The sequence below is a fragment of the Salmo salar genome, chromosome 03 (genome assembly GCF_965601325.2).
Source record: "Salmo salar chromosome 03, fSalSal1, whole genome shotgun sequence".
NCBI lineage: Eukaryota > Metazoa > Chordata > Actinopteri > Salmoniformes > Salmonidae > Salmo > Salmo salar.
Genome location: NC_138293.1, coordinates 53,423,913 through 53,568,091, shown reverse-complemented (window position 1 = coordinate 53,568,091; position 144,179 = coordinate 53,423,913). Strand labels below are relative to the sequence as shown.

The 144,179-nt window shown below is 41.8% G+C and overlaps 4 protein-coding genes and 2 pseudogenes across 7 annotated transcripts in view; 2 read left to right on the top strand and 4 right to left on the bottom strand.

The window, feature by feature from the left end:
- Nucleotides 1-20,182: 20,182 nt before the first annotated feature.
- On the bottom strand, nucleotides 20,183-23,464 carry LOC145877504 (beclin-1-like; annotated as a pseudogene).
- Nucleotides 23,465-28,504: 5,040 nt separating this feature from the next.
- LOC145877503 (beclin-1-like) lies at nucleotides 28,505-31,789 on the bottom strand (annotated as a pseudogene). Its single transcript, XR_014391802.1, has 3 exons — nucleotides 31,773-31,789; nucleotides 31,430-31,570; nucleotides 28,505-28,663 (listed from the first exon to the last, which is right to left on the bottom strand). The product of XR_014391802.1 is annotated as a beclin-1-like (transcript).
- A 38,591-nt stretch (nucleotides 31,790-70,380) lies between these two features.
- On the bottom strand, nucleotides 70,381-75,121 carry LOC106565424 (tryptase). The gene is made up of 5 exons (XM_082973030.1): nucleotides 75,033-75,121; nucleotides 73,954-74,125; nucleotides 73,005-73,282; nucleotides 72,076-72,215; nucleotides 70,381-71,559 (listed from the first exon to the last, which is right to left on the bottom strand). Exons 1-5 carry the CDS (start codon nucleotides 75,082-75,084, stop codon nucleotides 71,371-71,373), a joined length of 831 nt encoding a protein of 276 aa, XP_082829156.1. The 5' UTR covers nucleotides 75,085-75,121; the 3' UTR covers nucleotides 70,381-71,370.
- Nucleotides 75,122-80,008: 4,887 nt separating this feature from the next.
- Nucleotides 80,009-107,161, top strand: cln3 (CLN3 lysosomal/endosomal transmembrane protein, battenin). 2 transcript variants are annotated; one of them, XM_082973025.1, is made up of 16 exons: nucleotides 80,009-80,397; nucleotides 80,533-80,569; nucleotides 83,991-84,087; nucleotides 84,203-84,277; nucleotides 84,613-84,692; nucleotides 84,913-84,998; nucleotides 95,840-95,912; nucleotides 96,061-96,204; nucleotides 96,654-96,797; nucleotides 97,192-97,337; nucleotides 97,519-97,571; nucleotides 97,884-97,952; nucleotides 98,108-98,163; nucleotides 99,975-100,068; nucleotides 106,041-106,181; nucleotides 106,430-107,161. In XM_082973025.1, the coding sequence occupies exons 1-16, from the start codon at nucleotides 80,343-80,345 to the stop codon at nucleotides 106,544-106,546; spliced, it is 1,467 nt and encodes a 488-aa protein (XP_082829151.1). In that variant the 5' UTR covers nucleotides 80,009-80,342; the 3' UTR covers nucleotides 106,547-107,161. The 2 variants fall into 2 exon arrangements, with proteins under 2 accessions (XP_082829151.1, XP_082829152.1); XM_082973026.1 differs by lacking the exon at nucleotides 96,654-96,797 and having other exon boundaries at nucleotides 80,011-80,397.
- A 7,013-nt stretch (nucleotides 107,162-114,174) lies between these two features.
- Nucleotides 114,175-131,375, top strand: LOC106600722 (serine/threonine-protein phosphatase 4 catalytic subunit B). Of its 2 annotated transcripts, none has more exons than XM_014192299.2 (9): nucleotides 114,175-114,304; nucleotides 114,811-115,098; nucleotides 115,189-115,240; nucleotides 126,910-126,960; nucleotides 127,164-127,265; nucleotides 127,576-127,749; nucleotides 129,264-129,390; nucleotides 129,578-129,767; nucleotides 129,966-131,375. In XM_014192299.2, the coding sequence occupies exons 2-9, from the start codon at nucleotides 114,989-114,991 to the stop codon at nucleotides 130,093-130,095; spliced, it is 936 nt and encodes a 311-aa protein (XP_014047774.1). In that variant the 5' UTR covers nucleotides 114,175-114,304; nucleotides 114,811-114,988; the 3' UTR covers nucleotides 130,096-131,375. The 2 variants fall into 2 exon arrangements, with proteins under 2 accessions (XP_014047774.1, XP_014047775.1); XM_014192300.3 differs by having other exon boundaries at nucleotides 114,197-114,341.
- Nucleotides 131,376-137,208: 5,833 nt separating this feature from the next.
- mmp25a (matrix metallopeptidase 25a) overlaps nucleotides 137,209-144,179 on the bottom strand; it is a 36,296-nt gene continuing 29,325 nt past the window's right edge. The window contains exons 8-10 of the mRNA XM_014192270.3: nucleotides 141,267-141,416; nucleotides 140,756-141,037; nucleotides 137,209-137,772 (exon numbers count right to left, since the gene is read on the bottom strand). Of these exons, the coding sequence (XP_014047745.1) occupies nucleotides 137,516-137,772; nucleotides 140,756-141,037; nucleotides 141,267-141,416 (689 nt within the window). The 3' untranslated portion in view covers nucleotides 137,209-137,515. The remainder of the gene's footprint in view (nucleotides 137,773-140,755; nucleotides 141,038-141,266; nucleotides 141,417-144,179) is intronic.

Below are 144,179 nucleotides of genomic sequence, written 5' to 3'. Positions count from 1 at the left end.
GAGTTCTGTATCTATAATTCTTAAAATAATTGTTATGTTTTTTGTGAACGTTTATCGTGAGTAATTTAGTAAATTCACCGGAAGTGTTCGGTGGGAATGCTAGTTCTGAACGTCACATGCTAATGTAAAAAGCTGGTTTTTGATATAAATATGAACTTGATTGAACAAAACATGCATGTATTGTATAACATAATGTCCTAGGCGTGTCATCTGATGAAGATCATCAAAGGTTAGTGCTGCATTTAGCTGTGGTTTTGTTTTTTGTGACATTATATGCTAGCTTGAAAAATGGGTGTCTGATTATTTCTGGCTGGGTACTCTGCTGACATAATCTAATGTTTTGCTTTCGCTGTAAAGCCTTTTTGAAATCGGACAGTGTGGTTAGATAAAGGAGAGTCTTGTCTTTAAAATGGTGTAAAATAGTCATATGTTTGAAAAATGGAAGTTTTGGGATTTTTGAGGAATTTGTATTTCGCGCCACGCCTATCATTGGATATTGGAGCAGGTGTTCCGCTAACGGAACGTCTAGATGTAAGAGGTTTAAGAGAAATGTCATCATTGACTATTGTTGGAAGTTTCATTGTCTGCTTACAGTGCATTCGGAAAGTATTCAGACCCATTGACTTTTTCCACATTTTGTTACATTACAGCCTTATTCTTGAATGTATTAGGAAAAAAATCCTTCTCATCAATCTATACACAATACCCCATAACGACAAAGCAAAAACAGGTAAAAAATTTTTTTTGCAAATACGGAAATATGACATTTACATAAGTATTCAGACTCGTTACTCAGTACTTTGTTGAAGCACTTTTGGCAGCGATTACAGCCTTGAGTCTTCTTGAGTATGACACTACAAGCTTGGGACGCCTGTATTTGGGGAGTTTCTCCCATTCTTCTCTACAGATCCTCTCTAGGTCTGCCAGGTTGGATGTGGAGCGTCGCTGCACAGCTACTTTCAGGTCTCTCCAACCATATTAGATCAGGTTCAAGTCCGGACTCTGGCTGGGCCACTCAAGGACATTCAGCGACTTGTCCCAAAGCCACTCCAGTGTTGTTTTGGCTGTTTGGTTAGGGTTGTAGTTCTGTTGGAAGGTGAACCTTCACCTCCATCTGAGGTCATGAGCACTCTGGAGCAGGTTTTCATCAAGGATATCTCTATACTTTGCTCTGTTCATCTTTCCCTCTGTCCTGACTAGTCTCCCTGTCCCTGCCACTGAAAAACATCCCCACAGCATGATGCTGCCATCACTATGCTTCACCATAGGGATGGTGCCAGGTTTCCTCCAGACGTGACACTTGGCATTCAGGCCAAAGAGTTCAATCTTGGATTCATCAGACCAGAGAATCTTGACCTTTTACTGAGGAGTGGCTTCCGTCTGGCCACTCTACTATAAAGGCCTGATTGGTGGAGTGCTGCAGAGATGGCTGCCTCGAGTCTTCTTGGGTATGACGCTATAAGCTTGGCACACCTGTATTTGAAGAGTTTCTCCCATTCTTCTCTGCAGATCCTCTCAGGTTCTGTCAGGTTGGACTGGGAGCGTCGCTGCACAGCTATTTTCAGGTCTCTCCAGAGATGTTCAATCGGGTTCAAGAACGGGCTCTGGCTGGGCTACTCAAGTACATTCAGAGACTTGCCCCGAAGCCAATCCTGCGTTGTCTTGGCTGTGTGCTTAGGGTCGTTGTTCTGTTGGAAGGTGAACCTTTGCCCCAGACAGTTTGTCCAGGCGGCCAGCTCTAGGAAGAGTCTTGGTGGTTCCAAACGTCTTCCATTTAAGAATAATGGAGGCCACTGCGTTCTTGGGGACCTTCAATGCTGCAGATATTTTTTGGTACCCTTCCCAGATCTGTGCCTCGACACAATCCTGTCTCGGAGCTACAGACAATTCCTTCGACCTCATTTGTTGGTTTTTGCTCTGACATGCACTGTCAACTGTGGGACCTTATATAGACAGGTGTGTGCCTTTCAAATCATGTCCAATCAATTGAATTTACCACAGGTGCTCCAATACTTATGTAAATAAGGTATTTCTGTTTTTTATTTTTAATACATTTGCTAAAATTTATACCAACCTGTTTTCGCTTTGTTGTTATATGTGGAGATTGATGAGGAAAAACATAGATTAAATCAATTTTAGATTAAGGCTGTAACGTAACAAAATGTGGAAAAAGTGAAGGGGTCTGAATACTTTCCAAATGCACTGTATTTGCAAAAATCCATTCAGGTGCGTTTTATGGCTTTTTCTTAATGCGCTCTTATGATCTAAAGTCACGCTGTTGCAACTGCCTGTAAACACACAGTCATGTTCAAAGTGAATGATTGTCACACTCTGACCTAAGAGAGCTGGTTTTTCTCTGTTTAGTTGGGTCAGGGTGTGATGGGGTGGGCATTCTATGTTTTGTTTTCTATGTTTTGGCCGGGTATGGTTTCCAATCAGAGGCAGCTGTAACGCAAGTTGTCATGGAGAGAAGACCAAGGCGCAGCAGGTATGTGAATACTCATCTTTAATGAAAATAAAGGAGTAAAGCATCCACTTAACAATACAAACGAAGTGACAACAGCTACAGTTCTGCAGGCTAGAAACGCAGTGCAAAAACAACCACCCACAACCCCAAAGAAAAACACACACACCTATATAGGACTTCCAATCAAAGGCAACTATACACACCTGCCTTCAATTGGAAGTCCCAATCATCCACCCAACATTTAACCAACACAAACATGCCACGTCCTGACCCCAAAACTAAAACACTAGCTCCATCTGCTGGTCAGGACGTGACAGCAGCTGTCTATCGTTGTCTCTGATTGGAAGCCATACTTAGGCAGCCTTTTTTCCCCTTGGTTTTCATGGGTAGTTGTTTTCTGTTTTGTTAGTATAACCTGACAGAACTGTTGGCTGTCATTTTGTTTTTCTTTGTTTAAGTGTTTTCATTAAAAGTAAAGATGAGCACTCAACACGCTGCGCCTTGGTCCCCTTTATTCGACGCCCGTTACAATGATGGCAGGCCCGTGTGTCAAATGGCTTGTTTGCATAAAGGCCTACCGTAGATGTGATTGGCTATGGCACACCGGTCTGTGTAGACCCTGGTCCTGGACGAGACAGATGTTTTTATTAGGTTTTATTTACTGCAGTGTCTATTAATTGTCAACATGCACAGCCGCTTTCCTACTCTATATTGCTATAGAATTTTCACAAATGCCTTACTTTATTAAAAATGTGAAAATTACCATATCTAAGTGCTCGCTTGTCAGAAAATGTAAAAGAAAAAGTGAAATATTCTTCCTGGGGTGAATAAGAGCAGATTTTAAATAAGATTTAATGTTGCTAAAATGCTATCAGTTCCACTTTAATACATTCATAATTATACAGTATATACTAGTGTTATGACAATTCCAAATCTTTACTTTGGTTAGCGGGCTGGCCTTGGGACAAGAAGGTTCTGGTTTGAAGTGCAATACCATGCACAGACAAACCACACAAAATCACCAATTAAATAATACATTTGGAAAACTTGCCTTGATGGCACCAAATGCTCCAAAACCCTTCCCCTGATCTGTGCCTTGAAACAATCCTGTCTCAGAGCTCTACGGACAATTCCTTCGATCTCATGGCTTGATCAATGGAAACAGGGTGAACCTGAGATCAATTTAGAGTCTAATAGCAAAGGTATTTGTGTTTTTTTTTTAAATGAAATTCGCAAAATAAATTCTAAAAAGCTCTTTTCACTTTGTTATTATGGGGTATTGTGTAATTTTTTTTGTTTTTATCCATTTTAGAATAAGGCTGTAACGTACTGTAACAAAATGTGGTAGAAGTCAAGGGGTCTGAATACCTTCCGAATGCACTGTATATGTCCCCTTTATTTATCATACAGTTATGAATTGGTGTACAGGGAAAATACTGTAAGAACGGCCCATGTTCTGAATTCTGTCACTGTACATTTCAAAAGTGCTATACAAAAAATAGTTACAGTGGCTTGCAAAAGAATTCACCCCCCTTGGCATTTTTCCTATTTTGTTGCCTTACAACCTGGAATTAAAATAGATTTTTGGGTGGTTTGTTTCATTTGATTTACACAACATGTGAAAAGAAACAAGAAATAAGACAAAAAAAACTGAAAACTTGAGCGTACATAACTATTCACCCCCCAAAGTCAATACTTTGTAGAGCCACCTTTTGCAGCAATTACAGCTGCAAGTCTCTTGGGGTATGTCTCTATAAGCTTGGCACATCTAGCCACTGGGATTTTTGCCCATACTTCAAGGCATAACTGCTCCATCTCCTTCAAATTGGATGGGTTCCGCTGGTGTACAGCAATTTTTAAGTCATACCACAGATTCTCAATTCGATTGAGGTCTGGGCTTTGACTAGGCCATTCCAAGACATTTAAATGTTTCCCCTTAAACCACTCGAGTGTTGCTTTAGCAGTATGCTTAGGGTTGTTGTTCTGCTGGAAAGTGAACTTCCGTCCCAGTCTCAAATCTCTGGAAGACTGAAACAGGTTTCCCTCAAGAATTTCCCTGTATTTAGTGCCATCCATCATTCCTTCAATTCTGACCAGTTTCCCAGTCCCTGCCAATGAAAAACATCCCCACAGCATGATGCTGCCACCACCATCCTTCACTGTGGGGATGGTGTTCTCTGGGTGATGAGACGTGTTGGGTTTGCGCCCAGACATATTGTTTTCCTTGATGGCCAAAACGCTACATTTTAGTCTCATCTGACCAGAGTACCTTCTTCCATATGTTTGGGGTGTCACGCCCTGGCCATAGAGAGGGTTTTATTCTCTATTTTGGTTAGGCCAGGGTGTGACTAGGGTGGGCATTCTATGTCCTATGCTTTGTATTTCTTTGTTTTGGCCTGGTATGGCTCTCAATCAGGGACAGCTGTACATCGTTGTCGCTGATTGGGAGTCATACTTAGGCAGCCTGTATTCCTTTGGGGTTTTGTGGGTAGTTGTTTTCTGTTTTGTGTTTTTCACCTGACAGAACTGTTGGCTGTTGTTTTTGTTTCTTTGTTTAATTAAGTGTTTCGTCATTTATAATAAATTATGACCACTTACCACGCTGCATCTTGGTCCCCTCTTTCAGATGATCGTTACATGGGGAGTCTCCCACATGCCTTTTGGCGAACACCAAACGTGTTTGCTTATTTTTTTCTTTTAGCAATGGCTTTTTTTTCTGGCCACTCTTCCGTAAAGCCCAGCTCTGTGGATTGTATGGCTTAAAGTGGTCCTATGGACAGATACTCCAATTGTCACAATTGTCATAAGGAGTGGACCAAAACGCAGCGGGAAAATGTATACTCATCTTTTTTATTTGAAGAAGGAAAAAATAAACACGTATACAAAACAAACGACTCCAAACATTCCCGTCAGGTGCAACAAACACTAAACCAGGAAATAACTACCCACAAACCCCCATAGAACAAACACCCCTATAAATAGGACCTTCAATCAGAGGCAACGAGAAGCAGCTGCCTCCAATTGAAGGTCAACCCAATAAACACCACATAGAAATAGACCAACTAGAAATAACATAGAAATACACTAACATAGAACATAACCCAAACAACACCCTAAACAAACACCCCCTGCCACGCCCTGAACAAACTACAATAACAAACAGCCCCTTTACTGGTCAGGACTTGACAACAATCTCCGCTGTGGAGCTTTGCAGCTCCTTCAGGCTTATCTTTGGTCTTTTTGTCGCCTCTCTGATTAATGCCCTCCTTGCCTGGTCCTTGAGTTTTGGTGGGCGGCCCTCTCTTGGCAGGTTTGTTGTGCTGACATATTCTTTAAAAAATGTAATAATGGATTTCACGGTGCTCCGTGGGATGTTCAAAGTTTCAGATATTTTTTTGTAACCCAATCCTGATCTGTACTTCTCCACAACTTTGTCCCTGACCTGTTTGAAGAGCTCCTTGGCATTTTTTCACTTCACCAATTTGGACTATTTTGTTCATGTCCATTACATGAAATCCAAATAAAAATCCATTTAAATTACAGGTTGTAATGCAACAAAATAGGACAAATGCCAAGAGGGAAGAAATACTTTTGCAAGGCACTGTATATTGACTACGTTCATCCTAGCTCGCTCATTAATGTTTTAATTTAAATTACGCATTGTCTCTTATCCGCTCGTAGTCCCCTTATGCCAATATTTGTACATCTCAATAGAAACCACATTTGTTTAAGCAAGTCAACCATATCAGTTATGTTTTTTAAAAGGCAGTCGATGAGGCTGAATGAACTGTTTCCTGCCAGACAAGGGTCCGCTGATAGCCAGGTGTAACAGTGGTAATGTCACGTTTCAGGTATGACCCAGATACAGACAGTGTCAAAGAATACAGGGGCAGGCAAACAACAGGTCAAAGGCAGGCAGGGGTCAATAATCCAGTAAGGTGGGGCAAGGTACAGAACGGCAGGCAGTCTCAGGGTCAGGGCAGGCAGAATGGTAAAAACCGGGAAGGAATAGAAAACAGGAGCAAGAAACAGGCAGGAGCAGGGGAACAAACGCTGGTAGGTTTCACAAACAAAACGAACTGGCAACAGACAAACAGAGAACACAGGTATAAATACACAGGGGAAGATGGGCGACACCTGGAGGGGGTGGAGACAAGCACAAAGACAGGTGAAACAGATCAGGGTGTGACAGGTAAGATGTTGGGACTCTACTGTTAAAATAAAGGTAAAACAATTAATACATTTACATCTCACCTTAATAAAACCACAATGAGCGCAACGAACTACAAACTTCTTTGGCTAATCAGGAACAAGAACAACAAAACTCTTACTCTGATGACAAAAAGAAAAGGATAGATGTAGTCAAGTTAGAACTTCATTCTTTGCTCAGACACAGGGCAGAAGTCTTAATTCATCAAACCAGACAGAACTATTATTTGAATGGAGCTGAACTTAGTTATCTTTTCACAATGAGACTCAGAAAAAGTGAGAAATGCTCTAATATTACAGCTATTTAAGCACATAAAAGACTGTCAACACAAAGCGTTATATTTGGAGCAAATCCCACAACAAATAATTGAGTACCACTCTTCAAATTTTCAAGCATGGTGGTGGCTACATGCCTGTCATCGTCAAGGATGTTTATGATGAAAATAAACTGAATAGCACCAAGCACAAGCAAAATCCTACAGGAAAACCTGGTTCAGTCTGCTTTACAGACACTGGGAGATATTCAACTTTTAGCAGGACAATAACCCAGGCACAAATATAATAACAGAATAACACAAATATACACTGGAGTTGAAGGCATGCCTGGCTGATACAAAACTGTTACGTTTTACACATGTCTAACTGTCAAGTGAAAGAAAGAAGTCATTTTCACTAGGATCATCACTTTTGACTGATTTGATCAGATTTAAATATTTTCTTGGATATTGGACTGGGAGTTTGCTTTGTTATTTGGATGGTTGTCCATATATTTTTTCATGAGGCTTTCCCCCAGAATAGAGAGGGAGAGACTTAATAGAAATGCATATAAACCATTACACCAACTTTTGGTATGACTTTGTGGATTGTTAGCAAGGAGTTACGTCAAAGATAATTCTCATTCATTGGAAATTGTGCAGTATAACAATCTACATACCAACATTACTTAAATAATAGCAAAGTTATTTTAGTATATTGTGAAACCTGATTTCACGCTTGAGCATAGGTGAGTTGTTTACCAGAGGAAAGCAGAATAGCCTAACGGGTAATACTCAAATATACACAGCCATACAGAGCTAACTACGTGCTACATACAAGGCTAGCAACCCAATGATTGCCTGAAGAGCCAATCTCGAAGTGCCTTCAGAAAGTATTCACGCCACTTGACTTTTTCCACATTTTGTTGTATGGATTAAATTGAGTTTCACTGGCCTACACACAATCCCCCATAATGTGAAGGTGGAACTATGTTTCTAGAGGTTTTTACAAACTAATAAGTGCACCTATTGGTAGCTAAGTGGCTTCTGGTTGTGTCTTTTCCTTCATATGCACATATCTTATGACACTGGTGTCATGACGTTGGCCTCTTTTGGTACAGGGAGGACAGTTGACCCCTCCCTTTTGCACCACCAACCCCCTACCTTCCCCCCAATCCACCCTGTGTGTAAAGGGTCGTAAAAACTCTAAAATTCCAGGAGAGTCTCTGGCCACATGGCCAATAGAGAGACACAGGAAATTCTTCCAACTCATAGAATTGGAGAGCCAAGCGACATTTTGTGTTCTGGAGAAGGTATGGAAGATTGGTGAAGAATCCAGCTACGAACTGATCCGCTTGGTACAATTTTGTGATACTCAGAAGAGACAATATAGCCATATTACCATAAAACTGTTTATATAATAGCATCATAATGGTTGTATAGAATGTATTAATAAGGATAAAGCTTTTGTAAGACATTGAGATGCTATGTACTGATGTAATGTGATAGAATTGTATTTCTGTAACCAAATCTAACTCAGTCATAGGCACGCCCCCAGGGACCCATACAGGACCAGGCGTCATTTGACAAGCCTGTTCTATGGGCACTATAAAACACCCCCTGATTTACATTTCTTCAGACCAGGCCTACACTCTATGGCCAGAGGTTTGACCATCCAAGTACTCTACTGAAAGTGAACTATACCACGTGGTTAACTTTTAGACTATCGAGACCGACAGAATAAGAAGAAGTCTTTGATATTAATTATTAGTCTGCAGCAAAGTAAATTATATCTTCGAACGCGAAGACCAACAAAACAACCATTCTATGACGACATTAATGAATGTCGCTCTGAAAGATCCATTCTAACCGAGAGAGAGAGAGAGAGAGAGAGGAGAGAGAGAGAGAACGCGGACAAAACTCCCCAACAGAACAGAACTCTCGAACAAGGATCACAACGTAAATATATATTGATTGCAATTGTTCCCGAATGAGTGAGCCTTCAATTGTCAATTGTTAATATTAATGAACTCTGTAGGTGTGCATTCTCAGCTGACCGTTTATGACCCATTGTTCAACAGGCCGACCTGCCTGTTTAGCCCACAAGGGCACATTCCTCTACCAATCCTTTGTGACGATAATTACTGTTTGTATGTTTTTCTGTTAATTACTTAGTGTAGTAAATAAATGATTTTAAGACAATTGATGTATGGATGATTTTAGTAAAGACTGGGTTCGTGCAGATACAACAATTTACGACGTTTGGAATGAGACTGGACTAGAGGTAAAATACACCATTTAAACCAGAAGATAATCGGCCTATATAATAATATAGGAAAGTTATGTTAGGAAAATTATAACTTTGTAATCTGAATATTCTCCTTCGTGCCCCGATCTCCTAGTTAATTACAATTAAACGATTAATCAGTTTAATCGCGTGATAATAATTACAGGGAGTTAATTGATAAACATGTCTTCCGTTTAATGGTACCCAAAGACACGACATATTGGTGCCCCCGTGTGAGGACTCAAACTAAAACGCACGTTGGGCCATTTTGATAATACATATTGGAGCCCTCGTGCGAGGAATCTAAGATAGAATTGGACTTTGCTGTGAAATTCTATATATTAATTGTGCAAACAGAATTGTACAAACAGCCTGCTATGTAAACAAAGTGATTGTGCATTTTCCATTGAGAGAAGCTATTTAGAGTAGCTCCGGTCTTATGTCGATAGCAGTGAGGGATAAATTCCAGATTTAGTCCGTTAGGCCAAACGGTACTATTTCTGTCGGTCAATATTAACTTCTAGAGTAAGGTTAGAAATTAGAAGTTAAATGTCTGGTAACCGAGCCGAATAATTTGCCTACCGCACTAAGACAGTGTGGGCAGACCGTATGCGTATTTTGTATTTAAGTACCGTGTCGCTCCGGTCAGCATAAACGACAGCAGAATATGCTGAATGGGGTTAAGGTGAGACGTCACTAGAAAACCCACCCTTTCCTATTTTGGTGCTTGGAAGGATACTCCTGAACCAAGTAGCAATAGCTTAGCATTACGGGTAAGCTAACAGAGAGGGAACATTTTACCCTCCACCGTAACACGTTTAAAATTTCTCCGCTAGCGCGACGGAAATCCGACCTTTGAACTTCCGTTTAATTTCAGCATTCTGCACCCTGGTGGTGAAGAATTGCCAGTACATCTCTGGGGGAAATTCAAACGTGGAGCACGGTAACATATCCAGACAATCACAATTGACTGGATATGACGTCTCATTCAATTTAACTAACAAGTGAAATTGCCAGATTTACCTTTTCAAGTGGATCTTTCAAATAATATCCAAAATTGATTGGGCGTCTACAATGAGACATGATTAACTTTTTCCAAACTTAACTTAGATGAAGCAATGCTCACAGGTTAATTGGAAGTTAATTCCCAGATAGCCTATACGGGTTTGATTTATCATAAATAGATTAATCAGTAAAATCTGCTTTAGCAAGGCACAGTCAGTAAAAATCCCTTTACTGATGTTCAGCCCCAGGGAGGAGCGTACCCTAGTGGTGAAGGGTCCCAACATTTGAACTACGGTTTACACTTATGATATCCAATCAATGGAGATTGTATGGATTATCGTCTCATTCAATTTATTTAGTTAAATTGTCGAACATACCTTTCTAGGTTCTTCCAATTAAATGAGACAACTTAAACTTTGCATATTAACTGGGATGAAGCAACCTCTCAGGTAATTCAAGTTTAATACCCAGATAGCCTACCCAGGTAGGACTAATCATTGGCATTTATTAATTCAATTTGCTTTGGCAAATTCATTCACGTCCAACTTCCACAGTACTGTACAGTACTGATGGTTCATTAACGTCTATAAATAGATTAAAATCGTCTTTGCAGTTTTCCACATTCCAAAACCAAATTTTGGAAAATTAGGAAAAAATGTCCCTTTCAAATGTTCTAATAATGTGCAAGCTATCAGAGGGGGTGGTTCCCGCTCGCCCGCTAATTAGTGAACCTCCACCCGTAAATGGATTGATCTCTGACCTCAGCAGCGATAACAACCCTAATTATGCCATTAGTGGAAAAGCAGACAACAATGTTTTCCAAAATCAACCATCGGGCGCAGGCCTCGTAAAGGTTCTCTCCAGTCTAGCTCTGATGTCTTGCCATCCGAGATTGCCATCTGTCCAATACCGCAGTGCACAGCTGAAGCACGAGCAGGTAACGGTAGACATAAAGGGACAGGTGGAGAGAACCGGGAAACCAATGACAAATGCAGAAAAGGGAAAAATTCTGCTAGCTATGGAACTACGTTCGAAAACTGAACAATTAAATGTAATTGCAAAAACGTATGACGATGAACAAGCACAAGCTCTTCAACAAAATCGTTTTCTACAGGAACAACTCGATTTAGCCAAAACTAAATACGATGATGTCCATGCCAAACTAGATAAATCTGAAGAGTTATCTACAAACAGGAACGCTCAACTTGACAACATGCATGCTGTTTTGTTGAATGTTACTCAAAATAACACGGTGCTCCTCAAAGCGCTGCAGACCAAAGACGATCAGTTAATGAACACAATGACAAAGTTGGATGATAAATCAGCAGAACTTATTGAAGTCGCTGACCAAATGAATGATGAGAGAACTCAGGAGATGAGGTTGGAAATATTGATTTCTAAGCAAGCAGAGGAAATCTCATCACTGAATCTCTCGCTCCGTACTCAAGACCTCTATCTGCAAACCATGACAGATAAGTTTGAGACCGAAAGGAGCAGGTGTGACACTCACGTGTCCAAAATCAGTACTCTAAGCGCTCAAGTGGACTCTGCAATGCAGCAGAATTCCACCCTTAGGTACCATCTGGAGGAAATCCAGAATGGTCACGCTCTACAGCGCGACTTCCCATCCAAGCAACCGGAACCCTGTACTCACAGGAGTGAAGACAATAGGTTTCAGATCTTGAGTTCTGCGACTCGCAAACACGATAGCTCACTGGCTAACACCGTCAAACAAGCTCGGAACGAACACCCACAAGCTTTCTATCATAGGCTTCATTCAGCTTACTTTGGCCTACTCACAGAAACAGGAATGGAAGAGCTGTTACCATTCAAACAAATGTTTCTGTCGAACATGTGTCCCACCTTCATTACCTACTTGGGCCCTGCAGCCCACGTTGGCTTGCCTATCTTACAACTCAGAGAGCTTGCAAGCACAGCTTTTGAGGCATCAAAAGTTCACAACGCTAAGAGCCCTTACCACTCAGTTTTGAAGTTTAACCAGGAGCACTCACTCCAGTTAGAGGGTGCATTATCAGGTATTGGAGCGTCGATAGATGACGCACAACAACAGTTTCTACCACGAAACCCTGATTCCAATAACCTCCGCGGTCGAAATAACTGTAAAATACGTAGCCATCAACATGACTACCGCTACAATCGACCCGTTCGCTACGTTCCTGCACCCAACCCACCAAAAGTGTCAGAGCACAAGGGTAACAAAGGGTTGAAGGACGATCAAAACGTAGACCAATGTTCTCCAGAAGTCCCACTACGGGAAGAACTTAAGCGAGAACAATTTGAGAAAAGGGTAAAAGATAAGTCACAAGGACTAGACGGGGAATTACCGGACACCAGGTCCGCAGGAATTAACACCCATAGCATGGACGTTAAAGTTCAAATTTCTCCCGCTCTCATTCAAGACCCTATCCAGGGCCCGCTTGATCAAGAAACAAGCCCCCGGGCTCTGTCCATAGACTCTGATACAAAAGTTGCGAAGAAAAAGGTCAAACGCTTCGTTAAAGCCAAGCCCACTCAAAATCGGAAAAGTCAATCTGCTTCCATCTTGAACAGACATGGCACATCACGTCGTTGCGAACGACCACTCCACTTTGTGGGGAATATGTCCACTAACCACGAATCTAAACGGCCATACCTGGAAACAGTCCTGGGACTGCTTAGCTTGTCATGCGCTAATTGATTCGGGTGCGACAATATCACTCATCTCTCAAACATTGTTTGATGATCTCAAAAGGGCTTTGAAACCAACTAAACGTTGGTTAAAAGTGGAACGATGCGACACTAAACTTCGAGGGGTCACTCAGACTACCTCGCCTCTCACATTGAGAGTCATGCTGAAACTACACTTCCAGGACGTATCGCTCGTTCACCCTGTGTATGTTACCAGCCTCGAAACTGTAACCCTGCTACTTGGAGTAGACTTGATGGAACGGTTACTCCCATTGATGGATTGGAAAACCAACCAGGTATTGTCACAGGCCACAGTGCCTTCTCCACTGACCACACCGTCTCCCCCTAACGCTAGCTGCAACGCAGTCCTTCACGAGGGGTATCTGTCGAAAGCACCCCTTGAGAAAAAGACGTTTAGAAACCTCTTGGTACAAAATCCGATCCACGGAGATAGTACGATATCTCGACACATTCCATCAGCCAACCTGATTGACCATTCTTTTCATGATTTCGAGCCAGCTGTCTCTGTGAATAAGCAACTTCCCTCCTCCTTGCAGTCATGTACAGTGGGGAAAAAAAGTATTTAGTCAGCCACCAATTGTGCAAGTTCTCCCACTTAAAAAGATGAGAGAGGCCTGTAATTTTCATCATAGGTACACGTCAACAATGACAGACAAAATGAGAAAAAAATTTCCAGAAAATCACATTGTAGGATTTTTAATGAATTTATTTGCAAATTATGGTGGAAAATAAGTATTTGGTCAATAACAAAAGTTTATCTCAATACTTTGTTATATACCCTTTGTTGGCAATGACACAGGTCAAACGTTTTCTGTAAGTCTTCACAAGGTTTTCACACACTGTTGCTGGTATTTTGGCCCATTCCTCCATGCAGATCTCCTCTAGAGCAGTGATGTTTTGGGGCTGTCGCTGGGCAACACGGACTTTCAACTCCCTCCAAAGATTTTCTATGGGGTTGAGATCTGGAGACTGGCTAGGCCACTCCAGGACCTTGAAATGCTTCTTACGAAGCCACTCCTTCATTGCCCGGGCGGTGTGTTTGGGATCATTGTCACGCTGAAAGACCCAGCCACATTTCATCTTCAATGCCCTTGCTGATGGAAGGGGGGTTTTCACTCAAAATCTCACAATACATGGCCCCATTCATTCTTTCCTTTACACGGATCAGTCGTCCTGGTCCTTTTGCAGAAAAACAGCCCCAAAGCATGATGTTTCCACCCCCATGCTTCACAGTAGGTATGGTGTTCTTTGGATGCAACTCAGCATTCTTTGTCCTCCAAACACGACGAGTTGAGATTTTACCAAAAAGTTATATTTTGGTTTCATCTGACCATATGACATTCTCCCAATCCTCTTCTGGATCATCTAAATGCTCTCTAGCAAACTTCAGACGGGCCTGGACATGTACTGGCTTAGGCAGGGGGACACGTCTGGCACTGCAGGATTTGAGTCCCTGGTGGCATAGTGTGTTACTGATGGTAGGCTTTGTTACTTTGGTCCCAGCTCTCTGCAGGTCATTCACTAGGTCCCCCGTGTGGTTCTGGGATTTTTGCTCACCGTTCTTGTGATCATTTTGACCCCACGGGTGAGATCTTGCGTGGAGCCCCAGATCGAGGGAGATTATCAGTGGTCTTGTATGTCTTCCATTTCCTAATAATTGCTCCCACAGTTGATTTCTTCAAACCAAGAGGCTTACCTATTGCAGATTCAGTCTTCCCAGCCTGGTGCAGGTCTACAATTTTGTTTCTGGTGTCCTTTGACAGCTCTTTAGTCTTGGCCATAGTGGAGTTTGGAGTGTGACTGTTTGAGGTTGTGGACAGGTGTCTTTTATACTGATAACAAGTTCAAACAGGTGCCATTAATACAGGTAACAAGTGGAGGACAGAGGAGCCTCTTAAAGAAGAAGTTACAGGTCTGTGAGAGCCAGAAATCTTGCTTGTTTGTAGGTGACCAAATACTTATTTTCCACCATAATTTGCAAATAAATTCATTAAAATTCCTACAATGTGATTTTCTGGATTTTTTCCCCTAATTTTGTCTGTCATAGTTGACGTGTACCTATGACGAAAATTACAGGCCTCTCTCATCTTTTTAAGTGGGAGAACTTGCACAATTGGTGGCTGACTAAATACTTTTTTCCCCCACTGTAATACGGTAGTTGAGATGAACTTTTCTTTCCCTTTGGACACTTCCGCAAGCACTGCGGCCGTCCCAGCAAGAAAAACATTGATGCGCAGAGTATACTCTGCTTCCGATGATACACCTTCCGCTTTGTTGGGGACTGTCACCCCTTACAATGACACTAATGGCGTCAGTCTAGCAACTGACCCGATGACTCCCACTTGTGAAACACTTTGCGATATCACAGACCGATATCCTCGTCTCAGTTCGCAGGTAATGAAGAGGTTGCCATACGCGGACGCGGTGGTGACTGACATGCCTCGACAGCCACTGAGCGTTTTGAAGCACAAACACCAGGAGATTTGGTTGAAAGGTTACAGCCACTCTCATAAAAACGCGGCCGCTGACAACTCGTACATAGGGTCCGACCTTTTCATTTGCGCATCGGACACCAACACCACCCGCTGGTGCACTCTTCCAATGGTTAACACACATGTCACCAATAAATAGGACCCTCCATTCAGGAGGAAAATTATTAGAAGTCATGAACCATGATCACACCACGTATGACTGGTCCAATACTTAAAGAGTACTTCCGTCGTGAGGTTAGCTCCTCCGTGGACAACATAGCTATGAAATAGACTTCATACCTATCGCCACTACAAAAGTGGAAGAAACAGTGACTTGTAGAAAAACTACTACAGACTCCCTTGACACCAATTCTGACTGACCTCCAGGCATTGACCTGAAAATTACCTGACTACGTCAGACTCATTCTGAACAAGTTGTAATCTGCCCGGATACTTGGTTTTCTTCCCTTGACATGAGCGCTTGTGTAAGCATAAATGCACATGCACAACGGAACATCCAATTAGGATTTATGCTAGGACCACTTAAGGGCCCAAGCAATATACCAGCCTTAGTAAAGTTCAACATTTACTTCTAGGCCTTTGACTCTACAGCACTCACCAGTTTTCTTCCCAGAAGTCCGTAGGTTATACCTGTGCATTACAGCTGTAGACTTATCATATAGTTATCAACTTAGGATAGCGCCTAAGCAACACACCAAGTAGGAAAACCCTAGATATGGCATTAGAGACAATGCCATGATAATCATTTTGCCAGAACATTGGACGTATATAGAATACAGTCCAATTAGATGATTTTTTTTTGTGTGAGAACTATATTTTGTATAGTTTATGCTTTCATTCCTTTTCGGTTCAGTTCCTTTGACACTTAGGAAGTGATAGAGCCATAAACAAAGTCCCCATACAACCATCACTTAGTGCCACAACGCCGCTCATTGGGGAATGAATGTAATTATATATATTTCATGAGTGTGTGTGCGTTGTTAACATCTGCCTAAGTTACTGCCCAGATCTTCCAGTCTGGACGACGGGTCCGGAACGTTGACCCCAAATCCGGACACCCACAGCCTATCCTTGTGGCGGCATGCCCGCTGTCAGAGAGACTACCAAGGTAAACCACCAGAGGGGGGGACCGCAAAGGCGATCACCAACCAGGACATCCCCTGGCCCTTCCTGGGGTACTTTACAGCTTCCAGGGAACCTACCAAGGTACACCAATTGAGGAGACCGCAACGGTGATCACCAACCGGACATCAACTGCCCATCCTTGTGGTGGACGGCTCCGCTTTCAGAGAGCCTACCAAGTTCAACCACCAGAGAGGACCGCAACGATGATCTACCAATGAGACATCACGTGGTCATGCTTTTATGTTGATTTGTAACTTGCAGGATAAACAAGATCCAAACCACCGGGGGGGTATGTCATGACGTTGGCCTCTTTTGGTACAGGGAGGACAGTTGACCCCTCCCTTTTGCACCACCAACCCCCTACCTTCCCCCCAATCCACCCTGTGTGTAAAGGGTCGTAAAAACTCTAAAATTCCAGGAGAGTCTCTGGCCACATGGCCCATAGAGAGACACAGGAAATTCTTCCAACTCATAGAATTGGAGAGCCAAGCGACATTTTGTGTTCTGGAGAAGGTATGGAAGATTGGTGAAGAATCCAGCTTCGAACTGATCCGCTTGGTACAATTTTGTGATACTCAGAAGAGACAATATAGCCATATTACCATAAAACTGTTTATATAATAGCATCATAATGGTTGTATAGAATGTATTAATAAGGATAAAGCTTTTGTAAGACATTGAGATGCTATGTACTGATGTAATGTGATAGAATTGTATTTCTGTAACCAAATCTAACTCAGTCATAGGCACGCCCCCAGGGACCCATACAGGACCAGGCGTCATTTGACAAGCCTGTTCTATGGGCACTATAAAACACCCCCTGATTTACATTTCTTCAGACCAGGCCTACACTCTATGGCCAGAGGTTTGACCATCCAAGTACTCTACTGAAAGTGAACTATACCACGTGGTTAACTTTTAGACTATCGAGACCGACAGAATAAGAAGAAGTCTTTGATATTAATTATTAGTCTACAGCTAAGTAAATTATATCATCGAACGCGAAGACCAACGAAACAACCATTCTATGACGACATTAATGAATGTCGCTCTGAAAGATCCATTCTAACCGAGAGAGAGAGAGAGAGAGAGAGAGAGAGAGAGAGAACGCGGACAAAACTCCCCAACAGAACAGAACTCTCGAACAAGGATCACAACGTAAATATATATTGATTGCAATTGTTCCCGAATGAGTGAGCCTTCAATTGTCAATTGTTAATATTAATGAACTCTGTAGGTGTGCATTCTCAGCTGACCGTTTATGACCCATTGTTCAACAGGCCGACCTGCCTGTTTAGCCCACAAGGGCACATTCCTCTACCAATCCTTTGTGACGATAATTACTGTTTGTATGTTTTTCTGTTAATTACTTAGTGTAGTAAATAAATGATTTTAAGACAATTGATGTATGGATGATTTTAGTAAAGACTGGGTTCGTGCAGATACAACAATTTACGACGTTTGGAATGAGACTGGACTAGAGGTAAAATACACCATTTAAACCAGAAGATAATCGGCCTATATAATAATATAGGAAAGTTATGTTAGGAAAGTTATAACTTTGTAATCTGAATATTCTCCTTGGTGCCCCGATCTCCTAGTTAATTACAATTAAACGATTAATCAGTTTAATCGCGTGATAATAATTACAGGGAGTTAATTGATAAACATGTCTTCCGTTTAATGGTACCCAAAGACACAACACTGGATAGGTGAAAGCTGTTGTTTGCAATTAACTTGTTCAGTTCTTAAAGATCAGTACACATGAAGGGAAGGAGAGAAGGACACGTTGAACTACTGAGATGCACTACTGGAATGGGTTCTTATGAATCACATGCTTCTTACTTTGCTCCAGAAGCAAAACTGGAGAGTCACAAATCTGGTTTTCTGCTTAATTTTCTTCAATTGGTTTGTGTCTTTGTGGTTCAACTCCAATCTAGCCACAGAATAATGTACATTTATTATGTTTTAATAGTTGCTGTGTGCTGACAAGATAAAGATGGTTTAATTTCACCATGCATTGGAACAGCATTGGAACATTTGCCTTGTCTTTTCTGTCTCCCCACTCGCAGGGCGCACCAAGTGTCTACCAAAAGCTTTGGCGTCGGGATTATGCTGTGCTTTTGTTCATTGGCAAATTCAACAAGGCAATCCTTTTACTACAAGTGACTTCTTGGTGTAGATTTAAATGTAGACAAGGAGGCTTGTGGCAGTATTTAATGTCCATATCACTGTATGATTTGGTTTTTCAAGTTCATTACACATATGAACATGCCAATAATGGACCCACACAGAACGCCTTATGTAAAAGTTCTAACAATTCTAACAATTCTAACATTTGTATAAATAAAGTTATTCAAAATGTATAGATAGATGGATTGATTGATTTATTGATTACGTAAGTATTCAACCTCCTGAGTCAACACATGTTTAAATCATCTTTGGCAGCGATTACAGCTGAGAGTCTTTCTGGATAAGTCTCTAAATGCTTTTCACACCAGGATTGCATGTTAGTCTTCAAGCTCTGTCAAGTTGGTTGTTGATCATTGCTACAAAGCCATTTAAGTCTTGCCATAGAATTTCAAGCCGATTTAAGTCAAAACTAACTAGGGCGCTCTGGAACATTCAATGTCGCCTTGGTAAGCAACTCCAGTGTATATTTGGCCTTGTATTTTAGGTTATTGTTCTGCTAAAAGTTGAATATCTCCCAGTGTCTGTAAAGCAGACTGAACCAGGTTTTCCTCTAGGATTTTGCCTGTGCTTAGCGCTATTCAGTTTATTTTCATCATAAACATCCTTGACGATGACAGGCATGTAGCCATCACCATGCTTGAAAATTTGAAGAGTGGTACTCAGTTATTTGTTGTTGGATTTGCTCCAAATATAACGCTTTGTATTCAGGACATGAAGTCAATGTCATTGCCACAAATTTTGCAGTATTACTTGTGACTAATTGCAAATAGGATGCATGTTTTAGAATATTTTTAATATTTACAAACTTCCTTTACACTATGTCATTTAGGTTAGTATTGTGGAGTAACTATGATGTACAGTAGTTGATCCATCTTCAGTTTTCTATCATTTCCGTTAAACTGTTTTAAAGTCACTATTGGCCTCTGTGAAATCCCTGAGCGGTTTCCTTCCTCTCCGGCAACTGAGTTAGGAAGGACGCCTATATCTTTGTACTGACTGGGTATATTGATACACCATCCAAAGTGTAATTATCAACTTCACCATGCTCAAAGGGATATTCAATGTCTGTTAGTTTTTTTATACCTACCTACCATTAGGACTCAACCCTTGAATGTGCTCCAAAAGTCTCAGATAGCTCCCTTCATAACACCTACGAGTCTAGGCTGACTTGAATGTGTACAATTTAACAGGTTTTATCTTGTCCTTTCAAATGGTCAATATGGAAATCAAACAAGGAAACAAGACTTATTGGATTGGAACTCACACCAGTGGTGAATCTGAAAAGTCCTTCCTCCAGTCTTCTCCCCACCCTCTCAAAACATCATAGGGAAGCAAGGAGAGCATTGTAGAAGATTGACTTTTGAGACTCACACATTGTGACAAAATGGTTGTTTTAGAAGGGTCAAGGGGCACACCCAGGGTGAGTCGTCATCTTCCTCCTCTATCGGTTGTAAAACTGAGACGACACCCACGCCAGGCCCCACTTGAGGTTGGTCAACATGAACTTGAGCGCCTTGGTCAACTGCTCCTCTGATTTGAACTGGGTCTTGATGGAGTAGGAGCCACCGATGCCTCAATCTTACCCTTCTCGACATCCATCCTGAACCATAACAGAAAAAGGTGCGCTAAAACTCAAACCCACAAGTGTTTATTTCTTGAGGGGTATGAAAGAAACTGGTGCAACATCTACAACTGCTAACACCCAAAAACATTTTTTATCTAAGGCCAGTAAACTAAAACAAAATAATCTGCAGATTTCTCATGCTAGTGACTAGTTGGAGGCAAATGATCATGCACAGACAAAGGATTAAGCTGTCAAAAGCTGACCAACTCCAGTTATTTGTGTAAGTACAATAGAGTACCACAGTATGAGTCATAATACCCATAAAACATAGCGGTCAAACAAGGAAATGGTTCTAACCGTATTTCCACCATTCATTTCTCCCCATTGGGAATTTTAGAAACACTTAAAATAAGGGATTGTTTTAATTATGATGTCACAACTGATCAATAAATTCCAAATGTTCTGTTTGAACATTCCGGTGTCTGATTGCAGAAAATAGAACACTAGTATCCAAGACAATCTAGCAGATTCCTCCTGAGATATAGTTAACACAGTAGATCACCATAAAATATAGAAAGTGCTACTAGACGAAAACTTAGTTGCAGAACGAGGTTAGAAGAATGCCACTGTCAATCTCCTTGATGATGAGGAGATTCTTGCGGCCGCTACAGGAAAATAATGCTTTAACAGGGAAACTTGGAGCTGCCAGAAGCAACTGCGTTCAGCCTGCCCTGACATCTCAACCCAAGGCCACTGAGAAGCTTCCAGCTTTCAAACAAAACAGTTTAAACACCTCCAGAATCCCAGTACTGGAGTTGACTGAAGAAAGAAAGGGTGCTCTGCATCGACTTGCCAGTTTGAAGGCTGTGGAAAAGAAACCACATCCTCCCTCCAGAATCCCAGTACTGCAGAAAAAGAGGTCCATCTGCAATGGGAAGAGTCAAGGACTGCATGTAGCTCCAACATCTCAGCAGTCAGGGAAGGCTACTGTTCCTCCCATCCGGATGCCACTGCAACCCATCCGTACCAAGACGGATCAAACCTGCGTGGAGAAAGACATCTACCTCCATAGTGCCATGCCATTGAAGGCAGTCCATGGAGCCAATATGGTCGCCAAGATGCCACTTCCTCCCATTAGAGCCAGAGTCACTGTGCCAAACAATGATGCCAAGAAGAAGCCTTTCCAGCCAGTCAGACCAGAGGGCAGCCCTCGTCCTGCTGCTTCAAAGTACAGAAGGCAGGTTGTGAAGAAACACGTTCAGTTCAAGACTCAGACCCTAACTGTACAGGATCTACCGCCATGCCCCGATGAGATGGTATGGGACGTCTTTAACTCAGAGGCTGAGCAGGTGATGGCATATATGAAGGCCAAGCTGATCAGTGTCACCCAAGAATTGAAACTGATTAAAAGTGGGGCCAAGATGGATGCTCAGGCTCTGGAGGAGAAAAACGCTAAAGAACGGTTGAGAAAAAAGGTGGAGAAGTTCATCCAGGAGATTTGCCTAATGAAGGTGGATTCTGACCTATGGGAGATGATAAGAGATAACGAAGAAGAGGAAGAAAGGAATAAAGAGGTGAGGAGAAATGGAGAACAAAGCAGTGTGGCAAGTAAGCCAAAGCAGACAGCCACGAGATACACTGTGAGCAAACCAAAGGAAGTCAAGAAGGGTTTGAACATGGAAGACAAAAAGGAGGACAGACAGGTAAAGTAGCTTGACATTCCAAAGCCATGCTAACTGGTGATCTAGTGTAGTGTTGGTGATCACGTGCGTTTGTATCAGAGGAGGCTGATGGGGGGAGTTATAGGAGGATAGGATCGTTGTAATGGCTGGAATGAAATGAATTGATCGGAATCAAACGTGGTTTCCATGTGATTAATGTGTGTGATACCGTTCCTTTTATTCTATTCCAGCTATTACAATGAGCCCATTACAATGAGCTCCTCCCACCAGCCTCATCTGGTTTGTACATATTGTATATCTTGTCTTTGTTGCCCAGCTGCCCATTATTTGGCCCATTCTGATAACATCCATTCATTCAGGTGGTGTTGAAACGTCGATTTGGGATGAGGGCAGCCAACTCCAAGCTGAAGCAGTGTGAGCACTGCGGCCGGTGCTTTGATCCTAGTCGCCTGGAGAAGCACAGCGAGATCTGTGCCAAGCTCTCCTCCAAGAGCTCTAGACGGGGGGTCTATGACTCCACCAAGCACCGGCTCAAAGGCACTGAACTGGCTGGCTACGTGAAGCGATCCGTGGTCTGATGCACCAAGGGACCTGAGTCTGTCACTCTTTTGTATTTTGGAATGAACAGACAGACATACAGTGACTGCTAAACCACCTGCTGCCCAAATTAGGACTTCTACCTTGGACTCTGTGAGGGTTCCAATAAGAGGCAGTACTACTAGGAGGCAGTATTGTATACAGAAACGTCTAAACTAACAGTTTTCAGCAGTTCCTCAAATCTACAGAAACACCTGTATAAAACACCTCAATAAAATAAAATCCAAATACTCAGCTAAATCATTCTGTCAGATGTGTTACTAGTGCAGGAAAGTAGAATAAATGAAATATTAAGAAACAAGGGAACGTATTTGTCAAATCTGAATATGAAAAGGAGTGATTTTTTTATGAATTGGAAAAATGAAGAAAGATAAACTAATTCATTTAGTTGTTTAACTTACCAAATTTACACATAACTGAAGTTGGTCAGCTTTTGACAGCTTAGTCCTTGGTCTCTCGACATAATCCATAGCTGATTACAATTATAATTCGATGATGTCTGCTAGACTAGTTGACTGACCTGTAGGGCAGGCAGAATCCCGTGTCTCCCTTCTCCACCTCCTCCTTGAACTGCTGCACACAGTCCAGGAAGGCCACCATGGCATGGTCAAACTTGTTGTCCCAGAAAAAGCGCAGGCCCCCTGTACAGTACAGTGGTAGCCTACACATACAAGAAGAAAGAGAGAGTGGAATGTACCATATACAACATGGCTTATTTACTGGGGTTGACTTGGGCCAGTCTAATGAACATTGGAAAATAGTTCACTCTTTTTTTCACAGCTCATTAAAAAATGTTTGTTGTTTGTCTCCATATAGTAGCCAGCGGTAAGTGTGTTCATGTACGTTTTAGTTTGAGACCTTACTTGTCGGTAACAGCCATCACACCTCCTCATCCATGCTTCACGGTGGGAACCACACATGCGGAGATCATCCGTTCACCTACTCCGCGTCTCACAAAGACACGGCGGTTGGAACCAAATCTCAAATTTGGACTCATCAGACCCAAGGACAGATTTCCACCGGTCTAATGTCCATTGCTCGTGTTTCTTGGCCCAAGCAAGTCTCTTCTTCTTATTGGTGTCCTTTAGTAGTGGTTTCTTTGCAGCAATTCGACCATGAAGTCCTGATTCATGCAGTCTCCTCTGAACAGTTGATGTTAAGACGCGTCTGTTACTTGAACTCTGTGAAGCATTTATTTGGGCTGCAATCTGAGGTGCAGTTAACTCTAATGAACGTATCCTGTGCAGCAGAAGTAAGTCTTCCTTTCCTGTGGGGATCCTCATGAGAGCCAGTTTCATCATAGCGCTTGATGGTTTTTGCGACTGCACTTGAAGAAACTTTGAATGTTCCGTAATGACTGACTTTCATGTCTAAAAGTAATGATGGACTGTCATTTCTCCTTCCTTATTTGAACTGTTCTTGCCATAATTGTTTATTTTTAACCTTTATTTAACAAGGCAAGTCAGTTAAGGACAAATTGTTATTTACAATGACAGCCAAAACAGGGAACAGTGAGTTAACTGACTTATTCAGCAGCAGAATGAGAGATTTGTATCTTGTCAGCTCAGGGATTTGATCCAGCAACCTTTCAATACTAGCCCAACACTCTAACCACTAGGCTACCTGCCACCCCACTTGGTCTTTTGTCAAATAGGGCTATCTTCTGTATACCACCACTACCTTGTCACAGCACAACTGATTGGCTTAAACACATTAAGAAGGAAAGACATTCCACAAATTAACTTTTAACAAGGCACACCTGTTAATTAAATGCATTCCAGGTGAATACCTCATGAAGCTGGTTAAATGAATGTCAAGAGTGTGCAAAGATGTCATCAAGGTAAAAGCTTGGCTGTTTTGTCAAATCTAAAATATATGTTGATTTGTTTAACACTTTTTGGGTTACTACATGATTCCAAATGTTTTATTTCATAGTTTTGATGTCTTCACTATTATTCTACAATGAAAATAGTAAAAATAAAGAAAAGCCCTTAAATGAGTAGTGTGTCCAAATTCTTAACTGGTACTGTGTGTGTGTGTGTGTGTGTGTGTGTGTGTGTGTGTGTGTGTGTGTGTGTGTGTGTGTGTGTGTGTGTGTGTGTGTGTGTGTGTGTGTGTGTGTGTGTGTGTGTGTGTGTCTATCTATCCATCTATTGGGGGATTGGAAATGATGCAGACAATTACATTGATGGAAGCCACAATCTCTATGTAATATTAAAGCTGACCTACCCCCTAAAAAACAAATAAACATCTCATTTCGGTGCCTTATTCTCTCTCTCCGTCAGGCCTTCATCCGCCGCTACCTGGCCTACCGCAAGGAGGAGCGCATCGACGTGCTGCAGCTGGCCCAAGACCCCTTCCTCATGCCCCCCTTCCGCAAGGCCCTGGCCACCGGACCTGGGCCGTTGGCGTCGGGCTCCATGCCCCCCACCTCCAGCGCATACAACAGCAGTGCCTCGAATTGAGGTGCCCAACGCCACCCCAAAGGGCCCCTTTGGGGGCCACATTACTCAAATGCCCTCCCTTCTGGATAGGGGGATGGGGGAAGGAGGATGGAGGGGGTAAAAACAGACTAAAGGATGGAGGAGTAATATCTGAAGTGCCCTCCCTATCCTCACCCCTCCTAAGACATGAAGGGGCAGTGCCAGTCTATGGCTTGTCTGTAGGACCCAATGGCTGCCCACGTACATGTACACACACACACACCCCTGCCACAAAGAAGAGAAAGAACTTGCTTGGCCTGTCCAGTGGGCTGCATCACAGGGTCATAGGAAAACAGACTGAAGTCACCGTGTGTTGGGTGTGTGTGTGCATACCTGTTTTCGGGAAAACCAAACAGATCTTATCAAATTGTATTTGTCACATATATGTGTTTAGCAGATGTTATTGTGGGTGTAGCGAAAAGCTTGTAAGCTAGAAGCATGGCAGCCCTATCTGTTGGCACCATTTTCCTACATATCCATTCCATTTGATGTTTTGAGAGAAATACTTTTTTACAAATTGTTGCTTGAGTTGTATCATAAGTTGAACTCTATATATTTCCCAATAATAGAATCAATTGACCCCCCCCCCCCCCTTTTGGAATGGCTCAAATGAAGGGGGAGTTTCTATTTTAAATGACCAAAGTTGAAGGCATACCTGGCTGATACAAAACTGTTACGTTTTACACACGTCTAACTGTGAAGTGAAAGAAAGAAGTCATTTTCACTAGGATCATCATTTTGACTGATTTGATCAAATTTAAATATTTTCTTGGATATTGGACTGGGAGTTTGCTTTGTTATTTGGATGGTTGTCCATATTTTTTCATGAGGCTTTCCCCCAAAATGGAGAGGGAGAGACTTAATAGAAATGCATATAAACCATTACACCAACTTTGGGTATGACTTTGTGGTTTGTTAGCAAGGAGTTACGTCAAAGATAATTCTCATTCATTGGAAATTGTGCAGTATAACAATCTACATTCCACCATTACTTAAATAATAGCAAAGTTATTTTAGTATATTGTGAAACCTGATTTCACGCTTGAGCATAGGTGTGTTGTTTACCAGAGAAAAGCAGAATAGCCTAACGGGTAATACTCAAATATACACAGCCATACAGAGCTAACTACGTGCTACGTACAAGGCTAGCAACCCAATGACTGCCTGAAGAGCCAATCTCAAAGTGCCTTCAGGAACTATTCACGCCACTTGTCTTTTTCCACATTTTGTTGAATGGATTAAATTGAGTTTCACTGGCCTACACACAATCCCCCATAATGTGAAAGTGGAATTATGTTTCTAGAGGTTTTAACAAACTAATAAATTAAAAGTATTGTGTCAGTAAGTTTTCAATCCCTTTGTTATGCGCAAGCATGAAGGGACCAGGGAGGTTTTTCCGTGCCTTGCAAAGAAGTGCACCTATTGGTAGCTAAGTGGCTTCTGGTTGTGTCTTTTCCTTCATATGCACATATCTTATGACACTGGATAGGTGAAAGCTGTTGTTTGCAATTGACTTGTTCAGTTCTTAAAGATCAGTACACATGAAGGGAAGGAGAGAAGGACACGTTGAACTACTGAGATGCAGCACTGGAATGGGGTCTTATGTACCACATGCTTCTTACTTTGCTCCAGAAGCAAAACTGGAGAGTCACAAATCTGGTTTTCTGCCTATTTTTCTTCAATTGGTTTGTGTCTTTGTGGTTAAACTCCACTCTAGCCACAGATGTACGTATAAATGTATACATATATGTAGAAATGAACATTTATTATGTTTTAATAGTTTTTCTTTTACTGTGCTGACAAGATGAAGATGGTTTAATTTCACCATGCATTGGAACAGCATTAGAATGTTTGCCTTGTCTGTTCTGTCTCCCCACTCGCAGGGCGCACCAAGTGTCTACCGAAAGCTTTGGCGTCGGGATTATGCTGTGCTTTTGTTCATTGGCAAATTCAACAAGGCAATCCTTTTACTACAAGTGACTTCTTGGTGTAGATTTAAATGTAGACAAGGAGGCTTGTGGCAGTATTTAATGTCCATATCACTGTATGATTTGGTTTTTCAAGTTCATTACACATATGAACATGCCAATAATGGACCCGCACAGAACGCCTTATGTAAAAGGATATTTCCAATTCTAACATTTGTATAAAAAAAGTTATTCAAAACGTATAGATAGATGGATTGATTGATTTATTGATTACGTAAGTATTCAACCTCCTGAGTCAATACATGTTAAAATCACCTTTGGCAGCGATTACAGCTGAGAGTCTTTCTGGGTAAGTCTCTAAATGCTTTTCACACCAGGATTGCATGTTAGTCTTCAAGCTCTGTCAAGTTGGTTGTTGATCATTGCTACAAAGCCATTTAAGGCTTGCCATAGAATTTCAAGCCGATTTAAGTCAAAACTAACTAGGGCGCTCTGGAACATTCAATGTCGTCTTGGTAAGCAACTCCAGTGTATATTTGGCCTTGTATTTTAGGTTATTGTCCTGCTAAAAGTTGAATATCTCCCAGTGTCTGTAAAGCAGACTGAACCAGGTTTTCCTCTAGGATTTTGCCTGTGCTTAGCGCTATTCAGTTTATTTTCATCATAAACATCCTTGGCGATGACAGGCATGTAGCCATCACCATGCTTGAAAATTTGAAGAGTGGTACTCAGTTTCTTTGTTGTTGGATTTGCTCCAAATATAACGCTTTGTATTCAGGACATGAAGTCAATGTCATTGCCACAAATTTTTCAGTATTACTTGTACCTTATTGCAAACAGGATGCATGTTTTAGAATATTTTTATTCTTTACAATCTTCCTTTTCACTATGTAATTTAGGTTAGTATTGTGGAGTAACTATGATGTGCAGTAGTTGATCCATCTTCAGTTTTCTATCATTTCTGTTAAACTGTTTTAAAGTCACTATTGGCCTCTGAAATCCCTGAGCGGTTTCCTTCCTCTCCGGCAACTGAGTTAGGAAGGACGCCTATATCTTTGTACTAACTGGGTATATTGATACACCATCCAAAGTGTAATTATCAACTTCACCATGCTCAAAGGGATATTCAATGTCTGTTTGTTTTTTTATACCTACCTACCATTAGGACTCAACCCTTGAATGTGCTCCAAAAGTCTCAGATAGCTCCCTTCATAACACCTACGAGTCTAGGCGGACTTGAATGTGTACAATTTAACAGGTTTTATCTTGTCCTTTCAAATGGTCAATATGGAAATCAAACAAGGAAACAAGACTTATTGGATTGGAACTCACACCAGTGGTGAATCTGAAAAGTCCTTCCTCCAGTCTTCTCCCCACCCTCTCAAAACATCATAGGGAAGCAAGGAGAGCATTGTAGAAGAAGAACTTTTGAGAGTCACACATTGTGACAAAATGGTTGTTTTAGAAGGGTCAAGGGGCACACCCAGGGTGAGTCGTCATCTTCCTCCTCTATCGGTTGTAAAACTGAGACGACACCCACGCCAGGCCCCACTTGAGGTTGGTCAACATGAACTTGAGCGCCTTGGTCCACTGCTCCTCTGAGTTGAACTGGGTCTTGATGGAGTAGGAGCCACCGATGCCTCAATCTTACCCTTCTCGACATCCATCCTGAACCATAACAGAAAAAGGTGCGCTAAAACTCAAACCCACAAGTGTTTATTTCTTGAGGGGTATGAAAGAAACTGGTGCAACATCTACAACTGCTAACACCCCCCCAAATTTTTTTTATCTAAGGCCAGTAAACTAAAACAAAATAATCTGCAGATTTCTCATGCTAGTGACTAGTTGGAGGCAAATGATCATGCACAGACAAAGGATTAAGCTGTCAAAAGCTGACCAACTCCAGTTATTTGTGTAAGTACAATAGAGTACCACAGTATGAGTCATAATACCCATAAAACATAGCGGTCAAACAAGGAAATGGTTCTAACCGTATTTCCACCATTCATTTCTCCCCATTGGGAATTTTAGAAACACTTAAAATAAGGGATTGTTTTAATTATGATGTCACAACTGATCAATAAATTCCAAATGTTCTGTTTGAACATTCCGGTGTCTGATTGCAGAAAATAGAACACTAGTATCCAAGACAATCTAGCAGATTCCTCCTGAGATATAGTTAACACAGTAGATCACCATAAAATATAGAAAGTGCTACTAGACGAAAACTTAGTTGCAGAACGAGGTTAGAAGAATGCCACTGTCAATCTCCTTGATGATGAGGAGATTCTTGCGGCCGCTACAGGAAAATAATGCTTTAACAGGGAACCTTGGAGCTGCCAGAAGCAACTGCGTTCAGCCTGCACTGACATCTCAACCCAAGGCCACTGAGAAGCTTCCAGCTTTCAAACAAAACAGTTTAAACACCTCCAGAATCCCAGTACTGGAGTTGACTGAAGAAAGAAAGGGTGCTCTGCATCGACTTGCCAGTTTGAAGGCTGTGGAAAAGAAACCACATCCTCCCTCCAGAATCCCAGTACTGCAGAAAAAGAGGTCCATCTGCAATGGGAAGAGTCAAGGACTGCATGTAGCTCCAACATCTCAGCAGTCAGGGAAGGCTACTGTTCCTCCCATCCGGATGCCACTGCAACCCATCCGTACCAAGACGGATCAAACCTGCGTGGAGAAAGACATCTACCTCCATAGTGCCATGCCATTGAAGGCAGTCCATGGAGCCAATATGGTCGCCAAGATGCCACTTCCTCCCATTAGAGCCAGAGTCACTGTGCCAAACAATGATGCCAAGAAGAAGCCTTTCCAGCCAGTCAGACCAGAGGGCAGCCCTCGTCCTGCTGCTTCAAAGTACAGAAGGCAGGTTGTGAAGAAACACGTTCAGTTCAAGACTCAGACCCTAACTGTACAGGATCTACCGCCATGCCCCGATGAGATGGTATGGGACGTCTTTAACTCAGAGGCTGAGCAGGTGATGGCATGTATGAAGGCCAAGCTGATCAGTGTCACCCAAGAATTGAAACTGATTAAAAGTGGGGCCAAGATGGATGCTCAGGCTCTGGAGGAGAAAAACGCTAAAGAACGGTTGAGAAAAAAGGTGGAGAAGTTCATCCAGGAGATTTGCCTAATGAAGGTGGATTCTGACCTATGGGAGATGATAAGAGATAACGAAGAAGAGGAAGAAAGGAATAAAGAGGTGAGGAGAAATGGAGAACAAAGCAGTGTGGCAAGTAAGCCAAAGCAGACAGCCACGAGATACACTGTGAGCAAACCAAAGGAAGTCAAGAAGGGTTTGAACATGGAAGAGAAAAAGGAGGACAGACAGGTAAAGTAGCTTGACATTCCAAAGCCATGCTAACTGTTGATCTAGTGTAGTGTTGGTGATCACGTGCGTTTGTATCAGAGGAGGCTGATGGGGGGAGTTATAGGAGGATAGGATCGTTGTAATGGCTGGAATGAAATGAATTGATCGGAATCAAACGTGGTTTCCATGTGATTGATGTGTGTGATACCGTTCCTTTTATTCTATTCCAGCTATTACAATGAGCCCATTACAATGAGCTCCTTCCATCAGCCTCATCTGGTTTGTACATATTGTATATCTTGTCTTTGTTGCCCAGCTGCCCATTATTTGGCCCATTCTGATAACATCCATTCATTCAGGTGGTGTTGAAACGTCGATTTGGGATGAGTGCAGCCAACTCCAAGCTGAAGCAGTGTGAGCACTGCGGCCGGTGCTTTGATCCTAGTCGCCTGGAGAAGCACAGCGAGATCTGTGCCAAGCTCTCCTCCAAGAGCTCTAGACGGGGGGTCTATGACTCCACCAAGCACCGGCTCAAAGGCACTGAACTGGCTGGCTACGTGAAGCGATCCGTGGTCTGATGCACCAAGGGACCTGAGTCTGTCGCTCTTTTGTATTTTGGAATGAACAGACAGACATACAGTGACTGCTAAACCACCTGCTGCCCAAATTAGGACTTCTACCTTGGACTCTGTGAGGGTTCCAATAAGAGGCAGTACTACTAGGAGGCAGTATTGTATACAGAAACGTCTAAACTAACAGTTTTCAGCAGTTCCTCAAATCTACAGAAACACCTGTATAAAACACCTCAATAAAATAAAATCCAAATACTCAGCTAAATGATTCTGTCAGATGTGTTACTAGTGCAGGAAAGTAGAATAAATGAAATATTAAGAAACAAGGGAACGTATTTGTCAAATCTGAATATGAAAAGGAGTGATTTTATTTATGAATTGGAAAAATGAAGAAAGATAAACTAATTAATTTAGTTGTTTAACTTACCAAATGTACACATAACTGAAGTTGTTCAGCTTTTGACAGCTTAATCCTTGGTCTCTCGACATAATCCATAGCTGATTACAATTATAATTCGATGATGTCTGTTAGACTAGTTGACTGACCTGTAGGGCAGGCAGAATCCCGTGTCTCCCTTCTCCACCTCCTCCTTGAACTGCTGCACACAGTCCAGGAAGGCCACCATGGCATGGTCAAACTTGTTGTCCCAGAAAAAGCGCAGGCCCCCTGTACAGTACAGTGGTAGCCTACACATACAAGAAGAAAGAGAGAGTGGAATGTACCATATACAACATGGCTTATTTACTGGGGTTGGCTTGGGCCAGTCTAATGAGCATTGGAAAATAGTTCACTCTTTTTTTCACAGCTCATTAAAAAATGTTTGTTGTTTGTCTCCATATAGTAGCCAGCGGTAAGTGTGTTCATGTACGTTTTAGTTTGAGACCTTACTTGTCGGTAACAGCCATCACACCTCCTCATCCATGCATCACGGTGGGAACCACACATGCGGAGATCATCCGTTCACCTACTCCGCGTCTCACAAAGAAACGGCGGTTGGAACCAAATCTCAAATTTGGACTCATCAGACCCAAGGACAGATTTCCACCGGTCTAATGTCCATTGCTCGTGTTTCTTGGCCCAAGCAAGTCTCTTCTTCTTATTGGTGTCCTTTAGTAGTGGTTTCTTTGCAGCAATTCGACCATGAAGTCCTGATTCATGCAGTCTCCTCTGAACAGTTGATGTTAAGACGCGTCTGTTACTTGAACTCTGTGAAGCATTTATTTGGGCTGCAATCTGAGGTGCAGTTAACTCTAATGAACGTATCCTGTGCAGCAGAAGTAAGTCTTCCTTTCCTGTGGGGATCCTCATGAGAGCCAGTTTCATCATAGCGCTTGATGGTTTTTGCGACTGCACTTGAAGAAACTTTGAATGTTCCGTAATGACTGACTTTCATGTCTAAAAGTAATGATGGACTGTCATTTCTCCTTCCTTATTTGAACTGTTCTTGCCATAATTGTTTATTTTTAACCTTTATTTAACAAGGCAAGTCAGTTAAGGACAAATTGTTATTTACAATGACAGCCAAAACAGGGAACAGTGAGTTAACTGACTTATTCAGCAGCAGAATGAGAGATTTGTATCTTGTCAGCTCAGGGATTTGATCCAGCAACCTTTCAATACTAGCCCAACACTCTAACCACTAGGCTACCTGCCACCCCACTTGGTCTTTTGTCAAATAGGGCTATCTTCTGTATACCACCACTACCTTGTCACAGCACAACTGATTGGCTTAAACACATTAAGAAGGAAAGACATTCCACAAATTAACTTTTAACAAGGCACACCTGTTAATTAAATGCATTCCAGGTGAATACCTCATGAAGCTGGTTAAATGAATGTCAAGAGTGTGCAAAGATGTCATCAAGGTAAAAGCTTGGCTGTTTTGTCAAATCTAAAATATATGTTGATTTGTTTAACACTTTTTGGGTTACTACATGATTCCAAATGTTTTATTTCATAGTTTTGATGTCTTCACTATTATTCTACAATGAAAATAGTAAAAATAAAGAAAAGCCCTTAAATGAGTAGTGTGTCCAAATTCTTAACTGGTACTGTGTGTGTGTGTGTGTGTGTGTGTGTGTGTGTGTGTGTGTGTGTGTGTGTGTGTGTGTGTGTGTGTGTGTGTGTGTGTGTGTGTGTGTGTGTGTGTGTGTGTGTGTGTGTGTGTGTGTGTATCTATCCATCTATTGGGGGATTGGAAATGATGCAGACAATTACATTGATGGAAGCCACAATCTCTATGTAATATTAAAGCTGACCTACCCCCTAAAAAACAAATAAACATCTCATTTCGGTGCCTTATTCTCTCTCTCCGTCAGGCCTTCATCCGCCGCTACCTGGCCTACCGCAAGGAGGAGCGCATCGACGTGCTGCAGCTGGCCCAAGACCCCTTCCTCATGCCCCCCTTCCGCAAGGCCCTGGCCACCGGACCTGGGCCGTTGGCGTCGGGCTCCATGCTCCCCACCTCCAGCGCTATACAACAGCAGTGCCTCGAATTGAGGTGCCCAACGCCACCCCAAAGGGCCCATTTGGGGGCCACATTACTCAAATGCCCTCCCTTCTGGATAGGGGGATGGGGGAAGGAGGATGGAGGGGGTAAAAACAGACTAAAGGATGGAGGAGTAATATCTGAAGTGCCCTCCCTATCCCCACCCCTCCTAAGACATGAAGGGGCAGTGCCAGTCTATGGCTTGTCTGTAGGACCCAATGGCTGCCCACGTACATGTACACACACACACCCCTGCCACAAAGAAGAGAAAGAACTTGCTTGGCCTGTCCAGTGGGCTGCATCACAGGGTCATAGGAAAACAGACTGAAGTCACCGTGTGTTGGGTGTGTGTGTGCATACCTGTTTTCGGGAAAACCAAACAGATCTTATCAAATTGTATTTGTCACATATATGTGTTTAGCAGATGTTATTGTGGGTGTAGCGAAAAGCTTGTAAGCTAGAAGCATGGCAGCCCTATCTGTTGGCACCATTTTCCTACATATCCATTCCATTTGATGTTTTGAGAGAAATACTTTTTTACAAATTGTTGCTTGAGTTGTATCATAAGTTGAACTCTATATATTTCCCAATAATAGAATCAATTGACCCCCCCCCCCCCTTTTGGAATGGCTCAAATGAAGGGGGAGTTTCTATTTTAAATGACCAAAGTTGAAGGCATACCTGGCTGATACAAAACTGTTACGTTTTACACACGTCTAACTGTGAAGTGAAAGAAAGAAGTCATTTTCACTAGGATCATCATTTTGACTGATTTGATCAAATTTAAATATTTTCTTGGATATTGGACTGGGAGTTTGCTTTGTTATTTGGATGGTTGTCCATATTTTTTCATGAGGCTTTCCCCCAAAATGGAGAGGGAGAGACTTAATAGAAATGCATATAAACCATTACACCAACTTTGGGTATGACTTTGTGGTTTGTTAGCAAGGAGTTACGTCAAAGATAATTCTCATTCATTGGAAATTGTGCAGTATAACAATCTACATTCCACCATTACTTAAATAATAGCAAAGTTATTTTAGTATATTGTGAAACCTGATTTCACGCTTGAGCATAGGTGTGTTGTTTACCAGAGAAAAGCAGAATAGCCTAACGGGTAATACTCAAATATACACAGCCATACAGAGCTAACTACGTGCTACGTACAAGGCTAGCAACCCAATGACTGCCTGAAGAGCCAATCTCAAAGTGCCTTCAGGAACTATTCACGCCACTTGTCTTTTTCCACATTTTGTTGAATGGATTAAATTGAGTTTCACTGGCCTACACACAATCCCCCATAATGTGAAAGTGGAATTATGTTTCTAGAGGTTTTAACAAACTAATAAATTAAAAGTATTGTGTCAGTAAGTTTTCAATCCCTTTGTTATGCGCAAGCATGAAGGGACCAGGGAGGTTTTTCCGTGCCTTGCAAAGAAGTGCACCTATTGGTAGCTAAGTGGCTTCTGGTTGTGTCTTTTCCTTCATATGCACATATCTTATGACACTGGATAGGTGAAAGCTGTTGTTTGCAATTGACTTGTTCAGTTCTTAAAGATCAGTACACATGAAGGGAAGGAGAGAAGGACACGTTGAACTACTGAGATGCAGCACTGGAATGGGGTCTTATGTACCACATGCTTCTTACTTTGCTCCAGAAGCAAAACTGGAGAGTCACAAATCTGGTTTTCTGCCTATTTTTCTTCAATTGGTTTGTGTCTTTGTGGTTAAACTCCACTCTAGCCACAGATGTACGTATAAATGTATACATTTATGTAGAAATGAACATTTATTATGTTTTAATAGTTTTTCTTTTACTGTGCTGACAAGATGAAGATGGTTTAATTTCACCATGCATTGGAACAGCATTGGAACATTTGCCTTGTCTGTTCTGTCTCCCTACTCGCAGGGCGCACCAAGTGTCTACCGAAAGCTTTGGCATCGGGATTATGCTGTGCTTTTGTTCATTGGCAAATTCAACAAGGCAATCCTTTTACTACAAGTGACTTCTTGGTGTAGATTTAAATGTAGACAAGGAGGCTTGTGGCAGTATTTAATGTCCATATCACTGTATGATTTGGTTTTTCAAGTTCATTACACATATGAACATGCCAATAATGGACCCACACAGAACGCCTTATGTAAAAGTTCTAACAATTCTAACAATTCTAACATTTGTATAAATAAAGTTCTTCAAAATGTATAGATAGATGGATTGATTGATTTATTGATTACGTAAGTATTCAACCTCCTGAGTCAATACATGTTAAAATCATCTTTGGCAGCGATTACAGCTGAGAGTCTTTCTGGGTAAGTCTCTAAATGCTTTTCACACCAGGATTGCATGTTAGTCTTCAAGCTCTGTCAAGTTGGTTGTTGATCATTGCTACAAAGCCATGCTACAAAGCCATTTAAGCCATAGAATTTCAAGCCGATTTAAGTCAAAACTAACTAGGGCGCTCTGGAACATTCAATGTCGTCTTGGTAAGCAACTCCAGTGTATATTTGGCATTGTATTTTAGGTTATTGTCCTGCTAAAAGTTGAATATCTCCCAGTGTCTGTAAAGCAGACTGAACCAGGTTTTCCTCTAGGATTTTGCCTGTGCTTAGCGCTATTCAGTTTATTTTCATCATAAACATCCTTGACGATGACAGGCATGTAGCCATCACCATGCTTGAAAATTTGAAGAGTGGTACTCAGTTATTTGTTGTTGGATTTGCTCCATATATAACGCTTTGTATTCAGGACATGAAGTCAATGTCATTGCCACATTTTTTGCAGTATTACTTGTGCCTAAATGCAAACAGGATGCATGTTTTAGAATATTCTTATTCTTTACAAACTTCCTTTTCACTATGTCATTTAGGTTAGTATTGTGGAGTAACTATAATGTACAGTAGTTGATCCATCTTCAGTTTTCTATCATTTCCGTTAAACTGTTTTAAAGTCACCATTGGCCTCGGTGAAATCCCTGAGCGGTTTCCTTCCTCTCCGGCAACTGAGATAGGAAGGACGCCTATATCTTTGTACTGACTGGGTATATTGATACACCATCCAAAGTGTAATTATCAACTTCACCATGCTCAAAGGGATATTCAATGTCTGTTAGTTTTTTTTACCTACCTACCATTAGGACTCAATCCTTGAATATGCTCCAAAAGTCTCAGATAGCTCCCTTCATAACATCTACGAGTCTAGGCGGCCCCTAAATGGTATAAGCTGCTCATCAACAGTAACATTGGGCCCAGGGTTGTAAAACAGGGGAAGGCGGTCAACCCACTTGTCCCACACTGACTTGATTGTAGCTAGCTTGTCTCTCTGCTGCAGAGCTGGTCTGGTGTCTCGGTTATCGAAGCGGATGATCCTGGAAAGAATGGGGAAGTTTTCCAGAGACATTGTTGCACAGAAAAGTTATCTGACAGTTTCTGCATCCCACAGGGTTTCTGTGGATTCCCCATTGGATCTGAAAACACCAGTAAGGATAAGAACCCCAAAGAATGCATGTTAATGAGTTTGGTCCATCTCCTTCCATCTCTCTCTAAAAACACACCTTCCCTCCAAATTAGTCCAGAATGATTTTCTAGATGTTGTCTGGGATGAACAGTTCAAAAGAAGACTTTATGTCCTGCACATGAGTAACCGCCATCTGCGTCGGCCCAGGTTGCATCCTTATCACATTGGCAGCCATGCGGGGTAGCTCATTCCTTGGGCAGGAAGACCATTCAATTTTACAATTTCTTGACATCCATATTTCTCCTCCTGCTGGTTGCTGACGGGCTCGGGCTGGCTGCTGACGGGCTGGTCCTGGGGCTAGCTGAGCGTCAATCTCATCCTCTTCTTCCAACTCACTGTCAGACTTCGAATTGACAGAGACATGATCCTCATATTCGGAAAATTATTACTCTTCCAAAGTGGAAGACGCTCCTTCCACACTAGCTTCTCTCTCTGCAAAAATTATTTATAAGGCCCTCTGAGCAGAGATTATTTTTGCCATACTGATTGATTGTGGTAAGGAGCCACACATGCAAAGTTATTTATTTGTTGTTTCCCCCCTCCAATTTGCACCTGGCTGCAGTAGTGATGGAAAATACAGCATTTCTTTTACAATGTATTGAAATAATGTATCGAAATATTGTATTGTAATAACATTGTGGAGGTTCCCGCAAGACATTGTGTAGTTTCACACACTACAAAGGGTAAAGAGCGCGAGAAAAGCGGGAGACAGGCAGACAGGTTCTTGGTGCTATGTTGAAACAGCAGGCCCAGGGAGGAGGAAGACAGAGTGAAGGCACATAGCAAACCTTTTTGTTTCATTTTTACATGTTTTCACCTACACACACACTTTTCCACACTTGTAATACCCTCGGGTCCAGTCGACCTGGACACCACATATGTTATATAAATGTGTAGGGGGGTGCACAGTGTGCACTGAATGAAAATGTGTTATTTTACATATTCTTCACAGAAGAAGGCCAATAAGTCTCAGGTTGAAAAAATAGTTAATTGTATCATTTTTCTTTTAGTAAACATTGAAAATGAGTCCCACAGACCCGAACACCACATAAGGGTTAAAACTCAACTAGCCTCAGACAATGTGTGTCATTTATTACATGTTGATCATGCCACTAATGGCATTAAAACTCCTTGGAGAAGGCGTTTGATTGGTTAGAGTGGGATTTTCTATGGTCAGTTTTCTATAGGAGTTTATCAGCATGATTCAAGTTTTATATCCAAATCCTTCTGCCATAGTGACCACATGGGGCAATTGCTCTACGCAATTCCTCATATCCAGAGGCTGTTGCCAAGGATGCCCAATCTCGCCTTTGCTCTTCGTTCTTTCCATTGAACCGCTAGCACAGAAAATGAGAAAGCACCCTTATAGGGAATAGGGCCAATGATAGAGGTTCGGCTTAAAGGCGCAGATGCTCCGATTTAAAAACTATTTTGGAGGCACAGTTGAAAAGTTAACGCATTGACTATACAATGGTCTAATACATTTTTTTAAATGTACTTTTCAATGCTTGAGATATGTTTTTCATTTGATTTATTTGACCATTTTAATTACAATACAACAACACATCAGTTCCTCCAGGATTTCACAGGGATTTTTTGTGATATTTGCGGGCAAAATGCTTGGTTTTGCTGCGTCAATTCTGACATTTTGCATGGCAATATCCAATGATTTTGTCAAATTTGTTGCAAAAATGTACTGACAAAGGGAAAACAATTTTTTTTAATCAACTTTTTCTTTATTTTCAATGGAACACAGACAATAACAAAAAGCAGAAGGAATGGTTATTATGCAGTATGCAAATACAATTAGAATAGACTTGTACACACATGTATCGCCCACCCGAGCTGCATCAACCCACCCTCCAACCCCTCCTGTCGAACACCCCAACCCACCCAACCTGACCTCCATGACAAATTCAATACAAAATCAAGCAATTGTGATAAAATCAGCAAGATACACTTTTGTACATGAGACAGAAAATTATTAAGTAAAGAAAATTATAATGAACAGGAAATAAACAGTGATGGTTTCAGCTGCAGATAACTTTCTGTAAATTGTTGCTTGGCTAGTCCCATGGATCCTAGCAGTAGATAGTTCTAAATAAATGATATCTCTAAAAGTGCAGATCCAATGGGGCATAGCCAAAGAACGTGGAGGTTGCCATCTTAGTGCAAACATCAAACCTGACAACATGATACGTCTTTGCTGACATGATAAGTGGTGAATTATCCAGTAATAACAGTTTGGGGGAACAAGCTATGGCGATATCAAGTACGTCAGATAAGACAGAGGATACCTCTTTCCAAAGTTTCTCCACACCCGGGCACTCCCAGTACATATGCATAAAGGTGCCCAAGGCACATTGGTTACATAGATCACACAGAGTAGAGGTTAAGGATTTTCATTCAATTAAGTTTTCTAGGTGTAAAGTACACCCTGTGTATGAAATTGAAGTGTATCAGCTGATGATTGGGATTCTTAGATGAACCCACCAAGTTCTCCCATACAGTATCCCAAAAATATCATCATCGACAGTAGATGGTTCTCTAATCCATTGATTCTTAACTAGTACTGATTTGTAAGCTGCAGCTAACATAACAGTATACAGATCAGTAACCAAACCCTTTGAGTTACCATGTCTATCTAATATTCTTTATTTAACCTTAATTTATCTAAGCAAGTCAGTTAAGAACAAATTCTTATTTACAGTGATTGTCTACCCAGCCAAACCCTAACGATGCTGGGCCAATTGTGCGCCGCCCTATGGGACTCCCAATTACGGCTCGTTTGATACAGCCTGGAATCAAACCAAGGTGTCTGTAGTGAGATACAGTGCCTTAGACCACTGCGCCACTCGCGAGCCCATATTCTATGTCGTTTATGTTGTGGGATGGATGAGCCCCAAGGGACACCATATGCCTGCAAGCTGATCTTAAACGATAGATAAAAGAAAAAAATACTACCAGGTAATTGAAATATAGCCCTAAGATCATTAAAGCTTGCAAAACTTAATCTCTAAATAGATCGTCCAAAACATGATCACCCCTATCCTCCCATTGAGTGAATGAAAAGGGATACCCCCAGAAAGAATGGAATGATTGTGGAAAATTGATGACTGAGCATGCCACTTCTGTATTGTGATCGATTCCTTTTCTACTAAGCGCCATGTTGTGAGTAAGAAGGAATGGTGAATGGTTAATGGTGAATAGACTAGATCCGGCTGAATAGACTAGATCCTGAAGTCTGTGTGGTAATACCAAATTATCTTCTATAGGTCTCCAGGAGACTAAAGCATTTGGATCAAACCATGTTGAAATGGGCTGTAGCACATAAGCACAAACTTAAAACTTAAAGTTAGGCAGTGAAATCCTGCCCTCCCCCTTGCCACGCTGCATAGTGGATATCCTTAGGTGGAGCTAGTGTAATCATTGCATTTAAAAAGTTAATTCGGAAAATAGTATTAATCTTAATTATGAATATTCTAGCTTGTTGAGAGTTTGAAGCTGTGACCATATTGAGTGTCACGTTTGTGTGTAGGAACGGACCAAGGCGCAGCGTGAGTATCGTTCCACATCTTTTATTTGAATGTGAAACTTTGCAAGACAAACAATAAACTATAAACAAAACACAAACCGTGACGACAGAGGTGCAACATGCACTAACTCAAAAATAATCTCCCACAAACACAAGTGGGAAAAACAACTACTTAAATATGATCCCCAATTTGAGACAACGATGACCAGCTGCCTCTAATTGGGAATCATACAAAAACCCCAACATAGAAAAAATAAACTAGAACCCAACATAGAAAAAATAAACTAGATAAAACCCCCCAGTCACACTCTGACCTACTCTACCATAGAAAATAAGAGCACTCTATGGTCAGGACATGACAGTACCCCCCCCCCCCCCAAAGGTGCAAACTCCGGTCGCAAAATCTGAAAACAAAAGGGAGGGTTGGGGGGGTGTCTAGTGTTGGTGGCGGCTCTGGTGCAGGACGAATAACCCTCTCATCCTGCGGATCCACCAACATTGGAGGCGGCTCTCTTTCGGGGTTCGTTGCCGAAAGCTCCGGACCGTGGATCGTCACCGGAGGACCGGGACCGTGGATCGCCGCAAGAAGCTCCGGACCGTGGATCGTCGCCGGAGGAACCGGACCGTGGATCGTCGCCGGAGGAACCGGACGTGGATCGTCGCCGGAGGCTCTGAACTGGGAACCCCCGCTGGAGGTTCCGAACCGCCGATCGTCGCTGGAGGTTCCGGGCCGCCGACCGCTGCTGGAGGATCCGGGCCGCCGACCGTCTCAGGAGGCTCCGGGCCGCCGACCGTCTCAGGAGGCTCCGGGCCGCGGACCGTCTCTGGAGGCTCCGGGCCACGGACCTTCTCTGGAGGCTCCGGGCCGCGGACCGTCTCTGGAGGCTCCGGGCCGCGGACCGTCTCAGGAGGCTCCGGGCCGCGGACCGTCTCAGGTGGCTCCGGGCCACGGACCGTCTCAGGAGGCTCCGGGCCGCGGACCGTCTCAGGAGGTTCTGGACTGTGGACCGTCTCAGGAGGTTCCGGAATGTGGACCGTCGTCGGAGGTTCCGGACTGGGAACTGTCGCCGGAAGCTCTGGACTGGGAACTGTCGCCGGAAGCTCTGGAATGGGAAGGCGCACTGGAGGCCTGATGCGTGGGGCCGGCACAGGTGGCGCCAGACTGGTAACACGCACCTCAAGGTGAGTGCGGAGAGCAGGCACAGGACGTATCTGACTGAGGACACACACTTCAGGGAGAGTGCGAGGAGGAGGCACAGGACGTACTGGGCTGTGGAGGCGCACTGGAGACCTGGTGCGTAGAACCGGTGCAGGATATACTGGACCGTGGAGGCACACTGAAGGTCTGGAAAGTAGAGCTGGCACAACCCGTCCTGGCTGAATGCTCACTTTAGCCCGGCAGGTGCGGGGCGCTGGCACAGGACGAACTGGGCTCTGAAGGCGCACTGGTGACACAGTGCGTAAAGCTGGCGCAGGATATCCTGGACCGAGGAGGCGTACTGGAGACCAGGAGCGCTGAGCCGGCACAATCCGTCCTGGCTGAATGCCCACTCTAGCACGGCAAATGCTGGGCACAGGCACAGAGCGCACCGGGCTATGAATGCGCACTGGAGATACAGTGCACATCACAGCATAACACGGTGCCTGACTGGTAACACGCTCCCAACGGTAAGCATGGGGAGTTGGCTCAGGTCTCAACCCTGACTCCGCCAATCTCCCCGTGTGCCCCCCCAAAAATGTTTTCAATCTCTCCCGGGCCCAGGATGCCTGCTCCTCCTGGGCACGCTGCTTGGTCCTTTGGTGGTGGGGGATTCTGTCATGTTTGTGTGTAGGAATGGACCAAGGCACAGCGTGAGTATCGTTCCACATCTTTTATTTGAATGTGAAACTTTGCAAGACAAACAATAAACTATAAACAAAACACAAACCGTGACGACAGAGGTGCAACATGCACTAACTCAAAAATAATCTCCCACAAACACAAGTGGGAAAAACAACTACTTAAATGTGATCCCCAATTTGAGACAATGATGACCAGCTGCCTCAAATTGGGAATCATACAAAAAACCCAACATAGAAAAAATAAACTAGAACCCAACATAGAAAAAATAAACTAGATAAACCCCCCCAGTCACGCCCTGACCTACTCTACCATAGAAAATAAGAGCACTCTATGGTCAGGACATGACATTGAGAGGTTTGCTTCTACTCACTTATATATTCCTTGGAAATTCTTTAGTCCTAAGCTTAATGACATTAGAGTAGATTTTGTCCAGGTAATTTTGTATCCTGAAATGGCGCTAAAATTATCAAATGTGGAGAGTATATTTGGTAATGAAGAGAAAAGTATGTCATCCGCATATAAAGATATGCGGAACTTATAGGATAACCACTACGAGATATGAAGGAGAGTTTGAGGAGCGGAGTGGCGAAAGAGATTTCTACTTTTCAATTCACATTAAATCGTTGCCTTACCTTTCCTTGTGGCTGGCACCTTGACATTCTTGGTCCGCTGTCACGCCCTGACCTGAGAGAGACGTTTTTTTTCTCTATTTTGATTAGGTCAGGGTGGGATTTGGGTGTGCATTCGAGATTTGTAGTTCTTTGTTCTATTCTATGTTTTCTATTTCTATGTTGTCGGGTTCTAGTTTGTATTTCTATGTTGGGTTTTGTTTGGGATGATCTCCAATTAGAGGCAGCTGGCCCTCGTTGTCTCTAATTGGAGATCATACTTAAGTAGGGTTTTTTTCCATCTGGGTTTGTGGGAGATTGATTTTGAGTTAGTGTATGTTTCACCTCTGCATCACGGTTTGTTGTGTTTTGTTCTTTAGTTATGTGTATGTATTGCATAGTTTCACAGTGAAAATAAAATTTGGAACGACACACATGCTGCACTTTGGTCTGCTCTTCCTACGACAACCGTGACATCCGCAGCTCAAATTGACTGTAAATATCACAGTAGCCATTAACCAGTAAGCAGAAACTATTATTCTAAAACATATAACACTATTGAATAATGCATCCAAACCATATTACACTCTTGAATAATGCAACAATTCACAAGCATGTGCAGACAATTAAAGGGTTTATTTTATCGTCTGTAGGCTATACTCATTACTAAGGTTGCGTATTGCTGCCACTCAGAAAAATTTATATTTTATGTAATTATAAGATCCCGTTATTACAAAATAATTCAATAACTCGTTATAACGAAATAATCCATAATCTCGTTATTACGAGAAAGATGTTGTTATTATGAGAAAGATCACGTTATAACGAGAAAGATGCCGTTATTACGAAATAATCCGGTTGCATGTTATGAGAAATAGCCTGTATTATGATGAAACGTTAGCATAGGATACTCGGCAAGCTTGGCATCCTCTCATGTGCAGGTTGACATTATGGCCAGTTTTCTTGAGGACCAACTTTTAGTTCCTCTTTGGTTTGTGCCATTGACAAATATAGATGGTGTTGTCATTAGTGTATGTACATTACAGAGAATTATGAGTTCTCTAAGGCCCTACAGACTGAAAAAACAATAGGACCTCCTTGACATAGAGTTATTCCTTCTTGATCAACATGGTGACATGGCAGCTTCATGGATACAAACTAATGCATCCAAGTGGGATATGTTGTGACCCAAACAGTCAGGTGTTCATTTCAAATTATTGAGCCCCATGGAGTGCGCATTTGGGCGGAAGTCTCTGGGAACAAGATTAGTGTCCTTTTTGTTTTGTCATTTCAGATTTGGAAGTTGCATAGAAACAATTAGCGAACAGGATTATGATTATATAATTTCTATGTCAGCCAACTGACTACGGAAGCTAGTAAGCTATATGAATGATGCACTGAAATTAGTTACTCTCGAGGAGATCACTATGTTAGCTAGCTATGGCTTTTCTCAAGAACAAGCAAACCCCTATCTGAGAAGCATGTCTGATTCATTGAGCATTTTACTCAATGCAATGTCATTGAGCGCTGATTTCATCAAAAGTACATTACAGTGGCTTAAAAATACAATGACATTGCAAAATGGGGCAAATAGTTAGGAGGAAAACCTTTTGTCATCATTTTGTTGTCACCAGATTGACTTTAGACGCAGTATAATGTTAGCTAGCTAGCCAGTTAAGATTGAGCAGAGGCCCCTGGATTTTAGCTAGCTAACATTAGCATTGCTAGCTCGCTATTTTTGACAAACTTTGCTAACTACTGACAATATTGCCATCCATTTGACAACATGATAATGATGGCAATGTTGGGCAACACCATGGCACCGCGTGCAGAGGGCAGATTGAGAATTTTTATTGAACCTTTATTTAACTAGGCAAGTCAGTTAAGAACAAATTCTTATTTACAATGACGGCCTACCTTGGCCAAACCCGGACGATGCTGGGCCAATTGTGCGCCGCCCTACGGGACTCCCAATCACGGCCGGTTGTGATACAGCCTGGAATCGAACAAGGGTCTGTAGTGACGCCTCTAGTGCTGAGATGCAGTGCCTTAGACTGCTGCGCCACTCGGCATGAGCAACATTTGTTTTGCATTCGTCTATTTTACCCAGCTCTCAGACTGTGTGTGTGTGTGTCTGTCTGCAAGCTTGTCTGTCTGTTTTGGAGTTCCAGATATGGCTGGAGGAGTTTTTGTGGCCACTGGAGGACAAATTTAATACTGGAGCACATGCAGGAGCTCATCGTCATAAAGTTCATCTATAACAGCTGATTCAAGTATCCTATATTAGGTACTACTACAGTGCTAGCTAGCTAGTACATTTACAGTTGAAGTCGGAAGTTTACATACACTTAGGTTGGAGTCATTAAAACTTGTTTTTTAACCACTCCACACATTTCGTGCTAACAAACTATAGTTTTGGCAAGTCATTTAGGACATATACTTTGTGCATGACACAAGTAATTTTTCCAATAATTGTTTACAGACAGATTATTTCACTTATAATTCACTGTATCACAATTCCAGTGGGTCAGAAGTTTACATACACTAAGTTGACTGTGCCTTTAAACAGCTTGAAAATTCCAGAAAATGATGTCATGGCTTTAGAAGCTTCTGATAGGCTAATTGACATAATTTGAGTCAATTGGAGGTGTACCTGTGGATGTATTTCAAGGCCTACCTTCAAACTCAGTGCCACTTTGCTTGACATCATGGGAAGAAAAAAAAATCAGCCAAGACCGCAGAGTGTTTTTTGAAGATCTCCACAAGTCTGGTTCATCCTTGGGAGTAATTTCCTATTAATTTCCTATTATTTTTTTCTGTACAAACAATAGTATGCAAGTATATACACCATGGGAGCAGGCAGCCGTCATACCGCTCAGGAAGGAGACACGTTCTGTCTCCTAGAGATAAATGTACTTTGGTGCGAAAAGTGCAAATCAATCCCAGAACAACAGCAAAGGACCTTGTCAAGATGCTGGAGGAAACAGGTACAAAAGTATCTATATTCACAATAAAACGAGTCCTATATCGACATAACCTGAAAGGCCGCTCAGCAAGGAAGAAGCCACTGCTCCAAAACTGCCATAAAAAAGCCAGATACGGTTTGCAACTGCACATGGGGACAAAGATCAAACTTTTTGGAGAAATGTCCTCTGGGCTGATGAAACAAAAAATAGAACTGTTTGGCCATAATGGCCATTATGTTTGGAGGAAAAAGGGGGAGGCTTGCAAGCCAAAGAACACCATCCCAACCATGAAGCAGGGGGTTGCAGCATCATGTTGTGGGGGTGCTTTGCTGCAGGAAGGACTGGTGCACTTCACAAAATAGATGGTAGGCCACGATGTCTTGCTCCCAGACAAACTAAACAATTTCTTTGCTCGCTTTGAGGACAATACAGTGCCACTGACACGGCCCGCTACCAAAACCTGTGGGCTCTCCTTCACTGCAGCCAACATGAGTAAAATATTTAAACGTGTTAACCCTCGCAAGGCTGCCGGCCAAGACAGCATCCCCATCCGCGTCCTCAGAGCATGCTCAGACCAGCTGGCTGGTGTGTTTACGGACATATTCAATCAATCCTTATCCCAGTCTGCTGTTCTCACATGCTTCAAGTTGGCCACCACTGTTCCTGTTGCCAAGAAAGCGAAGGTAACTGAGCTAAATGACTATTGCCCCGTAGCACTCACTTCCGTCATCATGAAGTGCTTTGAGAGACTAGTCAAGGACCATATCACCTCCACCCTACCTGACACCCTAGACCCACTCCAATTTACTTACCGCCCCAATAGGTCCACAGACGACGCAATCGCCATCACACTGCACACTACCCTAACCCATCTGGACAAGAAGAATACCTATGTAAGAATGCTGTTCATCGACTACAGCTCAGCATTTAACACCATAGTACCCTCCAAACTCGTCATTAAGCTCAAGACCCTGGGTCTCGACCCCGCCCTGTGCAACTGGGTCCTGAATTTCCTGACGGGCCGCCCCCAGGTGGTGAGGGTAGGTAACAACATCTCCACCCCGCTGATCCTCAACACTGGGGCCCCTACAAGGGTGCCTTCTCAGCCCTCTCCTGTTCTCCCTGTTCACCCATGACTGCATGGCCATGCACGCCTTCAACTCAATCATCAAGTTTGCAGACGACACTACAGTGGTAGGCTTGATTACCAACAACGACGAGACGGCCTACAGGGAGGAGGTGAGGGCCCTCGGAGTGTGGTGTCAGGAAAATGACCTCACACTAAATGTCAACAAAACGAAGGAGATGATCGTGGCCTACAGGAAATAGCAGAGGGAGCACCACTCTATCCACATCGACGGGACAGTAGTGGAGAAGGTGGAACTTTTTAAGTTTCTCGGTGTACACATCAGGGACAAACTGAAATGCTCCACCCACACAGACAGCATGGCGAAGAAGGCGCAGCAGCGCATCTTCAACATCAGGAGGCTTATGCCATAATCAGTTGAATATAGAATAATTGGTGTGCATGTTAAGTACTCGATGTTATTGATGGAATAGGGCATTCCAGCTACAGTGCCTTCAGAAAGTATTCACACCCCTTGACTTTTCCCCCATGTTGTTCTTACAGCCTGAATTTAAAATGGATTCATTTGAGATTTGTTGTCACTGGCCTACACACAACACACCATAATTGTATTTTATTTAATAACTAGGCAAGTGAGTTAAGAACAAATTCTGATTTACAATGTCGGCCTCCCCCGGCCAAACCCTCCTCTAGCCCGGACAACGCTGGGCCAATTGTGCGCCGCCCTATGGGACTCCCAATCACGGCCGGTTGTGATACAGCCTGGGATCGAACCAGGGTCGGTCGTGACACCTCTGCGCCACTCATGAGCCGCTCCAAAGTGGAAATGTTTTCTATTTTCTTTTTACAAATGTAATTAAAAATGAAAAGCTGAATTGTATTGAGTCAATACGTATTCAACCTCTTTGTTATGGCAAGCCTAAATAAGTTCAGGAGTAAAAATTTGCCTAACAAGTCACATAATAAGTTGCATTGACTCACTGTGTGCAATAATAGTGTTTAACATAAAAAAAATATGACTACCTCATCGCTGTACCCCACACATAGAGATAATTGTAAGATCTTTCAGTTGAGTAGTGAACTTCAAACACAGATTCAACTACGAAGACCAGGGAGGTTATCCAATGCCTTTCAAGGAAGGGCACCTATTCTTAGATGGGTAAAAAGCATCCATTCAATATGGTGAAGTTATTAATTACACTTTGGATGGTGGATCAATACAACCAGTCATTACAAAGATACAGGCATCCTTCCTAACTCATTTTCCGGAGAGGAAGGAAACCGCTCAGGGGTTTCACCATGAGGCCAATGGTAACTTAAAACAGTTAGTTTAATGGCTGTGAATGGAGAAATCTGAGGATGGATCAACAACATTGTAGTTACTCCACAATACTAACCTAATTGACAGAGTAAAAATAAGGAATCCTGTAAAGAATACAAATGTTCCAAATCATGCATTCTGTTTGCAACAAGGCACTAAAGTAATACTGCAAAAAATGTGGAAAAGCAATTCACTTTTTGTTAAGAAAACAAAGTGTTATGTTTGGGGCAAATCCAATACATATTTTTCAAGCATAGTGGTGGCTGCATCATGTTATGGGTATGCTTGTAATCATTAAGGACTGGGGAGTTTTTCAGGAAAATCTATGGCAAGACCTGAAAATGGTTGTCTAACAATGATCAACAACCAATTTGACAGAGCTTGAATAATTTTGAAAAACAGAATGGCCAAATGTTGCACAATCCAAGTGTGGAAAGCTCTTAGAGACTTACCCAGAAATAAAAAAGTATTTTGACACGCCTTCAAATTTGTGGATTTGGCTATTTCAGCCACACCCGTTGCTGATGGATGTATAAAATAGAGCACACAGCCATGCAATCTCCATAGACAAACCTTTGCAGTAGAATGTCCTTACTGAAGAGCTCAGTGACTTTCAACGTGGCACTGTCATGGGATTCCACCTTTCCAACAAGTCAGTTTGTCAAATTTCTGTCTTGCTAGAGCTGCCCCGGTCAACTGTAAGTGCTGTTATTGTGAATTGGAAACAACTAGGAGCAACAACGGCTAAGCTGCGAAGTGGTAGGCCACACAAGCTCACAGAACGGGACTGCCGAGTGCTGAAGCGCGTAGCTGATAAAAATGTCCTCAGTGGCAACACTCACTACCGAGTTCCAACCTGCCTCTGGAAGCAACATCAGCACAATAACCGTTCGTCGGGAGCTTCATGAAATAGGTTTCCATGGCCGAGCAGCCTCACACCAGCCTAAGATCACCTTGCGCAATGCCAAGCGTCAGCTGGAGTGATGAATCACACTTGACCATCTGGCAGTCCGACAGACAACTCTGGGTTTGGCGGATGCCTAGAGAACGCTACCTGCCCCATTGCATAGTGCCAACTGTAAAGTTTGGTGGAGGAGGAATAATGGTTTGGGGATATTTTTCATGGTTCGGGCTAGGCCCCTTAGTTCCAGTGGAGGGAAATCTTAACGTTACAGCATACATTCTATGCTTCCAACTTTGTGACAACAGTTTCAGCATGACAATGCCCCCGTGCGCAAAGTGAGGTCCCATAGAGAAATGGTTTGTCGATCGGTGCGGAAGATCTTGTCTGGTCTGCGCAGAGTCTTGACCTCAACCCCATCGAATACCTTTGGGATAAATTGCAATGCCGACTGTGAGCCAGGCCTAATCACCCAACATCAGTGCCTGACCTCACTAATGCTCTTGTGGATGAATGGAAGCAAGTCCCCGCTGCAATGTTTCAACATTTAGAAGAAAGCATTCCTAGAAGAGTGGATTCTGTTATAGCAGCAAAAGGGGGACCAACTCCATATTAATGCCCATGATTTTGGAATGAGATGTTCGACGAGCAGGTGTCCACATACTTTTGGTTAAGTAGTTTATATTAGGGTCCCCCCCCCCCCCTTGACATTACTGAATACTTTGTGTATATTGTTGACAAAAAGGACAATTAAATACATTTTAATCCCACTTTGTAACACAACAAAATGTGGAAAAAGTCAAGGGGTGTGAATACTTTCTGAAGGCACTGTATGTTGTAAAGACTGACTAAACCACTCCTTGTAGATTCTGTCTGTCCACAGCGATAGGTATGTATGTAGCCACAGCAGCGATTATGGAATTCTAAAATGGCTGCTGTGGCATCTGCTAGCTAGCATGAGGACAAAAACGGTAGTTTACTTAAACATTAGCAGTCGTTCCATCTACTCGGTGTAGCAGTTGGGACAATTCGTAGTACAACGCAATTGTCATCCCTAGATTGACGTTCGTTTTCCAAGCCATATCTTGCACTGGCTCCACGGTGTCTTAATCTACATAGGAAGGCTGGCTACATCTTATCCTCAGTTTGCCCTACAACATTATTGCGTAGCCTCAGTGAACTTGCTATCATTCATTGGCACACTGACACTTATCATCTCTGCATGCCCCCCCTCCCTGCACTGAATGTTCTGAAATACAGGCAATAGAAATTAGCCTCTTACATCTAGACGTTCCGCTAGCGGAACACCGCTCCAATATCCAATGATAAGGCGTGGCGCGAAATACAAACTCCTCGAAAACCGAAAACTTTCATTTTTCAAACATATGACTATTTTACAGCATTTTAAAGACAAGACTCTCCTTTATCTAACCACACTGTCCGTTCAAGACACTATCCGAAGGGTAACGAAGGGTGACGCGCGGACGCGTATCGTGACAAAAAAATTCAAAATATTCCATTACCGTACTTCGAAGCATGTCAAACGCTGTTTAAAATCAATTTTTATGCGATTTTTCTCCTAAAATAGCGATAATATTCCGACCGGGAGTCGTTGTTTTCGTTCAAAGACTGATAATCTAAAATGGACTCTTCACGTGCACACGCACACCCGTCTCATTGTTCTCAGATCGACCACTATCCAAATGCGCTAATGTTTTTCAGCCATGGACTGCAAAGTCATCATTCAACGTTCTGGCGCCTTCTGAGAGCCTATGGGAGCCTTAGAAAGTGTCACATTACAGCAGAGATCCTCTGTTTTCAATAAAGAGAATAAAGAAGGCCAAGAAATGGTCAGATAGGGCACTTCCTGTTTGGAATCTTCTCAGGTTTTGGCCTGCCATATGAGTTCTGTTATACTCACAGACACCATTCAAACAGTTTTAGAAACTTTAGGGTGTTTTCTATCCAAATCAAACAATTATATGCATATTCTAGTTTCTGGGCAGGAGTAATAAACAGATTAAATCGGGTACGTTTTTTATCCGGCCGTGAAAATACTGCCCCCTATCCATAACAGGTTAGAGGTCGACCGATTAATCGGAATGGCCGATTAATTTGGGCCGATTTCAAGTTTTCATAACAATTGGAAATCGATATTTTTGGACACCGATTTGGCCGATTTGTATTTTTCATTTGTATATATTTTTTTGTATATATTTTTTTAATTTTAAGTCAGTTAAGAACATATTCTTATTTTCAATGAAGGCCTAGGAACGGTGGGTTAACTGCCTTGTTCAGGGGCAGAACGACAGATTTTTACCATGTCAGCTCGGGGATTCGTTTTTGCAACCATCCGGTTACATTGCACTCCACGAGGAGCCTGCGTGGCAGGCTGACTACCTGTTACGCGAGGGCAGTAATAAGCCAAGGTAAGTTGCTAGCTAGCATTAAACTTTTAGAAAACAATCAATCTTCACATAATCACTAGTTAACTACACATGGTTGATGATATTACTAGTTTATCTAGCGTGTCCTGCGTTGCATGTAATCGATGCGGTGCCTGTTAATTTCTCGTTGAATCACAGCCTACTTCGCCAAACGGGTGATGATTTAGCACTGTCGTTGCACCAAACCTAACCATACATTTCAATGCCTTTCTTCAAAATCAATACACAAGTATATATTTTTAAACGTGTATATTTAGTTAATATTGCCCGCTAACATCAATTTCTTATAGTTAGGGAAATTGTGTCGATTCTCTTGCGTTCGGTGCAAGCAGCCAGGGTATATGCAGCAGTTTGGGCCGCCTGGCTCGTTGCGAACTGTGTGAAGTCCATTTATTCCTAACAAAGACCGTAATTAATTTGCCAGAATTGCACATAATTATGACATAACATTAAAGGTTGTGCAATGTAACAGCAATATTTAGACTTAGGGATGCCACCCGTTAGATAAAATAGGGAACGGTTCCGTATTTCACTGAAAGAATAAATGTTTTGTGTTCGGAATGATAGTTTCCAGATTCGACCATATTAATGACCAAAGGCTCGTATTTCTGTGTTATTAAGTTATAATTAAGTCTATGATTTGATATTTGATAGAGCAGTCTGACTGAGCGGTGGTATGCAGCAGCAGGCTCGTAAGCATTCATTCAAACAGCACATTCGTGCGTTTTGCCAGCAGCTCTTCGCAATGCTTCAAGCATTGAGCTGTTTATGACTTCAAGCCTATCAACTCCCGAGATTAGGCTGGTGTAACCGATGTGAAATGGCTAGCTAGTTAGCGGGGTGCGCGCTAATAGCGTTTCAATCGGTGATGTCACTCGCTTTGAGACTTGGAGTAGTTGTTCCCCTTGCTCTGCAAAGGTTGCGGCTTTTGTGGAGCAATGAGTAACGATGCTTCGAGGGTGGCTGTTGTCGATGTGTTCCTGGTTCGAGCCCAGGTAGGGTCGAGGAGAGGGACGGAAGCTATACTGTTACACTGGCAATACTAAAGTGCCTATAAGAACATCCAATAGTCAAAGGTATATGAAATACAAATGGTATAGAGAGAAATAGTCCTATAATTCCTATAATAACTACAACCTAAAATTTCTTACCTGGGAATATTGAAGACTCATGTTAAAAGGAACCACCAGCTTTCATATGTTCTCATGTTCTGACCAAGGAACTTAAACGTTAGCTTTTTTACATGGCACATATTGCACTTTTACTTTCTTCTCCAACACTTTGTTTTTGCATTATTTAAACCAAATTGAACATGTTTCATTATTTATTTGAGGCTAAATTTATTTTATTGATGTATTATATTAAGTTAAAATAAGTGTTCATTCAGTATTGTTGTAATTGTCATTATTACAAACAAAAAAAATAACAATCGGCTGATTAATCGTTATCGGGTTGTTTGGGCCTCCAATAATCGGTATGGGCGTTGAAAAATCATAATCGGTCGACCTCTAGTGTATACAGTGCCTTCGGAAAGTATTCAGGCCCCTTGACTTTTTCCACATTTTGTTACGTTACAGCCTTTATTCTAAAATTGATTAAATACATTTTTTTAAATCCTCAGCAATCTACAGACAACACCCCATTATGACAATGCGAAAACAGGTTTTTAGAAATTTTAGCACATTTATTTCAACTTAAAAACGGATACCTTATTTACATAAGTATTCAGACCCTTTGCTATGAGACTAGAAATTGACCTCAGGTGCATCCTGTTTCCATTGATCATCGTTGACATATTTCTACAATTTGATTGGAGTCCACCTGTGGTAAATTCAATTGATTGGACATGATTTGGAAAGGCACACACCTCTCTATTTAAGGTCCCACAGTTGACCGTGCATGTCAGAGCAGAAACCAAGCCTTGAGGTTGAAGGAATTGTTCGTAGAGCGCTGAAACAGTATTGTGTCGAGGCACAGATCTGGGGAAGGGTACCAAAACATTTCTGCAGCATTGAAGGTCCTCAAGAACACAGTGGCCTCCATCATTCCTAAATGGTAGTTTAGAACCACCAAGAATCTTCCTAGCGCTGGTCGCCCGGCCAAACTGAGTTATCGGGAGAGAAGGGCCTTGATCAGGGAGGTGACCAAGAACCCGATGGTCACTCAGACAGAGCGCTAGAGTTCCTCTGTGGAGATGGCAGAACCTTCCAGAAGGACAACCATCTTTGCAGCACTCCACCAATCAGTCGTTTATGGTGGAGTGGCCAGACGGAAGCCACTCCTTTAGTAAAAGGCACATGGCTGCCCGCTTGGAGTTTTCCAAAAGGCACCTAAAGACTCTCACACCATGAGAAACAAGATTCTCTGGTCTGATGAAATCAAGATTGAACCCTTTGGCCTGAATGCCAAGCATCACGTCTGGAGGAAACCTTGTACCATCCCCTACGGTGAAGCGTGATAGTGGCAGAATCATGCTGTGGGGATTGTTTTCAGCAGCAGGGGTTGGGAGTCTTGTCAGGATTGAGGGAAAGATTGACGGAACAAAGTACAGAGATATCCTTGGTCTGATTTTAAGATGAATTATATCCGACAATACCTTTTCTAATTCTATGCATTTTACTGTCATTTTTGCATCACAACACTGAAGTGTAAGGGGCCTCCAATTTTTTTCAATGGATTGGATCTTTACATTTACCACTTGGGTCCTGTTTAAATAATAATGAAATCAGACCTCGTTGAGTATCTGATCATCTACAATTTTTATAGGAGTGGATAAAACTTGCTAAAAGTGTCTCTGTAAATTGGCCTTCTCATGAGTCTTTCTGTACAGCTGTTAATTTTCCATTATTAATAGAACAAATAAATCCTTACAGTTAACTTCGGTTAATGGGGATGGAGGAGACTGAAACGAAAACATATGCTTGAAGTACTTTACTTCCTCTTTCAAAATATTGTTTTGTGGAACATGGGTGACTCATTTGTAACAAGTTTCAGTAAATAATTTTGTAGTATTTCTATGTAAATAATTTGGAGCATTTTTCCCCTCCATTTTATTCAGTTCGCTTTATTTTTTAATAATATATTACACTTGATCTTTCTTGAATAAGTTCCTCTATTTGTTTTTTTTTCCCTCTAACATATTCTGTGCCTCTATGGTACAGTTTGTATTGCTATCTATCTGTACTGTTAGTCCTGCTATTTCCTTTGTTAATATGAACTCTTTTGGCCTAAATTGCTTCTTTTTATTTTTTTTTGATGAGTGTTGAATTGCATGGCCTCTAAAGGCACATTTAAAAGTGTCCCATACAATAAGGGGATCTGCGGTACCTATGTTATGTTGGAAAAAGTCAGTTATAAATGATTCTTTCTCGATTAAAAACAAGTTGTCATCCAATAGGCTTTTGACAAATTTCAAATATCCTTTTCTCCAGACACGGTGCTTTGCATTCAGGCCAAAGAGTACATTCTTTGTCTCATCAGACCACAGAATCCTTTACTTTATGATCTGAGTCTTTCATGTCTTTTTGCAAACTCCAGGTGTGCTGTTGTTCCTTTTTCTAAGTAGTGGTTTCTGTCTGGTCACTCTCTTATAAAGCCCAGATTGGTGAAGTGCTCTAGAGACCGTTGTCCTTCTGGCAGGTTCTCCTATCTAAGACTAGGAACTCTGTAGTTCTGTCAGAGTGGTCATTGGGTTCTCGGTCACATCCCTGACCAAGGTCCTTCTTGCCTGGTTGCTCAGTTTGGTCAGATGGCCACCTCTAGGCAGAGTGTGGGTGGTTCCATATTTTTTCAATTTCGCAATGATGGAGACCACTGTGCTCTTGGAAACTTTCAACACTCTAGAAATTGTGTTATACCCTTCCCCAGATATATGCCTCATCACAAATCTCGGCGATCTATGGACAGTTCCTTGGACTTCATGGTATAGTTTCTGCTCTGACATGAGCTGTCAGCTGTGGGACCTTTTTATATAGAGTTTTCTTCTTTTGTAAATCATGTCCAAACAACTGAGTTGGCCACAGGTGGACTCCAATCAAGTTGTTGTGACATATCAAGGATGTTCAAAGGAAATTGTTTGCACCGGAGCTCAATTTGGAGTGTCATAGCAAAGGGGTGTGAATACTTATGTAAATTAGATATATCTGTATTTCATTTTCAATATAGTTGCAGAAATGTCAAAACATATTTTCACTTTGTCATTATGAGGTAGATGGGTGAGAAACAGTTTCAATTCATTTTCAATTCAGGCTGGAATTGGAAACGGCAGGATGTCAGGGTTAACCTCTATGGGACCCCTTCCCGCTCTCATCCCGTTACAGTTTAATATTTTATCAACGTTTATGATGAGTATTTTTGTACATGTTGATTCACCGGCACTATTGAAGGGAAATACATTTTCTGAACATCACTCGCTAATGTAAAATGCTGTTTTTGGATATAAATATGAACTTGATAGAACAAAAAATGCATGTATTGTCTAACATAATGTCCTAGGAGTGTCATCTGATGAAGATTGTCAAAGGTTAGTGCATACTTTTAGCTGGTTTTCTGCTTTTGGTGACGCCTGTCCTTGCATTGAAAATGGCTGTGTGTAATTTTTTTGTCTATGTACTGTCCTAACATAATCTAACTGTATGCTTTCACCGTAAAGCCTCTTTGAAATCGGACAACGTGGTTAGATTAAGGAGATGTTTATCTTTCAAATGGTGTAAAATAGTTGATTGTTTGAGAAATTGAAAGTATTCGATTTTTGCTATCTTGTCAAGCAATCCCGGTAACGGGATGAGAGCGGGAAGGGGTCCCATAGAGGTTAACCCTGACATCCTGCCGTTTCCAATTCCACCCCGTCGTCATGACAGGCTCTCTTGCTTGCAGGATATCCCACACAAGCCCCAGATCCATAAGTTTTCCTGGCACAATGTAGTTCACATCCAGACAGGCTTTGGAAAATACATGCCAACTAATAGATTTTTGTAGCATCTCTACTATATCTGTCATGTTACTGGGGGTCTTTTTTAAAGTCAATAAACATGTGTGTAGAGTGTACAATTTTGTTTCATAGTAGATTTGTTTAAGACCTCCAAGAAACACCTGATTTATCCCACAGCATTAATTAATAAGTTGGGTAGAAAATGATTCTGTTTAAGTCATAAGTAAAGGCCTTTCAAAAAGAGGCTGGCATGATTGACTGTGACAGCCCCCACCCTGGAGAGCAGCTCTCCTTTGATCCCCAACCTAGGAAAATTCCCTATTGTTTGGGTATCGTTATGTATATATGCCCTCCTATTGTTGAATTGTTTAGATAAACAAAAATAAATCAAACACCCCTGCAGAGACACACACACACACACACACACACACACACACACACACACACACACACACACACACACACACACACACACACACACACACACACACACACACACACACACACACACACACACACACACACACACACACACAATCCCATTCCTGCTTCATAGACAACAACCCTAAGAGCAATAAAATAGGTGGGGTGTGGGGTCATCCTCTATGAAATGTTCAAACACAACCCCCCAGTTCAACAAGGTCCCTACACATCAATCATTATGACCACTTCAAAGGAATAGGTGCAATATAGATATAAAATAACACACACTCTAACACATGACAGAACAGGATGCAACTATATGACCCTAACCACGTGACACCTTCCCGCCAGGATGTCCTGACCGGATGCCCTTATTTGGGCATGTACGCCCCAGCCGGACATAGGGTCATAAATCACGATTTTGACCGATGCGTCTACTTTATTCTCTCTCAAATGAAAATCTGAAATGTCTTGAGTCAATAAGTATTCAACCCCTTTGTTATGGCAAGTCTAGATAAGTTCAGGAGTAAACATTTGTTTAACAAGTCACATAAGTTCCATAGTCTCACTCTGTGTGCAATAATAGTGTTTAACATGATTTTTTTAATGACTACCTCATCTCTGTACCTCACACATACAGATAATTGTAAGATCCCTCAGTCAAGCAGTGAATTTCAAACACAGATTCAACCACAAAGACCGGGTGGTTTTCCAATGCCTCGCAAATAAGGGGACCTATTGGTAGATGGTAAAAAAGAAGCAGACATTGAATATCCCTTTGAGCATGTGATGTTATTCATTACACTTTGGACGGTGTATCAATACACCCAGTCACTACAAACATACAGACATTCTTCCTATCTCCGTTGCCGGAGAGGAAGGAAACCGCTCAGGAATTTCACCATGAGGCCAATGGTGACTTTAAAAGAGTTACAGAGTTTATTAATGACTGTGATAGGAGAACTGAGGATGGATCAACAACATTCTAGTAACTCCACAATACTAACCTAATTGACAGAGTGAATAGAAGGAAGCCTGTACAGAATACAAATATTCTAAAACATGCATCCTGTTTGCAACAAGGCACTAAAGTAATACTGCAAAAAGAATTGGCAAAGCGATTACATTTTTGTCCCGAATACAATGTATTATGTTTGGGACAAATACAACACATTACTGACTACCTCTTTCCATATAGTCGAGCATAGTGGTGGCTGCAACATGTTATGGGTAGGCTTGTAATCGTTAAGGACTGGGGAGTACTTTAGGATAAAAAAGAAACAGGATGGAACTAAGCACAGGCAAAATCCTAGAGGAAAAGGAAATTAGATTTCTGTATTTCATTTTCAATAAATTAACAAAACATTTCTCAAAACATGTTTTCAGTTTGTCATTATGGGGTATTGTGTGTAGCTGGGTGATACTTATTTTATTTAATCAATTTTGAATTCAGGCTGTAACAACAAAATGTGGAATAATTCAAGGGAAATGAATACTTTCATTAGGCACTGTATTACAATTGTTTCACCCTTACTCTATATGCTGTGAGACGGTATTTTAACCATTCATTTTTGAAACCCTATTATTATGTGTATCGTATTAGAGTACATATTTGCATCCATATTAAAGTACTGTGTATCTTTTAGGTGTGATCTTTGCCAGTGTGAGTGCTGGACTGGGAGAGCTCTCCTTCCTCTCTCTCACTGTCTTCTTTAGCAGGTAAACTATCTCTCTGATTTACTAACTGTTCAGTAAGTTGTTTACTTTGCGGCTCTTTTTTTAACATAAAAGGTATTCTCACTCAACCCCCTCTCATAGTTTTTTCCCGACACTCTCACCCCATGTCTCTTTCTATCCGCCCTCTCAGAGATGTGTTGGGGGGCTGGGGCTCGGGCACCGGTGGAGCAGGTGTGGCCGGGGCTCTGCTGTACTCTGCTCTCACGCAGGCTGGCCTTTCGCCCAGGAACACGCTGCTCATCATGCTGGTCGTCCCTGTAGCCATGGTGATCAGGTCAGTCCCAGGGGTGAAAGTAAGGTAGTTCGGTATGGCGTCCTGGCAAAAATAAATAGTGGGGGTACGCCGTACCAGAAACACGAGCCTATCACAATAATTCAAGCAAAATGTAAATGAAACTGTAGGCTATTACGCCACTATTTATCATTACCGCAAGTCAGAGGCATGAAAAATTTGCGAATTTACATTTATATTTACATTTAAGTCATTTAGCAGACGCTCTTATCCAGAGCGACTTACAAATTGGTGCATTCACCTTATGATATCCAGTGGAACAACCACTTTACAATAGTGCATCTAAATATTTTAGGGGGGGGATTACTTTATCCTATCCCAGGTATTCCTTAAAGAGGTGGGGTTTCAGGTGTCTCCTGAATGGCGGTATAGCCTACGCTCAAAACTGTGATGTTGTTCCACGAGAACACTAACATTTTGCCAAGGCAGAGATGAGTGGCCGAGACGCGTGAGGAAAGCAGTGGGTGCATAAATTCTCAAATCGCCAAATGTCATTACATTTTTTGGTGTTTTGTGTAACGAAGTCTCTTTCCATTCACCAATGTTTGGAGGCTGGAAATACAGTTGAAGTCGGAAGTTTACATACACTTAGGTTGGAGTCATTAAAACTCATTTTTCAACCACTCCACCCATTTCTTGCTAACAATCTATAGTTTTGGCAAGTCGGTTAGGACATCTACTTTGTGCATGACACAAGTAATTTTTCCAACAATTGTTTACAGACAGATTATTTCACTTGTCATTCACTGTTTCACAATTCCAGTGGGTCTGAAGTTTACATACACTAAGTTGGTTGTGCCTTTAAACAGCTTGGAAAATTCCAGAAAATGACGTCATGGCTTTAGAAGCTTCTGATAAGATAATTGACATCATTTGAGTCAATTGGAGGTGTACCTGGGGATGTATTTCAAGGCCTACCTTCAAACTGTTTGTCTCTGTAGATATTAGTTTGTCTCTGTAGATGGTTTGTCCTCAGACAAATCAACTGTACATTTTGGTGTTTCGTCAAGGCTCTGCTTTAGACCACTATTGTTTTCACTATTGTTTTCACTATATTTTACCTCTTGGTGATGGCATTCGGAAAGATAATGTTACCTTTCACTGCTATGAGGACGACACACAGCTGTGCATTTCGATGAAACATGGTGAAGCCCAAAAATTGCCCTCCCTGGAAGCCTGTGTTTCAGGCATAATGAAGTGGATGGCAGCAAATGTTCTACTTTTATACTCGGACAATACTGAGATGCTAGTTTTAGGTCCCAAGAAACAAAGAGATCTTCTGTTGAATCTGACAATTAATCTTAATGGTTGTACAGTCATCTCAAATGAAACTGTGAAGGACCTTGGCGTTACTCTGGACCCTGGTTTCTCTTTTGACGAACATATCAAGACTGTTTCAAAGACAGCTTTTTTCCATCTACAGTTGAAGTCGGAAGTTTACATACACCTTAGCCAAATACATTTAAACTCAGTTTTTCACAATTCCTGACATTTAATCCTAGTAAAAATTCCCTGTCTTAGGTCAGTTAGGATCACCACTTTATTTTAAGAATGTGAAATGTCAGAATAATAGTAGAGAGAATTATTTATTTCAGCTTGTATTTCTTTCATCACATTCCCAGTGGGTCAGATGTTTACATACACTCAATTAGTATTTGGCAGCATTGCCTTAAAATTGTTTAACTTGGGTCAAACGTTTCGGGTAACCTTCCACAAGCTTCCCACAATAAGTTGGGTGAATTTTGGCCCATTCCTCCTGACAAAGCTAGTGTAACTGAGTCATGTTTGTAGGCCTCGTTGCTCGCACACGCTTTTTCAGTTCTGCCCACAAATTTTCTATAGGATTGAGGTCAGGGCTTTGTGATGGCCAGTCCAATACCTTGATTTTGTTGTCCTTAAGCCATTTTGCCACAACTTTGGAAGTATGCTTGGGGTCACTGTCCATTTGGAAGACCCATTTGCGACCAAGCTTTAACTTCCTGACTGATGTCTTGAGATGTTGCTTCAATAGAAGCGTCGTATTATTCCTGGTCGTGCTGCACCTCGCTCCGCGGGTAATATTACATTTCATTACATTACATTACATTGGAACGATTTGATTAGTGTATTGTTAGCTAGCTACATAGTTGTATCTGCTGTCTTTGTATCAAGGATAAAGGTGTAGCTCTGAGGAACTAACAAGGTTAGCTAGCCAGCTGTATTCGTTCGTTCACGCCATTTTTGAAATGGCGTCAACACCATAACACCACAGCCACTGCTAGCTAGCCAACTTTACCAATTAGCAGTACTGTAGAAACTATATACATTACAACGGAACGATTTGACTAGTGTAATGTTAGCTAGCTACATAGTTGTCTTTGTATCAAAATAAAGGCGTAGTACAGAGTAACTATCGAGGTTAGCTAGCCAGCTACATTTTGTAACATAGTCTACAAAGCGCCCACTGCTAGCTAGCTAACCCTACCAGCTAGCTGTAACATTTTTTGTCAATAAGATTTTTGCAACGTAAGCTTAACTTTCTGAACATTCGAGATGTGTAGGCCACTTGTGTAGCTAGCAGGACTTACTTTGTGTTAGCTAGCCAACGTTTAATTACTTCTGCGTTATGAACTAGACACGGACACGAATGATCCATTGGTAACTTGTTGTTACCAAGTATTGGTGCTAACCCGTGTGTTTATAGGATGCTAGCATGCTAGTTAGCTAGTTAGCTACGGCGTCATAGGACACGGTGCACTAGGTGGGTTTTCACGGAAGAATACTGTACCAAGTTATCTAGCGGAATAAACTAAGTTTGAGCCTATTCCTGGAAATATTGAACCGCTGTAGTTTACATCAATTTTAATTTCTAGTGGTAGCTAGAAAAGTTATATTTTAGCGTTTTAGTGTTTCAGTGAATTGTTAGTGAAGGAGGCCCTGCTCTCTCGCTTCCCCAGTTGTTTAGTACATTTTTCATGCCAATCTCCTTTGCATTAGCATAGCCTCTCCTGTAGCCTATCAACTATGTGTCGGTCTATCCCTGTTCTCTCCTCTCTGCACAGGCCATACAAACGCTTCACATCGCGTGGCCGCTGCCACTCTAACCTGGTGGTCCCAGCGCGCACGACCCACGTGGACTTCCAGGTCTCCGGCAGCCTCTGGAACTGCCGGTCTGCGGCCAACAAGGCAGAGTTCATCTCAGCCTATGCTACCCTCCAGTCCATCGACTTCTTGGCGCTGACGGAAACATGGATTACCACAGAAAACACTGCTACTCCTACTGCTCTCTCCTCGTCTGACCACGTGTTCTCGCACACCCCAAGAGCATCTGGTCAGCGGGGTGGTGGCACTGGAATCCTCATCTCTCCCAAGTGGACATTCTCTCTTTCTCCCCTGACCCATCTGTCTATCTCCTCATTTGAATTCCATGCTGTCACAATCACTAGCCCATTCAAGCTTAACATCCTTACCATTTATCGCCCTCCAGGTTCCCTTGGAGAGTTCATCAATGAGCTTGACGCCTTGATAAGTTCCTTTTCTGAGGATGGCTCACCCCTCACAGTTCTGGGTGACTTTAGCCTCCCTACGTCTACCTTTGACTCATTTCTCTCTGCCTCCTTCTTTCCACTCCTCTCCTCTTTTGACCTCACCCTCTCACCGTCCCCCCCTACTCACAAGGCAGGCAATACGCTTGACCTCATCTTCACTAGATGCTGTTCTTCTACGAATCTCACTGCAACTCCCCTCCAAGTCTCCGATCACTACCTTGTATCCTTTTTCTTCTCGCTCTCCTCCAACACTACTCACTCTGCCCCTACTCAGATGGTATTGCGTCGTCGCAACCTTCGCTCTCTCTCTCCTGCTACTCTCTCCTCTTCCATCCTATCATCTCTTCCCTCTGCTCAATCCTTCTCCAACCAATCTCCTGATTCTGCCTCCTCAACCCTCCTCTCCTCCCTTTCTGCATCCTTTGACTCTCTATGTCCCCTATCCTCCCGACCGGCTCGGTCCTCTCCTCCTGCTCCGTGGCTTGATGACTCATTGCGAGCTCACAGAACAGGGCTCCGGGCAGCCAAGCGGAAATGGAGGAAAACTAGCCTCCCTGCGGACCTGGCATCTTTTCACTCCCTCCTCTCTACATTTTCCTCCTCTGTTTCTGCTGCTAAAGCCACTTTCTACCACTCTAACTTCCAAGCATCTGCCTCTAACCCTAGGAAGCTCTTTGCTACCTTCTCCTCCCTCCTGAATCCTCCTCCCCCTCCCCCCCCTCCTCCCTCTCTGCGGATGACTTCGTCAACCACTTTGAAAAGAAGGTCGACGACATCCGATCCTCGTTTAACCTGTTATGGCTAGGGGGCAGTATTTTCACGGCTGGATAAAAAACGTACCCGATTTAATCTGGTTACTACTCCTGCCCAGTAACTAGAATATGCATATAATTATTGGCTTTGGATAGAAAACACTCCAAAGTTTCTAAAACTGTTTGAATGGTGTCTGTGAGTATAACAGAACTCAAATGGCAGGTCAAAACCTGAGAGATTCCTTTACAGGAAGTGGCCTGTCTGACCATTTCTTGAACTTCTTTGCCATCTCTATCTTTTACAAAGGATCTCTGCTCTAACGTGACACTTCCTACGTCTTCCATGGGCGCTCAGAGCCCGGGAAAAACCTGAATGTCGTCATCCCAGCCCCAGGCTGAAACACATTATCGCCTTTCTCAAGTGGCCGATCAAGGGACTGTGGGCTTAGGCGCGTGCCCTGGCCGCCCCCGTCTTTGTGATTTTTCCTCTGTTTGCCGAAAAGGAGATTCCCGGTCGGAATATTATCGCTTTTTTTACGAGATAAATTGCATAAACATTTATTTTAAACAGCGGTTGACATGCTTCGAAGTACGGTAATGTAATATTTAGAATTTTTTTGTCATGAATTGCGCCATGCGCACGACCCTGATTTACCATTTCGGATAGTTTCTGGAACGCACGAACAAAACGCCGCTATTCGGATATAACGATGGATTATTTGGGACCAAACCAACATTTGTTATTGAAGTAGCAGTCCTGGGAGTGCATTCTCACAAAGACAACAAAGGTAATAACATTTTTGTTATAGTAAATCTGATTTTGGTGAAGGCTAAACTTGCCGGGTGTCTAAATAGCTAGCCCGTGATGGCTGGGCTATGTACTTAGAATATTGCAAAATGTGCTTTCACCAAAAAGCTATTTTAAAATCGGACATATCGAGTGCATAGAGGAGTTCTGTATCTATAATTCTTAAAATAATTGTTATGCTTTTTGTGAACGTTTATCGTGAGTAATTTAGTAAATTGTTAGTAAATTCCCCGGAAGTTTGCTAGTTCTGAACGTCACATGCTAATGTAAAAAGCTGTTTTTTGATATAAATATGAACTTGATTGAACAAAACATGCATGTATTGTATAACATAATGTCCTAGGGTTGTCATCTGATGAAGATCATCAAAGGTTAGTGCTGCATTTAGCTGTCTTCTGGGTTTTTGTGACATTATATGCTAGCTTGAAAAATGGGTGTCTGATTATTTCTGGCTGGGTACTCTGCTGACATAATCTAATGTTTTGCTTTCGCTGTAAAACCTTTTTGAAATCGGACAGTGTGGTTAGATAAAGGAGAGTCTTGTCTTTAAAATGCTGTGAAATAGTCATATGTTTGAAAAATTGAAGTTTTTGTATTTTTGAGGAATTTGTAATTCGCGCCACGCCTATCATTGGATATTGGAGCAGGTGTTCCGCTAGCGGAACGTCTAGATGTAAGAGGTTATTAATAAGTCAAACGACACCGCTGGTTCTGCTCACATTGCCCTACCCTATGCTTTGACCTCTTTCTCCCCTCTCTCTCCAGATGAAATCTTGCGTCTTGTGACGGCCGGCCGCCCAACAACCTGCCGCTTGACCCTATCCCCTCCTCTCTTCTCCAGACCATTTCCGGAGACCTTCTCCCTTACCTCGCTCATCAACTCATCCTTGACCGCTGGCTACGTCCCTTCCGTCTTCAAGAGAGCGAGAGTTGCACCCCTTCTCAAAAAACTTACACTCGATCCCTCCGATGTCAACAACTACAGACCAGTATCCCTTCTTTATTTTCTCTCCAAAACTCTTGAACGTGCCGTCCTTGGCCAGCTCTCCTGCTATCTCTCTCAGAATGACCTTCTCGATCCAAATCAGTCAGGTTTCAAGGCTGGTCATTCAACTGAGACTGCTCTTCTCTGTGTCACGGAGGCTCTCCGCACTGCTAAAGCTAACTCTCTCTCCTCTGCTCTCATCCTTCTAGACCTATCTGCTGCCTTTGATACTGTGAACCATCAGATCCTCCTCTCCACCCTCTCCGAGTTGGGTATCTCCGGCGCGGCTCACTCTTGGATTGCGTCCTACCTGACAGGTCGCTCCTACCAGGTGGCGTGGCGAGAATCCATCTCCGCACCACGTGCTCTCACCACTGATGTCCCCCAGGGCTCAGTTCTAGGCCCTCTCCTATTCTCGCTATACACCAAGTCACTTGGCTCTGTCATATCCTCACACGGTCTCTCCTATCATTGCTACGCAGACGACACACAATTAATCTTCTCCTTTCCCCCTTCTGATAACCAGGTGGCGAATCGCATCTCTGCATGTCTGGCAGACATATCAGTGTGGATGACGGATCACCACCTCAAGCTGAACCTCGGCAAGATGGAGCTGCTCTTCCTCCCGGGGAAGGACTGCCCTTTCCATGATCTCGCCATCAAGGTGGACAACTCCATTGTGTCCTCCTCCCAGAGTGCTAAGAGCCTCGGCGTGACCCTGGACAACACCCTGTCGTTCTCCGCTAACATCAAGGCGGTGACCCGATCCTGTAGGTTCATGCTATACAACATTCGCAGAGTACGACCCTGCCTTACACAGGAAGCGGCGCAGGTCCTAAACAGGCACTTGTCATCTCCCGTCTGGATTACTGCAACTCTCTGTTGGCGGGGCTCCCTGCCTGTGCCATTAAACCCCTACAACTCATCCAGAATGCCGCAGCCCGTCTGGTGTTCAACCTTCCCAAGTTCTCTCACGTCACCCCGCTCCTCCGCACACTCCACTGGCTTCCAGTTGAAGCTCGCATCTGCTACAAGACCATGGTGCTTGCCTACGGAGCCGTGAGGGGAACGGCACCTCCGTACCTTCAGGCTCTGATCAGTCCCTACACCCAAACAAGGGCACTGCGTTCATCCACCTCTGGCCTGCTGGCCCCCCTACCTCTGCGGAAGCACAGTTCCCGCTCAGCCCAGTCAAAACTGTTCGCTGCTCTGGCACCCCAATGGTGGAACAAGCTCCCTCACGACGCCAGGACAGCGGAGTCAATCACCACCTTCCGTAGACACCTGAAACCCCACCTCTTTAAGGAATACCTGGGATAGGATATAGTAATCCTTCTAACCCCCCCCCCCCCCAAAAAAAAGATATAGATGTACTATTGTAAAGTGGTTGTTCCACTGGATATCATAAGGTGAATGCACCAATTTGTAAGTCGCTCTGGATAAGAGCGTCTGCTAAATAATGTAAATGTAAACGTAAATCATTTTTCTTCTTCATGATGCCATCTATTTTGTGAAGTGCACCAGTCACTCCTGCAGCAAAGCACCCCCACAACATGATGCTGCCACCCATGTGCTTCATGGTTGGGATGGTGTTCTTCGGCTTGCAAGCGTACCCCTTTTTCCTCCAAACATAATGATGGTCATTATGGCCAAACAGTTATATTTTTATGCCATCAGATCAGAGGACATTTCTCCAAAAAGTACAATCTTTGTCCCCATGTGCAGTTGCAAACCGTAGTCTGGCTTTTTGATGGCTGTTTTGGAGCAGTGTTTTTTTCCTTGCTGAATGGCCTTTCAGGTTATGTTGATATAGGACTCGTTTTACTGTGGATATAGATACTTTTGTACCCGTTTCCTCCAGCATCTTCACAAGGTCCTTTGCTGTTGTTTTGGGATTGATTTTCACTTTTTGCACCAAAGTACGTTCATCTCTATTGTTAGGGTTGAACTGGCTATTTGTATGCATAACTTATATAATATACCGGGGAAGCTATGCTACAATATTAAGTATATAAACTACGAGTAAATCAACTGTTGAAGACAAGAAGAACTACAACCAGCAACAGGAAGTGCGTCACGACGCTGGGATCAGCCTGCACGCCGACGACAGGAGGAGCAAGTTTAAACCACGCTCCTCCTCCCTCTGACAGGCCAGCATTGAGCGGGAACTATCTCTGTCAGAGTATAAAAGAGAGAACAATAGAATGTGACGCCCTCTTCTCTGTTTTGCCCTGCGAGGTAAAACAGCGAGACCGTATATACGAACAACCCATTTACCACACACGTGTTTGCATTAATTAAAGTACAGCTAAATCAGAAGTTACTATGTGCTGACTATTTTGTTCTGATACCAGAAACGAACTGTCGCAACATTAACACTAGGAGACCTAGAGATCTCCTTCCTGAGCGGTATGACGGCTGTGTGGTCCCATGGTGTATATACTTACGTACTATTGTTTGTACAGATGAACGTGGTACCTTCAGGCATTTGGAAATTGCTCCCAAGGATGAACCAGACTTGTGGAGGTCTACAATTTTTTTTCTCTGAGGTCTTGGCTGATTTCTTTTGATTTTTCCCATGATGTCAAGCAAAGAGGCACAGGGTTTGGTAGGCCTTGAAATACATGAAAAGGGACACTTCCAATTGACTCAAATTATGTCAATTATCCTATCAGAAGCTTCTAAAGCCAAGACATAATTTTCTGGAATTTTCCAAGCTGTTTAACCTCTCTAGGTGGTGTGGGACGCTACCGTCCCACCTGGCCAACATCCAGTGAAATTGCAGAGCGCCAAATTCAAAAACAAATTCATAAAACATACAAGTGTTTTACATCGGTTTAAAGATTAACTTCTTGTTAATCCAACCACGGTGTCAGATTTCAAAAAGGCTTTACGGCGAAAGCATATCATGCGATTATCTGAGAACAGCCCCCAGCAGACAAATCCTTACAAACAGTTACCAACCAAGTAGAGGAGTCAGAAATAGTGTCATAAATACACAAGTCAGAAATATTGATAAAATTAATCACTTACCTTTGATGAACTTCATATGGTTGCACTCATAAGACTCCCATTTACTCAATAAATGTTTGTTTTGTTCGATGAAGTCCCTCTTTATATCCACAACCTCCGTTTTGTTCGCGTGTTTTGTTCAGTAATCCACAGGCTCAAAGGCAGACAGACAAAAACAGACAGACAAAAAATCTGAAAAGTATCGGTAAAGTTCGTAGGAACATGTCAAACGATGTTTATAATCAAGCCTTTGGTTGTTTTTAGTCATAATAATCAATAACATTTCAACCGGACAAAAGCTTCGTCAATATAAAAGGAAAACAAGAAATGTGTGCTCTCGGTCGTGCGCATGAAAAACCTCTGGGACACTGCAGGGTCCACTCATTCAGACTGGTCTTACTCCCTCATTTTTCAGAATACAAGTTTGAAACGATCTCTAAAGACTGTTGACATCTAGTGGAAGCCATAGGAAGTGCAATTTGAGTCCTAAGTCAATGGATACTGTAATGGCATTCAATAGAAAAATTAAAAAATCCCACTTCTTGGATGGATTTTTCTCAGGTTTTTGCCTGCCATATCAGTTCTGTTATACTCAGACATTGTTTTAACCGTTTTGGAAACCTTAAAGTGTTTTCTATTCAAAACTACCAATTATATGCATATCCTGGCTTCTGGGCCTGAGTAGCAGGCAGTTTACTTTGGGCACGCTTTTCATCCGGAGGTGAAAATAGTGCCCCCTACCCTAATGCAGTTTAAAGGCACAGTCAACTTAGGGTATGTAAACTCCTGACCCACTGGAATTGTGATTAAGTGAAATAATCTGTCTGTAAACAATTGTTGGAAAAATTACTTGTGTCATGCACAAAGTAGATGTCCTAACCAACTTGCCAAAACTATAGTTTGTTAACAAGAAATGTGTGGAGTGGTTGAAAAACAAGTTTTAATGACTCCAACCTAAGTGTATGTAAACTTCCAACTTCAACAGTACGTAAATGCCAACAAAATAACTTTTTGGTCAGTGTGGTGTGTGTGTAACCTTTATTTTATCTGGCAAGTCAGTTAAGAACAAATTCTTATTTACAATGACGGCCTACCCTCGCCAAACCCGGACGACACTGGGCCAATTGAGATGCAGTGCCTTAGACTGCTGCGTCCATGTGTTTGTGTTAACTATTTAACTGTACTAGAATGCTTAAAACGGCGCTAAAATTTTAAATATTGGTTATCGGTATAGTTTTATTTTTGGCAAGGAAAATATTGGATATCGGTATCGGCCAAAAATGTAATTTCGGTGCATCACTAGTTTCCACCATGATCCCATTAAACTTTGCTGCATGTAGCATGGCTAGACAAAATGAAAAATGCCGCCAGAAAATTCATAACTCGAAATTCATAATGTACACACTGTTTCTGTATCAAATGTGTTTTTGTTTTGTTGAAATGGCCTATTTATTTCATGCAACAACACACTCATGCCAGTGACTCCTAGTAGGGTTCTAACTAGAGATGTCCCACTGGGCACAGATGTCAATTCAACATCTATTCCACGTTGGTTCAAAAATAATTTCATTCTAATTACGTGGAAACAACGTTGATTCAACCACTGCGAGCCCAGTAGGATAATGAGTGACATTGGGAAAAGAGGCTATCAGCTGATAATAGTGAATGATGATGTAAATCTGCTAGCTAGTTAGCTATGCTGTCAAAACAAACTATTTTTTGCTTGATTTGAGTTTGCATCTGCCTCTTACTAACAAACATGTGAAATACTCCCTTCTCTGTCCATAACAGTAAGAGACATGCATGACAGGTCCAACTCAAAAGTAACCTACCAGTATTCAAACTCACCACCGGTAGCCAATTACTGTACAGCGCACTACATGCAGAAGTCAGTCAAGTGCGCACTTGAGGTGGGAGTAGCGATATTTTTCAAGATTCAAGAATATTAAATGCGATAGTTTATGTGCAATTCGTTACATTTAAAATCTATATTTTTAAAGAGACTATAAAGTAATTCATCAACAAACAAAAAATCCACGAGCTAATAGGAGGGCAAAAGAGCACTTACTCATAGTATGGGCAAAAGGCTTGAGCACTGGTGGAGCCCTATCTGTGCACATGCCTGGCATGTAGTGATCATGGATATCAGACAAGGATGTCCCCTGTCTCTCCTGCTGTATACTTTGATATCGGAACCCCTGGTCCAGATGATAAGAGAGGACCCTAGCTCTGGTCTCTGCTTCACACCGCTCAACTTAGATTCTAGAACCAGTCACTTTTTACTTTCTGACACTCACACACAAAAACTGGAACAGAAGGGTTGATGCTTGCAGTTTATTAAGGAGCTACTATTGAAATGTACATAGTCAATAATTCATCAGACCTGGGTTCAAATACATGCTTATTAAAGTATTTATATTTTAAATATGTATTTTCTGTGTATTTTCTAATAATTTTCTATACATTATATTTGAAACTATTGTGGAAGGACCACCAGAGGGCAGGCTGGGCTCATAGATAGTAGCCCAACAAGGCAACCAGAGTCAATTAAGCACAGCTGACGGTACTAATGAGATATTCTCTTTCCCCTACAAGAGAGAGGATGGAACCAGCAAGAAGGGAGGAAGATAAACTATCTCTGGAGAATGGCTATGGAGAGAGAGGTGCTATCCAAGAAGATTCATTAAGACGGTGACGAATATGTGATTGTTGTTATAATTTGAAGATAACCGTAATGTGATCCTGTGTCATCTAAAGAAGACGTATGTTGTTCCTTTGGAGATTCTCATTGACTGTGTTGGAGTGTTTGTAGTGTCAGAAATCCCTCAATAGAGAACTGTGTTGAATCAAGAAAACCTACTCTGGACTCGTTTATTCCACCTTTCCACTTTAGAGTGACACCAAATGACTTGGTCCGCTCACACTATTTTCAAATACTTGTTTCCAAATCATTTACAAATACCCCTGGGTTCAAACAGACCTGGGTTCAAATGCATGGAGTACTTAAATATTTCAAATAAATATTACAAATACAGATTCAACATCTTGTATTTTCAAGGATGAGTTGTCTAAATACTTACTTCGAAATATATTTGAAAATAATTGAAATAAAATACATAGTATTTGAACCCAGGCCTGGTAAAGAATAAAACCACAAAGTAATTCACAATCAATACCAATATCTTGTCATTTTAAATCACTGTGAGCTGCATCTCAAGTAAGGACTTTGGCTCAATAGGGAACTGAAGAGAAAGGGAAGAGAGAGCGAGAGGGGGATATGGACTGTAAACAGACAGCGTTTCATGGTGACCTAGGCCTCAGCAGAAGCCTGTCTGTCTGAGGTTATAGTCTTGTTGATGAAGTCCACGTAGAATTGCACACGGGTGTATAATCCAGAGAAGCCTTCCAAAGCACCGCCATTGGTATGCCCAAAACTCATGATTCCCACCTGGACAAACTTATCAGATGAGCGACAAACCAACGGCCCACCAGAGTCCCCCTGTAGAACAAAGAAAAACAACACAAACATACATTTACAACATTCAAGTAAGTGTGTGTGTGCGTGAGAGAGAACGATAGAAAGAGAGTGCGTGTGTGTCAGTGATGTAGGTCAGGTGTTTGTTCACCTGCACCCACCCACAATTGCTAATAACCCATCCACAACCAGCTGATTATGTGATAAAGTGAAAATCTAAGGCCCTTACCCAAAAATATAGAAAATCCTCTGTACAGTTCCTTTTTTTCCTCTTGAACATTTATTGAACAATTAAAAATATCTCATGACCCTAAACCCGCCCGCCCCACGGGGACTGGCGTGTGTGTGTGTGTGTGTGTGTGTGGTGTGTGTGTGTGTGTGTGTGTGTGTGTGTGTGTGTGTGTGTGTGTGTGTGTGTGTGTGTGTGTGTGTGTGTGTGTGTGTGTGTGTGTGTGTTTGTGTGTGTGAGAGAGAGAGGGAGGGTCTGTGTTTGTATAAAACATGTATACGTACCAATCGGGACCAGGAAAGAGGACTTACCTGAGAGAAGTATTTCCCTCCTTCCATGGAGCCAGCACACAGCATGTTGTCAGTGAAGCCCAAAAACCTTTCTTTACAGACGCTCCGTCTCACGATCTTCATCTCCAGCTCCTGGAGGGTCCTATTACCAGACAATTCCACTTGAGGGAGGGAAAAAGAATAAGAGTAATATGTAGGATAGAAACAGGGGTGGGGGAGGAAGTGAACAGGCAGGGAGAGGTAGAATTTAAGGGAGAGATACTCACTAACTACAAACAACAGAAGTTGGAGGAAAACAAACTACATTGTGTAAAGTGCACAAAATACAGTAAATCTTATTATCTGGCATTGTGATTTAATTTTGAAATCTTTCTTTAACAATGTGCAAATGTTTCAATTGCTTATTCTAAATTGTTTTTATCTTTTTTGTTTTTGTATTGATTGTATTTTTGAGGGGTCCTCAGGGCACCATTGTAAATGAGAAACTGGTCTCAATTGGGTTCCTCTGAGCAAATAAAAGTTTATAAATCACACTGCCAGATTATAATAAAGCACGCGGGGGTGTGATATATGGCCAATATACCCCGGCCATGTGCAACGTGGAGTGCTGGGATACAGCCATTAGCTGTGGTATATTAGCCATATACCTCAAACCCCAGAGGTGCCTTATTGCTATTATAAACTGGTTACCAACACAATTAGAACAATTAAACATTTTTGGGGTCATATCCAATCAGAATTTCAGCCAATCAGCATTCAATGCTGGAACCACCAGCTTTATAATGAGGTTTGTGCTAAATCTTGCATTTTGCTAAATCATTTTACACTACTAAAATGTCACCCTCAGAATTGAATGCTGACATTCAATCAAGACAAAACCAACCAAAGCTACGCTTTAGAACCTGGCACTGTGAGTGTTTGTACATCGGTGTTGCTGTGTGTTTTCTCACCATTGTTCCCGACAGCGCCCCAGCCAGCAATCCAGCACTTCAACCTTGATCTGAAGATATCCCGCGGTTTGGGCAGGGACATGGGCTTCACCCAGCAGGAAAAGGACACTTTTTTACTCATCTTCACCAAAGCGATGTCGTGCAGCAGGGCCGAATCCTGTTTCTTGTAATCTGGGTGAATGACGATGAGTGAGATGGATCGATGTAACATTGATGGCTCATTCAGGCTGTGTCCCCCCAGACGAATGTAGGAATTCTTTTTAATATCGTTTTGATTCCTAATACACACACAGACAGACACTGAAATTAGAATATGATACGGTTGGTATGGTTACATAAGATAGGTTATTAAGGCAAAAACGAAAGTAGGATGGTTAGTCGGGTGGATGGGTATAACGTGAATGTCTAGCAACCCAAAGGTTGCATGTTTGAATCTTATCACGTACAACTTTAGCATTTTATCTTATTAGAAACTTTGCAACTAGTTACTACTTTTTAGCTACCTCGCTACTACTTAACATTTAGCAAATTCGTAACATATTGTAGGACTTGCAATTCGTAACATATTGTACGAATTGCAATTCCTAACATATCATACGAATTGTCATTTGTAACATATCATACGAACTGGATGTTGGACATCCACAAATGAATAGATACCATACGAAACGTAACATATCATACTAATCGGCATGGTTCAGATTTACGTTTACTATGTTATGTCTACCCCTGAGTCCAGGTTGGATAGAAACATTACACAGACATTGATATATTTCATACAACCACATTACAGATCTTTTGGTTCTATTCCAGCAAGCAAATTTGGTAAACTGGTTTTCTGCTTGTAGACACGTTAAGAAAATTACAACCACGGAAAAAACGTCATTTTGGTTGCAGACACGATAATGAGTTCAACATGCAAACCTCCTTCACACACAAACACACTTACTGGTCAACACAGTGTGCAGCGGTGAGCACCCACTCTTCAGTGAGGAGGGATCCGCCACAGCTAAAGGAGAATGTATCATTCTTGATTAACAGGTAGGTTATCCACTGCCATCTGTCCTTTTTAGCATCCTTTCCCCCCACGATAGAGCTCCGAGCCTGGGGCACAAACGACTCTAGAGAGGGAGGTGTTGGAGGGTGGAAAGAATGCCAGACTGTGACCCTGTTTCATGTACAAACACACTGCATTTGATACCTTGCTCCTGTCAGAACATTGAAATTAGTGCCACTGCACCAGAAAATCTGAGCAGTTGAAATAATAACAAAGTGTTCCTCCCCACCCCTGTTTCGGTAAAAAGTGGAGGGATTGGGCTGGAGGATTGTAACCACTTTCAAATTCACAGACAGAGCTCTGGATGCAAGGACTGACCATCCATGATTTCACAATTACAGTTTTAACCATGTTTTGAGGCTATATAATGTTTTTTTTACATTTACTTTGCAAAAACATTGGAGTAAAATAAGCTTTGGGTTCTGATGGGTTACAAACTAAACTTATGAGACATTAAGTGATATTCTTCAAAAATCAACTTAATTTATAAGTCCTAATTGGATGTAGCAACTACAGATTTCCCCTTTAAGAAGATATAGTGGTGATATGTATTTATATTTAGTGGTGATATTCGTAGCGCTGAAGAGCTGCACAAAAGTGCGATTAAAAATGTTAAGGCAATGTTCCCGCGTTAGCAGAAGCTGCATTCATGCCACGGTAAATGCTACATATGTCTTCTCAGTTGGAAATTACATTTACATTTAAATCTGAGCTATAAATATGGATTGAATCGAGCCCTTAGTGATCACTAATGCCAAAACAGAGAGATATGCTTGAAGTTCTTTGTTCCAGTGGATGGCAAATAAAACAATTATGCACATGCCCAAATATGTAGGCTAATAATGCTCAAATTAAAACAACACCAGTAAAAAAAAATGTAACCATTATCTGATGAATGTAATAGTTACAGCTCTAAGCAAGCTAAAAACGATTTGATGCTCTTTTAATAAATACATTTCTGTTGACCTCACCTGCAGCATCTTGGACCAGCAAAATTACAGACAGTAGTCCCCATAAACCCATAGCTTTTCCTGTCAGTATCCAACCAGACGGCTGTTTGATGGATAGACACACTGACTGACTGATGTCCAGCTTTATAGAAGTCCATGCTTAGATTACATCAATGTTACACATGTGCAATCTGATTAACAGTTCCAATGATAGCACGCTGCTCATCTGGGTTGCTGATAACATCATGTTTTTTTTTTATTTTCAGAATGCAAATTCTCAAAAAGAGAGATGAGGTGATATTTCTATCTCAAGCTATTCAATTAAAGAAACAGTGTCCACTGCCATTTCTATTTTTCAACCAGAGTTTGTGTTTACTATATAGAGGAACCAGGCGAGGCTGAAATTACCTTTAAATGGCACAGCGCTCCATGGACTGAATCCTGGCCTAAGAACAATTAACCTGCATTACTATAATATGTACATTATCAGTCAAAAGTTTGGACACACCTACTCATTCCAGGTTTTTTCTTTATTTTTACTATTTTCTACATTGTAGAATAATAGTGAAGACATCCAAACTATGATATAACACATATGGAATAATGTAGTAACCAAAAAAGTGTTAAACAAATCAAAATATATTTTATTGTTGTAGATTCTTAAAAGTAGCCACCCTTTGCATTGATGACAGCTTTGCACACTCTTGGCATTCTCTCAACCAGCTTCATGAGGTAGTCACCTGGAATGCATTTCTATTAACAGGTGTGCCTTGTTAAAAGTTAATTTGTGAAATTTCTTTAATTCTTAATGCATTTGAGCCAATCAGTTGTGTTGTGACAAGGTAGGGGTGGTATACAGAAGATAGCCCTATTTGGTAAAAGACCAAGTCCATGGCAAGAATAGCTCAAATAAGCAAAGAGAAATGACACCCCATCATTACTTGAAGACATGAAGGTCAGTCAATCTGGAAAATTTCAAGAACTTTGAAAGTTTCTTAAAGTGCTATGATGAACAGGAAAGGAAGACCTCGAGTTGCCTCTGCGGCAGAAGATAAGGTCATTAGAGTTACCAGCCTCAGAAATTGCAGCCCAAATAAATGCTTCACAGAGTCAAGTAACAGACACATCTCAACATCAGCTGTTCAGAGGAGACTGTGTGAATCAGGACTTCATGGTCAAATGTAACCCTTATTTTAACTAGGCAAGTCAGTTGAGAACAAATTCATATTTACAATGACGGCCCACACCAGCCAAACCCGGACGACGCTGGGCCAATTGTGCGCCGCCCTATGGGACTCCCAATCACGGCTACTTATGTCACAGCCTGGATTCAAACCTGGGTGTCTGTAGTGACACCTCTAGCGCTGAGATGCAGTGCCTTAGACCACTGCGCCACTCAGGAGCCTTATTTGCTAAAAGAAACCACTACTAAATGAAACCAATAAGAAGAAGAGACTTGCTTGGGCCAAGAAACACGAGCAATGGACATTAGATTAGTGGAAATCTGTCCTTTGGTCTGATGAGTCCAAATTTGAGATTTTTGGTTCCAATCGCCGTGTCTTTGTGAGACGCAGAGTAGGTGAACGGATGATCTCCGCATGTGTAGTTCCCACCATGAAGCATGGAAGAGGAGGTGTGATGGTGTGGGGGTGCTTTGCTGGTGACACTGTCTGTGATGTATTTAGAGTTCAAGGCACACTTAACCAGCATGGCTATCACAACAGTCTGCAGCGTTACTCCATCCCATCTGGTTTGCGCTTAGTGGGACTATCTTTGTTTTTCAACAGGACAATAAACCAACAAACCTCCAGGCTGTGTAAGAGCTATTTGACCAAGAAGGAGAGTGATGGAGTGCTGCATCAGATGACCTGGCCTCCACAATCACCTGACCTCAACCAAATTGAGATCGTTTGGGATGAGTTGGACCGCAGAGTGAAGGAAAAGCAACCAACAAGTGCTCAGCATATGTGGGAAATCCTTCAATACTGTTGGAAAAGCATTCCAGGTGAAGCTGTTTGAGAGAATGCCAAGAGTGTGCAAAGCTGTCATCAAGGCAAAGGGTGGCTGCTTTGAAGAATCTCAAATATAAAATATATTTTTATTTGTATAACACGTTTTAGGTTACTACATGATTCCATGTGTGTTATTTCATAGTTTTGATGTCTTTACTATTATTCTACAATGTAGAAAATAGTAAAAATAAAGAAAAACCCTTGAATGAGTAGGTGTGTCCGAACTTTTGACTGGCACTGTAAGTCAAAATAATGATTTATTATCTTTTGATAAATAATGTTCTGACCTCACCTGCAGCATCACGGACCAGCAGAACTACAGACAGTAGTCACCAACAACCCATAGCTCTTCCAGTTGCCATCCAGCCAAATGACAGACACAATGACTTGTGTGTAGCTTTACAATTTGCCCGCACACACACACACACACACACACACACACACACACACACACACACACACACACACTTTTCACCTCCATTTTGTAGGTTAATGGTTGCTTTAGGTGGAGGCCAAGGGGTAATAATCGCTAGATGGGAAAATTAGAAAGGACCATATCAAAATGTAGCTACCATCAGACTTAACTCAATTCAATACTGTACATTTGAACTGCATTTCCTAAAGCAATTCTCACATGTATTTAACAATGGAATTTAATTAATTTAGTCCTAGAAAGTGGGCTGTTGTTGTTGTGTTTTGTGTCGATTTTGACTGAGGAAGGAATGTGACTTTGAGCCGGACGGAGGAGGTTGACATGGTGGAATCAGAAGTGTTATTTGAAGCTGAAAGCACGTCGACTACAGTTAGTGAGAAAGATGAGTGGACAGTGAAGTCCAAGAATTGAACAAGAAGTGCTAAAATAAAAGTTCCTTTGGGAAACCCTTTTGAAGTCACAAAGTGAAGAAGGCGCTGGGAAAGAGGATGCAGTCAAAGTAACCAGGAGCGGTTTGGTGTTAATATTGTGTGTATCTAAAGAGAAAAAGGAGCGCGTATTGTGGCTCACAAAATTAACAACGCATGAATTGGACAGCTTTGATTTTTGGAGCAAAAGGTAAAAGGTATTTCTGGCATCCTGTTGGACATTGATAATCAATATCTTAGGCCCCAAAAAAAGCAGGTTTTTAGAAATTTTTGCTAAAAAAGAAATAATAGACATGGAAGTCTCATTTAGATAAATATTCAGACCCTATACTCAGCACTTTGTTGAAGCACCTTTGGCAGCGATTACAGCCTTGAGTCTTCTTGGGTATGACGCTACAAGTTTGGCACACCTGTATTTGGGGAGTTTCTCCCATTCTTCTCTGCAGATCCTCTCAAGCTCTGTCAGGTTGGATGAGGAGTGTCGCAGCACAGCTATTTTCAGGTCTCCCCAGAGATGTTCAATCGGGTTCAAGTTAGGGCTCTGGCTGGGCCAATCAAGGACATTCAAAGACTTGAACCGAAGCCACTGCTTTGTCTTGGCTGTGTGCTTAGGGTCGTTGTCCTGTTGCAAGGTGAACCGTCGCCCCAGTCTGAGGTCCTGAGCGCTCTGGAGCAGGTTTTCATCAAGGAACTCTCTGTACTTTGCCCCGTTCATATTCCCCTCGGTCCATATTAGTCTCCCAGTTCCTTCCACTGAAAAACATCCCCACAGCATGATGCTGCCACCACCATGCTTCACCGTAGGGATGGTGCCAGGTTTCCTCCAGACGTGACGGTTGGCATTCAGGCCACATAGTTCAATCTTGGTTTCATCAGACCAGAGAATCTTATTTATGATAGTCTGAGAGTCCTTTAGGTGCCTTTTGGCAAACTCCAAGCGGACTGTCATGTGCCTTTTACTGAGGAGTGTCTTCTGTCTGTGGCTAATCTACCATAAAGGCCTAATTGGTGGAGTGCTGCAGAGATGGTTGTCCTTCCTGTCTTGGTGGTTCCAAACTTCTTCCATTTAAGAATGATGAAGGCCACTGTGTTCTTGGGGACCTTCAATGCTGCAGAAATGTTTTGGGTACCCTTCCCCAGATCTGTGCCTAGACAAAATCCTGTCTCGGAGCTCTACGGACAGTTCCTTCGACCTCATGGCTTGGTTTTTGCTCTGATATTGAGATAAGATGGTTCCGGCAGAGAGGGCTGCCTCGCTTCTAGTTCTTAGGAAACTTTGCAGTATTTTGTGAATTTATGTATTACTTCTTACATTGTTAGCCAACAAAATGTTATGTGTTATTATATACAGCTGGGAAGACCTTTTGGATATAAGAGCAGCGGTAACTCACCAGCACTACCAGCATTACGATCAGGAATACGACTTTCCCGAAGCTGATCCTTTGTTCCCACCAGCCAGGGCAATTGAACTGATTCCAGAGGCTGACCAAAACAACGCCGGTGAAAAAGAGGGACTCGAAAAGGTCTTCTAGTCCGATTTAGGAGGCGCGCACACCATCCACCGCTTCCGAGTATATTACTCGCTAATGTTCAGTCCCTGGATAACAAAGTTGAGAAGATCATGGCAAGGGTTTCTTTCCAGAGAGACATCAGGGATTGTTACATACTCTGTTTCAAGGAAACATGGCTCTGTCAGGATATACTGTCGGAGTCAGTCCAGCCATCTGGATACACAGTTCATCCCGCCGACAGGTATGATTGTAATAATATGTATGTAAACTTCCGACTTCAACTGTATAGCCACAGTTATTAAGTGTATTGTACAAGTGTCCAAGAAGTCCAAGAAGCTAGACATCATTACATCAGCAGCTGAGAAGTTTTTGTCAAAAAAGGTAACCTTGGCCTAGAGAGATGCATCGTTATCTAAACGTCATGTCAGGGTAAGTCTATACAAAATATAGCCCGTATTTTAAGTGTTTTAAAATTCCCTGTGGGAAAAATGAATGGTGGAAAACCGATTGGAACCATTTCCCTGTTTGACCTCTTGGTTTTATGAGTAGTATGACTCATACTGTGGTACTCTATTTGCTTATATGCGGAACCAGCAGTGTGCGGTAGTAGTTTCAAGGGGGGGATATTTCGCTGCTACACGCGATGATTTGTTGTTTGCCTTGAATCGGTCCGAAGTTGCCATGTAGTAAACACCTATGAACAAAAATGAAAGCGATAAGAAAATCTTTTATACTAGTCAGTTAGCTATAACATTCGCCTGTCTGCCTCAAGTTCTGTAAAAAATGCTGTCAAATCTGTGACCTATGGAAATTTGCGGAACACCACAAGATAACATTGAGGAAGTAGCTAGCTAGATTGCTAGCTAATTGGACAGCTGTGTAAGAGTAACGTTCGTTAGCTGTTTATGTAGCTGCTGTTTAATAATCGATTTAATTCGTTTTTAATCATGGACCAAGCAGTCAGCGTCAATGCAGACCCAGATATGCCATCTGACAGCGAGGGTAAATAGTGTGTCACACTTGTGATTTGTTACACCGACCAGACAGATCACACTGCTGTGTGGCTGGCTAGCTAGTATGGCTATTTATATTTAATTTGGTTATTTTATTAACACCTTGTCTCTGTACTGTCTTTAGGTCGTAGTTCGCGCTGGAGAAATTGGACTGGTTTTTGGTGAGTTTAGCTGTGAGATTATGTTCTACTATGGTGAATGTGATGTGAAATCAGAAACGAGCCTAGCTATCCATATTTGATTTATTTAAATGTAACGTTATTTGAATCAAACCTATTTAGCTAGCTACAGTGAACACGGTTACATGCACACAATCTTGCGATTACATTGGATAGTCAGGTTAATACAATAGTTCGTTTAAAACGTTTACATGCTTTGTAAGAATAACGATTTCCCTAATACTCCTGTGTACATCGACACGTGAAATCAGGCTGCTGATGGGACTTTTGATAAATGCAGAAAATCGCCAATCAAGATACACATTATACCACAGTGACCATGTTGTTTTTACTTAGACTATTTGATTCGGATGTCGGACATACTGTATAAAGTTTGTATGTGAAAACAATTGATAAGATAAATGTTTTTCCGAACTCACTCGCGCTACCCGGTGCTGGCACATGCGCAGATCAAATGCACCAATGGATCGCCGATGAAGCTGTAACTAGGCAAGTGAGTTAAGAACAAATTCTGATTTACAATGTCGGCCTCCCCCGGCCAAACCCTCCTCTAGCCCGGACAACGCTGGGCCAATTGTGCGCCGCCCTATGGGACTCCCAATCACGGCCGGTTGTGATACAGCCTGGGATCGAACCAGGGTCGGTCGTGACACCTCTGCGCCACTCATGAGCCCCTCCAAAGTGGAAATGTTTTCTATTTTCTTTTTACAAATGTAATTAAAAATGAAAAGCTGAATTGTATTGAGTCAATACGTATTCAACCTCTTTGTTATGGCAAGCCTAAATAAGTTCAGGAGTAAAAATTTGCCTAACAAGTCACATAATAAGTTGCATTGACTCACTGTGTGCAATAATAGTGTTTAACATTAAAAAAAATATGACTACCTCATCGCTGTACCCCACACATAGAGATAATTGTAAGATCTTTCAGTTGAGTAGTGAACTTCAAACACAGATTCAACTACGAAGACCAGGGAGGTTATCCAATGCCTTTCAAGGAAGGGCACCTATTCTTAGATGGGTAAAAAGCATCCATTCAATATGGTGAAGTTATTAGTTACACTTTGGATGGTGGATCAATACAACCAGTCATTACAAAGATACAGGCATCCTTCCTAACTCATTTTCCGGAGAGGAAGGAAACCGCTCAGGGGTTTCACCATGAGGCCAATGGTAACTTAAAACAGTTAGTTTAATGGCTGTGAATGGAGAAATCTGAGGATGGATCAACAACATTGTAGTTACTCCACAATACTAACCTAATTGACAGAGTAAAAATAAGGAATCCTGTAAAGAATACAAATGTTCCAAATCATTCATTCTGTTTGCAACAAGGCACAAAAGTAATACTGCAAAAAATGTGGAAAAGCAATTCACTTTTTGTTAAGAAAACAAAGTGTTATGTTTGGGGCAAATCCAATACATATTTTTCAAGCATAGTGGTGGCTGCATCATGTTATGGGTATGCTTGTAATCATTAAGGACTGGGGAGTTTTTCAGGAAAATCTATGGCAAGACCTGAAAATGGTTGTCTAACAATGATCAACAACCAATTTGACAGAGCTTGAATAATTTTGAAAAAAAGAATGGCCAAATGTTGCACAATCCAAGTGTGGAAAGCTCTTAGACTTACCCAGAAATAAAAAAGTATTTTGACAAGCCTTCAAATTTGTGGATTTGGCTATTTCAGCCACACCCGTTGCTGACGGATGTATAAAATAGAGCACACAGCCATGCAATCTCCATAGACAAATCTTTGCAGTAGAATGTCCTTACTGAAGAGCTCAGTGACTTTCAACGTGGCATTGTCATGGGATTCCACCTTTCCAACAAGTCAGTTTGTCAAATTTCTGTCTTGCTAGAGCTGCCCCGGTCAACTGTAAGTGCTGTTATTGTGAATTGGAAACATCTAGGAGCAACAACGGCTAAGCTGCGAAGTGGTAGGCCACGCAAGCTCACAGAACGGGACCGCCGAGTGCTGAAGCGTGTAGCTGATAAAAATTGTCCTAGTTCCAACCTGCCTCTGGAAGCAACATCAGCACAATAACCGTTCGTTGGGAGCTTCTTGAAATAGGTTTCCATGGCCGAGCAGCCTCACACCAGCCTAAGATCACCTTGCGCAATGCCAAGCGTCAGCTGGAGTGATGAATCACACTTGACCATCTGGCAGTCTGACGGACAACTCTGGTTTTGGCGGATGCCTAGAGAATGCTACCTGCCCCATTGCATAGTGCCAACTGTAAAGTTTGGTGGAGGAGGCAGAATGGTTTGGGGCTATTTTTCATGGTTCGGGCTAGGCCCCTTAGTTCCAGTGGAGGGAAATCTTAACGTTACAGCATACATTCTATGCTTCCAACTTTGTGACAACAGTTTCAGCATGACAATGCCCCCGGGCGCAAACTGAGGTCCCATAGAGAAATGGTTTGTTGATCGGTGCGGAAGATTTTGTCTGGCCTGCACAGAGTCTTGACCTCAACCCCATTGAATACCTTTGGGATAAATTGGAACGCAGACTGCGAGCCAGGCCTAATCGCCCAACATCAGTGCCCGACCTCACTAATGCTCTTGTGGATGAATGGAAGCAAGTCCCCGCAGCAATGTTTCAACATATAGAAGAAAGCATTCCTAGAAGAGTGGAGGCTGTTATAGCAGCATAAGGGGAACCAACTCCATATTAATGCCCATGATTTTGGAATGAGATGTTCGACGAGCAGGTGTCCACATACCTTTGGTTAAGTAGTTTATATTAGTGTTCCCCCCCCCCCCCCCCCCCACACTTTGACATTACAGAATAGTTTGTGTAGATTGTTGACAAAAAGGACAATTAAATACATTTTAATCCCACTTTGTAACACAACAAAATGTGGAAAAAGTCGAGGGGTGTGAATACTTTCTGAAGGCACTATATGTTGTAAAGACTGACTAAACCACTCCTTGTAGATTCTGTCTGGCCCCAGTGATAAGTATGTATGTAGCCACGGCAGCCATTATGGAATTCTAAAATGGCTGCTGTGGCTTCTGCTAGCTAGCATGAGGGAAAAAAGGGCAGTTTACTTAAACATTAGCAGTTGTTCCATCTACTCGGTGTAGCAGTTGGGACAATTCGTAGTACAACGCAATTGTCATCCCTAGATTGAGGTTTGTTTTCCAAGCCATATCTTGCACTGGCTCCGCGGTGTCTTAATCTACATAGGAAGGCTGGCTACATCTTATGCTCAGTTTACCCTACAACATTATTGCGTAGCCTCAGTGAACTTGCTATCATTCATTGGCCCACTGACACTTATCATCTCTGCATGCCCCCCATCCCTGCACTGAATGTTCTGAAATGCAGGCAATTGAAATTAATGATTTGAAATTCAACATTGTGTCTCCCACCTTTCCTCCTGACCCTTGTCTTCAGGTTGCTGGGGTTGTGCAATAACTTTGCGTACGTGGTGATGCTGAGTGCAGCCCATGACATCTTAAAACAACAAGGGTCTCACAACTCCACATCACCTGTAAGAATGGGTTGTAGAATGCTGTATCACCGTAACATTCGTATCTATTGTTAGTGTCAAAGTACTATATTGGCAATACTCTTTCTTTCTCTCTCTCCATTTCCTCCTTCTTCAGACCCCATCCACAGTTGCCTTAGACGTTGAAGGTGGAAAAAGAAGTCGCTACGACTGCAGCCCTGTTTCTACCGCGGTAAATAGAGATGCACTGCAGCTGTGAAAGTGTGTGTGATCAAATAAATTGTTATTCAGCAGATGTTATTGCGGGTGTTGTAACGAATTGCTTTTGTTCCTAGCTCCAACAGTGCAGAAATATCTAACGATTCACAACAATACACACAAGTCTAAAGTAAAAGAATGGAGTTAAGAAATATATAAATATTAGGACGAACAATGTCGGAGTGGCATTGACTAAAATACAGTGTATATACATATTAAATGAGTAAAGCAGTATGTAAACATTATTAAAGTGATCAGCCTGATCCTGCCTGGTTAACGTGTGTGTGGACCTCTGTCTCCCTCTCCAAGGCTGTTTTGTTGGCTGATATTCTTCCCACTCTCCTAATCAAGTTCTCTGCGCCATTCATCATCCACAAACTCCCTTATGGGTAAGAGAAGGACAGACAGTGCTTTCCCAGTTGTCTTTGAATTTATTTTTTTTCAGTAAATTAATATTGTAATAACATGTTGTCAATGGCCGTATCTTAGCTTTTGCTAATCATAACATAATACAGGAACAATATTATCCTACATTACCAGTTTGTTTGAGTTTGAAAAGGTTTGGCAACTTGAGTGCACATGTCAATTTGGAGGTGTTTTTGTCCACAGTTTCCGAGTGTTGGTATGCGTTGCAACAGCGATTGCAAGCTTCCTTGTGGTGTCCTTCTCTTCTACCGTGTGGATAAGCATTTTGGGTAATGTGTGTGTGTGTGTGTGTGTGTGTGTGTGTGTGTGTGTGTGTGTGTGTGTGTGTGTGTGTGTGTGTGTGTGTGTGTGTGTGTGTGTGTGGGGGGGGGGGGGGGGGGGGGGAAGCCTATGTTTGTGCATGGGGACGTAAACATTTGAAAAATGATATGATCATTGATCACTATTTTAATTCCTAGAACATTGCAGATCTGACATTTCCCCTGAAACCAGACACTATCTCACTGATATGGTAACTATGGGGACGCATCTATCAGCCAGTCAGCGGTTCTGTTAATAGCTGATTTAGCTGATTAGTTAAATCATTTTTATTTAATCTCTATTTAACTAGGCAAGTCAGTTAAGAGCAAATTCGTATTTTCAATGACAACCTAAATCAAATCAAATTTTATTGGTCACATACACATGGTTAGCAGATGTTTTTGCGAGTGTAGCGAAACGCTTGTGCTTCTAGTTCCAACCATGCAGTAGTATCTAACAAGTAATATAACAATATCACAACAACTACCATATACACACAAGTGTAAAGGAATAAGAATATAAATATATGGATGAGCGATGGCCGAACGGCATAGGCAAGATGCAGTAGATGGTATAGAGTACAGTATATACATATGACATGAGTAATGTAGGGTATGTAAACATTATATAAAGTGGCATTGTTTAAAGTGACTAGTGATACATTTATTACATCCATTTTTTTATTTTTATTAAAGTGGCTAGAGATTTGACTCAGTATGTTGGCAGCAGCCACTCAATGTTAGTAATGGCTGTTTAACAGTCTGATGGCCTTGAGATAGAAGCTGTTTTTCAGTCTCTCAGTCCCCGCTTTGATGCACCTATACTGACCTCGCCTTCTGGATGATAGCAGGGTGAACAGGCAGTGGCTCGGGTGGTTGTTGTCCTTGAGGATCTTTTTGGCCTTCCTGTGACATCTGGTGGTGTAGGTGTCCTGGAGGGCAGGTAGTTTGCCCCCAGGGATGCGTTGTGCAGACCTCACTACTCTCTGGAGAGCCTTGCGGTTGTGGGAGGAGCATTTTCCATACTAGGCGGTGATACAGCCCGACAGGATGCTCTTGATTGTGCATCTGTAAACGTTTGAGTGTTTTTGGTGACCAAGCCAAATTTCTTCAGCCTTCTGAGGTTGAAGAGGCGCTCTTGCTCCTTCACCACGCTGTCTGTGTGGGTGGACCATTTCAGTTTGTACGTGATGTGTACGCCGAGGAACTTAAAACTTTCCACCTTCTCCAATACTGTCCCGTCAATGTGGATAGGGGGGTGATCCCTCTGCTGTTTCCTGAAGTCCACGATCATCTCCTTTGTCTTGTTGAGTGTGAGTTATTTTCCTGACACCACACTCCGAGGGCCCTCACCACCTCCCTGTAGGCAGTCTCGTCATTATTGGTTATCAAGCCTACCACTGTAGTGTCGTCTGCAAACTTGATGATTGAGTTGGAGGCGTGCATGGCCACGCAGTCATGGGTGAACAGGGAGTACAGGAGAGGGCTGATAACGCACCCTTGTGGGGCCCCAGTGTTGAGGATCAGCGGGGTGGAGATGTTGTTTCCTAACCTCACCACCTGGGGCGGCCTGTCAAAGTCAAGGACCCAGTTGCACAGGGCGGGGTCGAGACCCAGGGTCTCGAGCTTAATGACGAGTTTGGAGGGTACTATGGTGTTAAATGCTGAGCTGTAGTCAATGAACAGCATTCTTACATAGGTATTCCTCTTGTCCAAATGGGTTAGGGCAGTGTGATTGCGTTGTCTGTGGACCTATTGGGGTGGTAAGCAAATTGGAGTGGGTCTAGGGTGTCAGGTAGGGTGGAGGTGATATGATCCTTGACCAGTCTCTCAAAGCCCTTCATGATGACAGATGTGAGTGCTATGGGGCGATAGTCGTTTAGCTAAGTTACCTTAGCATTCTTGGGAACAGGAACAATGGTGGCCCTCTTGAAGCATGTGGGAACAGCAGACTGGGATAGGGAGAGATTGAATATGTCCGTAAACACACCAGCCAGCTGGTCTGAGCATGCTCTGAGGACGCGGTTAGGGATGCCGTCTGGGCCGGGAGCCTTGCGAGTGTTAACACGTTTAAATGTTTTACTCACGTTGGCTGCGGTGAAGGAGAGTCCGCAGGTTTTGGTAGCTGGCCGTGTCAGTGGCACTGTATTGTCCTTAAAGTGAGCAAAGAAGTTGTTTAGTTTGTCTGGGAGCAAGACATCGGGGTCTGCGACGGGGTTGGTTTTCTTTTTGTAGTCTGTGATTGACTGTAGACCCTACCACATTCCTCTCGTGTCTGAGCCGTTGAATTGCGACTACTTTGTCTCTATGCTGACGCTTAGCTTGTTTGATTGCCTTGCGGAGGGAATAGCTACACTGTTTGTGTTCGGTCATGTTTCCAGTCGCCTTGCCCTGATTTAAAAGCAGTGGTTCCTGGGAATAGTGGGTTAACTGCCTTGTTCTGTGGGAGAACGACACTCAGGGATTCAATCCAGCAACCTTTCGGTCATGTGTATATTAAAGGGTAAATATAGGATTCGAAAAATAACAAAGCAGTCAACCCACGCCACTTGTTTTGGTAAACAGAGGAATGTGGCTGGAGAAATGTAAATGTTAATTCATAGACAGTTGTGAGTCCATGAGATCAAAATTATACAGTGCCGTCAGAATGTATTCATACACCTTTGCTGTGTTCGAAAACCCATACAAACATACTGTATACTACATACTTAATGAGTATATACTATTTACTATTAGTTCATTTTATTATACTGTAAACAAACGGTATCGTAGCTCGTTAGCGTAACAAATTACTAGCTATCGATTTCAGGTGTGTTCGTAAATTCAATCTGCAGTTCCAGAGTGCGTACTGGGCGTTCGTAAATCCAGAGCGTTGTCAGATTGTAAATCCAGAGCGTTTCGCTCTGAGTGTTCATAGCTCACGCTGGACACTCTGGCCGAGGAGTTGGGTTGATCCAAGCGTTCAACTGCAGTCAAGAACCCAAACTAACTGGTTAACATTGGCTAGCTACTTCCAGACACAAATGAGAGAACACCTCACTCTGATCATTTTATTCACCACAGCAGAGCTGGTTAGGCTGTTTTCATGTTATCCAGAGTGTTGGTGACTGTAACTGTGTTGCTGGCAACAATTTATTACGCTTTTTTTTTTTTTTTGCCAATGTTTACTGACACTGGCCATATTCAACGGCGCGCGAGAGTGCTCTGAAATCGTAGTAGATAGCCAGAATTAAAAATGTCCATGGAAATGCACAACGACTATACCACTTAGCTAAGAATGATGTGAATAATTAAGTCTATAAACGTTGGTTAGTTAGTTAATATACTGCCTTGCAAGTTCGATGTATTAGTATCCAACAAAGGTTAGGTAACTTGCTAACATACCGGTACATCCTGCTGTAATGCTATGCGGTTTGTAAGGATAGCGTAGCTAACAAATTGTCAGCCAACATAACGTGCAACGTAACTTATTTGACAAGTCATTACTTTATTACATTGCTCAACATTTTCTTAACATTTGTCATTAGTTAGTTCAATGAATTTGTATTCGCTCTCGTCGGACTTCGGCTGCATATTTTCCGCCATTTTCTTCAAATCTGAAAATGTTGTGAAGCCACGCCCATTTTCTGAAGAATTGCATTTTGGGCCCTAAAAGTACAGAAATGGTGTCCTCTGCTTGTAACTTCGTATTTTGGCGAATTTAGTCCGACATCCGTGAACCTTTGGCTTACTAACTATATCCATACTATGACCAATAAGCATACTATATATAGTCAATTCACATCACATATAATGCGGTTAGTATGAGTATTCGAACACAGCTCTGGACTTTTTCCACATTTTGTTGTGGATTCACATCTTTCCATTTTGAATAAAAAATGTATTAAATATATAATTTTCTCACCCATCTACATATTTCTCACCCATCTAATGACAAAGTGAAAACATGTTTTAAGAATTTATTGAAAATGAAATACAGAAATATGTAATTTACATAAATATTCACACCCCTGAGTCAAACCTTTTTTATTTTTATTTTTTTTTATTTTTTTGGGGGGGGTACATCAGCTTTAATATTGCAGATTGTGGCTTCCGTCAATGTAATTGTCTGCATCATTTCCAATCCCTAATATATATACACACAGTACCAGTCGAAAATTTGGACACACCTACTCATTCAAGGGTTTTTATTTTTTACTATTTTCTATGAAATAACACATAATCATGTAGTAACCTAAAACGTGTTATACAAATCAAAATATTTTATATTTGAGATTCTTCTAAGTAGCCACCCTTTGCCTTGATGACAGCTTTGCACACTCTTGGCATTCTCTCAACCAGCTTCACCTGGAATGCTTTTCCAACAGTCTTGAAGGATTTCCCACATATGCTGAGCACTTGTTGGTTGCTTTTCCTTCACCCTGCAGTCCAACCCATCTCAATTGGGTTGAGGTCGGGTGATTGTGGAGGCCAGGTCATCTGATGCAGCACTCCATCACTCTCCTTGGTCAAATAGCCCTTACATAGACTGGAGGTGTGTTTTGGGTCATTGTCCTGTTGAAAAAGAAATGATACTCCCACTAAGCGCAAACCAGATGGGATGGTGTATCGCTGCTAAATGCTGTTGTAGCCATGCTGGTTAGTTGTGCCTTGAATTCGAAATAAATCAGACTGTGTCACCAGCAAAGCACCCCCACACCCTCATACCTCCTCCTCCGTGCTTCACGGTGGGAACCACACATGCGGAGATCATCAGTTCACCTACTTTGCGTCTCACAGAGACACGGTGGTTGGAACAAAAAATCTCACATTTGGCCTCATCAGACCAAAGGACAGATTTCCACGGGTCTAATGTTGATTGCTCGTGTTTCTTGCCCCAAGCAAATCTCTTCTTATTGGTGTCCTTTAGAAGTAGTTTCTTTGCAGCAATTTGACCATGAAGGCCTGATTCACGCAGTTTCTGACTAGTTGATGTTGAGATGTCTGTTACTTGAACTCTGAAGCATTTATTTGGGCAGTAATTTCCGAGGCTGGTAACTCTAATGAACTTATCCTCTGCAGCAGAGGTAACTCGGTCTTCCTTTTCCTGTGGCGGTCCTCATGAGAGCCAGTTTCATCATAGCGCTTGATAGTTTTTGCGACTGCACTTGAAGAAACTTTCAAAGTTATTGAAATTTTCCGCGTTGACTGACCTTCATGTCTTAAATTAATGATGGACTGTCATTTCTCTTTGCTTTTTTGAGCTGTTCTCGCCATAATATGGACTTTTACCATAAGGGCTGTCTTCTGTATACCACCCCTACCTTGTCACAACACAACTGATTGGCTCAAACGCATTAAGAAGGAAATAAATTCCACAAATGAACTTAACAAGGCACACCTGCTAATGGAATTGCATTCCAGGTGACTACCTCATTAAGCTTGTTGAGAGAATGCCAAGTGTGTGCAAAGCTGTCATCAAGGCAAAGGGTGGGTACTTAAAGACTTTTAAAGATTCCATTTTTTAGACACTTTTTTGGTTACTAAGTGATTCCATATGTGTGTTATTTCATAGTGTTGATGTCTTCACTATTGTGAAGAAAATAGAAAATAGTAAAAATAAAAACCCTGGAATCAGGTGTGTCCAATCTTTTGTGTGTGTGTATACAGTGCCTTCGGAAAGTATTCAGACCCCTTGACTTTTTCCACATTTTGTTACGTTACAGCCTTATTCTAAAATTGATTAAATCAATTAAAAAAAATCCTCAGCAATCTACAGACGACACCCCATAATGACACATCGAAAACATGTTTTTAGAAATTTTAGCACATTTATTTCAACTTAAAAATGGATACCTTATTTACATAAGTATTCAGACCCTTTGCTATGAGACTAGAAATTGAGCTCAGGTGCATCCTGTTTCCATTGATCATCGTTGATATATTTCTACAATTTGATTGGAGTCCACCTGTGGTAAATTCAATTGATTTGGAAAGGCACACACCTCTCTCTATAAGGTCCCAGAGTTGACCGTGCATGTCAGAGCAAAAACCAAGCCTTGAGGTTGAAGGAATTGTTCGTAGAGCGCTGAAACAGTATTGTGTCGAGGCACAGATCTGGGGAAGGGTACCAAAAAATGTCTGCAGCATTGAAGGTCCCCAAGAACACAGTGGCCTCCATCATTCTTAAATGGTAGAAGTTTAGAACCACCAAGAATCTTCCTAGCGCTGGTCGCCTGGACAAACTGAGTTATCTGGAGAGAAGGGCCTTGGTCAGGGAGGTGACCAAGAACCCGACGGTCACTCAGACAAAGCGCTAGAGTTCCTCTGTGGAGATGGCAGAACCTTCCAGAAGGACAGCCATCTCTGCAGCACTCCACCAATCAGTTGTTTATGGTGGAGTGGCCAGACGGAAGCCACTCCTTTAGTAAAAGGCACATGGCTGCCCGCTTGGAGTTTTCCAAAAGGCACCTAAAGACTCACACTATGAGAAACAAGATTCTCTGGTCTGATGAAACCAAGATTGAACCCTTTGGTCTGAATGCCAAGCATCACGTCTGGAGGAAACCTTGCACCATCCCTGTGGTGAAGCGTGATAGTGGCAGAATCATGCTGTGGGGATGTTTTTCAGCGGCAGGGGTTGGGAGTCTTGTCAGGATTGAGGGAAAGATTAACGGAACAAAGTACAGAGAGAGAGATCCTTGATGAAAACCTGTTCCAGAGCTCTCAGGGCCTTAGACTGGGGTGACGGTTCACCTCCCAACAGGAGAACAACCCTAAGCACACAGCTAAGACAACACAGGAGTGGCCTCGGGACAAGTCTCTGAATGTCTTTGATTGGCCCAGCCAGAGCCCGAACTTAAACCTGAGATCTGCAGAGAAGAATGGGTGAAACTCCCCAAATACAGGTGTTCCAAGCTTTTAGCATCTCACACACAAGAAGACCCAAGGCTGTAATCACTGCCAAATATGCTTCAACAAAGTACTCAGTAAAGGGTATGAATACTTAATATGTTGCTTTGTCATTATGGGGTATTGTGTGTAGATTGATGTGGGGAAAAAACTATTTCATAAATTTTAGAGTAAAGCTGTAACCTAACAAAATCTGGAAAATGCAGGGGTCTGAATACTTTCCAAATGCACTGTTCATAACTTTAACCCATTGTATAAGAGATTCTCCAAAATGAAATATTCCTGGCAGCTATGTACATTTTATAGTCATACTAGCTTTCCCAGATGTTTCATAGTGTTCTATTGTTTCCAGTACTTGTCTTATATTATGTCCAATGTATCATCCATGTAAAAAATAAAATAAAATAAAAAACGGTCTGATTTTAAGATGAATTATATCCGACAATACCTTTTCTAATTCTATGCAATTTACTGTCGTTTTTGCATCACAACACTGAAGTGTAAGGGGCCTCCAATTTTTTTCAATGGATTGGATCTTTACATTTACCACTTGGGTCCTGTTTAAATAATAATGAAATCAGACCTTGTTGAGTATCTGATCTACAATTTTTATAGTAGTGGTTAAAACATGCTAAAAGTGTCTCTGTAAATTGGCCTTCTCATGAGTCTTTCTGTACAGCTGTTAATTTTCCATTATTAATAGAACAAATAAATCCTTACAGTTAACTTCGGTTAATGGGGATGGAGGAGACTGAAACGAAAACATATGCTTGAAGTACTTTACTTCGTCTTTCAAAATATTGTTTTGTGGAACATGGGTGACTCATTTGTAACAAGTTTCAGTAAATCATTTTGTAGTATTTCTATGTAAATAATTTTTAGCATTTCCCCCCCATTTTATTCAGTTCGCTTTATTTTTTAATAATATATTACACTTGATCTTTCTTGAATAAGTTCCTCTATTTGTTTTTGTTTTCCCTCTAACATATTCTGTGCCTCTATGGTACAGTTTGTATTGCTATCTATCTGTACTGTTAGTCCTGCTATTTCCTTTGTTAATATGAACTCTTTTCGCCTAAATTGCTTCTTTTTTTTTTTTTTTTTTAGATGTGTTGAATTGCATGGCCTCAAGGCACATTTAAAAGTGTCCCATACAATAAGGGGATCTGCAGTACCTATGTTATGTTGGAGAAAGTCAGTTATAAATGATTCTTTCTTGGTTAAAAACAAGTTGTCATCCAATAGGCTTTTGACAAATTTCAAATATCCTTTTCTCCAGACACGGTGCTTTGCATTCAGGCCAAAGAGTACATTCTTTGTCTCATCAGACCACAGAATCCTTTACTTTATGATCTGAGTCTTTCATGTCTTTTTGCAAACTCCAGGTGTGCTGTTGTTCCTTTTTCTAAGTAGTGGTTTCTGTCTGGCCACTCTCTTATAAAGCCCAGATTGGTGAAGTGCTCTAGAGACCGTTGTCCTTCTGGCAGGTTCTCCTATCTAAGACTAGGAACTCTGTAGTTCTGTCAGAGTGGTCATTGGGTTCTCGGTCACATCCCTGACCAAGGTCCTTCTTGCCTGGTTGCTCAGTTTGGTCAGACGGCCACCTCTAGGCAGAGTGTGGGTGGTTCCATATTTTTTCAATTTCGCAATGATGGAGACCACTGTGCTCTTGGAAACTTTCAACACTCTAGAAATTGTGTTATACCCTTCCCCAGATATATGCCTCATCACAAATCACGGCGATCTATGGACAGTTCCTTGGACTTCATGGTGTAGTTTCTGCTCTGACATGAGCTGTCAACTGTGGGACCTTGTTATATAGAGTTTTCTTCTTTTGTATATCATGTCCAAACAACTGAGTTGGCAACAGGTGGACTCCAATCAAGTTGTTGTGACATATCAAGGATGTTCAAAGGAAATTGTTTGCACCGGAGCTCAATTTGGAGTGTCATAGCAAAGGGGTGTGAATACTTATGTAAATTAGATATATCTGTATTTCATTTTCAATATATTTGCAAAAATGTTGAAACATATTTTCACTTTGTCATTATGAGGTAGATGGGTGAGAAACTATTTTGAATTCAGGCTGTAACACAACAAAATTGTGGTATAAGTCAAGGGGTATGAATATTTTCTGAAGGCGCTGTAGTTTTAACCATGTTTTGAATCTTAACCTTATTTGTTTACAATGACATTGTTTTACTTCATTCTTTGTAAACAGACTTACATTTGGGGTTTTGATGGGTTAGGACAGTTGAACTAAGCTCATGAAGCATTTATAAGTATTCTTCAAGAATCCATGGCTATATACTGTATATAGTTTAAAAATAATGTACCAATCCCAGATAGACCCTTTCAACTCACAAGAAAGGTAGGACTTACAGTGACTTCAAAGTATTCACACCCCTTTTCTATTTTGTTGTGTTACAGCCTGAGTTTAAAATTGAGAATTTGTCACTGGCCTACAAACAATACTCCATAATGTCAAAGTGGAATTATGTTAATTACAAATGAAAAGCTGAAATGTCTTGAGTCATTAAGTATTCAACCCCTTTGTTATGGCAAGCCTAGATAAGTTCCGGTGTAAACATTTGCTTAACACGTCACATTATTTTTTTTTGAACCTTTATTTAACTAGACAAGTCAGTTAAGAACAAATTCTTATTTTCAATGACGGCCTAGGAACAGTGGGTTAACTGCCTTGTTCAGGGGCAGAACGACAGATTTGTACCTTGTCAGCTCGGGGATTTGAACTTGCAACCTTTCGGTTACTAGCCCAACGCTCTAACCACTAGGCTACCCTGCTGCCCCACATAAGTTCCATAGTCTCACTCTGTGTGCAATAATAGTGTTTAACATGATTTTTTAAATTACTACCTCATCTCTGTACCCCACACATACAGATAATTGTAAGATCCCTCAGTCAAGCAGTGAATTTCAAACACAGATTCAACCACAAAGAGCAGGGGGGTTTTCCAATCCCTCGCAAAGAAGGGGACCTATTGGTAGATGGTAAAAAAGAAGCAGACATTGAATATCCCTTTGAGCATGTGATGTTATTCATTACACTTTGGATGGTGTATCAATACACCCAGTCACTACAAACATACAGACATTCTTCCTATCTCCGTTGCCGGAGAGGAAGGAAACCGCTCAGGAATTTCACCATGAGGCCAATGGTGACTTTTTTTTTAAACAGTTAGAGTTTAATGGCTGTGATAGTAGAAAACTGAGGATGGATCAACAACATTGTAGTTACTCCACAATACTAACGTAATTGACAGAGTGAATAGAAGGAAGCCTGTGCAGAATACAAATATCCCAAAACATGCATCCTGTTTGCAACAAAGCACTAAAGTAATACTGAGAAAAAAAATTGGCAAAGCAATTACATTTTTGTCCTGAATTCAATGTTTATGTTTGGGACAAATCCAATACAACACATTACTGAGTACCTCTTTCCATATTTTCGAGCATAGTGGTGGCTGCAACATGTTATGGGTAGGCTTGTAATCGTTAAGGACTGGGGAGTACTTTAGGATAAAAAAGAAACAGGATGGAACTAAGCACAGTCAAAAATCCTAGAGGAAAAGGAAATTTAGATTTCTGTATTTCATTTTTAATAAATTAACAAAACATTTCTAAAAACATGTTTTCAGTTTGTCATTATGGGGTATTGTGTGTAGATGGGTGATACTTATTTTATTTAATCCATTTTGAATTCAGGCTGTAACATCAAAATGTGGAAAGAATTCAAGGGAAATGAATACTTTCATAAGGCACTGTATTACAATTGTTTCACCCTTACTCTATATGCTGTGAGACGGTATTTTAACCATTCATTTTTGAAACCCTATTATTATGTGTATCGTATTAGAGTACATATTTGCATCCATATTAAAGTACTGTGTATCTTTTAGGTGTGATCTTTGCCAGTGTGAGCGCTGGACTGGGAGAGCTCTCCTTCCTCTCTCTCACTGTCTTCTTTAGCAGGTAGACTATCTCTCTGATTTACTTACAGTTCAGTAAGTTGTTTACTTTGCGGCTCTTTTTTTAACATAAAAGGTATTCTCACTCAACCCCCTCTCATAGTTTTTTCCCGACACTCTCACCCCATGTCTCTTTCTATCCGCCCTCTCAGAGATGTGTTGGGGGGCTGGGGCTCGGGCACCGGTGGAGCAGGTGTGGCCGGGGCTCTGCTGTACTCTGCTCTCACGCAGGCTGGCCTCTCGCCCAGGAACACGCTGCTCATCATGCTGGTCGTCCCTGTAGCCATGGTGATCAGGTCAGTCCCAGGGGTGAAAGTAAGGTAGTTCGGTGTGGCGTCCTGGCAAAAATAAATAGTGGGGGTACGCCGTACCAGAAACACGAGCCTATCACAATAATTCAAGCAAAATGTAAATGAAACTGTAGGCTATTACGCCACTATTTATCATTACCGAAAGTCAGCGGCATGAAAAATTCACCACTGTTTGGAGGCTGGAAATATGTTGTGAGTGGATGAGCGTGTGTCGGTAGTCTAGTAAAGGAGCCCTTTGAAGTGATGGTTTGACAAGCGCATGCACACATAGGAGGTCCCATACCGGGAAGAAATTTGTTCTATACTGAACAAAAATATAAACGCAACATGTAAAGTGTTGGTCCTATGTTTCATGGGCTGAAATAAAAGATCCCAGACATTTTCCATACGCACAAAAAGCTTATTTCTCTAAAATGTTGTGCATTATTTGGCAGTACGTCCAACCGGCCTCACAACCGCCGACAACGTGTAACCATGCCAGCCATTGCCCAGGACCTCCACATCCGGCTTCTTCACCTGCGGGATCTTCTGAGACTAGCCACCTGGGCAGCTGATGAAACTGGAGAGCATTTCTGTCTGTAATAAAGGCATTTTAGGAGGGGAATAACATATTCAGATTGGGTGGGCCTTGCTGACATGTGGGTGGGCCTGTGCCCTCCCAGGCCCACCTATGGCTGCACCCCTGCCCAGTCGTGTGAAATCCATAGATTAGGGCCTAATGAATTCATTTCAATTGACTGATTTCCTTATATGAACAATAACTCAGTAAAATCATTGAAATTGCATGTTGCGTTTATATTTTTGTTCTGTATACTTTCACCCCTGATCGGTCCCATAAACAATGTTGATGTTAAGTTAAGGTGTCGTTGTTAGGTGAGTGGGAAAGGATCACTCTCCTTTTCTGTCAGTTTATCTGAACCCTTCACCCCCCTTTTGTCTCTTTCTCTTCCTTTTCCCCCACTTTCCCCTCAGCTATTTTTTCCTGCTAGTCTTCCCCCCATCCTTCCCACAGTGGAAGTGCAGGGAGGTGGAGTCTGTGAGGGGCAGAGACTCACAGAGCAGGCGGCCCCTATTGGATGACACTGATGAAGAGGAGGAGCGGGAGAAAGGTGTTGAAGGTGTGTTTATCATGTCAGCATGTGGTAAGGTAAAGAATTTTGAGGAAAGTGATGTGTGGTAATATGGATGTTTAACACAATATATTTTTAAGTAGTGAAATATTACATTTTAATTGTAAAATATTTTGTAGGACATTGATTAACCAAACAGCCCATCTTCTCTTCCTTCTGAATATAACAGAAGACAAGGTCACTGGACCACTGACATGTATTGAGAAACTAAACATCATTAAAGTGAGTTTAAAGTCATTTTAGAAAAGTGGACTTGGTCTGTACCATTTTCAGATTAAAAAGTTATACTCTCTCAAAGTTGGCCCAGGCCAGGGTAAGCCAGGCCAAAATCTCATAAATATCCTTATTTCCCAGTCGATACAAACTCATTTCCCCAATGCGAAATACACAGAACAGCTTTACTTTAATTTCATTTTCACGTGCTAAATAATCAGTTTAACCCTGGCCTAGTAAGTTTTACTCAGTCTTGATGTTCTCCAGTATTATATGTGTTATTGCCAATCTGCTAATATCAATTCTACCGCCTCCCCTCAGGGTCTGCTGAGGTTTGTGGTTCCGTTAGGAGTTGTCTACTTCGCGGAGTACTTCATCAACCAGGGCCTGGTGAGTAGGCCTCTGTCGCCCCTTGGCAGTTTATAGTGTCACTGCAACTAGTTGATCTTCTCACCATCACTTCCATTCTCATTGTATAGTATGGATGACCCCCAACTTCTTGTTACAGTAGAACTAATTTCCTAATTTTTCAACTTTCTTTACAGTTGGAACTCCTATATTTCCCAAACTTCTATCTCTCCCATGCAGAGCAGTATCGCTGGTCAGTACCATTCAGAATATATACAGTTGAAGTCGGAAGTTTACATGGGCTTAGGTTGGAGTCATTAAAACTCGTTTTTCAACCACTCCACAAATTTCTTGTTAACAAACTATAGTTTTGGCAAGTAGGTTAGGACATCTACTTTGTGCATGACACAATACATTTTTCCAACAATTGTTTACAGACAGATTATTTCACTTATAATTCACTTTATCACAATTCCAGTGGGTCAGAAGTTTACATACACTAAGTTGTCTGTTTTTCCAAGCTGTTTATGTCATGGCATTAGAAGCTTCTGATAGGCTAATTGACATAATTTGAGTCAATTGGAGGTGTACCTGTGGATGTATTTCAAGGCCTACCTTCAAACTCAGTGCCTCTTTGCTTGACATCATGGGAAAATCAAAAGAAATCAGCCAAGACCTCAGAAAACAAATTGTAGACCTCCACAAGTCTGGTTCATCCTTGGAAGAAATTTCCAAACGCCTGAAGGTACCACATTCATCTGTACAAACAATAGTATGCAAGTATAAACACCATGGGACCACACAGCCGTCATACCGCTTAGGAAGGAGACGCATTCTGTCTCCTAGAGATGAACATACTTTGGTGCGAAAAGTGCAAATCAATCCCAGAACAACAGCAAAGGACCTTGTGAAGATGCTGGAGGAAACGCGTACAAAAGTATCTATATCCACAGTAAAACGAGTCCTATATCGACATAACCTGAAAGGCCGCTCAGCAAGGAAGAAGCCACTGCTCCAAAAGCGCCATAAAAAAGCCAGACTACGGTTTGCAACTGCACATGGGGACAAAGGTTGTACTTTTTGGAGAAATGTCCTCTGGTCTGATGAAACAAAAATAGAACTGTTTGGCCATAATGACCATTCTTATGTTTAGAGGAAAAAGGGGGAGGCTTGCAAGCCAAAGAACACCATCCCAACCGTGAAGCACAGGGTTGGCAGCATCATGTTGTGGGGGTGTTTTGCTGCAGGAGGGACTGGTGCCCTTCACAAAATAGATGGCATCATGAGGGAGGAAAATTATCTGGATATATTGAAGCAACATCTCAAGACATCAGTCAGGAAGTTAAAGCTTGGATGCAAATGGGTCTTCCAAATGGACAATGACCCCATCATACTTCCAAAGTTGTGGCAAAATTGCTTAATGACAACACAGTCAAGTTATTGGAGTGACCATCACAAATCCTTGACCTCAATCCTATAGAGAATTTGTGGGCAGAACTGAAGAAGCGTGTGCGAGCAAGGAGGCCTACAAACCTGACTCAGTTACACCAGCTCTGTCAGGAGGAACGGGCCAAAATTCACCCAACTTATTGTGGGAAGCTTGTGGAAGGCTACCTGAAATGTTGACCCAAGTTAAACAATTTAAAGGCAATGCTACCAAATACTAATTGAGTGTATGTAAACTTCTGACCCACTGGAAATGTGATGAAAGAATTAAAAGCTGAAATAAATCATTCTCTGACTATTATTCTGTCATTTCACATTCTTAAAATAAAGTGGTGATCCTAACGGACCTAAGACAGGGAATTTTTACTAGGATTAAATGTCAGGAATTGTGAAAAACTGAGTTAAAATGTATTTGGCTAAGGTGTATGTAAACTTCTGACTTCAACTGTATATCTTTTTTTACTTTAGTGCCATATAAAGATTCATATTTCTCATTAGTAATGGTATGATTAAGTGGTGTAAAGCTTAATCTTCCCGTGTGTGTGTGTGTGTGTGTGTGTGTGTGTGTGTGTGTGTGTGTGTGTGTGTGTGTGTGTGTGTGTGTGTGTGTGTGTTCAGGTACCAGACACTGTACCAGGTGGGGGTGTTGGTCTCGCGATCCTCTCTCTGCTGTGTGAAGTTCAGGAGAATCTGGGCTCTCTCTCTGCTGCAGGTGAGTGAACAATAGATGAGATACAGTACCAGTCAAAAGTTGACACGTACTCATTCCAGGGTTTTTCTTTTCTTTTTACTATTTTCTACATTGTAGAATTATAGTGAAGACATCAAAACTATGAAATAACACATACGGAATCATGTAGTAAACATAAGTGTTATACAAATATATATATTTTATATTTGAGATTCTTCTTAGTAGCCACCCTTTGCCTTGATGACAGCTTTGCACACTCTTGGCATTCTCTGAACTAGTTTCACCTGGAATGATTTTCCAACAGTCTTGAAGTAGTTCCCACATATACTGAGCACTTGTTGGCTGCTTTTCCTTCACTCTGCGGTCCAACTCATCCCAAACCATCTCAATTGGGTTAAGGTTGGGTGATTGTGGAGGCCAGGTCATCTGATGCATCACTCTCCTTCTTGGTAAAATAGCCCTTGAAAAATGATAGTCCCAAACCAGATGGAATGGCGTATCGCTGCAGAATGCTGTGGTAGCCATGCTGGTTAAGTGTGCCTTGAATTCTAAATAAATCATTGTCACCAGCAAAGCACCATAACACATCCTCCTCCATGCTTCACGGTGGGAACCACACATGCGGAGATCATCCGTTCACCTACTCTGCGTCTCACAAAGACACGGCGATTGGAACCAAAAATCTCAAATTTGGACTAATCAGACCAAAGGACAGATTTCCACCGGTCTAATGTCCATTGCTCGTGTTTCTTGGCCCAAGCAAGTCTCTTCTTCTTTTTGGTGTACTTTAGTAGTGGTTTCTTTGCAGCAATTCGACCATGAAGGCCTGATTCACGCAATCTCCTCTGAACAGTTGATGTTGAGATGTCTGTTACTTGAGCTCTGTGAAGCATTTATTTGGGCTGCAATTTCTGAGGCTGGTAACTCTAATGAACTTATCCTCTGCAGCAGAGGTAACTCTGGGTCTTCCTTTCCTGTGGCGGTCCTCACGAGAGCCATTTTCACATAGCGATTGATGGTTTTTGCAACTGCACTTGAAGAAAGTTTAAAAGTTCTTGAAATGTTCCAGATTGACTGACCTTCATGTCTTAGTAATGATACTGTCATTTCTTTTTGCTTATTTGAGCTGTTCTTGCCATAATATGGACTTGGTCTTTTACCAAATAAGGGCTATCTTCTGTATACCACCCCTACTTTGTCACAACACAACTGATTGGCTCAAACGCATTAAGAAGGAAAGAAATTCCACAAATGAACTTAACAAGGCACACCTGTTAGTTGAAATACATTCCAGGTGACTACGTCATGAAGCTGGTTGAGAGAATGCCACGAGTGTGTAAGGCAAAATGTGGCTACTTTGAATAATCTCAAATATGCAATATATTTTTATTTGTTTTACACTTTTTTTTTTTTTACTGCATGATGGATAAAGCTGTGTCGGTCATGAAATTTTATCAGCTGGTAACTGTTATGCAAATAACTGCCTGTCTCACGGTAATAGTCCTTTAAATAACAAAAATGTTTAGCATCTTCGGGCTTCCATGCACAGCCTACAAGCCACTGATCCAGATCTTTGGAACATCTGCATTTTAAAAAGTCTAATAAATCCATTTAATATAGCCTACACCATCACAATAAATTAATTATTTTAAGCAGGTCTAAAGAAACATTATGATATGAAGAAAATGTAGCCTATAACGAAGAACAGAACAGCATATTTTGAGTTGTCCTCATGTTGTCCTGATCTGTCTCTGCCATATGGCTGTGGGCTACAATCATTTTAGCAGACAAGATTTTCTTAGAATTCCGTGGCATTATTTGATGGGAAGAAGAATATAATTGAAAATAGCTTGAATAAAATAGAAAGGATATTGACTTCAGAGGGTGTGCCCACATATGGCTATTCTGTGTTGAGTGTTTAACAAAGTGATCATTTGAAACAGGTCCTTCTATATGCTAAATATGTAGTTATGTATGCAACTTTAGTTGTGCGACTAGTGATGATTTGACAAAAGTTGGATGAAAGGCATGCACTCTGCTGTTTCTTGCACAGGTTGCACACACTTCATCAGTCTCTAATTCACAATTTGACAAGTACTTGATAATATTTTCACCCATCTGACTATTCTCAATGTAATCTGGTGTTTACATATTTGTGCATTTTTTTTTACATTTAGAATGGCCCACAAAAAAAAGAATCCATAGCCTGCACTCAAATAGAAAGAACGTTATGTGCGATTACATTTTTTTATATGCCAGGTAGGCTACACTGGTCATAAAGAGGATTAATGTGCCTGATTTTAAGAATTTAGCAATAAATAAATAAATATAGCATCACAAAAAAGCTTGGATCCTCTTTTAAATAGTGGCCAGTCAAAACTCTGTTCACGCCATGGCGCAATGACTGGGCTTATAAGAACACGTTTCACTAAGTTTTGTTGGCTATGGGCTCTCCAACCCTGTTCTAGGGGTCCTAGGCTTATAGGCTACGCTTCGAGTAATTTGGCCATGATACAAACAGTGATACAAACCTTATCAAAACATATAGGCCTATGAGCTGAAAAAGTTGAAAAATAATGCATGCGCTGTTTTTCTTTAGACTGGGCATCATTCACAAGTGATAATATTCTCGCCCATTAGACTATTCTCAATGTAATGTTGTCTTTACATACTAAATAATATACTGAACAAAAATAAACACAAAATGCAACAATTTCAAAGATTTTACTGAGTTACAGTTCATGTAAGGAAATCAGTCAATTGAAATTAGTTCATTAGGCCCTAATCTTTGGATTTCACATGACTGAGAATACAGATATGCATCTGTTGGTCACAGATACCTTTAAAAAAAAAAAAAGAGGCTGGATTAGAAAACTAGTCAGTATCTGGTGTGACCACCATTTGCCTCATGAAGCGTGACATATCTCCTTTGCATAGAGTCAGTCGGGCTGTTGATTGTGGCCTGTGGAATGTTGTCCAACTCCTCTTCAATGGCAGTGCAAAGTTGTTTGATATTGGCGGGGACTGGAACACCCTGTCGTACACGTCGATCCAGAGCATCCCAAACATGCTCAACGGGTAACATGTTTGATGACTATGCAGGCCACGGAAGAACTGGGAACAATGCAGGCCACGGAAGAACTGGGATATTTTCAGCTTCCAGTGATTGTGTACAGATCCTTGCGACATGGGGCCGTGCACGACAATGGGCCTCAGGATCTCGTCACGGTATCTCTGTGCATTCAAATTGCCATCGATAAAATGCAGTTGTATTCGTTGTCCGTAGCTTATGCCTCCCCATACCATAACCCCACCATGGGGCACTCTGTTCACAACGTTGACATCAGTAAACCGCTCGCCCACACGACGCCATACACATGGACTGCGGTTGTGAGGCCGGTTGGACGTATTGCCAAATTCTCTAAAACAATGGAGGTGGCTTATGGTACAGAAATTAACATTTAATTATTTGACAACAGCTCTGGTGAACATTCCTGCAGTCATCATGCCAATTGCATTCTCCCTAAAAACTTGAGACATCTGTGGCAATTGGCTCTAACCAGAATAGATAGAGTGGGAGGCCCCGGTGCCCAACTGATCAAGAGGACAAGTACATTTAGTGTCCAGTTTGAGAAACGGACACCTCACAAGTCCTCAACTGGCAGCTTCATTAAATAGTACCCTCAAAACACCAGTCTCAACGTCAACAGTGAAAAGGCGACTCCGGGATGCTTTCCTTCTAGGCCATTTTTATTTGGTACTGTGCCTTGAGAAAGTATTCACACCCCTTAGATTTTTCTACTTTTATTGTGTTACTGCCTGGATTTAAAATGGATTCAATTGAGATTGTGACACTGGCCTACACACAATACCCCATAATGTAAAAATGGAATTATGGTTTTGGAAATGTTTACAAATGAATTACAAATGAAAAGCTGAAATGTCTTGAGTCAATAAGTATTCAACCCCTTTGCAAGCCTAGATAAGTTCAGGAGTAAACATTTGCTTAACAAGTCACATAAGTTGCATGGTCACACTCTGTGTGCAATAATGGTGTTTAACATGATTTTTTTAATGACTACCTCATCTCTGTACCCCACACATACAGATAATTGTAAAATCCCTCAGTCAAGCAGTGAATTTCAAACAGATTTAACCACAAAGACCAGGAAGGTTTTCCAATGCCAAGGCAGCAGCTAATGGGGATCCATAATAAATACAAATGATGTTATAACTTCTAAAAGTAACTGTATCCACTGGCGAATGAGGAGAGGGTGAGGTGATTGCCCGGTAAGGTCCAACATAATATTTTGCGGCAGTGTTGCCTGTCAGCATTAATCATCTCTAATTGAGAGATTCAAGAAGTTATCATCATTAAGTAACATAATAGATGCAAAGCATTGCATTTACATTCATGCACTTCTAAATTAATTTTGTATCTTTGCCCAAGAAGCATTTAACTGCAGGGTACACCCACATATGGAGGAATGTGCCTACCTGATTTAGGGGACACAGTGAATTGCTAGGAGTTGGGGTCAATTTAATCGTAAAACGTTTCCTTGGTGTTAAATACAGTCTGTTCACAGACTTAATGTATAAATTGATGGTTCAGATTACAGGATGCCAAAGTCATATTTTTCAATGTTCTGTTCCAGTTAAAGGGTTGTTCCGATTCAATTAGATCTGTGGACCATTTTTTATGACTACCTCAGAATATGAGCTTTCCAAAAGTTTTCTATATTATAGAGATCAATCCTTTCAGGAGCCCAGATCATTTATTTATAAATCCCAGCATTGGATGGTTTGGTAGTTGGGTTTCCCAAGGGACTCCATAGGCCAGCAAAGCTGAACTAAATTGTAAATATAGAAAAGAGATTTGCCTGGTATGTATCTGTCTTTCAATTCTTGGAATGTTCACAAACCATTACTATTCATGATATCAGCAAGGGTATGGATTCCACATTTGGACCATTGGGGGGGATGCAAAAGGCCACCGTCCAGATCACAAGGCGTTATTGTGAAATATTGGAGTATGGGCATGTCATTTTGAATCCCAGTTATATAGTTTTTCAATTTGACAGCATATAGAAATGGTGTGATCAATAATAGGATCAAACCGTAGTTTACATTTGTTTAAGGGATTTATCAGTGAAGACCACCTCTTCCAGGGCAATGGGAGACACCATATTTCACTCTATACTCAGCAACGGGGCGGAAGAATCATGTCTAAACCAATTTAGGATGGAACGAAATGCTGGTGCCTGGAAATACAATTTAAAGTTTGGTACGGATAGTCCTTTTCGCCGATCAGGGCTTGCTTATCCTGCCATATACATTTAGAAACTGCACTATGATTTTATCCAAATAGCCAGAAGGGGAAGCATTGAACTACAGAAATTCAGCCATGGAAATATATTCATTTGGACAGATATGCCATTTAAAGCTACTGGGATATTAGTCTCATTAAGTGTTTGATTCGATTTTTCGAATGCATTTGCATTTATGTCAGAGTAATTAGAGGGACAATAGAGAGCTGAGTACCAGGTCACTAGTGACTGGCTGTTAGCAAGTTTGGTAGGCTACTAATGACCATCAGCAACAACAGAGCGCACTTTTGGAGAAGCATAGTTACCGTGACTCAACGATCATGTGGAATTTGATTGCGGTCATGACTCGTGATTGCCGGTGTTGTGGTACTACGGTCACCGTAACAGACCTAGTGGTGGAGCTATAACTTTCTCTGATCTTTATCTCTCTCCACCTGGCTTTATATTTTCTTATTCCTCCCCTCTATCTCCCCCACCATCCCCACCACTACCTTTTCTACCCTTATTCATAAAGAGCGTCTCAGTGTAGGCGTGTTGATCTAGGATCGGGTCCCCCCGTCCATGTCATTTTATCGTCCTAGATCAGCACTCCTACTCTAAGATGCTTTGTGAATACGGGCCCTGGTCCCTCAGTGTGTGAACGCGGTGTTGCTCTGTCTCCCTCAGTGTGTGAACGGGGTGTTGCTGTTATTGTCGGTGTACTACCAGTTCCTGCCCAGTGCGTGGCTGGTGTTTGTGATAGTCCTCTACGAGGGGTTGCTGGGAGGAGCTGCATACGTCAACACATTCTACTTCATCAGCAAGGAGGTCAGTCACCTGTGTGTGTGTGTGTGTGTGTGTGTGTGTGTGTGTGTGTGTGTGTGTGTGTGTGTGTGTGTGTGTGTGTGTGTGTGTGTGTGTGTGTGTGTGTGTGTGTGGCCAGCCAGCCAGCCAGCCAGCCTGCATATAAGGTTGTGTGTATGTCAATATATAACATTAGCTGGAGGGTCAGCCATCGGACATGTTTGTGTGTGTTTGCATGCCACTCCGCTTACCTTTCCCCTCTCTCCCTGCAGACTGGAGACAGACAGAGGGAGTTTGCCATGGCGACAGCTAGTGTAGGAGACAGTCTGGGCATCGCCATCTCCGGCCTCATAGCTTTCCCAGTCCACAGATACTTCTGCTCACTATAAGAGATTGTAGAGGGAGAAAGACTGGTGGGAAGTGCAAAAGGGGTAGTATCATGTTTTGAAGTGCTTGGTATTTCCTTGGAGGTCTGAAGAAGACTGCAGCTGGGGTGGATGGACATTGCTGATAATTATTGTGTTACATTTTTGCTTAAATTATAGGTCTGTTCAGACACATATCTTCCTGCACCTTAGCAACCTTGCTGGGTGTGTGGTAGATTCCTCCATTTACTTAGAAATCACATTGTTATGACTGGTACAAGTTTCAAATCACTTCGAAAGATAACGGTCACTAGCCAACTAACTTTAATATTTTTCTGCCATCACCAAAGACAACATTTGTCAATGTGCCTTTGATAATTATCAGGATTTTATGTTTTAATATATTTCTCTTTTCACTGCATTCCAATATCTAGTATCCTGCTAATATAAAAAAAAATGTAAGCACTAACTTTTTCTTCGCTGCTATTGTTGAGTTATTGGTTACTGTTATACAATTGTGAATGCGCTAACTTAACTCTACTAACAGTGTTTACATGTGATGGGCTTTTCTGATCAATGTTATATTTTATTGTAACTTTTGAAAACTGACCTTGATTAAAGATTTGATTTTGAATCAAATGTGTGGTTTATTGTTCTGTAGGCCTACTTTGTTTTTAAATAAGATAAATTGCATAATTAAAGCTAGAATCCTTAGTTGCTACATCCATTTTGACTTTTAATTTAATTATACAGTTGAAGTCGAAAGTTTACATACACCTCAGCCAAAAACATTTAAACTTTTTCACAATTCCTGACATTTAATCCTAGTAAAAATTCCTTGTCTTAGGTCAGTTAGGATCACCACTTTATTTTAAGAATGTGAAATGTCAGAATAATAGTAGAGAGAATGATTTATTTCAGCTTTTATTTATTTCATCACATTTCCAGTGGGTCAGAAGTTTACATACACTCAATAAGTATTTAGCAGCATTGCCTTTAAATTGTTTAACTTGGGTCAAACGTTTTGGGTAGCCTTCCACAAGCTTCCCAAAATAAGTTGGGTGAATTTTGGCCCATTCCTCCTGACAGAGCTGGTGTAACTGAGTCAGGTTTGTAGGCCTCCTTGCTCGCACACACTTTTTCAGTTCTGCCCACACATTTTTTTTATGGGATTGAGGTCAGGGCTTTGTGATGGTCACTCGTCTACCTTGCAATTTTGCCACAACTTTGGAAGTATGCTTTTGGTCATTGTCCATTTGGAAGACCCATTTGTGACCAAGCTAACTTCCTGACTGATGTCTTGAGATGTTGCTTCAATATATCCAGATAATTTTCCTACCCCATGATGCCATCTATTTTGTGAAGTGCACCAGTCCCTCCTGCAGCAAAGCACCCCCACAACATGAGGCTGCCACCCCCATGCTTCACGGTTTGGATGGTGTTCTTTGGCTTGCAAGCCCCTTTTTCCTCCAAACATAACGATGGTCATTATGGCCACACAGTTCTATTTTTGTTTCATCAGACCAGAGGACATTTCTCAAAAAGTATGCTCTTTGTCCCCATGTGCAGTTGCAAAAAGTCTGGCTTTTTTTATGGCGGTTCTGGAGCAGTGGCTTCTCCCTTGCTGAGCGGCCTTTCAGGTTATGTCGATATAGGACTTGTTTTACTGTGGATATAGATACCTTTGTACCTGTTTCCTCCAGCATCTTCACAAGGTCCTTTGCTGTTCTGTGATTGATTTGCACTTTTCACACCAAAGTACGTTCATCTCTAGCAGACAGAACCCATGGTGTTTATACTTGCGTACTATTGTTTGTACAGATGAACGTGGTACCTTCAAGTGTTCGGAAATTGCTCCAAAGGATGAACCAGACTTGTGGAGGTCTACAATTTTATTTCTGAGGTCTTAGCTGATTCTCCAATGATGTCAAGCAAAGAGGTACTGAGTTTGAAGGTAGGCCTTGAAATACATCCACAGGTACACCTCCAATTGACTCAAATGATGTCAATTAGCCTATCAGAAGCTTCTAAAGCCATTACATTTTCTGGAATTTTCCAAGCTGTTTATTGGCACAATCAACTTAGTTTATGTAAACTTCTGACCCACTGGAATTGTGATACAGTGAATTATATGTGAAATAATGTCTGTAAACAATTGTTGGGAAAATGTCTTGTCATGCACAAAGTAGATGTCCTAACCTACTTGCCAAAACTATAGTTTGTTAATAAGAAATTTGTGGGGTGGTTGAAAAATGAGTTTTAATGACTCCGACCTAAGTGTGTAGACTTCCGACTTCACCTGTATATACCCACTGATTATTGAGGAATATAACTTATAAATGCCATATGAGCTTAGGTCAACTATCGTACCCCGTCAGAACCCGAACTATAGGCTTGTTTACTCCCAATGTTTGAAAACAATGTAAATGTAAACTTCAGTGAGGGAAAAAAGTATTTGATCCCCTGCTGATTTTGTACGTTTGCCCACTGACAAAGAAATGATCAGTCTTTAATTTTAATGGTAGGTTTATTTGAACAGTGAGAGACAGAATAACAACCAAAAAATCCAGAAAAACGCATGTCAAAAATTTTATAAAAGGATTTGCATTTTAATGAGGTAAATAAGTATTTGACTCCTCTGCAAAACATGACTTAGTACTTTCTGGCAAAACCCTTGTTGGCAATCACAGAGGTCAGACATTTCTTGTAGTTGGCCACCAGGTTTGCACACATCTCAGGAGGGATTGTGTCCCACTCCTCTTTGCAGATCTTCTCCAAGTCATTAAGGTTTCGAGGCTGACGTTTGGCAACTCGAACCTTCAGCTCCCTCCACAGATTTTCTATGGGATTAAGGTCTGGAGACTGGCTAGGCCACTCCAGGACCTTAATGTACTTCTTCTTGAGCCACTCCTTTGTTGCCTTGGCCGTGTGTTTTGGGTCATTGTCATGCTGGAATACCCATCCACGACCCATTTTCAATGCCCTGGCTGAGGGAAGGAGGTTCTCACCCAAGATTTGACGGTACATGGCCCCGTCCATCGTCCCTTTGATGCGGTGAAGTTGTCCTGTCCCCTTAGCAGAAAAACACCCCCAAAGCATAATGTTTCCACCTCCATGTTTGACGGTGGGGATGGTGTTCTTGGGGTCATAGGCAGCATTCCTCCTCCAAACACGGCGAGTTGAGTCGATGCCAAAGAGCTCCATTTTGGTCTCATCTGACCACAACACTTTCACCCAGTTGTCCTCTGAATCATTCAGATGTTTGTTGGCAAACTTCAGATGGGCATGTATATGTGCTTTCTTGAGCAGGGGGACCTTGCGGGCGCTGCAGGATTTCAGTCCTTCACGGCGTAGTGTGTTACCAATTGTTTTCTTGGTGACTATGGTCCCAGCGGCCTTGAGATCATTGACAAGATCCTCCTGTGTAGTTCTGGGCTGATTCCTCACCGTTCTCATGATCATTGCAACTCCACGAGGTGAGATCTTGCATGGAGCCCCAGGCCGAGGGAGATTGACAGTTCTTTTGTGTTTCTTCCATTTGTGAATAATCTCACCAACTGTTGTCACCTTCTCACCAAGCTGCTTGGCGATGGTCTTGTAGCCCATTCCAGCCTTGTGTAGGTCTACAATCTTGTCCCTGACATCCTTGGAAAGCTCTTTGGTCTTGGCCATGGTGGAGAGTTTGGAATCTAATTGATTGATTGTTTTTGTGGACAGGTGCCTTTTATACAGGTAACAAGCTGAGATTAGGAGCACTCCCTTTAAGAGTGTGCTACTAATCTCAGCTCGTTACCTGTATAAAAGACACCTGGGAGCCAGAAATCTTTCTGATTGAGATGGTGTCAAATACTTATTTCCCTCATTAAAATGCAAATCAATTTCTAACATTTTTGACATGCGTTTTTCTGGATTTTTTGTTGTTGTTATTCTGTCTCTTACTGTTCAAATAAACCTACCATTAAAATTATAGACTGATCATTTCTTTGTCAGTGGGCAAACATACAAAATCAGCAGGGGATCAAATACTTTTTTCCTCACTGTATTTTATAGCCTCAAAACATGGTTAAAAAGATAATTTTGATATCGTGGATAGTCGGGCGTTGCATCCATAGCTCTGTCTAAATTTGAGCGTGGTTACATTTCTCCAGGCCGCTTTGTTATTGTTTCAATTAAGTAATCTAACTTTCAACAGACAATGTGGATCGGTGCCCACTTCGGTTCACAAATTACATTGAGGTGCTAAAGTACTCTCAGCCAGGGTTTCCCCTCCCGTTTCATGACAAAGAAATGTGCGTCCCCGACAGCGGAAGTTGCCTGGTTCCCAAACTGTGGGTCGACCCAGCCCAACTGGGTCGTGGGATGACCAAAGATTTACAGTGCATTCGGAAAGTATTCAGACCCCTTGACTTTTTCCACATTTTCTTTCGTTACAGCCTTATTCTAAAATATATTAGATTGTTTTATTCCCTCAACACACACACACAATACCTCAATGAATAAATTTAAAAATATATATATTAGTTACATAAGTATTCAGACCCTTTACTGAGTACCTTGTTGAAGCACCTTTGGCAGAAATTACAGCCTTGAGTCTTCTTGGGTATGACGCTACAAGCTCAACACACCTGTATTTGGGGAGTTTCTCCCATTCTTCTCTGCAGATCCTCTCAAGCTCTGTCAGGTTGGAGGGGGAGCGTCTCTGCACAGCTATTTTCAGTTCTCTCCAGAGATGTTTGATTGGATTCAAGTCCGGGCCATGGCTGGGCCAGTCAAGGACATTCAGAGACTTGTCACGAAGCCACTCTTGCGTTTTCTTGGCTGTGTGCTTAGCGTCATTGTCCTGTTGGAAGGTGAACCCCAGTCTGAGGTCCTGAATGCTCTGGAGAAGGTTTTCATTAAGAATCTCTCTGTACTTTGCTCCGTTCATCTCTCCCTCGACCCTGACTAGTTTCCCAGTCCCTGTCGCTGAAAAACATCCCCACATCATGATGCTGCCACCACCATGCTTCACCGAAGGGATGGTGCCAGGTTTCCTCCAGACGTGACGCTTGGCATTCAGGCCAAAGTGTTCAGTCTTGGTTTCATCAGACCAGAGATTCTTGTATCTCATGGTCTGAAAGTCCTTTAGGTGCCTTTTGGCAAACTTTAAGCGGGCTGTCATGTGCCTTTTACTGAGGAGTGGCTTCCGTGTGGCCACTCTACCATAAAGGCCTGATTGGTGGGGTGCTGCAGAGATGGTTGTCCTTCAGGAAGGTTTTCCCATCTCCACAGAAGAACTCTGGAGCTCTGTCAGAGTGACCATTGGGTTCTTGGTCACCTCCCTGACCAAGGCCCTTCTCCCTTGCTTGCACAGTTTGGCCGGGCAGACAGTTTTAATGAGTCTTGGTGGGTCCAAACTTCCATTTAAGAATGATGGAGGCCACTGTGTTCTGATGGAGGCCAATGCGTCCGAATTTTTTTGGTACCCTTCCCCAGATCTGTGCCTCTATCACAATCCTGTCTGAGCTCTACGGACAATTCCTTTGACCTCATGGCTTCGTTTTTGCTCTGACATGTACTGTCAACTGTGGGACCTTATATAGACAGGTGTGAGCCTTTCCAAATCATGTCCAATCAATTGAATTTACCACAGGTGGACTCCACTCAAGTTGTAGAAACATCTCAAGGATGACAAATGGAAACAGGATGCACCTGAGGGAAATATTTAGTCGCTTAGAAAAGGGTCTGAATACTTGTAAATAAGTTATTTTCGTTTTTTATTGTTAATACATTGATATAATTTCTAAAAACCTGTTTTCGCTTTGTCATTATGGGGTATTGTGTGTAGATTTATTTATTTTTATTTGATAAATTTTAGAATAAGGCTATAAAGTTATAACATTTGGAAAAAGGGAAGGGTCTGAATATATATACACTAGATGGTGACCAGGGGGCTCTGTTTTGAAGCCACTGCGCCTCCATGTTGGCACTCCCCCACAATGTAAAAAATATTTTGGAAGCTATAGAAATGTACGTCTACATTTGTTTGTTTCACTTTTATTATATTACAGACACCTTAATGCATACTTTTAAATGATATACTGAACAAAAATGTAAACGCGACATGTAAAAGTGTTTCATGAGCTGAAATAAAAGATCCCAGAAATTTTCCATATTCACAAAAAGCTAATTTCTCTCAAATTTCTGTTAGTGAGCATTTCTCATTTGCCAAGATAATCCATCCACCTGACAGGTGTGGCATATCAAGAAGCTGATTAAACAGCATGATCATTACACAGGTGCGCCTTGTGCTGGGAACAATAAAAGGCCACTAAAATGTGCAGTTTTGTCACAACACAGAGCTGTTGCCAGAAAAGATGTTAATTTCTCTACCATAAGCCACCTCCAACATCGTTTTAGAGAATTTGGCAGTACGTCCAACCGGCCTCATAACCGCAGACCACTTGAATGGCGTTGTGTGGGGGCGAGCGGTTTGCTGATGTCAATGTTGTGAAGAAAGTGCTCCATGGTGGTGGTGGGGTAGTGGTATGGGCAGGTATAAGCTACGGATAACAAACACAATTGAATTTTATTGAGACTGGATCCTGAGGCCCATTGTCATACCATTCATCCGCCGCCATCACCTCATGCTTCAGCGTGATCATGCACGGCCCCATGTCGCAAGGATCTGTACACAATTCCTGGAAGCTGAAAATGTCCCAGTTCTTCTGCATACTCACCAGACATGTCACCCATTGAGCATGTTTGTGATGCTCTGGATCGACGTGTACGACAGCGTGTTCCAGTTCCTGCCAATATCCAGCAACTTCGCACATCCATTGAAGAGGCGTTGGACAACATTCCACAGGACACAATCAACAGCCAGATCAACTCTATGCAAAGGAGATGTGTCACGCTGCATGAGGAAAATGGTGGTCACACCAGATACTGACTGGTTTTCTGATCCATGCCCCTACCTTTTTTATTTAAGGTATCTGTGACCAACAGATGCATATCTGTCTGTATTCCCAGTTGTGAAATTCATAGATTAGGGCCTAATTTATTTATTTCAGTTGACTTACATGAACTGTTCCTTACATGAACTGTAACTCAGTAAAATATTTTAAATTGTTGCATGTTGCGTTTATATTTTTGTTCATTATATTATGTGCGCTAAACAAAACAAAAATATATATATATACATTTTCCTTAAAGTATATATATTTTTTAAGTACTAATGTTAGTGTCCGCACGACAACAACAGAAAATACTTAAATACATGTAATATTGTCCTTGAAACATTCAATTCAAATGCTGTAGAATTCCATCCATTCCTTCTGGGGAGTGCCAATGGCTTCAAAGCCTCTCATTGGCCAATACATAGAAAATGCAATCGAGGGTTCTTATACATCAATGGGGATTAAATTGTTTGTGGATAGCAAATTAATATTGTTATTTGACATTTTCAGGATGGGAAAAACTATTTCAGTGGCAACTTAAACGACTAAAACCAAATAGAAAGTATGTAGAAAATATATGTAGACAGTCAGGCCCCCATTGATTTTGTTATCATGTTTCAGCATAAGAACACAGCATTAGTCATGTCAAAATGTAGAATTGTCGGAAATTTTCTTAAAAACTGAAAAATTCCCCTCCCGTTTCATGACTGCGAAATGCGCGTCCCCGACAGCGGAAGTTGCAGAGAGAGCCCGTCCGGCGGTGGTTTGGTGAACCGGTGAAAAAAAGATAATAACCGTGGTGGAGTGGAAAAAATTGCTTTTACGTGGAATAAAACAGCTATATGTATGTATCTCGAGTTCTTCTTCCCCAATATTCAAAGGTATTGATGTTAGTTTTGGATTACGCCGTTTCGACTAGAAAACATTGGTAACAGCTAGCTAGCAAGCTAAATTAGCTAGCTAAGCAACGTTAGCATTTCGTAAGTACCTGATAAACAGGCCAAGATTGTTAGCTAACTGGTTAGCTAATCCTAACAACGCAGTTCAAGATAGAAAAGAGAATTGAGTATTAAATATGAACACAAATATAGCCATAATACCAACCTTAATGAAAAGACCAGCCAACTAGCTGACTGAGTTAACGTTACCAATTAACCAACGTTATTATGTTAATGTTGAACTCACTTCATGCTAACTAACTCGCAAACTTCGCTAGTAAAGCTAACTATTAAGCTAGTTAGTTTATTGGGGTTTCCACTATTTGAAGCCTTCACACTGAACAGAACAGACATATAACAATGTCTACATGTTACCATGCTCTAAAAAATGTAATCTCTTACTCTTCCATAGATCCCTCTATTGCACCAATCTGCCGCTCTCTCTTTGTGACTAGAACTGCCTGAACAGCGAGAGTGTGTTTTCGGACCAGGGTGACTGTGTGAAGAATACACTCTCTGTGTTTGCGAGGCCCTGTAGGTGACTCCTCCAGACCCCAGAGTGAGGATTGTGTGTGAGCCCCTCGCTCCATATGTGTGTGACAATGGGGGACATCAGTGATCTGGACAGACAGATAGAACAACTTAGGCGTTGTGAACTCATCAAGGAAAATGAAGTCAAAGCACTGTGTGCCAAGGCCAGGTAATTAAACACAAAGGCCATTTTACTTTACCATTTCTGATACTAAGTCTACATCACTAAGCCTGTCGTCTGCTTGTGTTTGTGTTACAGGGAGATTCTGGTAGAGGAGAGTAACGTACAGAGGGTGGATTCTCCAGTTACTGTGAGTATTTTCAGAATAGAAGACATCTTGATTACTTCGTAGATCTGCCTAGACTGCCATTATTTGCACTTCCCAATCTGAGCCCTCATGTTACGTGTAATGTTGGATGGCTGAATACATTAAGGGGGAATGGAAACACTAGGCTTTAGAACACCAGTTAACTGTAAAGTCTAGTTCATACTTGGTCTAACGACATGTTTGTAGGCAATAAGAATGTGACCAGTGTCACTGGTCAAAACAACATTTGATTTATACTCAGGTGGAATGTCTGTAGACCGTCACTGCGACTGTCAGTTTCCTTGTCGCACAGACGTGAAAAAAGTTTGCTTCTCTGTGACTCGCAGTGTCCGTTGATGTGGTTACCGTACTGTCACAGCAACCGGACCAAATCCTCCTATGATGATGATGCAGTTCTAAAATTCTCAGAATGACCTACTTTTATTTTGTCACACTATGGCACTAAGCTATTTTCTGTAAGCTTGCCATTACCTTATAAATAATTATGTTGGTTTACTTTCCTGTAATAATGGATAACAAGTAACTAAAGTTTAGACGTTGTCAGCTATACTTTGGTCATTATTTGAACTGGCTAGACAACGAACCAAAACATTGTTTAGGAAATAGCTTTTAGTTGCCTGGCTTGCTAGGTTGACATTTACTGAATTCATTTTTAAACGGATGGGTTTTATTGGTGTTAAAATAGAGAAAGTATGCTTTGGAGCACTGTGGTGCTGATGTCATGCAGAGGCTGTTTTGTGTTTATACTTTTTCATAAGTATAAAGTTTGATGTCGGACGACGATAGAATGTTCATGATGTCGCTAAGACAATTGTCTACAGACATGTCGATAGACAGACTAAACCAGCCTTAATTGTAAATCGCCATATTGGCATTGTTGCATCATCGGTAGGAGAGTTTTGAAATTCCTGAATTTACTGAGATCATGCATACCTAAATGAGCCATACTTTTCTGGTGTCAAACCATTATGAAAACATGATACATATTTTGAAAGGTGAGAAACAGCCCTTTCAAATGATATGACGTAAATCAAATGGTAATCAGTCAAGAAAAAACACCTGTGAAAATGTGTCATACACTTTTTTTCCCAAACAACTGCAATTTACACAACTTCCTAATGAAGGTAAAGAAACACTTAGAGTATATTGAGTCTTCCTTGTTTTGTAAGGATCGATAGCATGAAATCAGAATAGTAATACCTTTTAACTGTGAATGAGTTACAGCTGTTTTAATGACCGGTGAAATTTTTCTAGAATTTTATGTAATGTTCTGCGATCAGACACTTTCTTATTTGGATAGTATAGTAAATGCATATATGCACCAAAACATATTACAAATGGCATTTAGTCTTACATTTGATAAGGAAAGACGCATACATAAGAAAAATAAATCTTTCCATAAAGTTAAGGGAGTACATGATCTCATTCCACCCTGAAAACAAAGTGCAAGTTACATCATGCTATCATAACCATAACATTATATACAACATTCATCTTTGGGATATTGTCTTCAAAATTTTACTGGAATTACAAAATACAAGAATTAGGCATATAATAACAATTTGCTTTTACAACTTAAATTTCTTCTTACAAATATTCCACTAGGCCTATAGCCTAATACACGAAGAGTCAAAATGGGAACAAATTAAAAATATGCAAGAAAGGGGAAATGACCAGTGACAATCTAAGCTATTGGGTGAAGACTAGGAGTCCCTTCACTAGTACCTAAGTATATATGGTATGTATATCTATGTATCTGTCCTGCGAGGGTGTGATTGTCCCTCAGCACTGTTTGCAGCATGTTGTCCAGTCTCTTCAGCCCCTGCCTGTCCTTGTTACTGTGGGTTCAACTATTGACTGCCTTGTGCACAGGTGACATGTCTATAGTGTCGTCCTCAACACAAAGGTCTGAGAGCTGACAGTGCACCACAGTGTCACATAGAGAGTGAGTGTTTAAAAATAAAATAAAAAATACTAAAATAAACATAGACCTAGTTTATATATAGGCCTAATAGTACATAACAATAATCATTGACAGTTACCTTCCAGTCAAAAAGCTTGACAGAGGCAGCAGTATCACGTGGTGGCTCAAACTTCCTCCTGCTCGTCTATTTGAATCTCGTCCTCATCTTCCCCAAGTAATGATGACCCTTCAGCACATAAAAAATGGAACAATGAATGGAAGGGAGTTGTACAAGTTATCAATTGGCTTGCAAGGTGACAGTTACATTTTATTATCCAAAGGTTTTGAGCAAACATGTAACATCATTTCATATCTGATAGTTCATAATCCTTAAATCTATTGATGCACACGTGAGTCAATCTAACATAATACACAAATTCACATCAAAATCATTCAGTTTAAGCTCTGCCACAGTGGAAAGTGGCAGAGCGAAAGCGCTGTTTGTCAGAACAGGAGACATTCCATCTCTTCTCTTGAAAACGTCTGTAGCATCCAAACGGGTTTGAAAAATGGAAAGATGAGACTCAGGAGCACAGTGATGTTCACTGTTTTGCTCTACGACCACCAGAAGCCACATGGACTCGTCTGAAGTCAGTACCGCCCATATGCCAACTTCTATCTGTAGCGTCCAAACTGTTTGGGCTACAAACTATTATGACCCCACTATGGAAAGGGGAGACTCGTTTTTCTGTAAGCTCGATATGCAGTTTGTGTAGATATATCAGATCAAGCCTGAACTGTGCGATGTAGTAGGGAGTTGGATTTTCCAACAGGCCAATATTCTACATAGTTAAGCACAGAAAACGTGGTAGTTAACGTCTCTGGGAAATGTGGGACGTCCCACCCGCGGGACACACTATTCAACAGCCAGTGAAATAGCAGGGCGGCAAATTCAAAACAACAAAAATCTCATTCAAGTTTCTCAAACATCCAACTATTATATCCCATTTTAAAGATACACTTCTCGTTAATCCAACCACATTGTCCGATTTCAAAAAGGCTTTACGGCGAAAGCATCACATTAGATTATGTTAGGACAGCGCCGAGACAAGAAAAACCACACAGCCATTTTCCAAGCAAGGAGAGGCATCACAAAAAACAGAAATACAGCTCAAATGAATCACTAACCTTTGACGATCTTCATCAGATGACACTCCCAGGACTCAATGTTACACAATACATGTATGTTTTGTTCAATAAAGTTCATATTTATATCCAAAAACCCCATTTTACATTGGCGCGTGATGTTCAGAAAATGTTTTGCCTCCCAAAACTTCCGGTGAATGAGGACATCAATTTACAAAAATACTCATCATAAACGTTGATAAAATTTACAACAGTTATTGAAAGAATTATAGATACACATCTCCTTAATGCAACAGCTGTGTCAGATTTCAAAATAGCTTTCCGGCGAAAGCACATTGTTCAATATTCTGAGTACAGAGCTCAGCCATCAAAGCAAGCTATACAGTTACCCGCCATGTTCTGGGGTCAACAAAACTCAGAAATAGTATTATAAATCTTCACTTACCTTTGCTGATCTTCATCGGAATGCACTCCCAGGACTCCCACTTCCACAAGAAATGTTTGTTTTGTTCGATAAACTCCATATTTATGTCCAAATACCTCCGTTTTGTTCGCTCGTTCAGATCACTATTCCAAAGGCATAATGTGCGAGCGCAAAACCCTAGGCGAAAAGTCAAAAAGTTCCATTACCATTCGTAGAAACATGTCAAACGATGTTTACAATCAATCCTTAGGGTATTTTTATCATAAAACTTCGATAATATTCCAACCGGACAATAGCGTATTCATTAGAGGAAAAAGAAGGAACGGTTTGACTGCGCAGTAAACAACTCAACAACTTGTTGAGTCAGCTCTTATTCTCTCCCCAGTCACAGTAGAAGCATGAAACAACATTCTAAAGAATGTTGACATCTAGTGGAAGCCTTAGGAAGTGCAAAATGACCCCACAGACACTGTAGTTTGGATAGGCAATCACTTGAAAAACTACAAACCACTTCCTGGTTGGATTTTTTCTCAGGTGTTTGCCTACCATATGAGTTCTGTTAGACTCACAGACATCATTCAAACAGTTTTAGAAACTTCAGAGTGTTTTCTATCCAAATCTACTAATAATATGCATATCCTACCTTCTGGGCCCGAGTAGCAGGCAGTTTAATTTGGGCACATTATTCATCTGAATTTCCGAATACTGCCCCCTGTCACCAAGAAGTTAACTACAATGACCATAATCCATTGCACGCCCACTTAACCTCTATGGGCTAGGTGGGACGCAAGCGTCCCACCCGTGGTGCACTCCATCAACAGCAGGTGCATTTCAAGAGCGGCAAATTTGAATCCAAATAAATGTCAAAATTCAAATTTTTCAAACATACAACTATTTTACACCCTTTGAAAGATAAACATCTCCTTAATCTAACCACGTTTTACGATTTCAAAAAGGTTTTACGGCGAAAGCATAAATTTAGAGTATGTTAGGACAGTACATTTACAAGAATTGTGTGTAATGTTTTGTCAATTCAAAGACAGGGTCACCAAAACCATAAAACCAGCTAAAATGATGCACTAACCTTTTACAATCTCCATCAGATGACACTCCTAGGACATTATGTTAGACAATGCATGCATTTTTAGTTCTATCAAGTTCATATTTATATCCAAAAACAGCGTTTTACTATGGCATTGATGTTGAGGAAATCGTTTCCCTCCAATAACCGGCAGTCAAGTCAGCACCACAAATTAAATAATTAAAATTAGAAAACATTGGTAAAATATTATATTGTCATTTAAAGAATTATAGATTTACATCTCTTGAACGCAATCAACTTGCCAGATTTAAAAATAACCTTACTGGGAAATCACACTTTGCAATAATCTGAGCACTGCGCCCAGAAAAATACGCTTTGCGATACAGACTAGCCGTCATGTTGGGGAGATCTAAAATCGAAAATACTATGTAAATAATCCATTACCTTTGATTCTCTTCATCAGATGTCACTTCCAGGTATCACAGGTCCATAACGAATGTAGTTTTGTTCAAAAAAGCTCATCATTTATGTCCAAAAATCTCCGTCTTGTTAGCACATGATCTAAGCCCGCCGGACTTCTCGTCATGAACGAGGGGGAAAAAAATATTTACGTTCGTTCAAACGTTGTATAGCATAAATCATTAGTGCCTTTTTTAACCAGAACATGAATAATATTCAAGGCGGACGTTTGCATTCTCTTTTAAAACGTTTTGGAACGAGAGTATCAAACATGAACTCGCGCGCCAGAGCCTAAATCGGCCACCACCGTTCCAAGGCTCTTGTTCGTTCAGTTCTCACAGTATAAGACTCAAAACACTTTCTAAAGACTGGTGACATCTAGTGGAAGCCATAGGAAGTGCTCAAAAAATTAATAAGCCCCTGTGTGTTTCAATGGCATAGGCTTAAAGGTAATTCAACACATCAGGTATCCACTTCCTGTCAGAATTTGTCTCAGGGTTTTGACTGCCATATGAGTTCTGTTATACTTACAGACACCATTCAAACAGTTTTAGAAAATTCAGTGTTTTCTATCCAAACCTGAACAATAATATGCATATTCTAGCTTCTGAGTTGGTGTAGGAGGCAGTTAAAAATGGGCACATATTTTTTTCAAAATTCTCAATACTGCCCCCTAGCCCCAAGAGGTTTTAAACAGCCATCACTAGCCCATTAGAGGCTGCTGCCTATAGGCATAGACTATAAATCACTGGCCACTTTAAGGAATGGAACACTAGTCAATTTAATAAGGTTTACATATCTGGCATTACTCATCTCATATGTATATATTGTTTTCTATACTATTCTACGGTATCTCATTCACTTAATAATGTTTACATATCTTGTATTACTCATCTCATATGTATATACTGTATTCTATACTATTCTACTGTATCTTAGTCCGTTCCGCTCTGACCTCGCTCATCCATATGTATATAGTCTTAATTCATTCCTACCTAGATTTGTGTGTCTTGGGTATATGTTGTGTAATTTTTTAGATATTACTTGTTACATATTACTGCACTGTCAGAGCTAGAAGCACAAGCATTTCGCTACACCCGCAATAACATCTGCTAATCACGTGTATGTGACCAATAACATTTTGATTTGACTTTTAGAGAAATAATATGATAGTTTAAGTCGCAAAGTCACAAACCAGTTAGACCAGGATGATTTAGTTACCATCTGACTACCAGCCTGAGCTTTCAAAAGTCATTAAAGCTAGCCATCATCAGCGAAAGGCTTCGGACTTAGGGTACATTAATTATTGGAATCAACAGCCAGCAGGCTTACCATTTGTAGCAATCATAGCATCACAGATAAAAATACACTTATCTAGATATCTAGCTATGTAGTTAGCTATATGGGGATCATACATTTTACTGGTAAATAGCAATCCTGCAGCAGCCCTCTCTTCTGCCTGCCAGCTAGCTAGCTTCATATTAGTTTTGTCACGATACCGGGGGATTCAGTGGCCTAGCGTCCTGTTCGCCCCATTCCCGACACTTGTTCTCGTTTTCTAAACGCTATGCACATGTGCTACACAAAACATGTGTCACTGATATTCACACTTCTACGCAATACAACATATTGAATTTACTTCACACTGTTCACTGTAGAATAGAATACTGCGTAGAATGACAAATGTTCTCATATTTGCAAAGGCCTGCCTGTGATTTGGCTGGAGGGATGGGAGGAAGGAATATACATGCATAATGGTCTGCATGTCATTGTGGCAGTAAGGGGGAAAACACTGCATGAAACCTTTACTCTTCAATTAAGACACACACTCTCCCTCCCTCACACACGCTCTCTCGCTCATAAACACACAACTCTCTCCCAGAAACACATACACACTGCTCCCAACTTTAAAAACGTTAGGCACCAAACAATGTAAGGAGCACCAGAAAGAGTTTTTTGATAGTTTAGACTTCCATTAGGCCTATTTTAATCCTACCTTTTGAAGCACATAACATGAGTAGCAGACCCTTTTCCTTCCTGTGCTAATCAAATTTGCCAAGACTTACTGTCAAGTTACCAGATTGTTAGCTAGCTAGGTGACATGACTGAACGTTGTTCATCAAAACAATAATTAGTGGCCCGGGATTAGTTTAACAGCCCGCCACATGGTTTGACGCTTCAGCGGTATCCTCCTGATGATCCTCAGTCCTTTGAGTGAATGGCTGAAGCCTTAGATCCAGGTTCCTGTAGTGATGTCTCGGAGTCGTACATGATCTCCAGGTTTCAGTTCAGGTAAGTGTCTTGCATTTTTGTCGTGTCACTGTTTTTGTTTGTCTTTCTGTTTTTCCTTTGCGAGTTTGACTTTGTGAGCACCTCTGGGTGTTAGCAAGTCCTCATGGATGGGTAGGTTGGTTCTGATGCGACGTCCCATCAACATTTGTGCAGGTGAAAGTCCGTTGTGCAGAAACACATACACACAGATTTTTTGGGAAATCCTCTTTTCCATCATGTGCCTTTTTCATTAGACCTTTGACAATTTTGACTGAACTCTGCTAAGCCGTTGGACCTTGGGTAGTTGGGGCTGGAGGTGTTGTGTCAGAATCCCCAGTTGTTAGCGAACGATCGGAATTCGGAACTTGAGAACTGCGGGCCATTGTCCGAGTACAGTTCAGACGCAACCCCATGTCTTGCAAAGACTGATTTCAGGTAGGTGATTACAGCTTTGCTGGAGGTAGTTGGCAGTGTTGCTTCTTCAGGGTGGTTTGAGTAGTAGTCGGTAACATCAATGTGACTTTTGCCATTGCAGTCAAAAAGGTAAACTCCAACTTTGTAGTAGGGTCTGTTGGGTACTGGATGAGGCATTAGCGGCTCTGCTTGTTCACATGAAGCAGTGGTCTGGCTGATTTCCTGGTTCATTTATGGCCAGTACATTACTTCTCGTGCTCGTCGTTTGCATTTTTCCTCACCCAAGTGGCCCTCATGTATTTTCTGTAGCATTTCTTTGCGTAGTGTCAGGGAATGACAATCTTGTTGCCTTTGAACACTGTCATCCACAACGGTGAGTTCTGCTCTGCACATCCAGTAATCCTGTATTCTCCTTGCACAGTTGTTTTCCTGTGCAGGCCATCCTATCAGTGTTGTTTCTTTCAACGCTATCATTATTTGGTCAGCTGCGGCCTTGCTTTTGATCTGCTCCATTCTCTCAGAAGACACAGGAAGTGATGCTACGATCATGTAGACGTAGGCCTGAATCTCAGTGCGTCGAAGCTCTCTTTCTTGTCGACTGCTCGAGAAAGTGTCGGCGGCGAACATGAACTTTCCGGGGGTGTAGATCATCTTCACATCATACTTTTGCAGTCTGATCAACATTCTTTGGATTCTTATTGGACAATCATTCAGTGGCTTAGACACGATTGACACCAATGGTTTGTGGTCGATTTCTACTTCGAAGTCTTGTCCGTAGATGTATTGGTGAAACCTTTCGCACGCGTATGTGTTCGCCAGTAGTTCTTTCTCTATTTGTGCATACCTTGTCTCTGTGCCTGTCAAGGCTCTGGGAGCATAAGCGACGGGTTGCCATGTGTCGTCATGCTGTTGCAGAAGAACTGCTCCCAGGCCAAACTGACGCGTCTGCAGAAATCATTTTGCTTTTCTCTGGATCATAGAACCTGAGCACTAGCTCTTCTGTGATTGACTTTATATTTTTGAAGCAGTTTTTCTGTTCATGGGACCATTCTCATTCATTTTTCTGTTCCAGAAGACATCTGAGTGGAGCGGACTTTGCTGACAGTTGAGGTATGAACTTTGCAAGGTAGGTGATCATGCCCATGAAGCGTCTCACGTCGTCCTTGTTCTTCGGGTGCTCCATGTTGTTGATGGCTGATGTTTTCCTCAGGTCTGGTTTGACTCCATCCTCTGAAAGTACGTCTCCCGCAAAGGTAAGTGTTTTCACACCAAACTCGCATTTGTCCTTGTTTAGTTTTAGGTTGACTTTCCGTGTCAGGTCCAGCACTTGTCTCACTCTCACGTCGTTCATCATGGTCTCCACTCCTGGAATGTGCTTGAAGATCATGTGTATTGTCTTGTGGTAGACCTCTGGCGCTGAGAGAATCCCGTATGGTAGACGAAGAAATCTGTACCTGCCCTCAGGTGTGTTGAATGTGCATTGCCTTGAGCTTGCATCGTCTAGCTTCATTTGCCAGAATCCTGATGAGGCATCAAGCTTACTGAACCACTTTGCTCCAGCAAACTGCGACATTAACTCTTCTCTTGTTGGCAACTTGAAATGCTGTCTCTTGATTGCTTTGTTGAGATCTCTCGGGTCTAGACATATCCTGAGATCGCCGTTCTTTTTCACCACAATAACCAGTGAGCTCACCCAGTCTGTAGGTTCATCCATTTTTGTGATTACGTCCATCTTTTCCATGCGTCCAAGTTCCTCCTTGAGCTTTTTCCTCAGTGCAAATGGAACTTTTCTGCATGCATGCACAACTGGAGTAATTTTGTCATCAGTACATATTTTGTGTTCTCCTGGTAAACATCCAAGACCCTCAAACACGTCCTCATACTCAGCCAATAGCGATTCTTGGTCATTTTCAGTCTGTGATGTCACTATATACACTCTTTTCAACAAATTGAGCTTTTCACATGCATTGATTCCTAGAATAGGCTGTACACTCTTTTCAACGATCAGCAGCTGTGCTTTGAACTGTTTTCCTTTGTGCTGTAAAGTTACTATGCAGCTACCTTTGACAGGTACGTGCTACCCAGTATAACCAGTAACCTTAATTTTCACTGGGTGTATTTTGCTCTTCACCTTCAGTGTTTTGTAGTCATCCAGCGACAACAGGTTTACCTGTGCTCCAGTATCAAGCTTGAATGGTATTATAGTTTCATTCACAGTCAATGGCACAATCCATTCCGCTTTTACTGCATTGCCTATTTCCCCAGAATCAACAAAGAATTCTTCGATCTCCTCTTTGACTGTGTGAACCTTTTTCTCTGTAGTCTCAGCTTTGCAGCATTTTGAGAAATGATAATTTTTCCCACAGTTGTTACATGATTTGCCATATGCAGGGCAATTTTTTTTGCTTGCGGTTAAATCCACACTTTCAACATGTAGTGTTTTGATTTCTCTCTTTTGCTTGTTTTTGTTTTGTAAGGCGTTGTGTGTGTGGTGCTCCTCTCTTTTTATTGCATACACTGACGTCTCATCCCTGGACAGCTCTTTAGCTTGTGCTCTGGTGGTTTCAGCTGCTGGACACACATTCACTGCTTTATCCAATGTTAAATCTTGCTCACGCAGAAATCTCTCCTTGAGTCCATTATCAAGTATGCCACAGACTATCTTGTCTTTCACTAGTGAGTCTTTCAGATTTTCAAATTCACATGTTTTGCTCAGTTTGTTCAGCGCAGCTCAGCCAAATACTGGTCAAAACTGACTCCCTGTTTCTGATCATGAGAGAGAAACTTGTATCTGTCAAATGTGATGTTCTGGCATGGCACAAAGTACTCCTCAAATTTAGCCATTAGCACAGTCAATGTCAAGTGTGCCTCGTCTTGCTGTAAGCTATTGTAAATGTCCAATGCATCCTCTCCAATAACATGCAGAAAATGGAAGCTTTCAATTTGTCATCTCCCCCTGCTCCACTGGCTGCGAGGTAGATATTGAATCTCTGCTTGAAACGTTTCCAATTGTCAGCTAGATTGCCTGTTAACTGCGTAGGAGTAGGAGGACTAAGAAATCCATGAAGGAGAACAGGAACCATGTCAATTTCTCTTACTTCAGTATGTTGCTCATCAACAGATTCCAATGCAGCCTCGCTCTCGCTGCTGTCACTCTTGATGCTGCGGCTCGTTGTCCTCGCTCTTGCAAGCTAACGTCTTCCACTACTCACGTCACTTGACTTGTGGTAGAATGTTACATTTTTGTCGCGGAAATTTGCAGAGTACTGCTTTCATTTGTCTCGTCATAGCGACTACCAATTTTACACCATGTTATGTTTGTTCCTTGTATAATGACAAACCGGGCGTATGTTGAACTACTTTTAGATGAACATATACTTCAGCTAGAAAACTCCTTGTTTAGCCATGCGAGGCATTCTTCAGCCACCCCCCCTGCATAGCCTGCTGGGTAACGTAGTCTAAATGTTATTTACACAGGTAGTATCATATGAAACGGTACTATGGTATTCTAAAATGTTGGTATCATGACGTTTTGGTACCGTGGTACCGGTATACCATGCAGCACTTCATATCTAACGTAATCATTAGCCAGTTTGTGTTAGCTAGGTCTAGCTCATACCTAATGACAAATGCTCTTCAAAGTGTCAATAGGAGTATTTTAGTTTGTAGTTATCAATGAAAATATTTATATAAAAAAGACAAGTTGAGCTCAAAAATTCCCGGTGGCAGCATTCACTTGCAGTCTCTGTGCCAAAACTCACAATTTGCTCACTCCTACCAATGCAATGACACATCGGCGTTACCATGGCAATTCAAGATAGCGCTACCCTTACCTCTAATAAACCTTGTTCAAGATCAAAATGCAAAAAATATATATTTTTCTATGTTACAAGTACATGTTTAGTATTAGTGGATTAAATACATGCTTGCTCAGCTTCACTTCCTGAATTGTTTCCCTTTTAATTCCCTACAATTCTCCTTTTCTATCACAGGTGTGTGGGGATATCCATGGACAGTTTTATGACCTGAAGGAGTTGTTTAGAGTAAGTTCAGTCTCCTTTTGCCTGCATTTCCTCTATGATTTCTGAGTGCTGCTTTGTGCGGTGTCTGTACAGTTCCAAACTCAACATATGCACCATTTTGCTTCATAATTTCATAAACTCCATGTAATTTACATACATGTCATATTCTACTGTGACATTTTTTGCTGTGTCATTATTTAACACTTCAATTGCGTGTGTGCAAGGTTGGGGGTGATGTTCCGGAGACAAACTATCTCTTCATGGGTGACTTTGTGGACCGAGGCTTCTACAGTGTGGAGACGTTCCTGCTGCTGCTAGCACTCAAGGTACTCGAGAGAAGCCAAATCAAAGCTATTCAATTGTTTTACCCCCTCTGTAGTAGTGTTTCTAATGCTATGCAAGGTGGGGGTTAATTAAATGTAAACCTATGTAAATTCAGGAAATGCAATGATTGGACATTTTTGCATACTTCATTGTACTGTGCGATGTGTGCCCTTTGTGTCTAGCCCTACTACTAACCTAAGCTCTCTATGGGTCAAAGTCGGACCTACCACCCCTCTCATTTGCTTTTTAGCCAGTAGGGTCCCTCTGAAGGACCCATTCTAACAAGTAACTTAACCCCTCCTCCTCCCACAGGTGCGGTATCCAGACAGGATCACTCTGATCCGAGGGAACCACGAGTCACGGCAGATCACACAGGTCTACGGCTTCTATGACGAGTGCCTCCGCAAGTACGGCTCGGTCACTGTTTGGAGATACTGCACCGAGATCTTTGATTACCTGTCCCTCTCTGCCATCATCGACGGCAAGGTGCGCTCCCCAGCCCCTTCAGTCATATTTCTCTGCTTCTCTCTGATTATTTGTGCCATCTTACCAACTCCTATGGTCATGCCAAGGAGGGACGTGGCAATGAACATAGGAGTTGACAATACAGCACAAATAGATCTGGGACCAGGCTAGATTGTTATGGTTAGATGGCTAAATAGCTAGCTCTCACTGAAACATGACTCGCTACAATCTCCCCTCTTTATATCTTTCCTGCTAGCTCTAGTTTTCCTTTGTAATTGTTAACTCTGTAATTAATGCAAGTAACGATCGCAATCATCGGTTCAAACATGTTTTAGTGCTGTATGAAGAATAATGTTTTTAAAGAAAACTGTTTCTGGAGCTGGATTGTGTAAGGCCTTAACTAGACTGAACAACAATATAAACACAACATGCAACAATTTTTAAGATTTTACTGAGTTACAGTTCATATAAGAAAGTCAGTCAATTTAAATAAATTCATTCGGCCCTAATCTATGGATTTCACATGACTGGGAATACAGATATGCATATGTTGCTCACAGATACCTTGAAAAAAATGTTTTTGCCTCATGCAGTGCAACACATCTCCTTCGCATAGAGTTGATCAGGCTGTTTGTGGCCTGTGAAATGTTGTCCGACTCCTCTTCAATGGCTATGCGAAGTTGCTGGATGTTTGCAGGAACTGGAACACACTGTCATACATGTTGATCCAGAGCATCCCAAACATGCTCAATGGGTGACATCTATGAGAATGCAGGCCATCGAAAAACTAGGATATTTTCAGCTTCCAGGAATTGTGTACAGATTCTTGCGACATGGGGCCGTGCATTATCATGCTGAAACATGAGGTGATGACTGCGGATGAATAGCACAACAATGGGCCTCAGGATCTTGTCACGGCATCTCTGTGCATTGAAATTGCCATCGATTAAAAATTGTGTTCATTGTCCATAGCTTATGCCTGCCTATACCATAACCCTACCGCCACCATGGGGCACTCTGTTCAAAATGTTGATGTCGGCAAACTGCTCGCCACACGACGCCATACACGTGGTCGGCGGTTGTGAGGCCTGTTGGATGTATTGCCAAATTCTCTAGATGTTGGAGATGGCTTATGGTAGAGAAATTAACATTCAATTCTCTGGCAACTGCTCTGCTGGACATTCCTGCAGTCAGCATGCCAATTGCACGGTCCCTCAACTTGACATCTGTGGGATTGTGTTGTGTGACAAAACTGCACATTTTAGGGTGGCCTTTTATTGTCCCCGGCACAAGGTGCACCTGTCTAATGATCATGCTGTTTAATCAGCTTCTTAATCCATCCACCTGACAGGTGTGGCATATCATCTTGGCAAAGGAGAAATGCTCACTAAAGTTGTGCACAAAACTTGAGAGAAATAAGCTTTTTGTGCATATGAAAAATGTCAGGGGTCTTTTATTTCAGCTCAGGAAACATGGGACCAACACTTTACATGTTGTGTTTTTGTAAAGTGTAGATTCTTACTCTCTTTGTGTAGATATTCTGTGTGCACGGTGGCCTTTCTCCATCTATTCAAACTCTGGACCAAATCAGAACTATCGACAGGAAGCAGGAAGTGCCTCACGACGGCCCCATGTGTGATCTGCTGTGGTCTGACCCAGAAGGTAAAATACTGGTACTGTCCAGAAACAACCCCCTAAATAACCTTCTGCCCCAAAAATGTGTAGCTATAAGCAAGATGGTGAAGATTCCTCCAAGTCTTTGTCACACATTTTAGCATCTATGCCCCAACGAAAAAGAATGAGACGACTCCAGTAACAACCAGAATGTCTCTCTGCTTCTCTCTCCCAGACACCACAGGGTGGGGTGTGAGCCCAAGGGGGGCGGGCTACCTGTTTGGCAGTGACGTGGTGGCCCAGTTCAACGCAGCCAACGACATCCACATGATCTGCAGGGCCCACCAGCTGGTCATGGAGGGATACAAGTGGCACTTCAATGAGACCGTGCTCACTGTGTGGTCCGCACCCAACTACTGCTACAGGTCTGTGTCCTGTCTCCATCTTTTTCTTGCTCTCTTGTCGTCTTGTTTTCTTCTCCCGTCCTATATATTCTGTATTTGGACTGCTGAGTTTATGGCCAAACTCTGCTGTGTATGCATGTGCTTTGTTAGCTTATAACAATGTTTAGGTCGCAATAGCAACCACCTCTCTTTCCTTCTCTCTCTCTCTCTGACAAACAGATGTGGTAATGTGGCGGCCATCTTGGAGCTGGATGAGCACCTGCAGAGGGAGTTCATCATATTTGAAGCCGCTCCGCAGGAAACCAGGGGCATTCCCTCCAAAAAGCCAGTGGCAGACTACTTCCTGTGACCTCTTACCCTGAAGGGAATATGGATGGAGCCTTTGGTCGCGTTCCCCTGCTTAGACGTTGCGTGCATCAACCAATGGTTACGTGCCACGTCGATTGCTATAACTTGATGCGTCGTTTGCTATAACTTGATGTGGTTAGCTGATACTTAAAATACCTATCCAGGGGTTGTAAGATCTGTCATGTCAGCAATGCCTGGGCAGAGGAACGCGCCCTTTATGTTAGGATGGATTCTGGTGTCTTGAATCTCTTCGGTTCTGTTTCAAACTGACCCCTAGACCAGGGGTAGACAACCCTGTTCCTGGAGTGCTGCAGGTACTGTACAATTGTCTCAAGGCGCCACACTGAGCTACTAAGCTTATTGATCAGTTCAGTGATTGCCTAAATTCAACACACTTGGTCTTCCAGGTCAGTTTAATCAAAAACAGGAAGTGCCTGCCTCCAGGACCAGGGTTGCCAATCCCGCTCTAGACACTTCTTGATTCCCCACTGGAGAGATGAAAGAGCTGTGTCAGTGTGAGCAATATGGCAGAAACTCTACCTAGCCCTCTATCCACCTACCCCATCAGAGGATGAGGTGGAGCTATTACCATACTGCTGATACTGTCCAGACCTTGGTCGGAAGATCATGAAGTATTTAGTTGTGACCGCTTTGGGTCCGTTTGAAACTGTGACCATGACTGTTGTTACTTCAGCTCTTTAAAATGGCCATCACGGAGTTCTCCTTTTTCTTCCTCCCCTCCTATTATCTTCTCTTATCCCTTCTTGCCGCCATTGAGTTGTTTGGTATTTGCCATTCCCCCTAATCTTGTAGTATTTTTACATTTGAAAATGGGAACATTGTCCTACAGATGGAGGGATACTTGAAAGGAGATGAGATAGTCTTTTAATCTGCAGATATAGGAAATGAACCCCATTTCTGGGTTGAATTTTCCATATGCATAATTTCTTACACATTTTTCTTTTCTTAGATTTTTGTATAACTGTTGTGTAAAGGATGAACTGCAAAAATGATTTTTGCTCCAGTTTGCTATTTCAGTTTCCTGTTTGCTTGTGTTTTGTCTCTTAACTCCGTTTTCAAAAACATTGTTCTCAATGCTACTCAGCATGCACCTACACTCAAACAAAAATAAAGTAACTGGTTAAATGGGATCACTACACACAACTGTTTATTTCTTTTCTCTCTACCTTGTTGATGCCTATTGATCCACAAATCTCTGTAGGGTTCACTGTTGACTTTTGATATTGTGAAAATAAAATCTTTTTGTATCAATCTCCTTTATCTGTTGGAGGTTTCAAGTTCTGTTTATTTAGCCAGTTGATGCATGGATTGAAAAAAAAGTTTTTGACCTCCTTCAATTATATATCCAGACATGATATACTGTTGGGTGTTGTTCCCAACCAAAGTCCTAATAGCAATATTACAGAATGCATGAAATGAGTAAGTGTGGTGACTGTAGATAACATTTTAGTAATTTAGCAGGCACACTTGTCCAGCGTGACTGTTTTTATATATTTCCACATATGTTTATATATTTAAATATGTGGAACTTCACAGAGTAAAACATTCAGAGAGAGCTAATGAGCAGATGGGCTCCTGCATTTTCAGCATGTTTTTACAGAAAGATAGATTAAGAGCTAGATAAAGTTTTGTTTTTCTGCAAGGACATATATAGGATTCTACCCTCCACAACATAACCTTCAATCCAAATCAAAACTCCAAACCTGCAACCTAATTTTGGACAAAATTACCTGGAAGGATTCCTACTACCAAAGATTATTATTTCCCAGATACGGTGAATATGCTGGCAAACCAACGACCAGCAGAAGAAGCACAAGAAACCTGAAAACACCATCTAACCTGGAACTGAGTAATGTTTAGTCAGAAGTTACTTTTAAAGGCAAGAAGAGAAATGAATATAAATTATATCTTTGACTTTATAAGGACTGAATACGAAGTTAAGGCTACCAAGCTTGCTAGGACAGATCAGATCAATTAGCACAGGTGTGAAGTGGAGGTGTCAAAGCCCTTGAGCCCAACAATGGCAGGAGAGTTTCACAGCCTCCCCTACCCAAATGCAGAGGCATTTGAAGCCCCCTCCATCTGTGCAGAGGTCCTTACAACACAGTATCCCCTGGATTTATCTCTATTTTGAACTGATATGCTGCAAGGACACTTCAATTGTCAATTACCTCAATAAACTATTTTGTTGCTTTGATCACATCAGAAAATATCCTCCCCGCAAACTCCAAAATATAACAGCCACAGGACAACTTTGTTTGGATGTCGTAAAGGACGATTCGCCAACACTAAAGAGATATAGCTAGCTAACGACCTCCTTTTCCACGTGGAAAAAAAACGGTGGACAAAGACTTGCTAGCTAGCTAGGAATTTCTACAAGGAACCCAAAAAATCTTCTCCCAAGTGGGTGTGACACCTACTCCCATTGCCTGCTGCACTGCTGCTTGGATTCCACCTGGCGATCTGTTCACTGTCTGCCCTAGCCTGTCTCCCCCTGTCTGGTACAGGTACCCCCGCCACACTCCCCCCTCTCTCCTGAGCTTTCACTCGCCTCCAGCACACGCACTGTTGGGGCGAGTGACACTTGGCTAGCCCCAAGTTATATATTTTATCTTGTGCTTTATGCTATTTGCCTCATGACTCCTGTGTGCTTTGTTGACTATGAACTTGCTTGTTTACCCAACCGTGGGACAGACTATGTTTGTTTCCACACTCGGGATGCCGACTTTATATTCATGTTACCTGATGAAATTGCTGTACAATATGATCTTGTTGCCATCTAATCCACATTCAAATGTCATAAATCAACACTACAGAGCTCTCCCTGTCCTCTGCTGTGCCCTGATTGTATTACTGCTGATGATATCTGGAAATGTGCATGTACACCCTGGTGCATCTACTGTTGCTAGCCCCAATTCTGACTTGTGCTCTGGCAATCTTTACCAAGGAACACCTTCAGTGCTTGCTTGTCTCCACAAAGTCTTTCTCCAAACAATTTGATTTGCTGTTTTAAAGCGTTCAACTTTCAAATAGCTCTTGACTGTTGCTGGGTATTATCGTCCTCCATCAGCACCGGCCTGTACTCTATATGCCGTAAGCTCTCTCCTGGACCCTTACACTAAGTCTGAATGTGTCCTGTTAGGTGACCTAAACTGGGACATGCTTAAACCACCTGATCAAGTCCTAAAGCAATGGGGCTCCCTAAATCTTTCTCAGATTATTACCAATCCCACAAGGTATGACTCCAAACACCCAGGAAAGGCTAATCTCGTTGATGTTATCCTCACAAAGAATCCTGATAGGTATCAGTCTGGTGTTTTCTGTAATGTCCTTAGTGATCACAGTTTTACAGCCTGTGTTCGTAATGGCTGCTCAGTGAAACGACCTGTCCTGATTTGTCATGGACGCTTGCCAAAAAACTTTGAGCAAGCCTTCCTTCATGATCTGGCCTCTGTAAATTGATGTAGAATCAGCTTTATCCCCTCTGTCGAAGACACCTGGACCTCCTTTTTTTATATTTTCAGTTGTACTGTTAACCAAAAAGTTTTGTTTTGTGTATGTCCATTACATGAAATCCAAATAAAAATCGATTTAAATTACAGGTTGTAATGCAACAAAATAGGGAAAACGCCAAGGGGGATGAATACTTTTGCAAGGCACTGTACTCCACCTCAAGAATACCATTTGGCAAAAGGCTCGGCACAGGCATAGTTAGGCTGACTGGCTCGTTCAGGCAAATGAGAAATAAGTGCACTCAGGCTATCCGGAAGACCAAAGTTAGTTACTTTAAGGAGCAGTTCTCTCTCTGTTGGTCTAACCCCAAGAAGTTATGTAAAACGGTTAAAGACCTGGAGAATAAACCCTCCTCCTCACGGCTGCCCATGTCCCTTAATGTCGATAATGTGGTTGTTACTGACAAGGAGCACATGGCTGAGCTCTTTAATCACCATTTCATTAAGTCAGGCTTTCTATTTGACTCAGCCATGCCTCCTTGTCCGTCCAACATTTCCTCATCTCCCACCCCTTCTAATGTGACTATCCCCGATGCTGGTCCCTCTTTTTCCCCTGCCCCGCTACAAAGTTTCTCCATGCAGGCAGTCACTGAGTCCGAGGTGCTAAAGGAGCTCCTTAAACTTGACCCCAAAAAACCATCTGGGTCAGATGGTTTATACCCTTTCTTTTTTAAGGTTGCTGCCCCTATCATCGTCAAGCCTATCTCTGACCTTTTTAACATCTCTCTCCTCTCTGGGGAGGTTCCCATTGCTTGGAAAGCAGCCACGGTGCGTCCTTTATTTAAAGGGGGAGATCAAGCTGATCCTAACTGTTATAGGCCAATTTCCATTTTCCCTGTTTATCAACAGTGTTGGAAAAACTTGTCAATAATCAACTGACTGGCTTTCTTGATGTCTATAGTATTCTCCCCTCCGGATTTTGTGTTAAACGCTCTACAACAAAGCTTTCTCTGCCCTTAACCTTGTTCTGAACACCTCCAAAACAAAGGTCATGTGGTTTGGTAAGAAGAATGCCCCTTTCCCCACTGGTGTGATTACTACCTCTGAGGGTTTACAGCTTGATGTAGTCACCTCATACAAGTACTTGGGAGTTTGGCTAGACGGTACACTGTCCTTCTCTCAGCACATGTCAAAGCTGCAGGCTAAGGTTAAATCTAGACTTGGTTTTCTCTATCTTAATTGCTCCTCTTTCACCCCAGCTGCCAAAGTAATCCTGATTTAGGTGACCATCCTATCCATGTTAGATTACGGTCGCTCCTCTTTCAGTTCGCTGTGACTGGAACGAGCGGCAAAAAAACACTCAAACTGGACAGTTTCAGCTCTATCTCTTCATTCAAAGACTCAATCATGGACACTCTTACTAACAGTTGTGGCTACTTCGCATGATGTATTGTTGTCTCTACCTTCTTGCCCTTTGTGCTGTTGTCTGTGCCCAATAATGTTTGTACCATGTTTTGTGCTGCTACCATGTTATGCTGCTGCCATGTTGTGTTGCTTCCATGTTGTTGTCATGTATTGCTGCCATGCTATGTTGTTGTCTTAGGTCTCTCTTTATGTAGTGTTGTGGTGTCTCTTGTTGTGATGTGTGTTTTGTCCTATATCTTTAATTTTTAATCCCAGCCCCTGTCCCCGCAGGAGGCCTTTTGCCTTTTCGTAAGCCATCATTGTAAATAAGAATTTGTTCGTGACTGACTTGCCTAGTTAAATAAATCAAAAATACATTTTGACAGCATGCTATGGTAGTTAGTAAAATATAATCCAACATATTTTTCATAAATACAGTGCATTGGGAAAGTATTCAGACCACTTTTTCTAAAATGGATTACATTTTTGAGAAATGTTTGCAAATAAATATAAAATAAAAATACTTAATTTACATAAGTGTTCAGACCCTTTGCTATGAGACTTGAAATTTAGGTCAGGTGCATCCTGTTTCCATTGATCATCGTTGAGATGTTTCTACAACTTGATTGGAGTCCACTTGTGGTAAATTAAATTAATTGGACATGATTTGGAAAGGCACACACAGTTGACAGTGGATGTCAGAGCAAAAACCAAGCCATGAGGTCGAAGGAATTGTCCGTAGAGCTCCGAGACAGGATTGTGTCTAGGTACAGATCTGGGGAAGGGTACCAAAAAACGTCTGCAGACATGAAGGTCCCCAAGAACACAGTGGCCTCCTTCATTCTTAAATGGAAAAAGTTTGGAAGATTCTTCCTAGAGCGGGCCGCCCGACCAAGAAGTGCCTTGGTCAGGGAGGTGACCAAGAACTCGATGAGCTCCAGAGTTCCTCTGTGGAGATGGGAGAACCTTCCAGAAGGACAACCATGTTTTCCAAACAGCACTCCACCATTCAGGCCATTATGGTAGAGCGGCCAGATGGAAGCCACTCCTCAGTAAAATGCACATGACAGCCCACTTGGAGTTTGCCAAAAGGCACCTAAAGGACTCTCAGACCATGAGAAACAAGATTCTCTTCTCTGATGAAACCAAGATTGAACTCTTTGTCTGAATGCCAAGCCTCACGTCTGAAGGAAACCTGGCACCATCTCTATGGTGAAGCACGGTGGTGGTAGCATCATGCTGTGGGGATGTTTTCCAGTGGCAGGGACTGGGAGACTAGTCAGGATCGAGGGAAAGATGAACGGAGCAAAGTACAGAGAGCCTTGATGAAAACTTTCTCCAGTGCGCTCAGGACCTCAGACTGGGGTGAAGGTTCACCTTCCAACAGGACAACGACCCTAAGCACACAGCCAAGACAATGCAGGAGTGGCTTTGCAACACCTCTGAATGTCCTTGATCTATTTTAGAATAAGGCAGTAACCTAACAAAATATGGAAAAAGTCAAGGGGTCTGAATCCCTTCCGACGTTACATTAAAATGTGTTGAAAGTGTTTATATTTGTAAGAAAATAGCATTTAACAGTTCACTAGCTTTATGCTAACTATATTTAGCTTCGCCAGTCTCTAGCTAGCTTTAGGCTATTAAGTTTCAGCTATTGTTAGCTCACATGTTGACGGTTTAAAATGGAATGGTTCTAGCATTGTTTATCTCAGGCCGCCAGTCATTTGTAGCTTCATGGGAATTGACACTGCTAGCACAGTGAGTTCTATATAATGTTACCCCCAACACTATTGCTAATCATCATTAGTTTTTGTTAGTGATGACTCATTTGCTTTTGGATCATGAAATATGTTTGAAACTATATGGGCTCATTTACACAGTTTGCATTCAGTATTTTCACAACACATCTTGTGTTTGGGACTCATTGTTCATATGTTTATGCCCAAAAAAATCTCTGCCTTTATATTTACATTTCTTTATTTTTTTTATTTTTTTTACAATCTAAGTGGTGAACCTGCATTAGGCATTTAATTGTACTTTGTACACCATGTGTATCCTGTGCTTATGAAAAATACATGGTGATTTGATTTACATAATTTGTGTAGATATCTATCTTTACCAACATCTCTGTATTCATGTTCGCAAACGTAGCAAAATATTCAATCAACTGAACGTGCCCCTAAGCTAAGTTCAGAACGACTAAATAATAGTTTAACCAATCATGGCATTACACAGGATAGGATAGAGTAGTATAATTTAATATCCCATATGGAAATTGTCTTTGCAACAAAGGACAGACATACTTGGTGTACAGATAACATACATCACAAGACATGCATCATATCAGGTGACATACAGTACATCACAAGACATAATGACCAGATGGACATACTTAAATACACTGTAAATGTCTTATAGTCCTCTGAGCACTGAAATCGTCACAACTCCTGAACCCTGCTTGCTGTCTGTCATTTTATCTATTTAATTTCATTTTCACCAAATCAATGTAATCATTGTAGTTGTTAGTGAAAAAAAAAGTGAACACTAACATACAGAAACTAATAACAAAACGGAAACAGACACTATGATTAGCCAATAAGATGCTTGTATTGTTACAGTTCTGCTCCGGTCACAGTCTCTGCCTGTAGGGTGAGGCATCTTGGGTAAGAGGGTGGGAGTTGGTCCACCAACCTTACATTTCATCCAATCCACTGCTGTGGATTTTGGAGTGATACTTCCCTGGTCCAATCCCCCTCTCTTTAGCACCCAGTAGGAGGTGTCCTTGAAGAAATAAGCATCTCCTGAGGGGCAGAGGGAAGAGAGTGATTGTGTTATGGTTTATGGAACTTCAAGGAGAGATGTGGTCAACTAAACATATTGAGAGAGTCTCAATTGGTATTGCTCGACTCTTTGCTTCCTCTCCTCCATCCTCTCCTCGCCTCCTTTTGAAAAAGGTCAAGGTATTCTAGGAGTGGAGGCGAGAAGAGGAAACGTTAAAAGAAATGCGCTTGTATGAAATTAGACTCTCCTCCACTCGTGCGTCATCAGGCAAATTACATTTACAGGGGAGGAATCCTAAAATAAAATGGTTATATAACTACTGTATAGTTTTTAAATGTGTGCATGCTTTTCTCCTTCGAGAGGGTGTGGTAGATTTTTTTTTAAACACTTCTGCGCTAGCTGCAGGGAAGAAACTCTTGTGCATCCTCTGCCGAAGTAGGTAATCGAGGAAGAGAGCATACTCCTCCATTTGCTTACTAACAAATTGACACTTTCCTCCACCACTCATCGGTTTGGGGGTCACAGAGGAGAGGATGGAGGGGTCAAGGAGAGGACAGACTTTTCCACAATTGAGAATCTCCCAATATCACACTCTCAGTAAAGTTGCATATAATATATTTATATTCTATTCATGTGACGAATGGGGCATTCATGTGCTTGTGGGAAGTGGGAAATTATAAGTCCAACATGATTGTGTTCAAGTGCTTTTAAAGTCGGAACAATTATTCAACCAACAAGATTTAGGTAGCTAGATAAGCTAGCTAACATTGCTAATAATAAAGTTAGCTAGCTTTCTTAACATTGACAATATGGTCAAACTGGATATATTCACATTGCTAAGTTTGCAATTGTCAAATTGATTTGTTTTCATCTTTTGGTTGAAAATGTGAAAGGTCATTGGTAAAACGTCACAACAAAAAATACTTGTTTTCCCACTTGTAATTCAAGCAAAACTTCCCAGTCGGAACTTCCGATAACTCCTACAACACATAGAGTACCAGTCAAAGTTTGGACACAACTACTCATTTAAGGACTTTTCTTTATTTTTACTATTTTCTACATTGTAGAATAATAGTGAAGACATCAGAACTATGAAATAACACATATGGAATCCTGTAGTAACAAAAGAAAGTGTTAAACAAATCAATATATATTTTATATTTGAGATTCTTAAAAGTAGCCACCCTTTGCCTTGATAACTGCTTTGCACACTCTTGGCATTCTCTCAACTAGCTTCATGAGGTAGTCACCTGGAATGCATTTCAATTAACAGGTGTGCCTTGTTAAAAGTGAATTTGTATAATTTTTCCCCCTCTTAATGCGTTTGAGCCAATCAGTTGTGTTGTGACAAGGTAAGGGTGGTATACAGAAGATAGCCCTATTTGGCAAAAGACAAAGTCCATATTATGGCAAGAACAGCTCAAATAAGCAAAGAGAAACAACAGTCCATCATTACTTTAAGACATGAAGAGCATTCAAGAAAATGTCAAGAACTTTGAAACTTTCTTCAAGTGCAGTCACAAAAACCATCAAGCGCTATGATGAAACGTGCTCTCATGAGGACCGCCACAGGAAGACCCAGAGTTACCTCTGCTGCAGAGGATACGTTCTTTAGAGTTAACTGGACCTCAAATTGCAGCCCAAATAAATGCTTCACAGAGTTCAAGTAACAGACAAATCTCAACATCTATTGTTCAGAGGAGACTGTGTGAATCAGGCCTTCAAGGTCGAATTGCTGCAAAGAAACCACTACTAAAGGACATCAATAAGAAGAGACTTGCTTGGGTCAAGAAACACAAGCAATGTTCATTAGACCGGTGGAAATCTGTCCTTTGGTCTGATGAGTCCTAATTTCAGATTTATGGTTCCAACCGCCGTGTCTTTGTGAGACACAGAGTAAGTGAACGGATAATCTCTGCATGTGTGGTTCCCACCGTGAAGCATGGAGGAGGAGGTGTGATGGTGCGGGGGTGCTTTGCTGGTGACACTGTCTGTGATTTATTTAGAATTCAAGGCACATTTAACCAGCATGGCCACCACAGCATTCTGCAGTGATACGCCAACCCATATGGTTTGCACTTAGTGGGACTATCATTTGTTTTTCAACAGGACAATGACCCAAAACACACCTCCAGGCTGTGTAAGGGCTATTTGACCAAGAAGGAGAGGGATGGTGCTGCATCAGATGACCTGGCCTCCACAATCACCTGACCTCAACCCAATTGAGATGGTTTGGGATGAGTTAGAATGCAGTGTGAAGGAAAAGCAGCCAACAAGTGCTCAGCATATGTGGGAACTCCTTCAAGACTGTTGGAAAAGCATTCCTCATAAAGCTGTTTGACAAATTGCCAAGAGTGTGCAAAGCTGTCATCAAGGCAAAAATATATTTAGATTTGTTTAACACTTTTTTGGTTACTACATGATTCCATATGTGTTATTTCATAGTTTTGATATCTTCACTATTATTCTACAATGTAGAAAATATAAAAAATAAAGAAAAACCCTGGAATGAGTAGGTGTGTCCAAAGATTTGACTGGTACTAAAAGTGCCCCAGAACTACCCTTTACTATGGCTTAAGGACCCACAAAGCTTCTCTCCGAGTACTGTAGTGTGGTCCTGTATTAGTCAGTTGGTAGAGCATGGTGCATGTTGCTCTGTGGTGGAGAGAAGATTTTACAATTTCATAACTAATTTCATGCAATTCTACTCATTTTGCCCAGGGGGCGGGAAAATAATTTGCAGTTTTACAGCTAATTTCCTGCAATTCTACACATTTTGCCACATTATGCAACATTTTGAAATAGCACCTTTTGTATTCATTGTTCTAACGCTCAACAGTAAGTTGCGACCCCAACTGAGTTCCTAAAACAATGGATCCGCGGGCCTACAAATGTGGGGCCCGCCAGTTGCCCATCCCTGGGTAAAATGGTTGGATTGGGTAAAGGTCAATCTGATCCTGGATCTGTGATTAGGTGCAAACACTAACTTAGCGTATTTCTTACCGTCTCCCCAGCTGATGATGTCATCGGGGTCAGAGGGCACCCCTGTCCAGAGGGAGGCCATTTTGGGGTACCCCCCCTCTAGTTTCCTTTCCTGCCCCCCTTCATCAAATCTCCAGAACTCCCCTCCGCTGAACACGTACGTTTTCCCATTGTGTGCCCACACAAACACCGCCTCCACCCTCTCCAGTGGCCGACCCTCCATGGTACGCATGCCCCATTCCTCTAGGGAGCGTGGGTACCCAGGCAAAGAGGCCCTGTCTTTGAACACCCAGTACTGGGCTCCTGCACAGAGAGTAGAGAGGACAGAGGACAACCAGAGAGAGATTAATCACATTGAAATATATCATTTATCAGACATAAACAGATAGAAGACGCTCATTTGGGCATTCATATACTACTCACACAAGAACATAACAGTAAGCAATATACAATTCAGAATACTATATATTTACGGTATAACATGTCATATTATGCAGCATTATATATTTTTGAATATTTTTGCCTATCTCACCAATGAAGAAGACGATGTGTCCGTCGCTCCTTTCATAGACTGTGTCAATCCGGTCCAGCCTTAGGGGGAGCCCAACCCAGAAGTTGTGGATCAATGCTGGGATGAAAGACACCAGAGAACCCCACTGCTGAGCACGCCAGAAAAAAGCACCTGAGAGAGGGAGGTAGAGAGAGAGAGAAAATAAAGGGAGAAGCACAGGTTGGGGGAGAGAGAATGGGAAAGTGTATGTTTTGGGTGTACAGTATACAGTAAGTGTATGCACTATGCATACGTATTTGTGTACAATGTATGGGTTACAGTTGACTTTAGATAAGTGATAAAGGAAAGGTTGCACGATAGATAGTGTGTTCCACAAATCTAACAACGTAAATGTATTGTATTTCTGTAAGTCTTCATGCAAAAAAAAAAGATAAACACCTCTATTTTCGCAATGTGATTTACATTTATCAAAAACTCCTATACCAACAATACATTGGGCTTTGACGTAAAGAAAGGAACAGCCTGCTGGTGGCTTCGGTGATGGAGGCGAATTGGGTAAGTAGGTACTAAATTGCCCAAAGAGTTTTGTCATGTTATGTTGCTAGTAGATGATTTAAAAAAAACAGTCCATGCAAAACAAACTGGCCCACTCGGATCTAGCATGGTGTTTGGGGATGGAATAGGCTAGCTAGCTAGCAAGCAAGCTACAACAACTCCATCAACACTGCACGTTTTGCAAAAATAAATGGTCAAATACCAATTGGATTAATGTCATCTTTTGTTTCAAGGTATGTCTTTATTTTTGCTGAACTGTGATCTTTATTGGCCGATATAAGTTGCAGGATATCATGGTAGCCAATGTTGGGTCAGCCATTATAAACTCAGCAAAAAAAGAAACGTCCTCTCACTGTCAACTGCGTTTATTTTCAGCAAACTTAATATGTGTAAATATTTGTATGAACATAACAAGATTCATACAACTGAGACAAACTGCACAAGTTCCACAGACATGTGACTAACAGAAATTGAATAATGTGTCCCTGAACAAAGGGGGGGTCAAAATCAAAAGTAACAGTCAGTATCTGGTGTGGCCACCAGCTGCATTTAGTACTGCAGTGCATCTCCTCCTCATGGACTGCACCAGATTTGCAAGTTCTTGCTGTAAGATGTTACCCCACTCTTCCACCAAGGCACCTGCAAGTTCCCGGACATTTCTGGGGGGAATGGCCCTAGCCTAAACCCTCCAATCCAACAGGTCCCAGACGTGCTCAATGGGATTGAGATCCGGGCTCTTCGCTTGCCATGGCAGAACACTGACTTTCCTGTCTTGCAGGAAATCACGCACAGAACGAGCTGGTGGCATTGTCATGCTGGAGGGTCATGTCAGGATGAGCCTGCAGGAAGGGTACCACAATGAGGGAGGAGGATGACTTCCATGTAACGCACAGTGTTGAGATTGCCTGCAATGACAACAAGCTCAGTCCGATGATGCTGTGACACACCACCCCAGACCATGACGGACCCTCTACCTCCAAATCGATCCCGCTCCAGAGTACAGGCCTCGGTGTAAAGCTCATTCCTTCGACAATAAACGCGAAACCGACCATCACCCCTGGTGAGACAAAACCGCGACTCGTCAGTGAAGAGCACTTTTTGCCAGTCTTGTCTGGTCCAGCGACGGTGGGTTTGTGCCCATAGTTGTTGCAGCTGATGTCTGGTGAGGACCTGCCTTACAACAGGCCTACAAGCCCTCAGTCCAGCCTCTCTCAGCCTATTGCGGACAGTCTGAGCACTGATGGAGGGATTGTGCATTCCTGGTGTAACTCGGGCAGTTGTTGTTGCCATCCTGTACCTGTCCCGCAGGTGTGATGTTCGGATGTACCGATCCTGTGCAGGTGTTGTTACACGTGGTCTGCCACTGCCACTGTCAGCTGTCCGTCCTGTCTCCCTATAGCGCTGTCTTAGGCGTCTCACAGTACGGAAATTGCAATTTAGTACCCTGGCAGTCCTCATGCCTCCTTGCAGCATGCCTAAGGCACGTTCACGCAGATGAGCAGGGACCCTGGTCATCTTTCTTTTGGTGTTTTTCAGAGTCAGTAGAAAGGCCTCTTTACTGTCCTAACTTTTCATAACTGTGACCTTAATTGCCAACCGTCTGTAAGCTGTTAGTGTCTTAACGACCGTTCCACAGGTGCATGTTCATTAGTTGTTTATGGTTCATTGAACAAGCATGGGAAACAGTGTCTAAACCCTTTACAATGAAGATCTGTGAAGTTATTTGGATTATTACGAATTATCTTTGAAAGACAGGGTCCTGAAAAAGGGACGTTTCTTTTATTGCTGAGTTTACCTGGATTTACTGTTACTGCTGCTAGTAACATTAGCACTCAGGTTAGTATGTGGCTAGCTATAGTTACCATCGGCAAACAACAGTTATAGCCAGTTTGGTTATAGACGTTCAATGTCTACTATGATGATAAAGGTTTATTTTGTATGAGAAACGCTGATGTGCTGAACTTCTAATAAGTGATGTGTTTCAAGGCTGCAAGTGGTTAGCTAGTAGGGGTAAGCCAGCAGGGGTGTAAAAGGGGCTATGCTAAAAACAAACATTTTTAGCAGATACAGAATAAAGAAACACAGGATACAGTCAGATGACAAGTTGGGTTTATTCAGAGTGCAAAAATATTTTTTCAAAACAATGTGGGTCTTCATTTTCTTACGTGTGTAACAGTTGTTAAAGTACTGTGTGAATTTCACCAGGTTCATAGATTAATATGGCATGTTGATTTGTTATTATGCATGCCTGCATCCTGGGAGTAGGGGAGTGTGTACTTACGTTTTGCCCTGCATGCTCAAATCATTTTGATGCACTATGAGAGGTAGGCATGCTTTGTCTGTCGTCTTCAGAAAAGTTTGATTCTTTGAAGCACAAAG

Excerpts from the sequence above, each read along its gene's own strand:
- cln3 (XM_082973025.1), top strand. The coding sequence starts at position 80,343 with ATGGACCAAGCAGTCAGCGTCAATGCAGACCCAGATATGCCATCTGAC. Across the intron at positions 84,088-84,202 it reads CTCACAACTCCACATCACCT|ACCCCATCCACAGTTGCCTT; the intron begins GTAAGAATGGGT and ends CTCCTTCTTCAG. Across the intron at positions 84,693-84,912 it reads ATCCACAAACTCCCTTATGG|TTTCCGAGTGTTGGTATGCG; the intron begins GTAAGAGAAGGA and ends TTTTGTCCACAG.
- LOC106600722 (XM_014192299.2), top strand. The coding sequence starts at position 114,989 with ATGTGTGTGACAATGGGGGACATCAGTGATCTGGACAGACAGATAGAA. Across the intron at positions 126,961-127,163 it reads ACCTGAAGGAGTTGTTTAGA|GTTGGGGGTGATGTTCCGGA; the intron begins GTAAGTTCAGTC and ends CGTGTGTGCAAG. Across the intron at positions 127,266-127,575 it reads TGCTGCTGCTAGCACTCAAG|GTGCGGTATCCAGACAGGAT; the intron begins GTACTCGAGAGA and ends CTCCTCCCACAG.
- LOC106565424 (XM_082973030.1), bottom strand. The coding sequence starts at position 75,084 with ATGGGTTTATGGGGACTACTGTCTGTAATTTTGCTGGTCCAAGATGCT. Across the intron at positions 74,126-75,032 it reads GCTGGTCCAAGATGCTGCAG|AGTCGTTTGTGCCCCAGGCT; the intron begins GTGAGGTCAACA and ends CTCCCTCTCTAG. Across the intron at positions 71,560-72,075 it reads GAGGGAAATACTTCTCTCAG|GGGGACTCTGGTGGGCCGTT; the intron begins GTAAGTCCTCTT and ends TTTGTTCTACAG.